Consider the following 123,698-nt stretch of genomic DNA (forward strand, 5'->3'; position numbering starts at 1 on the left):
TGCACTAAATACTTAATAAGCACACAAAGAATTAAGGTAGGCAGTTTTTTATAATAAATAATTATGATAATTAATTGTTAAGAAATACACCAGAGCCATTGTCTCTCTTTCTCTCAAAAAAAAAAAACAAGAAAGGGAGAGAAAGTGAGTGAGAGAGATGTGTCAGAGTGAGTGTGAATGCTAGTGCAAACAGCAGTATTGTGTGTCACATAAGATAAAGTGGTTACTTTAGGACTTTTTTACAATATACAGCAGCAATAGTGTGCGTAATATATGGGGATGAAGTGATTAGTGACTGTTCTTACAATGCAGTACTAATAGATTTGAAGCAGTGCATATAATTAATGTCAGTTGTTAATGAAGGTGATTGCCTGAGGAAAAGACTGTTCCTGTGCCTTGCAGTTCGGGTGAACAAAGTTCTGTAGTACCTGCCAGAAGGTTGGAGTTGAAAGAAATTGTGTTCAGGGTGTGAAGGGTCAGTAGTAATTTTTCCTACCTGTTTCCTTATTCTTGTATACTACATTCCTTTTGTTTTCCAAGATGGCGCCGGTGAGGTCGGCTGTCGTCACGACTGCTCCGGCTACGTTTTTTCTTTTTTTGTTTATTTTATACTTTTATTTAATTAGTTACAGTTCTATCTACACAAGATGGACATCATTAGATATGACAGAGACATTCTTTCCTCTGTTGGTGTACAATGCACTCACCTTTCGCTGTTTTTAAACTCGGACCCATGCTGGCTGAGCGAGATCCTGAGGGAGAACAAAGGACGCAACCCGTACCGGCGTCCGCGAGGTAAACGCGCACACCGCGCTCCCTTACCTAATATCCTGTTAGCCAACGTCCAGTCACTGGAGAAAAAGCTCTGCGGTACCGGACCACGCCATCTCGGTTTACCGCATGGTCAGAACACTGGAGTCGGGGAAGTCAAGAGGAGGTGGAATGTGTCTGATGGTGAACAACCACTGGTGTGACAGGGGACACCGGGGACATGAATGAGTACAAGGCCTTACAGTGTTCGCAGAGTGGTGAAGGATGCAAAGCGGCGCTACGGGAAGAAACTAAAGTCACAGTTTCAACATGGTGGCTCTAGGAGCCTGTGGCAGAGACTAAGAACAATCACGGACTCTAGAACACCATCTTCTAGAATGGTGAATGCGGACGCTTTTCTGGCAGACAAGCTAAACACCTTTTACGCTCATTTCAAGGCTGCAGCTAACCACGCTAAGGGCGCTAGCAGCACAACCAGCGTGCATGCCGAGAAAGCCGGAGAGGTAAACACGTTCACCATCTTGGAGGAGGAGGGCATTCAAGAGGGTGAATACCAGGAAGGCAGCAGGACCAGATGGCATCACAGGTCTTGTTCTGAAAGCCTGCGCTGACCAGCTAGCACTGGTGTTCACTGAAATATTCAACCTCTCACTGAAACAATCTGTTGTCCCCTCATGTTTCAAACAGTCCACCATTGTTCCTGTCCCAAAGAAACCCAAGCCCGCCTACCCTAACGACTACCGGCCTGTAGCTTTGACCTCAGTAGTGATGAAGTGCTTCGAGAGACTGGTCAGAGACTTCATCAATGCTTCACCACCAGACACACTGGACCCACTACAGTTCACATACCATCAGAACCGTTCTACTGAGGACACCATTGCTCATCTCCTTCACACTACAATGAGCCACCTGGACCACAGAAATGGGAATTATACAAAGATGCTGTTTGTGAACTACAGTTCAGCATTTAACACCATAATTCCCTCCACACTCACCTCTAAGTTGGAGGTCCTGGAACTGCTGTTGTTTTACTGGATCTCTAACTTCCTGACAGACAGACCACAAGCCGTACGGGTGGGAAAACACACTTTATCCACCCTCACCCTCAGCACTGGAGCTCCCCAGGGTTGTGTTCTGAGCCCCCTGCTGTACTCACTGTACACATATGTCTGTGTGGCCACTTCCAACTCCACCACCATCATCGAGTTTGTTGACAACACCGTCGTGGTGGGTCTGATCTCCAACAACAACGAGACAGCCTACCTACAGGAGGTTAAAAACCTGAGATGGTGCCAGAAGAACAACCTTCTCCTGAATGTCAGCAAGACTAAGAAGTTGATTGTGGACTCCAGTACGAAGCAGGAGCAGTCATACCAACTGCTAAACATCAGCGGAGAGCTTCCGCTCTCTGAAAGCAAACACAGAGAGAATGAGGAGGAGCTTAAACCAAGAGACACCCAGGAGCTAAAAACTCGCCCACTCTCTCCATCATCACACTTCTTCTCTGTACATATCTCACCTTTTGCACCACAACACTTTAAACTCTGGACTTGCACAGCACAGCGCACTTTATATTTTATACCGCACACAGACACTTTACACCACACCATTCGGAACACGGACACTTTAACATTTTACACCACACCATACCGCACACGGACACTTTATGGACAATCTAAACCACCTTAAATTGTTTATTGTTGTTTACTGTTTCACTGTTTACTGCCATAAGCAGTTTTTGTATATACATCTTTTTCTTTCACACACACATATACAGTTGTGTTCAAAATTATTCAACCCCCACTGAAATTGATTGTTTTGGTCGGTTTGACATTGATTATGATCATTCAGTCATCCTGCTTACAATTAAATAAAAGAGGCACGTGTAGGTCAGACAAATATAACATAACATTTATAATGAAATAACCACAAATGTCTTTTCTGAGCTCACATCATTATCAGTTTTATTCAACCCCCAAGTGACATTCAATCTTAGTACTTAGTACAACATCCTTTTACAGTTATAACAGCTTTTAAACGTGAAGCATAGCTTGACACAAGTGTCTTGCAGCGATCTACAGGTATCTTCGCCCATTCATCATGGGCAAAAGCCTCCAGTTCAGTCACATTCTTAGGCTTGCGCACTGCAACTGCTTTCTTTAAGTCCCACCAGAGGTTCTCAATCGGATTTAAGTCTGGTGACTGCGATGGCCACTTCAAAATGTTCCAGCCTTTAATCTGCAACCATGCTCTAGTGGACTTGGAGGTATGCTTGGGATCATTGTCCTGTTGAAAGGTCCAACGTCTTCCAAGCCTCAGGTTTGTGACGGACTGCATCACATTGTCATCCAATATCTCCTGGTACTGAAGAGAATTCATGGTACCTTGCACACGCTGAAGCTTCCCAGTACCTGCAGAAGCAAAACAGCCCCAAAGCATGATTGACCCCCCGCCATGCTTCACAGTAGGCAAGGTGTTCTTTTCTTCATAGGCCTTGTTCTTCCTCCTCCAAACATAGCGTTGATCCATGGGCCCAAACAGTTCTAATTTTGTTTCATCAGTCCACAGAACACTATCCCAAAACTTCTGTGGTTTGTCCACATGACTACTGCAGTCGACTCTTCTTATTCTTTGGGGACAGCAAGGGGGTGCGCCTGGGAGTTCTGGCATGGAGGCCTTCATTACGCAGGGTGCGCCGTATTGTCTGAGCAGAAACTTCAGTACCCACATCTGACAAATCTTTTCTCAGTTCCTCAGCAGTCACACGGGGACTTTTCTCCACTCTACGCTTCAGGTAGCGCACAGCAGTCGAAGTCAGCATCTTCTTTCTGCCACGACCAGGTAGCGTTTCAACAGTGCCCTTTGCCTTGAATTTGCGAATGATGCTTCCTATGGTGTCTCTTGGTATGTTTAACATCTTTGCAATCTTCTTATAGCCATTGCCCTTCCTGTGAAGAGTAATCACCTGTTCTCTTGTCTTCCTGGACCATTCTCTTGACCTCACCATGTTTGTAACCACACCAGTAAATGTCTAGAAGGAGCTGAGTATCACAGTCATTTTAAAGCTGCCTAATTGGTGCTTATTAGGCTTTATTGCTGCTCCCTGATATCCACAGGTGTTTTCAATACCTGATTGAAAACACTTCATTGAACCTCTGTTCTTCAGAGTGGTAGTCTTTAAGGGGTTGAATAATTATGTCAATATATATATATATATATATATATATATATATATATATATATATATATATATATATATATAATGATTTCTAAGTGGGAGTAGTTGTAAAATAGCAGGGTGTTCAAATACTTGTTTTATATATATATATATATATATATATATATATATATATATATATATATATATATATATATATACAGTAAGGAAAATAAGTATTTGAACACCCTGCTATTTTGCAAGTTCTCCCTCTTAGAAATCATGGAGGGGTCTAAAAAAAAAAAAAAAAAAAAAAATTATATATTAAAAATATAATATTATCTATATATATATCTTTATATATTATCTTTATATATTCTTATATTTTATTTTATATAGTTTTTATACTTTATTTATGAGTCTTCTTTTTCTTTGTATTATTTTTCTCCCGAGGTATAGTTATAGTAATTATTTTATTAAAAGCCGAACTGAAGTCGGCAAACAGAATCCGGGCATATGTCCCTGAGCAGTCAAGGTGTTGCAAAATGTATTGCAGCCCCATGTTGACTACATTTTCCACTGATCTGTTTGCTTAGTAGGCAAACTGTAGGGGACTCAGCAGCTGTTCTGTTACTTTCTTTAGGTGGGCCAATACCAGCTGCTCAAAGGTCTCCATGACAACAGATGTTAGAGCAACAGGCCTGTAGTGGAGAGCTTTTTGGAGACTAGGATGATGGTAAGGAGTTTAAAGCAGGGGGGACTTCACACATCTACAGTGATCTGTTGAAGATATGGGTGAAGATAGGAGCCAGTTGGTCAGCACATGCTTTGAGTCAAGTGGGGGAGACACCATGGGCCGTGCTTTCCTGGTCTTTTCTCTCTGGAAGAGCCAATTCACATATTTAAGGAGTTGTTAGAGGGGTTCCTAGAGGTGTGACAGGGCAGTCAGTGGGCTGGGGTGGATTGAAGATGTGAAGATATTGTTCTCTTACTTTTCTTTCTTTCTTTCGGCTTTTCCCTTTAGGGGTCGCCACAGCGGATCCTCCGCACGTTTGATTTGGCAGATGTTTTACGGTGGATGCCCTTCCTAACACAACCCTCCCCAATTTATCCGGGCTTGGGACCGGCACTGAGAGTGGCTGGGGATGGTTCCCTGACTGGGGATCGAACCCGGGTCGTAGTGGTGAGAGCGCTGCATCTTAACCACTAGACCAATTGTTCTCAATCCTGCAAAAAAAAAAGTGTTGAGGTTGTCAGCCAAGTCTTTGTTTGCTTCAGTGGGGAGGGGTATTCTTATAAGTTTTCTTATTTTGTACATAAAACCAAATACTAGATATGGCATCACAACTAAAAGGAGAGCCAGAAAGTAACACAGACATGACATCTCTGGGATAAGAGCCGGCTTTGCACACCATTGTCAACCTGAGTGATCTTGCTGCTGTATTCTGGATTAACTGAAATTTATTTATGCATTTGTTGAAACTTCCATAAGGCATTACAATAGTCCAAATAAGATGTAACAAAGGAATGAACTAGTTTTTTTGCATAATATGTCTTAGTCATAGTATACGTACCTTGAAGAAGTATACCAACTTCTTGTTTCGGCTGCTCCCATTAGGAGTCGCCACAGTGGATCATCCATCTCCATACCACTCTATCCTCTACATCTGCATCACATCTACTCTGCATCCTCTACATTAACTACTTCCCTCACCACATCCATAGACCTATGTCAGCTATTGCAACACCTTTAGTTAATAATATCCTAGAGTAATAAACAATGGATCTGAATCCATAGAGCTTGATTAGGCTACTGAATGTCTACAACAAACATTCTGCTAGATTCTTAATAATGTAGTGCCCCTGAAAAGAAAAATTAATTACATGAAAAATACTAGCTCCATGGTATAAAAATCAGGCACATATTTTAAAAGAGTTATGGGTTATAGAAAAGCTCTTAGTGCTGCTAGATCAACATATCCTTCTAATCGAATAGAAGAAAAACATTATTTTAGATTTTATTCAGAACTGTAGCAAAATGTATTAGAAATGGAAGCGCCACATTAGCATTCTCATGATCAGTGGTTAGCAGCAATAATTTCATGAAATTATTCTATGACAAAATTTTAATTATTTTGGGCAAAAGATCTATTAATTTAACTATTAATTTAAAGCCAGACAATTGCATAAATAACCATGTGGATAACAATATAACAAATTAGCAATTACAATGCTTTACTTCTATTCAGGAGATTAATTTCACTTATTTCCACATAAAAATAATCAACATGTTTCTTCAGACAGATTATTACTGAAGCTATATACATTCATATTTAATATAAATAATACAAAAATAATAAATTATTCCAACACTGGTTATTTACCTTAATCATTTAAGCTGGCAGATATCAAACCCCTAATTAAAAAACCTGACCTCGACTCCTGTTAGCTGTCTTACTATAGGCCAATATCAAACCTCCCCGTTATCTCCAGGCATCCTATAAAAGGATCAAACACAGCAAGTATCCTCATACTTACAAAGGAATAATATTCATGAAATGTATCATTTAGGATTTAGGCCTCATCATATCACAAAGACAGCGCTGGTTAAAGTGACAAATAGTGACGCAAAAATGGCTTTTTTGTAAAGATGAACCCTAGTTTAGCCTTTGACACCATAATATACTCCTTGGCTCTCTCCTGGCTGAGGTCTTTTACAAAGATCTGTCTTTAGTCATTTGCTATTTTCTGAAGCTGATGTAGCATAACCTTCTTTTATTTTAGAAACATTGCTAGATGGTGTCGTTACATGATGTAGAAAAACGAGTTCAAGCGTTTGTTTCATCTAGGTTAGAAGTTAAGTTACGCCATTTGGCAGACGTCCTTATTCAAAGTGACTTACAACTGAGCAGGGGAAGGTTAAGGGCATTGCTCAAGGGCCCAGTGGTGGCAGCAGGATTTGAACCTCTTACTTTCCGATCCAAAGTCCAATGCCTTTACCACTGAGCTACCACCTCCACAACTGTCTTATATACCAAAGATCCCTCTTGTCTGAGATACCTTCTGGCTCTCCCCTTTTATCTATGTTGTCATAGCTAAGCTGGAGTCCTTACTTGCACCCTGATTATACTGCACAGTGTCCAGTGTCCAGTGTCCAGTGTCTCTCTCTCTCTCTCTCTCTCTCTCTCTCTCTGTCTCTCTTTCTCTCTCACACTCTCACTCTCTGTCTGTTACACAATAATAGGCAAGGATTTTAAAATAATGGCTGAATGGTGTATACCCACTATATACAGAAACACAGAATAATACAAGTCTAACCAGTTCATCTCATTGTTAGCCGACAGTTTTATCTGCAGAATACAGATACATATTGCATTTTATAGTATTTTAAATATTCATGTACTGTATTTTAAAACTAATTTTAACAGTGTTTCAGTGAATCCATCTGTATTAAGCTGGTAGAATTTTTATATTTGCCCATGGCTAATTACAATGTCCCTATATTATTTTTGCCAGGTCCATTAAATGTAATTTATTTTCCAATCAGGGATACATGGCTTAAGCGTTATGGGATAAAATCCTACCTTAGACCAACCCGCTGATCATACTTTTGTTTATTTCAGCTGCCCAGAGGTGCTTTCATATCTATTACTTTGTTCCTGAGTCAGAACAAAATTTATAATGTTGCTTAAGTTTGCCAATTTATTTTATTTATTTATTTATTTTTTTGTGCTTTCACATTTGCAGTTTTCAGTCAGTTTGAACTGGACCGTGATGGGGTTCGACTGCAGAGAGAAAACTCATCTATTTTGAATTGGATTATAAAAGAAAGTGAAACTAACGTGCGGAGATCTTTGTGTTGCAGACGTTTTTCTGTGATAGCAAACTGAGCCAAGTGATGTGTTTTAGAAATTTGGCGTGTGGAAAAAAGCGTAAAATAAGTTTTTGTATAAGCGTAAATAATTTTTTTCCATAGTCCGGTTTCCGAATAATGAATAAAGGGGTTTTACGTTTTCCTCCGTGCACGCACAGGTTTTTAAATTATGAATCAATTTAGCAAATTAATTATTAATCAAATTATCAAATAAAAAAAGTCCGTGTACTTTACTTTCATGGTGCTGCAGATAAAAACACCGCGCTTTGTACAGTAAGTCTATGGCTCAGTGATCTCTGTTCATACCGGCGAATAAAGGTGTTATTACGAGTACTTTTCAGCATATAAGCCTTTTATTGTGGGTTGTCTATACAGGCAAGGGCTAATTCATTTATAATTAATGAATTAATTTATAATATTCGATTCACATAATTTAAATGCAAAATAAGCCCAATTCGCAAAAATAACAGTGGAAGACCCAGAAATAAGGAAAGACGTCCAAAAGCTTCTACCTCCGCATTAGAGGCGTGCTTTTTGACATCACGTGTGACGCGTAGGAGGAAGTCTCTGACGTTCGCTGCGTCACCCTGCGTTGCTCCTAAAGAGCACCGAGGCGCACAATCTGGCAACCCGCTCACTGCAGGAGCAGATTCAGAGAGATGTTCAGTCTGTAGGTGTGCCATTATTTAAATCATTTCTGAAGCTGCACAGACAGGAAACATTTGCAGACCCTATGTCTACTCAGTGTTACAAACATTAGACGGAATTCTCATCTCAAATTCATCTCTAGCAATCCGCACGTCAGCCTCCTCACGTCAGCCTGATATCTGTGGAGGAAACCTCAGCTACAACGCAGGATGAATTCGATACGGCAGGTGCCATCACGGATGAAGAGTAAAATGTCGGAGACTAGTTTAGGAGAAGAAAAAGACCGTTTCGAAAGACAGCAGGTAAGCAAGCAGGATTCACTGGTCTGAAATATATTTCTTTATCACGAGCGCTTCGATGCAGAAGAAACCCAAATAAAACCAGCTGAAATCTTCGATGTCATGTTGTCATTGTTCAGAAACCTTAGACTACATCCAGCTCACCTTCAGGCTGGGAGCGAGGTGAAAACGGAAGCCATGATCGCTCAATTCTAATGGAACTAGTTGGAGAAATCATTTGTTAAATATATGTTTTACTTTGCGTATCGGTCATTTAATGATGTCGCACAAAACTATATGACCAGTGAACTGATCAAACCGGTTAGACTCGCTCACGGCCACATTCCGGTGTGAGGCCGTGGCACCTGCCTGAGAAACTTCCGTCACCTGCGTCTGTAGTTACAGTGAAACGGACCAAATGTTGCTTTATTACTCATTCTAATCATTATTTATAATTGTACTATATTGCAGTAGGTTGTATTTCTATGCTTAACTGTACATTTGCCAGGACTATTGCGATTGTTCAGATCTATCACACCAGCTGTAAAGACCACACGTAGGAGAAGTAGGAAAAGCTTAAAGCAGATTCTGTGGGAATGATCCTGAGGACGTGTGCACATTTAAAGCTTCATCCCAGCCATGAGAAGAGACATCGCTCTTTAGTCTTTTTATTATCTATTGATCACATACTTGTGGGAGAACAGTGTCTATTAAAAACAAGGTGGTGATTATTGCATTTGAAAAGTCTTGGTAAAGAGGCATGGTCTACAGTCACCTACACGTGATTCATCAAAACAATGAGGATATTTCTTTCATAATCAACATTTGTTTTGTTTATTTTTCACCCGCCACATCACAGTAGTCAAGTTTAGAAATACTGGCTTTGTCCATTGGGGGAAAAAAGATATTTACTGCTTTTTACACAGTATATGTTGTCTATTTTAACACAATGGTTGTCAGATGTTTGGAGGCAGCTATTCTTCTATCATTTTTGATAGACACATGCATGTTCCTTTTGTTTATGGTGCAGTAATTTCTGTAATTTTGCAGTATAAAGACTTGTTTGACAAAACAATATATACATTTACAGATGCTGGTATAAAACCTAATAAACAGTTGAGCTTAAATTTAATAAAAAATCCTGCCTTAGCACAAATGACAGCTTTACACACTCTTGGCATCCAGCCAGTTAGTTTCTCTCTTACAGAGCTTTTGTGTACATGAAGAATCCTTGTCATTTTTTTTAGGGTCATGTTAATGGCAGAAGTGTATTAAAATCATAGCAACAACGTATCAAAACCGTGCTTTTACAAAACAGTACTTTTCAAGCATTTTTCAATAATTCGTATTCTTTTAAACAATTGTTATTTGATTATACTGTAGATGTTGATACAGGAATAAATCCATAAAGTAATGGCCTACGGTTTTTCTCTTAATTTTCCACATCGAAGATATTAAGCCTAGGAACCTATTTTTATGCCTAGAGATAGAAAACCGTCAAACAGATTGGGGAAAAAAGGGTTCTTGTGTGACTGTGTAATGCAATTTTATATATTTGGAATATCATATATGTTTATGTACATACATATATCTGTGACAAAATTCCCTTTTTTGCTAAACATGTAAAGAATTTACAAAAATACTCAGCTCTAATGTTATTAAATAATTGCAAACACAACACAGTTTTAGCTATATATATATATATATATATATATATATATATATATATATATATATGGCCCATCATATGGTCAACACTGACTTCCTGTCTCGCAAGGTTATAAACATAAGGTAACATAAGGTCTTTACCTCACACAGCGCTGCTGGCCTTATGGCATAACGTGCTTTATTGTGACCAAAAACATTTTTGTAATAATTTAATTAAGGTAATGTGAGAAAATAGCTTGTCGTGTCCCTGTGAAGTGATGTTTATTAACTTTTGAGTGTTCCTTTGAGCTGTCAGTTTTAAGAAAAAATAGTTGATTCATCAATTCCAAGTATTGAAAACTAAGATTCAACTAGATTATTGTGTTATCTCAATGTTATCACAAAAGAAATGTCTTATCCTTTTTCTTAATGCTAACTACATACTCCTTTTTTGCATGTTTATCACACTGTTTCAGATCATTAAACTAATTTAAATATTAGTAAAAGATAACACAAATGAACACAACATGCAGGTTCTTAATGAAGGTTTTTGTTATTAAGGGAAAACAAAATCCAAGACTACATGGCCCTGTGTGCAAAAGTGTTTGCCCCTAAACCTAATAACTGGTTGGGCCGCCCTTAGCAGCAACAACTGCAGTCAAGCGTTTGCGATAACTTGCAATGAGTCTGTTACAGCGCTATGGAGGAATTTTGCTCCGGACATTCTCCTTCAGGATTTTTTCAGGATTCAGGATTCCTTCAGAATTCATGGTTCCATTTATCAAAGAAAGAAAGTCTTCCAGGTCCTGAAGCAGTAAAACAGCCCCAGACATCACACTACCACCACCACCATATTTTACTGTTGGTATAACAGTAACAGGAGTCTTGGGGATCATCAAGATGTTTTCTGGCAAAACTGAGATGAGCCTTATGTTCTTTTTGCTCAGCAGTGGTTTTTGTCTTAGAATTCTGCCATGCAGACCATTTTTGCCGTCTCTTTCTTATGATGGAGTCATGAACACTGACCTTAACTGAGGCAAGTGAGGCCTGCAGTTCTTTAAATGTTGTTGTGGGGTCTTTGCGACCTCTTGGATGAGTCGTCGCTGTGCTCTTGGGGTAATTTTAGTCGGCTGGAACACACACTGTTCCATGTTTTTGCCATTTGTGAATAATAGCTCTCACTGTGGTTCGCTGGAGTCCCAAAGCTTTAGAAATTAGAAATAACCTTTTCCACTTTTTCATTTGTTTCTGAATTTCTTTGGATCTTGGCATGATGTCTAGCTTTTGAGGATCTTTTGGTTGACTTCACTTCGTCAGGCAGGTCCCATTTAAGAGATTTCTTGATTGTGAACTGGTGTGGCAGTAATCAGACCTGGGTGTGGCTAGAGAAATTTAACTCAGGTGTGATAAACCACAGTTTTAACGAGGGGCAAACACTTTTTTACACAGGGCCATGTAGTTTTGGATTTTCTTTCCCTCGATAATAAAAACCTTTATTTAAAACATGCATGTTGTGTTTACTTGTGTTAGTTTTTACTAATATTTTAATTATTTTCATGATCTAAAACATTAAAGTGTGAAAAACATGCAAAAAAAAAAAAAGAAGTCAGGAAGGGGGCAAAAACCTTTCACACAACTGTGAAAAACACCTACTTCCTGTAGGGGCCTGGTTTCCATGGACACCTGTACAGCAGCACCGTAACTGTGTTGCTACTGGCAGTAGAAGCTGAACCAACCATCTTATCTGTGCAACATACACAGTTACACAGTGCAATTTACCAGCACCTACTGAACATTTCCTTAGTTTAAATAAAAAATATTACTGACAATGAATAAAATGTTATAATTCTGATCAATTTCACTCACACCAGTATACACTCTTGATTAATCTCTCATAATATAAAACCACAGCTCCTATAAAAAAAAGCATTTGAAAATAAATAAATGCTTTATTCTTATTAACTGTGGTATAAAATGTCAGATCTACTACTTCTTTACCTCTGAATGTAGGTAGGAATTAATTGCTGTACAAATGTGACAGTAAGTCAGTAATTTGAGCTGCAATGTTTGTTGCTACCTGTGAAAAATCTGCAGAATTTGTTTACATTTTCAGGCTTTAACTCACATTTTGTGCGTATTGTGTGTGCAGGTTTCTTGTCATAAAAAAAATAATAAATAAAGTCATTTTGAAAGGAATAAAATTTAAAAGAGAACCCATCTTCTGTGTGTGTGAGATCACTGGGACAAAATGAGAAGATTATTAGATATGGATTAGATATACATATACATTGTAAGAGAGTGCAAGCAGAAATACCTGCAGGTCTCGCTATAATTACAAGGTTTAATAATCTCATTGTATCAAAAACACCACAGTTTTGACCTGTTCTCTGCTACTGTATTCCAATTAATCTGCATATTTACCAATATCTGCATATTTACCAAGCAGAAAGCCTGAAGACAGTTTTTCAAATCAGACAGAAAAGCTAATTTAATGTTTAATTTGACAGTAAATTTGTAGCAGTTTTTTGATTTTAGTAATTTCCAGACCTTGACCGCTATGGTTGGAGCAGCATGAGGTCATTTTGTTGAATCAAGCTGATAAAGAACAAGAATAAATGGAAATGTAACCAAGTAGCCTTAAATAGGTGAAGGAGCTATCATAGGATATGGACATTACACGGAGGGTCTGGCATTTTGACTTGCAAATGAAAGGAAGAGAAGAACAGGTAGGCCGAGTTTAAAATACAATTAAAGAAACGTAATAATAGAAAAGTACAGACAGAATATAGATAAGAGCTTTCTTTGTTTCAGTCTTTGTTTCTATCTCTCTATCAGTTCCTGCTGTTCTAATTTATTATGTAACTCCATGAACCATTTTATTCATTTTACTAATCTGTAACCATTTCTTAAAATATTCTTACTGGTGCTTCTGGACAACTGTCCAGTAACTGTCAATAACTGTCACCTAGAATCTGATTTTACTGCATTAGTATCAAACAGCTTTACTCACAGCTTATTCCCAGTTGGCTTTTGTTCATATTTTCATTAGTTTCTAAAGAATAGTTTAACTGTGTTTATATATATATATATATATAAACCAGTTGCATTACCTGTCAATCAGTTAATATTACTGTTTAACCATGCCAAATTAACAAAACTAAAAATTTGTTGGGTACAAGTTGCAGCTGCACTTGTATCCACTTTGTGTATGCACTTTGTTTGCATTTCAGTTAATGACTAATCCAGCGTTGAACCAGCCTTTGTTAACAAATTATAATCTGATGTTTAATAAAATAATTTTATCATTGTTGAAGGACAGGCTATAGAACCAGCAAGCACTGTTCATAATATATATATATATATATATATATATATATATATATATATATATATATATATATATATATATATATTATGAACGTGTGATTAATGCAGGGCAAATTTCTGTTTGACTATTTTTATAAAAAAATATAAATAAATAAATATAAAAAAGGTGAAATTAAAACCTTTAACAAAACAGACATTTTTTTAAATCACATTTGTTTTATTAATGCGCCAATTCTTAAATCAAGCACTAAAATCCATAAATGTAAATGGATACTGTATATTGAAGAGTGAATCATAGACAGATGTGGCGGAGAGAATCCAAAATAAAACATTGTTCAGAATCAGATAATAAATTTCATTCTAATATGTTACTGTGTTTAGAGTAATCGGCTACACAAGATTTATATAGAGGATGCTCCACTTAATCTAAGCTTAACAATAAACTGAATAAGTTGACTTGGTGTATTTTTCCTTAATGTGACGTGACTATTTTATGTTGCATTGCAAATGTACTGAACTGCTCAGTAACTGATACATCAACGTTTTATAGCATGTCTGATCATTTGTTTTTGCTAGCAGTGTCACATTGAAGTCTTTTAGTCTGGTTTAATGTTGCCTGACGTATATCTTGTAGACGTCATTTATCTGACAGGTAATACGGCTCCATCTAGTGTGTGTCCCTGATATGACACAGTGGTTGTAATAGTATACTGTACAGGTAGGCATACAACACGGTATAGATTTAAGAATGCACTCCAGCTGCCAGTATTTATTTATTTGTTTGTTTATTTTTTCTGAATCTTGATATCCAAGCCAAGCCTAGTTATAATATATAAATTACCCATTGTAGTCTACATGAGAACAGAAAAGTGGCAAATAATTGTTGAGCTATTCTCCACTCATGATCGGTGAGACCCCTGTGGAGAGAGTGAGCAGCATTAAATATCTTGGAGTACACATCTCTACGAACATGACATGATCTGCTCACACACAATTTCAGGGAGAGAAAGCCAGACAAAGACTGTATCATCTTTAGTCTCTAACCAAATACAGGGTTTCTCCAGTATATATTCTATATGCAGAAAGCATTCCCTTTATGTGGAATATATACATCAGGCGATGCAGGAACAGGGCTGTTAAGAACATAAATGACCCTAATCACCCTAGTAACTGTCTGTCAGTCTGCTGCCAAATCTGAGAAAAAGTGGGAAATCTGAGGAAGAGTGTTATCCCACAAGCACAAGTTTATTATGCTTAGTTCTCCCTTCATCATACTCATGTTCATTTTGCATTTGCACACAACTCCTTACATTGTCATAATCATTGTTACTGTTTTTGGCCTGTTATCACTCATCACACCTCACTTTTTTAAAATACCACTTTATCATTATATGTCACATATCTTTTCTTATTTTCCTTAATTTTGTCTTTAATTTTCTTATTTTCTCATATTTTATATTCATAGTCTATTTTACCTAATACCCACTTTCTGAGCAGCCAATCAGGTTTTCATGTCACTGCAAGTATTCTGCCTTCTACTTTGTGACAAATAAAAATCATCAGTATGCATATATGCAGGTAATGGATAATAAACGTAAAGATTTATTTGTCACAGATACAGGCCATGAGTTTCTAACCATCAGAATGAAGAAAAACTGTGACTTTGATCATGGCAAACATATTGGTTCTAAAAATGCTGTTTGAGGATTTTATATACAACAGTGTCTATCATAGTTTACACAGAATTGTTCAGAAAAAACATTAACTGAGTGAATGTTTTATCAGTAGAAACACCCCATTGACATCAGAGTTTAGCTGAAAACGGGCAGATTGTTTGAAGCTGCAAAGATCTTTAAAGCAACACAATCACTTTTCAAAAGTAATGATGGAAAATACAAATGAACAACATAGGCATTGAAGTGTATAGCTACAACAGCAGAAGACAACTTGGGGTACCACTTTTGTCAGCCAAAAACAAAAATCTGAGCTGATCATAGACACGTAAATAGAAAAGCTAAAGATAAAAATAATCACTTGGTCTTTTCCCGACCTTAAACTCTCAAATTTTAATAAATCTTTCCACATGATCATGGCAGATTTTCTTGGCTGACTGGAGTGGAACCTAATGCAGACTGCTTTTGTCGTTCAACTTAAATAATTGATGTCTTGTGAATTTTTGCTGCCAGCACAAGCCAGTCTGGGATGTGTTTGCTTAGTGGTTAAGGCATTTGGCTTTCTATCAGAAGGTGTGTTGTTATACTAAAACTGTTTTTGCCTTTCCATATAATGTTTGTATGTGTGTGTTCCTTGATATATTAAGTTTATACTAATGTTCTTTTAACTATTAAGTATTTTCTTTTTTGTTCTGTTTCCATCAGCTCAGCAGCATCAGTAAAGCCATTAACTCCACTGAGACACCAGTAAAGGAGAAACATGCTCGGAGTATCCTTTGAACTGTTGTTACTCTCTCCCCCTCCAATGAATGCTCTGAAAGTTTATTAATTTATTTAATAGCACACTTTATTTAAGGTTTTTAAAAGGGCTACATCTGAATTTTATTACATAATTTGGCTATTGGTAAGTAAATTGAAATGGATAATTAATTATGTAAATTTGTTGTGTTGCAATGTATAGCCCTTGACTTTAAATACAGGAATTATCATGGGAACTCACAGAGAAAAGGCGGCGCACACTTTCTGGTCCTATGCTATTGGGCTTCCTTTGTCCAGTAATGCCATTGTTAGCTGGAAATTTTGCCATGTTTTACATAAAGTTCTACGTGACGGCCACCAAAACGTAAGTGTTCAATTGTCAACAGGAAGAAAACACTAGTATCCTAGTGTGCTGAGGCCTTGCCTTACTTGCACTTTAAATACTTTCCCACTTATGCTATATATTGAAAGTGTGTAAAAGAAACAGATGAAACAGTTGAATTTCATATGTTTATGCCAGTAATATTTCTTATACAGATTCATGGTGATTTGTTGACATTTATTGCTCATTATATAATGTGAAAAAAATGTCACACCCCTTTTTATTACTTGCCAAAAAAAAAATCAATCTATGACAAAACTTGGATTAGCTCTTAAGTGATGTACAGCATTTAAACAACATTTAATTTAAATACATTTTCCAGTAATGTCAATTTAGCCATTTGTACTTTACTTTGCTTGAAATTTTTTCGTATAAGCAGATCTAGTGCTCTTATGCATGTAATTGCATGTCTTTTGCAACCTTTTCACGCATTTTCAGTTCAGCCATGGGAATGATTTCATAACAGACCTTTTTCGAATGTATATAAATATAATGTAAATGGCGTAAAGAGCTAATGAATAATATCATTAATTCATTCATGCATCATCTACAGCATTTGATATAACATTCACTATTCTTCTTCTGTGTACACACTCCGGAGCAAATATAGGGGATATTTGTTTGAAGGGTGTTAGAAAGTTTCTTCTCTGGACAATTATTTTTAAAACAAACAATTAGCAAATAAATCTGCATATTCAGAATTTTATAAAATATTAGTATTCAAAATAAACATGTTTGTAATAATGTTGAAGACTTTTGACTATAGCAAGACTATAGTGTTTTCTTTTTATTGACAGACACTACAAGACTGTATGAGACATTACAGTAACATTGCAGAGACTGGAACACTGTGGGTAAGTTAATGTTCTGCTTTCTTAGCAAGAGTCTAAGGATGGATCATATTAATGATTGTTTAATATTGTTCCTAGGGAAACACCAGAGATAAAAATGGATATGCACAGCTTGTTTCCCTATATACCAAGCTCCTCTGTCTGAAACTGACATTCCATACTGCAGTAAGTAGATTTAAATGATTTAAAACTTGATCAGCATGAAACAATTTATTTAAACAAATAGATCCTAATCACATTTTTCCAATTTATGTGCTACATCATTATGACTATTGGCATCTTTTTTCTTTGTAGCATCCTGAAATCCGAGCCAACCTGGAAGTCACAGATGAAGTCTTGGAGCGTACAGCAGGAACGGACATTAATAATGTGTATGTGTAACTAATTCTACTATACTGATGCATCATGAGCCTTGGCCATCCATGACTCTGTCACCGGGTCACCAATGTTCCTTCCTTGCACCACTTTTGAAAGATGCTGATCACTGCACACTGGGAACAGCCCACAAGAGCTGCAGTTTTGTAGATGCCCATCACAATTTGGCCCTTGTCAAACTCCCTCAAATCCTTAGGCTTGTCCATTTTTCCTGCATCAACATTGAGGACAAAATGTTCACTTGCTGCAATATAAAACAGGTGCCATGATGAAGAGATAATCAGTGTTATTCACTTCACCTGTCAGTGGTCATATGTACCACTAAAGGCTGCCTCACTGTTTTAACTGTGGAAGCTTTACCTCCGAGTCTTTCTGTTTATGACCCTGATTAATAATGGTGTAGTGTAACTGTGCAGTGACAAAGTTAGAGAAAACATCAGCTCTTCCCATATAAGTGAAAAATGCTCTGTTAGCAATTCATCTATTTGCACTCCCTTGCCAGCTAGCAAGCAATTTAGAGTTTGATTCAGGCTATAATCCAATTACTAAATCTACCTGTGGAAATAAACTCTCTTATGCAAATTCTCCTGTGTTATGGGACTCAGGGTGGGAAGCTACTGTATGCCCATTTTTTGCTGTTAGAAGGTCCCTCCTCACAGTGTTCCCCAATGATCTCCAGGCTTATATCTGTATTTAATAATTCAAAAGGAACTCTCAAACTACAAATAAAAAAGTCACATATTCTAATTCAGAGCTTTTAATGTAAACAAACATACACATTTTTCAGGTGACCAGTGAATACTTTTTTGAGACCTTAAATCAAGAGATAACACTGAGGAGTGCCTCTGGAATACTATACTATATTGTCAAACGTTTTTAGACATCTGACAATAAAATTTGTTTGGGCTGTTAAAACATCCCATTCTACATTTATGGTCCGTTTAATAACCTCTACTCGTTTGGAAAGGCTTTTTACTAGGTTTTGGAGTGTGGATGTGTAGATTTGTGAACAAGGTAAAAACAGGTACTGATTTGATGAGGAGGCCTGGGGTGCTGTCAGCATTTTAATGCATCCCAAAGTTGTTCAGTAGGGTTGAGGGGAACTTCCACTCTTCGACTCCAACCCATGTGAACCTAAACTAGCTGAAGCCCTAGCCAATTCATCTCAAGAATAGGTGAGGGAAAGTCTAACCACCACCTTATTATTCTTTTGTCACCCAGAATTGAATTCTCTGGTACCAGCAGATATTTGTGAATATTACTTTAGACAAAGTACCTGCTGGCTTGATAAGTCTCTGTTGCACCAGTTGCACCAGCACCTGTGTGAATGACTGTGGAACCCATGGACGCCACCAAGTGTTGAATTTTCTTTCTTGCTATGCATTGCCAAACATTTACTGAAGTCACAATTAGTGGCTACTTGTTTGGGGATCTTTCTGCATTTAGTTATACTTTAGAAAATGAAAAACAAAGTCAGACGACTGACCCAACCATTTAAGAATATTCCATTCCTTTGCTTTTACAAGCTCTTGGGTGACCCAGTTGCATTGGAAGCTATACATGTCCACCCTCCACCATGTTGACAGGTGGTTTGCTTTGGAATATGAACCCTTCTCCATACTCTTATGCTCATATTATTCTAGTACAAGTTAATCTTATATCAGACCTGAGCAGCTTTTCTATATTTACACAAAATTCAATCTGGCCTTTCTATTTTCGAGTGTTACAGTGGTTAGCTAAACTCTGTACTGTATTTCCATGTATAAAGGTATGTTTTTATCCTCTAGAATGTCCTTGATATAGCTAGATGTTGTACTGTATTTTTCTTTAACAAGGCACACAATTCTGTGATAATTCTCAGTAATCCTCTGTAATTTTCTTGGCCTTTTGGCCTTTGTTTCTAACTTTGCAGTGCATTTTTATGAAGTACCAAATTGTTTATTTGGTCACTAGTAGACTTTCTGCAGTCTCTCGGGTAGTCTGTTTTGTTTTGTTCTTTTTGTTTTTTCAGCCTAATGACGGCCCCTTTTACTTACATCAGCATATTAGTTATAGTCCACATATTGAGACAGTTTACACATGACAGTTATACTGCTTATAAGTCGAGTGTTCAATTACTTTTGGACCTATGAAAAAAACGAATGAAACCTATTTGGTTAAACCACTTTGATTTAAATTGATTGATTCAATTCAATGTGGTAGTTTATAGAGGCAAAAAAATAATGCAGTTACTGATAGATCTGACTATACATCAGCTGTACTAATGTCTTCAGAAAAAGGAAACGTTGATTGATTGGGCATGTTATTTAATTATTTAAATTAAATGTGTTTATTAAAATGTGTTTAAAATACTAAAATGTGCAGGAAGCATAAGCTAAGGGCATGTCTACATAATAATTATTGGTTTGTTTGTGTGTATGTTAAGGAAAGCATGAGATGGACTAGCAAATAAAGCACAGTTAAAAATACTTAAAGTATCTGAGCATTTTTAATGCAACTGAAACCATTTGTTGATATGACAGCATATTTGCTCTCTTTGTAAAAACTGCTAATGAACTAATGCAGGCTGCTTCTAGACTTAAAACCTCATTACCAGCTTAAACACCAACACTTAATACAGCTGAAGACAGATGGGTAGATACTTTATTCATCCCAATGGGTTTTACAGGATTAGTTAAATTAAATTTACAGGATAGTGATGAATGAGTGTATCTATGCTGCTGAAGAACATGAATGACTTATGAGACAGTCTTGTGTTCTGTGCTCAGCTTCCAGCTTACAGTTGAGGTGTTTGATTACATGGATACAGAGCTTCGTCTTGCTGAGTCAGGTTAGTATGTCTGTGTTTTAATAATCAGTCCCTTGCCTACTTAAAAATGTACAAGAATTTATTTAAATGCTGGTAATGTAAGACTTGCTTTACAGCTAATTTTAACAATATAAACAAACAGGTTCTTATAAATTATATTGGTTAGTATTGAAATATACTTTAAATGGATGTAATGTATTTCTTTTAAATAAACTTCGGTCTTGGTGACTTATACAGTGATAAATGACCTGTACACTTTATTATGACAAACACAAATCTTCTACTTTGGGTGCATCTTGTCTAGTTACACAACCACAATTCATTATTTTATGTGTTTATATGTTACACAAATATTTCACACAAAATTTTTAACTTAAATATATTAGTTATTCCATAATCCCTTTATCCTTTCCCAGTATTTGCAAAATAGACTGCTCGTTCAAAAGAGTCACAGACTAATATTCCATTGAAACACCCTTTGATTTTAATAAAGCGCACAGTCATGTTAGCATTATGTAATAAGCTTATGTAATGTCACAACATTTAATTCCATACAGAGTTGCATTATTTTTCTTGCAAAATCTTGTATTGATAAGAGAATAAGAGAGTCAGGATACTGCGTAAAGTCTTCCCCAGCACATCCCAAAGATTTTTAAATGCGTGGCCAATCCATGTGTAAAAAATGATGCTCCCTGAACCACTCTTACAATTCAGTAGACTGCTGGCCTAATTCAAAGGCACATAATGTTGCTTAACCTAGACCTGAGCAACTGTAGCAATCCCAGATCATAACACTGCCCCATGAGACTACCCTGATGTGATCTGGACTCATCAGATGACATGACCTTTTTGGTTTGACCTTTTTTTTCTCCTGATTAGCCTCACTGATAAGTGTTTTTCTTAAGGCTACACATCTGTTTAGTCTCAATCTCATGTTGCAGCAGTTTGCTGCTTAGTTGAAATAATTTGTTGCTCTCAAATATAATTTTTTTAGGAGTTAGTATTTCAAACTAATTTGGAGTTTTTGAAAACTTTATGAAGATCAAGACCCTCATAGACAAACCACCAGTTTTCTTCATTTTTTGTGTTTTCTGTCTTTCTTTCACAGTTCTACGACAGCTCAATACTTCTATTGCCATCTCAACATTGACAGCAGGGCAGTGTAAATTAGCACCACTTATTCAGGTCATCCAGGACTGTAGTCATCTGTATCACTACACTGTTAAGCTGCTATTTAAGTTACATGCTTGTGAGTCTTTTTCTACCGTTTATATATATATATATATATATATATATATATATATATATATATATATATATATTTTTTAATAAATGTTTATGCTATTATATATATATATTTGTTTCCCTTTGTAATGTGCTAATATACATGTCTTGGATTTAGGTTTACCGCCTGATACACTCCAGGGCCATCGTGAAAGGTTCCATGATCAATTTCACAGGTAAGGCAAATAGTATAGAAGAGACCAACCTCAAAGCTTTATACTGTAAAATAGTATAATTTAAATTGGCTGTCAATTTTTTTAGTAATTGAGTGTTTTAATCAGATCCATAATAGGTTAAGAAATACTTTTTCTTCATTAAAGATCAACAGTAAATAAGACAGGTCTCTTGAAATGAACAAGTAATTTATAAAAAAAGGTAATAGACATATTACATCAAAATACATATACAGTGCATTTAGAAAAGTCCCTCTGCAGTGGCCACGTAGACTAATTTATTAGAAACTATTCATTTAACGAAACATAATTATTCTCACTTATTTATTTATTTATTTATTTATTTTTATATTTATTATATCTCAGTATTATATCACAGTATCGCGATGTGGTATTCTTCTCTCCGAAACACTGCCAGCTTTAAAAACTTGCTCCACTATCAAGTCTACGTGGCCACTGCGAAGGGACTTATTGAACAGATTGTATATAAATAAAAATATAAATATCTATTTCAAATTACTTTAAAAACATGCGCGAAACCTGTTATTTTCTTATTTTTGCATACAGTCATACTTTTGCTTTTTTCTATATGAAAAGTAATGGTTCCTACTAAGCGTGTGTAAAAAAATATTATTTTTTTCCAAAAAAGTGTTTTATTTATGTTTGTTTATTTTTAAGTGTTTTATTTAAATATCTCTCCACATACGTTTTTTTATAATAATAGTTTCCATCTGTTTAAAACAACTGAAAAATGTGAAAACAAAAAAACTCAAAACAGTAATCTTATAAATACATATACTAGACATGCAATGTATATAGAAGTCCTTTTATATTGTTTTGTCCTTTTATGTTGTTTTCTAGTCTCCTGAAAGTTCTGCCAACAGAAACCTAAACTCAAATCAAGAGGTAGCATATAAAGTTTCATGCTGGCAGATGCTAAATGTTTTTGTATGTTTGTGCACTTTTTTTAGTCTCAAGACATTTTTTAATAAAGCAAGAGATATGATGTACTTCAAACGGCTTATCCAGATTCCACGGCTACCTGATGTAAGAAAAAACTTCTAAAAATACCATGTTTTTATACGTACATGTACAAGTAGGTGATAAATTAATGGAAAACCCAAAATAAATACTTAGACCTCCAGCTATGCTAACCAATGAGTTTGAATAATATAATGAATAGTTTTTTCTAGAAACATTTGATTTTATAGTTTTTAATGAATTTTAGCTGCTATATTCATTAATATATTATTGGTCATATTTTTTGCATATGGTAATTAAAAAAGTTTTTTAATAACCTTTGTGTTGTGCAAGTAAACAAATGTCTCAGTGTAAGGTAGAAGATTTAGGTTGCGATCTAAGTGCAGGTTTTCCTTGAGGATGGATGTTGTGGCTTTGATGCTCCTGAATTTTTTATTAGTCTCATTAAATGCCAGCAGGAGAGTTTGAGTTGTGTGCTAGACAGTATTAAATTAAGAAATATGTTATCCACAGTTTTAGAGACTTGTAAAATCTGGAGCCTTATGGTGGCTATTCTAATATATTTTATGTTTATGTTTTTTTTTTTTTTTTCATTTAATTTGTTGTGTGTGCATGTCTTTTACTGTCAATCTAATCAGTCATTTGTTTGCAGTCCCCTCCAAACTTCCTTCGAGCTTCTGCCCTAGCAGAGCATGTAAAGCCCATGGTTATTATCCCAGATGAAGAGGAGCCAGAGGAAGATGATGAGCCTGAACCACTAATAGATGTCAGTGAGGCTTCTCCAGTCAGCATGGCTTCCCAACCACAGGTAAGCTTCCTTCTTTATAATAGGTTGAAAAAATAAATGTGAACTTTAGCTTCAACAGAACACACGCATTATTTACTCAAACAATTAAAAGTAGTGTTTTCAAATCTATTGGGAATAACCCCTATTGATGAAGCATCCTGTAAATACCCTAAAACCTTACCAAGATTTGCCAAATGTTCAGGTTATTTTGTATGACATTGTCAAGGAAAGAGTTTTTTCACTTGTGTCAGAACTACTGCCCTTACATGCATAATGCTAAAAGTCATTAACACAAAGCTTATCTAATCAAAACAATTCTAGGTTTTTAGCCTGGATTTAAAGATTATTACTGTGTTCAATAACATTTATTGCTTTTCAGATCACTGGGGCTGTTTTATGATGAATGTGAAATTTTACTCTGGTTCTGTGCAGACATGTCCATTGCCAAATAATATTGTTTATTACAAAATATATCTTTGAAAGCTCTTTATCGCATGTTTCATCACGTGTTATGTATAAAGCTTAATAAAGTCTGCGGTCAGTTCTGAGGTCTGAACTCATTATGTATACATTATGCATACAGTACATATCTAGACTTTGACTAGGGTCCTAATTTGTGGGTCAGTTTACTGTAGACTGTGCAGAAAGGATGATCTCTTAGTTAAAACAGTTTATTTAAGGCTAATGTCACTGTTCTTGGCTTCTCTGTAAGCCTGAAATTTGACTATCTGTTTTGAGAATGATATGCAGATCTCTCATTAATGCTGTGTCTTTTTACTTTTCCATTTTCCTTGATCTCACTGATTTATTGTGGCATGATTGTTGGTGGCAAATGTGTTTCTGTAAGTGCTGATGATCTGGGATTTTCATGCTCAGCAGTCTTTATGTACAAAACATAAAAAACATCTAGTGAGCAGCACTTCTGCTGAAAGGAAGCTCTTGTTCATAAGGGAGGTGAGGGAGAATGGGCATGATTGAAATAGACAGAAAGTTATGTAATTGTCAGGAAAGAATATATAAAGAAGATATATAAACTCTTTATTAAAGATAAATATTATCTATATTAAAAAAACTATATTCAAGTTTTTAAAATTTTTTTTTTACTGGTATTATCACTGGTATTATTGATATTTTGACTTCTGAAAGATAAACAAATAGACTAAAGGATTATTGTATGATATCCAGTCAAAATATTGTATTAAAATTTGATTTGCTATATGTTTTTGGACAGGTTGACATATTTGATCAGACATTTGGGACCCCAGATAATGGCTTTGATGACAGGTACTAAAATATCAAAATGATTGTGCTTGTTTACAATACAAAAATTAGGTATGCTTATTTCAGATCTCATTTTCTTCATGATTTTCTTCTTTTTCCTACTGCTTAGAGACCTTCAGATTGACAGTTTAAAGCATGAAATTGAACTACTTCGAGCTGAAATTGAGAAGATCAAAGCTGAGGTAATATTTTTTACACACACACACACACACACACACACACACACACACACACACACACACACACACACACATATTTTTATTGTTACCATTGTATATATACCCGTTCTCTGTTTATAGATATAGCAATATGTTATGTTCACTGTTCACATCCTTCTGTAAATCTCTGTGTATAGTAATAGGCATCTGCATATCATGTTCACAATACATACATATATATATATATATATATATATATATATATATATATATATATATATATAGTATACAGATGAATATATATGTACTAAGATATCTTAGTACATATATATTCATCTGTACACTACATTTATAGTACATATACATCTTTAAATTACTGTTTATAGTCTATATTTCATTTTATTTAACTATGTAAATCATGTAAAAACTATATATCCTGCACTTGCTGTTATTGCACTCTGGTTAGACCCAAACTGCATTTCGTTGCCTTGTACTTGTACATGTGTAATGACAATAAAGTTGAATCTAATCTAATCTAATCTAATCTAATCTAATCTAATCTAATACAGTGGGTACAGAAGGTATTCAGACCCCCTTACATTTTTCACTCTTGGTTATATTGCAGCCATTTGCTAAAATCATCTAAGTTCATTTCTTTTCCTCGTTAATGTACACATAGCACCCCATATTGACAGAAAAACACAGAAATGTTGACATTTTTGCAGATTTATTAAAAAAGAAAAACTGAAATATCACATGGTCCTAAGTATTCAGACCTTTGCTGTGACACTCATATATTAAACTCGGTTGCTATTCATTTTTTCTGATCATCCTTGAGATGGTTTTACACATTCATTTGAGTCCAGCTGTGTTTGATTATACTGATTAGACTTGATGATAAAAGCCACACACCTGTCAATATAAGACCTTATTCACAATGCATCACAATGCATGTCAGAGCAAATAAGAATCATGAGGTCAAAGGAACTGCCTGAAGAGCTCAGAGACAGAATTGTGGCAAGGCACAGATCTGGCCACGGTTACAAAAACATTTCTGCTGCACTTACGGTTCCTAAGAGCTCAGTGGCCTCCATAATCCTCAAATGGAAGACGTTTGGAACGACCAGAACCCTTCCTTGAGCTGGCCGTCAGCCCCACCAGGCGGGGCTTTTTGGCAGAGTGGCCTGACGGAAGCCTCTCCTCAGTGCAAGACACATGAAAGCCTGCATGGAGTTTGCTAAAAAACACCTGAAGAACTCCAAGATGGTAAGAAATAAGATTCTCTGGTCTGATGAGACCAAGAAAGAAATTTTTGGACTTAATTCTAAGTGGTATGTGTGGAGAAAACAGGCACTGCTCATCACCTGTCCAATACAGTCCCAACAGTAAAGCATGGTGTTGGCAGCATCATGTTGTGGGGGTGTTTTTCAGCTGCAGGGACAGGATGACTGGTTGCAATCGGGGAAAAGATGAATGCGACTAAGTACAGGGATATCCTGGACGAAAACCTTCTTCAGAGTGCTCTGGACCTCACACTGGGCCGAAGGTTTACCTTCCAACAAGACAATGACCCTAAGCACACAGCTAAAATAACAAAGGAGTGGCTTCACAATAACTCCTTGACTGTTCTTGAATGGCCCTGACAAAGCCTTGATTTTTCCTGGGTTTTTCCCGGTTTCACAAGCTTCAAACCAAAAAACTGAGCGACATAACATTAGACCAATGACATTTCCGGAGAAAAAACTTCCACCGGTGGCGCACAACAATGACAAAAGATAAAATTCACAGAGAAATACACTGACCCACTAGTTTTAATTCGTTCCGTGGACGAGCTCGTATCTCAATTTGCTCGCACATCAAATCAGTTTCCATATTGAAAATACTTAAAATGACAAATGTTATTAAATTGGAAAATACATTTCTAAATAACAAATCTTGTATGAAAACATAATAGAAAGAGTATGTAAAGATATAATAAGGTTTTATTCAGTGTATTTTTCTTGGAGATGAGACGACTTGAGTTAAAGAACACGCCGGTGGTGTGTGTGTGTGTGTGTATGTGTGTGTGTGTGTGTGTGTGTGTGTGTGGAGTGGGGGGTAGAGGCGATAAGTCAGAGGAGGAGGGAAAACTTGTTTTTTACTAATCACTCCTGTACACTACGTATCCCTAAACTTTAAAATTTTTACTTTTTCTTCTTTGCTTATCTTAATTTTCGTCACAATCTTCACTTTCTGGCTTCGCTTCGCTATCTAGCAGCGGCGTCTCTAACTCGTACCTCAGTTTTTTTTGTATTCGTCCAAAAATGTGCTGGTCATAGGTGGCAGCTTCCCTGAACATGTTCTGTAGGGTTGTAGTGGCTACTTCCAGCCATACTCTGATGGTTCTTTGTACTGGCCTGGAGCACTTCATCGTTGGCCTGTATGCTGGGAGTAGCACGCAAAGGTAATCTGATTGTCCTAGGTGGATGGCTTTGTGTGAATACCGGGTGTTTGTGTAAAACAAGTCCAGTATGTTGTCACCTCTTTTGGCAAAGTTGATATGCTGATAAAACTTTGGTGCAACAGTTCCTAAATTTACATGGTTGAAAACCCCAATAACAATAATAAATATGTCAGGGTGGGACTTTGTTAGCACTAGCATTTTTGTTAGAAGGGATGTACGATGCTACTACAGTGGAACCTGGTTATGTCGATGTCCAGGGGGTTGCCAAAAAGCATAGAGATAACCGATGATCGAGATAGTGTTTGAAATTTCTTTATGTACATGATGTGTGTTAATAAATAAGAATGTGCATGCACGTGTTTTTGGAGGGTTTTTTACACAACAGCGTTGCCGCGATTTGTTTGATGAAGGCATGCTATAAAAATGTACATACGTTTGTTAACAACAAAAGGCATAAGTGCACCTACTAACAGCAGAGATTTACCAGTATACAATACAAACCACCGTCCATTCTCCATACAAACCTTTATTATATTCTCCAACATTATAAACACACAGATCGCTCAAAAAAAAAAAAAACAGCGGCTGCACAGTGCCGTCTCACATTTAGTCCACATGTGGGGAAAAAAAGAAAAAAAAACAGTAACTAAGTGTCTGAAAACTTATGACCATCAGGCTGAAGTAATCCGCACAAACACACAAAGCAGAGTGTCCGAAAAAACTTACGTCCGCGATGCCGAGGGAGAGAGAGAGAGAGAGAGAGAGAGAGTTTGTGAATGAAAAAATAGGGAAATTCAAAAATACTGCGACCAGCGGCACGGCGCGAAGCCGGAAAAAAAACCCGGAAGATCCAAAACCGAACCCGAAACCAAAAGCGAGGACAGTCTCAAGCGTGAATGGCGAAGGCGTGGCAGGTGCTTTCTCGGCCGCTTTCTCTGAAGCTCCGGCTTCAACTCCTTACCGAGAGCCGTGCTCCTTACCGAGCTCGGTAAGGAGCACGGCTCTCTCGGTAAGGAGCGACGCGCGCGCGCTCAGTAAGGAGTTGAAGCCGGGAGCTCGCATAACATCGCATAACATTTAACAAAAAAATGCATATGTGCACTTACTAACAGCAGAGATTCACCAGTATACAATACAAACACCTGTAGTATCTGTAAGGTTTGATTTTTCTGCCACTTTCGCGAGTTCTTCTGCGGCTGCACAGTGCCGATCGACATAACTGACGTTAAAATTTCTAATTTTTCCCCCCTTGTGCTCGAGATATTAGGGTTCCGCGACATAAAAAAAGTCGACATAACCGATAAAAAATGCGTAGACAAAGCGAGAATTTGGCGGTTCCACTTCAAAAACTTCGACTTAATAGGGTTGTCGAGTTAACCGAGGGCGAGATAACCGGGTTCCACTGTATTACAATAGCTGTGAATTCCCAGGAGGAAATAATATGGCCGATGTTTCAATACCAAAAACCCCAGCTGTGGTCTATTTTGGTGTTGATGCACCAGTCATTGTTTACTTAAACACAATGACCGCCTCTTACCAGAGGTCTCACTGTTTCTGTCTGCCCAGTACGATCTTAGCTTATAGTGATTCATATTACTGTTTAAAATGCATAGTCTTGCACAGTTTGTGAATTTTACTCGACATTTCTCGAGTGCATTATCACTGGATTTAAGTCCTATTTAGCTCTAGAGCTTGGGAATAAGGTTTCCAATGGGATGAAATGGTGAGGCCAGTTTCTGTTCTATTTTGATCCAGTCCAACTCAACATCTGTCTCACCCCAGTGTTTATACAGTTTGGCCATTTTGACATAAAAATTATACATATTTACATCCAAGGCCTCCAATGCCCCTTTGGAGAATTCAGCTTGGTCGTTTTAATTCGGGGTCTTTTTACTTCCCATCTAAAATCCTTGTAAATTTAGATTATTAAATTTAGATTATTAAATTTAGATAAATCCTTGATAAAAAGAGACTGGATAATTAAAATGTGGAGCAACAACCATTTTAACCATGTTCACCTTGCCCCACAGAGATAGCTTCAATTGTTCGTAATTTTCCACAGTTTTTTACAACATTTATAATTCAACACCATTATGTCATCTAAATTCTGAGTTAGCCTAACCCCAAGATACTTCATACCTTCTGGAATTCATTTAAAGCCAAAATTTAGTATTGAAAATGCATATAGCATTAACTTGTGTTCCATTACCTCCTCCACCCCCCTACTCCCATAATATTTGGGTCTGCCCTGATCATAATAGCCAAAGCCATTTAGCTTAGTCATGCCATTTGTCATTACTGATGCTCTGTGATAAAACAGAATAGCCTTTATTTGTCACATATACATTATAGCACAGTGAAAATCTTTCTTCGAATATCCCAGTTACTCAGAAGCTGGGGTCAGAGCGCAGGGTTAGCCCTCTACAGCACCTCTAAAGTATCAGTGTTATTACTTCTATTAAAATTCTAAACAAAGCATCAGTTTCAAACACCTCTGTATACACTTCTGTTAAAGTTGGGGCCAATATGTCAACATTGGAACATTGTAAATCCATCTGCCCCTGGCGATTTGCAAGACTTCATAGTGGTCATTACAGCTTTGACCAGTTCTTGTGTATTGGGATGGTCTAGAGACGCTACTTGCCAGACATACAGTTTAGATTAATTTATATTAGAAAATTGTTTTAGTTTTCAATCTATTCCGAGCTACCTGAATATGTATATAATTGTTTGTAGAACCCCTGAAAAACCTTGTTTATTTCCTTTGTCAGAAATACCACAATATTCCCTTTCTTAATAGCTGGTATAATTCTAGCAGAATTTTGTTGTTTTAATTGTCTGGAAAGGAGCTTTCCTGCCTTTTCACCTCCTTCATTAAATCTAAATCTAATCTAAAAATCTTCATCTAAATCTATAGATTTGATCAGGATTTCTGGTGTCCTCAGTTTGAGAAATACATTTCTTTTTTCATTCTTTCTTTTTTTTATTTTAATTTTTGACTTTTTTGAGACATGTGGCCATCAAATTAAACACTCTGCTTATATTTTTCTTTATTTTCTCCTTACAACATTTTATATGTATTCTATTGTGAAAAAAATTGGGTTTGAGATTTTCACACAGTGTCCCATATATACATTTGGGTTTGAGATCATATTATCTGTACTTACTATACTATACATTTACGTATAATATACATGTGTCTCTCCACTGTAGGCTCAGCGTTATATCACTCAACTGAAATCTCAGATAAACAGTCTAGAGGCAGAGCTGGAGGAGCAGAGGGTGCAAAAACAGCGTGCACTTGTAGAGAACGAGCAGCTACGTATGGAACTGGTGGCTACTAGGCGATACAGTGCAGAACAAGAGTCAATGCAGACAACATTTTTGGAAACTGAGAGTGAGTTTACAAATGCGTTTACAATGACTTGAAAAATCATGTATCACTAGAAAAATAATGTTTTCAATAATTGTAATAAAACGTATATAAATAGAGTGTGATAAATAGAGTGTAATAAAATAAAACTGATCTAATTTTCTTTCAGAGAGGGCTCAAGCTACGGAGCTACGGTATAACAAGCTAAAGGAGAAGCATGCAGAGTTGGTAGCCAACCATGCAGAGTTACTTAGGAAGGTGTGTATGTGGCCATGCAGGCAAGCAATGTTATATGCCTTGTGTGTGTGTGTGTGTGTGTGTGTGTGTGTGTGTGTGTGTGTGTGTGTGTGTGTGTGTGTGTGTGTGATAGAAGAGCCTAACACATAAAAATTTTAAAAATGCCTCTAACTCACAGAGTGCAGACACTGTAAAGATGTTGTCAGCCACTCAGCAGACCCAGGAGGAGGTGGCCAGAACTAAACAACAGTTATCTTTTGAAATGGAGAGGATCAAACAGGAGTCTGACATGAAGGTCAGTTACACACATTCATCTATACATTTTTTGAATAAATCTATTCAGAACGGCCTCCTACAGTAAAACTTTGTTTTACACATTTTGCAGTTGGAGGAGCAAAAGTTTGAAATGGATAAATTGAGACGGGATTTGGAGGTGAAAATTGGGGAGATCCAACAAATAAAAGGGTTATTACAGACTAGTGAAAAGGTATGTATGACTATTTGTGAATACCTGGACTAGATTAATCCTGGTGCAAATTTGCCCCTGGATGAAGGGGGTTCAGATATTTGGTGACTGGGATAGAAGGAATCTCTAATAATTATGTGTGCTCTATGTGAATATTTACTGTGTAGTTCAAGATATTCAGTTGCTTGTAGTTTGGCAGCACTCATGTTTTGAGTATTTTTGCTACACTTTGCAGCCTTTTCTTTCACACACCATGAAGCTACTCTGTGGTTTAGTTGGTCAGGATGCTGCAATGAAATAGCAGTAGAAACTTTTTAAGAGACAGATGCTGTTCTTCAGTCTCTTCAGGAAGTATAGACATGTTGGAGTTATGAAGTAGAGCAGCAGACCATGTGGGACACCATGTGGGACACCAGTGGTCAGAATAAGGGTAGGGGACAAGTGCTTGCTTAAGTCTGCCAACCTGATATCTGTTAGTTAAAGTCCAGAATCCAGCAGATGTGGAGGTGCAGACAACTAGGTCATATAGTTTAGTGAACAGTTTTGTGGAAATGGCAGCGCTTAAGCCAGTGAACAGCATTCTTTTGTACATGGTGTTATTATCTAGGTAGGTGAGTAGAAAAACAGAGCAGTCAAAACTGCAACCTCTGTTAATCTGTGCGGTTGTGAGTAGGTCACAGACCTGCTAATAGGTGATTTAGAAGCAGTTTTTTAAAGCATGAAAGCATTTAATTGCAATGGGAGTGAGTGTAATAAGGTAGATGTTATTTTTACCACACTGCAGTGGAATGCCTAGGTACTGGTATAATGGTTGTTGATCCTTAGGGGAACAGTGGCCTGGGCCAGAGACATATTAATGAATGTATGTTAATGAAGCCCTTTACCATCTGTTCAGCACATGGACTCAGCCCTGAAACTCGGTACTTAGTGTGAAAATTAATTGAAAATGGAGTGAACAGTGGAGGAGTCAACATTTGTATTGTAGTCTGCCTTGGTCAAATGGAGCAAATAAGTGTTTGAGCTTATCTTAGAGAAGGGCACTGCTGCATAGAAGAGTCTCTGTTGTTAGTTTGTGGTCATCATGCTCCAGATTCTAAATGCATCTGGAGTCTGTGGCAGTGCTCCTCAATTTTATGAATTTTAGGAATCTTTAGCTTTTTGAATCCCCTTAAAAGTCTGATCACATGAGATGTTCTACCACAGATTCTGTTTAGGAAGTTTATAAAGGTAATTAATAAGATCCAGAATGTGTGCAAGTGTTCAGATCTGTGTGTGATGCCAAAGTGACCTGTGGGGCAAACACACACCAGTCATGTATGTATATGTACTTCTTCTTCTTTCGGCTTCTTCCATTAGGGGTCGCCACAGCGGATTATTTGTCTCCATACCCCCTGTCCTCTACATCTGCCTCTTTCAAATAAACTACCTGCATGTCTTCCCTCAACACATCCATAAACCTCCTTCTTGGTCTTTCTCTTTTCCTCCTTCCTGGTGGCTCCATTCTCAGCATTCTCCTACCGCCATGTCCCTCCTCTGCACATGTCCAAACCATCTCAATCTCGCCTCCCTCACCCTTTCTCTAAAACGTCCTACATGCGCTGTTCCTCTAATAAACTAATTTCTAATCCTATCCATCCTCATCACTCCCAACGAAAACCTCAACATCTTCAGCTCTGCTACTTCCGGCTCCACCTCCTGTCTTTTACTCAATGCCACTGTGTCTAATCCATACAACATCGCAGGTCTCACCACAGTCCTATACCACGCTCCATTACTACAATACACTGTTGAGCCCAGGTACCTAAACTCCTCCACCTTCTCCACCTCTTCTCCCTGCAACTGCACCACTCCACTGCCCTCCCTCTCATTCACACACATGTACTCTGTCTTACTCCTACTACCGACTCCGACTACCTCCACCCCTCCAGGCTCTTCTCAACCTGCTCCCTACTCCACAAATAACAATATCATCCGTAAACATCATAGTCCAGGGATGCTCCTGTCTGACTTCGTCCGTCAACCTGTCCATCACCACTGCAAACAGGATAGGGCTCAGAGTCGATTCTTGATGCAGTCGAACCTTCACCTTAAACCAGTCTGTCGTTCCTACTGCACACTTCACTGCTGTCACACTGTCCTCATACATGTCCTGCACCACCCTCACATACTTCTCTGACACACCTGACTTCCTCATACAATACCACAGCTCCACTCTCGGCACCCTGTCGTACGCTTTCTCTAAATCCACAAACACACAATGCGACTCCTTTTGACCTTCTCTATAATTCTCCATTAACATTCTCAAAGCAAATAATGCACATTATGTCTGTGGTGCTCTTCCTCGGCATGAAACCATACTGGTGCTCACAGATGGTCACCTCTTCTCTCAGCCTGGCTTCCACTACTCATTCCCATAACTTCACGGTGTGACTGATCAACTTTATTCCTCTGTAGTTACTGCAGGTCTGCAGTCCTTTATTCTTAAATACAGCATACTACTTCTCCATTTCTCAGGCATCCTCTCACTGTCCAAAATCCTGGGAACCAACCCCAGCCATTAGGGTTGCACAAGCCTTAGTGCCGGTCCCAAGCCCCAATAAATGGGGAGGGTTGCGTTAGGAAGGGCATCCAGTGTAAAAACATGCCAAATCAACATGCGGATGATCCGCTGTGGCGACCCCTAATGGGAGAAGCCGAAAGAAAGTTTATCTGGGCAAAAAAAGACATAATAAATTTGAGTGTTTTTAATTCCTGAAATCATCTACAGGGCAGTGAACAGCTGAGCAACTCCATATCCTCAGTGCAGGCAGAAAAGGACCACCTGATGCGGTGTGTGAGTGAAAAGGAGGCTGAGCTATCTTCTCTGAAGCAGGCAGCCCAGCTAAAGGATTCCTCACTCCGGCACGAGAGGGAGAGGAGCAGCAAGGAGCTGGAACAGCTTCAGGGAAAACTGAAAGAGAAGGTAGGCTGGGTTTAGAATCGTTTAGAGGCTTGTTTGTCATAATTGAGGAATAACTACCAGGAATGGAGTGCTAATAGACAGGATTAAGAATAACGATCCTCCATTTTCAGGTTGACTCTTGCATTGGTTCCTTTAGAGGACCTATCTTTAGAGGGCAACATGAGGTGGTATATGAAGTGGAAAATGTGTCCAGACTTTTGAATTTGCCAGAAGTGGACTCCATTCAGTTTTAAGAGGCATTTCAAGATAACCAAAGTAAACAAAGATTGAACGTGCTTTGTAAAGATGTCTCTCTGTCCTTTGTATTAAATACAATGGACATAGACAGTTTACACACCTCATAATAAATACAGTGTGATGCACTCTTATCCGAAATGACTGAGTGGTGTAAAAAATAATCAAAAGGTGATTTAACAAGGTATTTTTTAGGGGTGTGTTATTTAATCTCATGCCTAGGCCTTTAGTGTAGATCTATTCATTACTAGAGATTTAAAGCACTTTTGTACGTCGCTCTGGATAAGGGCGTCTGCTAAATGTAAATGTAGATGTAGTGGCATCCTACTCTATCAATCCACCACTTAATACCATTAATTGAAACCACAGTTATATAAACCATCAATATTGTACAGAAATGCAATATAGCAGAGCACTGCATCACAGACAGGTATCTCATTCAGCGAGAATGAATGCCATTACAAGAAACCCAAGGAACAAAGTTCAACAAGTCTCCTTTCACTGCTGCCAGATCTGCACTGCTTGCATAAACTCTCTATTAGAAGCATCAATATTAACCTCATAAAATTACCACAGGTTTTTCGTGCATTTTTTTCATGCATTACAGTTTTCCTGAGGATTTCATATCAAGGCAAAAGCTTAACTGTTTTGAACTGTTTTGGCTGACTTTTTCTCACAATGTCCATCTTTTCTTGAAAAGTCCATCTTGTAAATGTCCTTGTAAGTATATCTGCAACCAAATCAATTTCTTCTCTTCTGTCAACCATTGTGGTATATAAAAACAGCTGTTAAATCTACACAAATATTTTGTGTTCGTGCAGTTTGCTACAGATTCGGGTTGCAAGCTCTGACTTGTGCACTCTATGGGCATTCAATCATGGATGTGAAAATGGCAACCCGAATGGATGCCTTCTAGATGGCTTTGGAGTAATCAAGTTGAAATGTAATTGGTTAAAGCAACAGCTTCAAGCAAAATGGATTGTAAGCTATAGGATGCCTGCAGTGGTCACAGCTATGGCTCAAAGCAGATAGTTTTGACAGATACCTTTGACCCTGGCAACATGTGATGTGACTGCTGAAATCTGATTGGATATACAGTCAGGTCCATAAATATTGGGACATCGACACAATTCTAACATTTTTGGCTCTATACACCACCACAATGAATTTGAGATGAATGAAATGAAACACAACTGAAGGGAAAATGCCCCAAGAACAAGCAGGAACTGAAGACAGTTGCAGTAGAGGCCTGGCAGAGCATCACCAGGGATGAAACCCAGCGTATGGTGATGTCTATGCATTCCAGACTTCAGGCTGTAATTGACTATAAAGGATTTGCAACCAAGTATTAAAAAATTGAAAGTTTGATTCATGATTATTATTCTGGCCCATTACTTTTGGTCCCCTAAAAAGTGGGAGGCACATATGCAAACTGTTGTAATTCCTACACCGGTTACCGGATTTGGATGTAAATGCCCTCAAATTAAAGCTGACAGTCTGCAGTTAAAGGTCAAATCCATTGTGGTGGTGTATAGAGCCAAAAATGTAGAATTAGAATTGTGTTGATGTCCCAATATTTATGGACCTGACTGTAAACTCTGAAACTTGCATTCGGGTGTGCTGTCCTTAGCAACAATGCACACAAAAGAAAAGCCATGAAATGAAAAGCATTAAATATTGGGAACAATTTAATACATATTCATAAAAAATATACATATTAAAACGTAAGTCAATGAATATGATCAAGTTTTGGCCAGCAGAGAGGGCCTTGCTAGCCCTGATGGCCCACCACTGGTATAACATATGCAACCAGGTTTTATTTTTTCCTTTTTTGCAAAAAACTTTCTAATTGTTGTGTTTTTTCACATAAAGGGTGGAAAAGTTCTGCCAATTCTTTTTGTTTTATTTCTTTGGTTTTTTTAAGAAAAAACTGCCAATTCTTTGTAGGTGTCACTCTCTGATACATTTTAATGTCATTTTGTTTGACTTTGTGCACTTTTTTTTTACCTTTATCCCCCTTTCTCTAATTTCTTGGAGAGTATGTGAGATGAAAACCTATAGGACAAGAGGTTGTTAAAGTTCCAACCCACAGCAATCACATTTTATATTTCCCCTGTTTCCAAATATTGTCAAGTATAAGTATGGCAAGGCCAACGCTATTGTACAAAGACATTTATGTTTTTATTAAGTCATGAATATGAGACAGTATATCAGAAGTTTAGCTTTAAATCCCTATATCTAGATTTCTTAAGCAACTTGGAACCTTTTGTTAGATCATTTGGAGCATTGGGGAGGAGATTAAGAAAGGACTTCACTGTACAAGCCTGGAAAACAGTTCACTGGTCTCTCTTTTATTCATTTATTCGAAGCAATTAAGATACAACCATTCTAAGTAAAATGTACTTTTTCTTTTAGCCTTTCAGCCTTTTGGGCAAAGTTCTTTAGCTGCGCAGTGGTTTAAATGTATAAGTTTGAATAAGGGACACTGCCAGAAATGCTGTAAATCTTCTAACTTGTTTAACACATCTAGTTATAAATAAAAAAGCAATAATAATGTATTATTCTTGTCTTGTTCAGTATATTATTGAAGAGATGGTAACGCATTTATATCACAATTTAATTATCATTAAATGTGCTGCTCAGTCATGATTAAGGGATGTTTTATATGTTATGAAGAAATATCGATTATAAGCATTAATGGAATTCATATTTGTCTATTTGCAGCTTGACTGTGAGGAACAGTTGAAGCAGAAGTTGTTGGATGAGCAGTTTGCCCTGTTGCAAGGTACAGTAACTGAGGCAGAAATCATGATTCAGGATGCTGCAAACAAAGTGGATGATCCTTTGCATATCCGCTGCACCAGTTCACCAGGTACTATAGATTAGCTTATTTTTTCATGCTGAACTCGTTCCTAAATCAAGAAGACCAAGATAGATGTGAAAATTAATAAAATTTTATGTCTTTCCATCTCTCTTTAGATTACCTTGTTAGCCGTGCAGAAGCAGCGTTGGTCTCAGTAACTAAATTGCAAGCGGGCCACTCCCACTATTTGAAGAATATGGAAGGTGTTTTACCTTGTTTACCTACCTATTTTCTTTCAAATATACCTTTTTGTATATATAATTTGCATAGTTTCTTCGTGTTAGTATTCAACATTATACATGTTTGTTATGTTATAGTGATGTATTCATTAACTTTAGTTACATTTCTGTCTTTCTGAACAGATGCTGGTCTACTGCTGAGGGCGCTGACACAGTTTTCTCATCTTACTGCTGACACCATTATCAATGGAAGTGCAACAGCACACATGGCACCTCTAAATTTCGCTGATCGTAAGACAGAATACAAAAAACACAGCCCATTTACACTTAGATCCTGTATTTCTGTAAATTTGCTTGATTTTGATGTGTGTGTGCAGGATTGATGGAGAACTGCAGAGCATGTGCCACACAAAGCTTACGTTTTCTAAATGACCTGAAGTCTAAAGTATCCATGAAGGGTGCTGATCCAGCATCTGTTCATGTAGTGATACAAAAAATCTTGCAAATTGCACAGGTAAGGCAGAATATGCATCATTATATAATAGAAAATATTAACAACAAGGTAAACATTTGCTTCCTTCAAACTAGGGCCTAAATGAAGGAAAGTAAGAGATGATGATGATGATAATGATGATGATGATGACAGTGATTATTATCACTTCTGTTTTTACAGCACATGCAGTTCCAATTTCAAAATCTCAAATCTTACCCTGGCATGTAAAGAATTGGAGGAAGACTCAGGAGAATGTTAACTGAGCTCCGGCCTCTTGTTTTTTTAGACTGTGCATGTGTTTCTGTGTGTTTTGCATGATAAATTAGCTGAGCCTCTCACTCTCTGGATACTTCAGCTACTGAAACCACAAAGAGACGTAGGCTTTGTGTGGTCAAAGGAATCTATTCAGAAAACATGAAAGCATAGTTGAGGCTCTGAACAATACAAGAAGAAATTTGGTGGCACTTTTTGGTCCCAGTTCTCTTTCAGGAACCACCTAAAGGCATCTTTTCATGAAGATTATTCACTTTACTTGGCCTCCTATTTGACATCGCCAATTTGCTTTGTGACCTCAAGAGACCTCACAGTAATTTAACATTTGATGTGGGTTGCAAAATTAGCACTTTATCTCCTGGTGCAAATTTCCATGTAATATAGCTAATAATGACATTCCTGTTCCTATACCAAATTACCCCAATGTATGGAGTTTTTCTCTCAGGTCAGTAATGTGTTAAAGTTTATTTTTGCACTGAATTGTCATTATGGATCATTTTGAGGTGGACCTTCTAAAACGCAGCAAGACTTGCACTCATCTATTATTATGAACACTTTCTCTGCAAACGTTGTCAAGAATCCACAGCCAGAAATGAGCTATTAGACACTTTAGTGGCCCAAGTTGCTTTAGTATTTTAGTGTTTTATTCTGGCCCAAACCATGGGATTACTAATTACTGTGTGGAATGGATATTTAGTGTGGCTGCTTCAGACAAATATAAATGGTTTTTTTTATTGTTTAAGCCATAAATCATCCTCCCACACACTTTAAACACACACAGAAAACATTTGCAAAAATATGGTGAGATGAATTTTGTGTAAATTCATAGAAATACAGTACACTGTATCACATTCATAGTGAGCACATGCACTGTACTGTATACAGTTCTGGAGTAGCAAAGCCTATGCTTAGTTTCTATGCTTGTTTATTGGTTAAAGTGTCCAATGTTGTCAAAGAGTTAAAGACACAAGTCAGGGCAATTTCATTGACTAGATATGGTGACGTATGTCTTTAACTCCGCCTTTTTATTTTGATGTCAGAGGACACTTGAGGAAACTATGGTTTTCTGTACTGTAATGCTACTCATTTCCTAATTATATTTTTTATTAATACATTTAATTTTTTTCAAAATAACTCCATAAAAAGAATTCCCTATAGGTTGTTTGGTCTATGGTGCTATTTGCGAGAGACTGTGAAAATCAGCAAAACAAATTAGTTACGTGGAAAATGCAATTCTGCGATAAACCGGGGGCACGAGATTCGAACCGGAGGTAAAGCGGGGGATTACTGTACTACTATGGAATATGCCCTGCTACTGTGGCATCCACAGTGAAAAATATCTTGAAATCTGGCTGTAAGGATTTCATTCCAAAAGTGTTCAGTTCACTTTGTGCATTCCAGTTAAGTTTAATGCTGCAGCATAAAAATATATTCTAGATTTCTGTGTTCTTCTGTGTGGCAATAGTTTAGAGTTAATAGTTGTTATTAGATGTCAAGTGTCCGTATACATTTTGCAATACAGTAAAACCCTATTGTACAAGCAACTTATAGTATGAGCATACGGAGCTACAAACAACCTTGCTCGCAAAATTTCACCCTATTTTGTGGGCAAATTTCGAAGGCACGAGCAAACCCACGCTGCCGGTTCCCCACTTTCGGGGGAGTGTAGCATCAGTTGCTTAGTTGATGATGTATCACTCGTTCGCTCTCGTTGTTAAGTCCAGCAAAAACTTAACTGTTTTTAGTGTTATATTTTTATTTCACTAGAAATCTTGAAAAATGTCTGGGAAAAAGAAAGTAAATAGAATTACCATTGAAACCAAGAAGGAAATAGTGGAAAAATACAAGCGTGATGCGCGTCTTACACTCCCAGTCAACCATTATTAAGTGGGTAAGTGTTAAATTATGTTTATATTACGGTAATTTGTGGTGTATTTATTTGTTAAAATAGGCTACAAATACTTTTAAAGTGCAGAAATAAGCGATCGAATTAGGAATGAGGATTAAATCACTTTTACATTCATTCTTATGAGGAAAATTAGTTCAAACGTATGAGCAAATGGACCTATGAACAATTTTCAAGAACGAATTATGCTCGTCCAACGGGGTTTTACTGTATAGTGTTTTTCCCTGCACAGTTCATGTTATAGTGGCCTAGTAATGTTTTCTATGTTGACCATCCAGCTAAAAATGGGTTTTGTTCTCCTAGTTGAATAGTTTTAATAGTTTTTAACCGCAAAGTCTAGTAGGTTTGAGTTTGCTAATAAAAGACCAAGTGCATTTTTTTAAGACTGCTCTTTAGGCAAGTGTGCCACATTATAATATAGTACTAATAATATAACTAAACAAATCTTTAAGAATAACTACAAATCAAGTCCCTGAATCTTTATTGAAAACTTGATAGGTAAAACATCTTCCACTGTTTGAGCTACAAGTGCTCAGAATATACTAATATAGTTATACAGAAACAACAGTTAAAATTGTGTTTCTATGCATCGAGGTTTCCGCAGGGTCAGAAAAAGTCCTTTGTGTGGCTTGTTTAGGAGCGCAGCCCATTGCCAGCACTGCGCTTGCATGCCCATGCAATCACTCTATTTCTGGCGGTCACTCTTTGAGAAGGTTGCCCCCACTCCCTGCGGTTCTGGTCTCGCTTTCACTGAGGCAGAGCAGCGTTCCGGTTCCTGAGGTTCGCTGATGGACCTTGCAGAAGGTTTGGAGATGGGCTTGTCCCTTTCTCCTACCTTCTCTGGGGGCTTCGGAAGCACGCCTTTCAGCGGTTTCTTAATTTCCTTTCAGCAAGTGTAGAGACAGAGCGAAGCAGTGAACATCCTGTCGAGGCAGGGGTCTAGGGGGGTCTTCTCCCTCTATCCTTCAGCCCTCAATGAGTTCGTGGACTTGGTGGCCCTCCCTAAGCAGCTTTATGGGAGATTCCTCTGATTCCTCTCTCAATCAGAGGGCACAATAGTTCACCCCCGACCAAAGCTGTGGAAGCTGTGGCTGTGGCCCCTGAAGGGGCGCAGCTCCAAGGTACTGGTCTCTCCACTGAGGTATTGGAGACCATTCTCTAATCCAGAGCTTTCTCCACAAAGAGGTCTTATGTCCGAGATGGCGTCTGTTTGTTGTGTGGTGCGCTCAGCACTAATTCAAACCAATCCACGGCCTAGTTGGTTCAGTGCTAGAGTTCCTGCTGGCACAGTTCCCAAAAGGGTTGCCTCCATCCACCATTAAACTACTTATCCGCCGTTTCGGCCACTCCTGACATGTTTTCTCCACGGCACCCGGAGGCTGAGGCCTTCAGTGCGACCAAGAGTGCCTGGGTGGGACCTGGCTGTTGTGCTGGAGGCTCTGTCCGAGCTCCCTTTTGAGCCATTGGCCGAGATTTCGTGGAGGCACTTGTCTATTAAGACTGCATTCTTGCTGGCTATCTGCTCTCTGAGGAGAGTAGGTGATCTACAGGCCCTCTCTGTGGCCCCTCCTTTCTGGAGTTTACTCCAGGCATGGCTTGTGCCTTCCGGCACCCTAGACTGGGTTACATCCTCAAGGTACCCTCGGTTGTCCCACGACCAGCACTGGACTGTTATGGCCACAGGACAAGTTCTTGGAGGAAGTCGAAACAATTGTTCATCTGCTACGGCCCTTCGAGGAGAGGCCTTCCTGCTCATAAGCAGACCCTCAGCAGATGGATTATTGACGCTATTGCTTCCTCATTCGGGTCCTCTGGTCTCCCCGCTCCATTCGGGTCAGAGCTCACTCGACCCGGAGTGTGGCAGCCTCTAAGGCTTGGTCCTCTGAAGTGTCTCTCCAAGACCTCTGCGATGCCATGGGCTGGTCCACCCCGCTCACCTTTGTTAGGTTTTACAACCATGACCTCTGTGCCACTCCTGGCACCTCTGTCCTTCAACTTAGCTGTGTTATTTCACAGTGTGGTGGTATTGGACTCTTGTTCCCAAAGCGTTTCAACGTAGCTCGAGTTTTTTAAAGGGAACGTCTCTAGGTTACATATGTAACCCTAGTTTCCTGAGTGAACGAGACGCTGCGTCTCTATGCCACACCTCTGTCGTCCCTTTAGCGCTTCCTTTTCCATTACAGAAGCTGGCGCCGGCTTCACTCCATATGCATTTTATACTTTCTAGTCGTGACGTCACCCTGCCGGTGACAGCCCGCCTCCAGTTTTGACTGATTACACAAATTATTCAGAGCATGGACAATGCAGCTGCGTGTTCAAAGCGTTCAGACACAGCATCTAGTTCCCTCTATTCTTTCTTTCATTAGTCCAAATATAATTCACTGTTTTATGACTACAAATGAGAACAACAAGCAACAGACAAACAGCCTTCTGTTATAGACACGATTTTATTTTTCAGCTATGGGGAACTGCAAGTTGAGTGATACTTGGCTTGAACAAAAATTATTTGAAGATCGATTAAGGCAAGTTGCTAGCACATATTTGTGTGCGTGTTTTTCATGTCATGATATGAAGAGGTCTTAAAAGTCTTAATTTTGACATGTGAAACCTGCAGGAACCCTGGTGCATATATTTAGGTAGATATAATATATGTTTATTTTCTTTCGTTGTATTTATATATTTCAGCTGTTTCTGTTTCTTACATCTTGTCTCAGGACCTGAGGCCAAAAGGAGTAGATGTCGGAAAGGAGGAGCTGGGGGACATGGTAGATAAAGAAATGGCTGCCACTTCTGCTGCTATAGAGGAAGCTGTGAGGAGAATAGATGTAAGCACACTTATTTATCAAGTTTTAGACAAACGTTTCATGAGCATGGTATCCTATAGACATTATTGTGCCATGGGACAATCATCTGAAACTTTGTTAATGTTGATGAAAAAAATTCTGTTTTATAAAAAATTATAAAACAGGATGAAGGCATTGTAGGCTAATAATTACGGGTGTCTTTCTTCTTCTTAATATTTAGCAACCTGAGAGGTACAAAATGCCATAGTACTGATTCTCACGAAAACCAAGAAGGATCCTACAAAGAAAAATCTTTTTTTGCTATGATAAAATAGAAGGCAGGAAAATTAGGTGTACTTAACATACTGTTAAAAGAGTGTATAAAATTGTATGTCATTTTTGGGGGATCTGTCCTACGACTGATTTGCCATGCTGTTGGTCTGTCTGCAGGAGATGATGAATCAGGCCAGAAGAGACACTGAAGGAGTCAAGCTGGAAGTTAATGAGAGGTGTACATTATTCACTTCTTCAGAATTATTCATTATTCATTTGCTCTCTTTGAATACAAATACATTTTGTCTTGTTTGCATTCCAAACCTTTTTTTAACAACGAAATTTGGTCACATATATTTTTATTTTGTTAACAGTTAGGGATTAAAATTGAATTTGGATGTTGGTGGAACGGAGTTAAGGAATGATGTTGCTGTTTTAATCTCACACCACATATAAAAACATTCTAGGGGAGTGTGATGAGGGCTGCTGAAAATCGAATGGGATAAAATGAAAGGCAAATAAATATTGTTCCTGAATATCAGGCAAATATGAAATACTAGTCAATTTATTTCAGTGCTTCTCACTATTTATTTGTTTAGATCAATTTACTGACCAGATTAATCCAGATTCTTCTGTCTTACATTAACCTTTGTTGATAGTAGACATTTAAATCAATTTGGTTGTCATCACATGTTACTTAATGCACTGTTATTCACTTTTAGAATACTGTATAGCTGCACTGACCTTATGAAGGTAAGATGGAAGAACAATCAACTCCTATGGATGTTTTTTGTCTGTTTTCTCTTAATTCTGAGTAATGTTTTTCTCTTTATTCTTTATGCGGCACTTTTGCCTTATTTTTAGGCTATCCATCTCCTGGTGTTGGCATCAACCGACCTACAGAAGGAGATTGTTGAAAGTGGAAGGGTATGGTTTTAAAAATATCATGTTATAATACTATAGTATTGCAGTAAAACAAAACTTAATTTGTAATTTATCCTTTATAATGATCTGCCCAACACACACAAACACACACACACAGAGCAAACCAGAGAACACAGAAGAATTTCTTTTGTCATTTTTCAGCTGTGTAGGCTGTGTGTCTTTTAATATTTAATTAGTTAAATATATAACACAATAAAATTTACAATAAAACAAATTACAATATAGTTTGTTTGTGCAGAGTTTATTGTTATTCAGTTGTGATATATACCATATTTTCCGGTTATAAGCCGCTACTTTTTTCCTACGTTTTGAACCCCACAGCTTAAACAACGAAGCAGCTAATTTATGAATTTTTCATGGGTTTTTCTCGGTTTCACAAACTTCAAGCCAAAAAAATGAGTGACATAACATTAGACCAACGAAAAAACGCACCTCACCTGTGTTCTGAGCTGCACGGCATCGGGAGAAAAGCTTTCACCGGATGATTTTTAAACGCACAAGGATGCTAAAAGATAAACTCCCGAGAGAAATAGTTGTGAAAGGAAGGAGGAAGACAGTGAACAATTTTCTTGGTCGGCTACACGGTTACACCGTGTGTAACGTGTCTTTTTTTAAAGCCTGTGTAAAGTACATTAGTGTAGACGGCTTATAGACAGGTGCGGCTTATTTATGTTAAAAATAAAAATATTTGTAAAATTCAGCGGGTGCGGCTTATATATGGGTGCGCTTTATAGTCCGGAAATTATGGTAGATTTCTTTTTAAATTGCTTAATTAGACATTTTTTAAATACACCTGATTATCACATTAATACCACCTGTCAGTTATTTGCTATGGATTGTCAGTATATACTTGTTGTACATGTTTTCTTTTACTATACAAGAAAGGTTTGTTTGCTTTTCATTTAAAAGTTGTTGATTTCTGCATCACATTTAAGGTGTAGATATTAATATTTGTTTAACTTTTGAGCACTGTGACAGTGCTCAAAAGTTAAACAAATATTAATATTGATCAAAAAAATATTAATATTCAATAAAAAAAATATACACAATATATATTTTTATCCTAAAGCAGCTAGAATTTATGTGTTAAATTTTCAGTTAGTAAATGAAGTTTAGGAGTATGTACCAATGTGAAATATTAACAGTAGTGTGTGTGTGTGTTTGTTGTGACTGCTTCCTGCTGTTCTTAGGGTGCTGCAACAGTGAAGGAGTTTTATGCAAGAAATTCTCGCTGGACTGAGGGTCTCATATCAGCTGCCAAGGCAGTGGGCTGGGGGGCAACTCAAATGGTGTATGTATTCCTACTAAATCAGTCAGTACAGTTAGAAAGTACAGTACAGTACAAGTACTAATGCTTCCTTAGTTATAATGAGCTACCCTTCCAATAAGACCATGGAATTGTCTATGCTTTCAAACTTTTTCCGTTTTAGTGATTCTGCTGATAAAGTGGTGTTACACACGGGCAAGTACGAAGAGCTTATTGTCTGTTCTCATGAAATTGCAGCCAGCACAGCACAACTTGTTGCAGCTTCCAAGGTTTGAGACTAACAATAATTTTTTAGTTTATGATGATAATAATAATAATTATAATACATGGATTCATTATTGCAGATTTTTATATTGTTAAAAAACTTTACAGGCAAGTCAATTAATAATAGTTGCAAATATGTATGCTTTCTGACTTAACACTTTAAAAATTTTTGGAATGTTTTTAGCTGCTCTGCAAAGCAGTAATAAACAGCTGTACAAAAAGTGGATTGCGGCATGTGGCTGTGACTTGGATAACATTTACCCACCTGTCTGTTTTGCATCATTAAAAAAAGAAAAAAAACCCTGAATATTTGCAATATTGTACCCACTATAAAACTAAATGTAACATTTTCTTACATATATTACTTTACATTACTTATATTCTTTGTGACTACATATTTTTGTTTTTACAGGTAAAAGCAGACCGAGGCAGTAAAAAATTGTTGAGTCTTCAGCAAGCCTCTCGCCATGTAAATGAAATGGCTGCTAATGTGGTAGCTTCGACCAAGACAGGCCAGGGACAGATAGAGGAAAAAGGTATATCTGGGTATATAAATATGCTTGCATTTGTTTGTTTGAAGCAAAAGATGCAGTGCAGTAAAGTAACATCCATGTAAAATTCATGCATGCTTTTTCAAACTCAGTTTTGCTCCTGCTGGAGTGTATTACTTAAATGACACGCCAAATATTTGAATAATTGCATTGTTAATTAAATACAACTTTCAGTGAAATTTTTGGTTCAGTAACATTTTTGGGAGAATTAGTAAATGTTTTTATTTTAACATACAGTATGTCTTATCTTACCTTTTCAGTTGTATAGACATTGATTAAAAAATATTAGTCCACAAGTGTGTTTAAAGCTTAAAGGTATTACTAATACTAATCTTAATAACATACATACATTCTACCATAATATCTGTATTTTCTGGTATCTTATAAGGCAAATAAAGGTTACTTGCAACATGTTCACATGCTTTATTTATAATTAGGGAAAAAATTTTCAGCTATATACATCTTTATCTCTTACTCATATATAGACACTATGGACTTTTCTGGGATGTCTCTGATCAAGTTGAGGAAAGAGGAAATGGAGTCTCAGGTGTGTTCTCCAACGTTGTTATTTATTCAGTTTTTTTTTTTAATTACATGGTTTATAAAGTATATTAAAGCTATGACACATTGTTTAATTTAGTAAGATTTATATATTAATAATTATATATATATATATATATTCCGTATGATCTAATTTGTTTCAGGTGAAGGTCCTGGAGCTGGAAAGCATGCTTGAAAATGAGCGCCTACGACTTGGGGAGCTACGTAAAAAGCACTATGATATAGCAGGGGTTTCTATGGAACAATTAGAGCAAGATGACAGTGCTCTCTCTCCAGCGTTACCCTCCTCTCCCAAACCATCCAAACCAACATTAATGAAGAAACCAGCTCTTGCTCAGAAACCAAACATTCCTACAAAAAGCATGGTAAGGCTTTACAAGCTGTTATATAATGTGATTAGGACTGTCAAAATTAACGGGTTAGTAATGCGTTTAACCCAATAGACGGCACAATTTTTATTAAGTCGCGATTAATGCATCAATCATTTCTGTTTGACTATTTTAAAAAATATATAAATAAATGTAAAACTTTAATGCAACACATTTATTCACGACATCCGTACTTACTCAGACATAAAAAATAAAAAAAAATCTCCCCCGAAAAAATTTTCAATCACTAAACAATTGTTTTACTGATGCGCCAAGTCTCAAATCAAGCATCAAAATATGCCATGATGCCACACACATAGCAAAAGTTCCATTTGGTGTCCTGATGATTTACATAATTTAAATACCATAATTACTTTTAAAAAATTACAAGAAAATGTTTTCTTCATGCTTAATGTTGCATATGGTTTCACTTATAATAATAATAATAATAATAATAATATTAAAAATAAATAATAATAAACATACATTTACATAAAGCATCCAAATTTTGTCAATGCCCATGTTGATTAGAGTATTAAAAGCTTAAAAAGTATTAATATAAGGTACATTTAGAACAGATACAAATGAGCGATTAAGTTTTGGTTAATCCCAAGACAGCCCTAAATGTGATATATAATATAATATAATTTCATATAATTTATAATATATTATATAATATAATATAGTACATTATAGTATAGTATCTCTCAAAAGTGAATACACCCCTCACATTTCAGCAATCATTCTAGAATATCTTCTTGAGGGACAATACTATAGAAATGACTACTTTAGAATAGTCAATCTGCAGTTTGTATAGCAGTACAGATTTACTGTCCTCTAAAAATAACTAATACAGTCATTATTGTCAAAAAAGCTGGCAACAAAAGTGAATACCCCCGAAGTGAACATGTCAAAACTGTGTCCAAAGTGTCAATGCATTTTGTGTGAGCACAATCGTTATCCAGCACTGCCTTAATACTCCTGGGCATAGAATTCACCAGAGCTGCAGGGGTTGTTGATGGGATCCTCTTCCACTCCTCCATAATGACCTCATGGAGTTGCTGGATGTTAGACACATGAAACTTCTCCACCTTCTGCTTGAGGATGCCCCACAGCTGTAGAGTTCAGGTCTGAAGACATAAATGACCATGGTGACCATGGACATCACCACCATGCTTGACTATAGGCAAGACACAGTTTTCTTGGTACTCCTCACCAGGGTGTCACCACACATGCTAGACACCATCTAAGCCAAACAGGTTTATCCTAGTCTCATCAGACCACAGGACCTGGTTACAGTAATTCATGCTCTTGAACATGTTGCATGTTTCCGGGCTTTCTTGTGTTCCGAGTGGAAACCGTTCGGAAAACCTTTGTATGACCCTGACCACTGTACTGTAACTCTGTTTCAGGGTGTTACTGATCTTCTTATAGCTTTGGCATCTTTTTGGAGCGCAACAATTCTAATTCTCAAATCCACAGAGAGTCTTTTTGCCATGAGGTGCCATGTTGAACATCCAGTGGACAGAATTGTACTCAAAGCACCAAATGTTAACTGCTCTAATACAAGATACACAAATTTGTATTGTCCTGTCAAGCAGACAAAAACATGAACATGATGAATAGGAAATGCCGCTTTGCATTGTCAAAGATGTACAGCTGTTATCACTTATCACTTACTATCTTTGTTGCCAGTTATTTAGACAATAATGGCTGTATGCTGAGTTATTTTCAGAGGACTGCTATACAAGCTGCACATTGACTACTCTAAAATATATCCAAGTTTCATTTCTATAGTATTGCCCCTTAAGAAGATACACTAAAACGGTTGCTGAAATGTGAGATATGCATAACAGATTATATTGTAGATATAATAAAACAGATTATAGTTATGATAGCTATTTGCATGCAGTGCCATAAAGGATCAGCTTTTTTGTTTTGTTTTTATTAAGTGCATTGTAATTGTGTAATTGTGATTTATACCTTTCAGTTTAGGTAAATATCCCTTGGATGAAGTTCATCAAACCGGATTTCAATTTGCTGAACAACCTTTTTTTTTTTTTTTTTTAAACCCTGTATTCTCTCCCTTTTCTTTCTATTTTTTTTATGTTTTAGGAGATTAACAAGTAACTGTCTGTCTATCGGACAGATCTATCTGTCTATGAGAAAATATATTTTTTAATGAATTTACAGACTATCGATGCATATCTAAGATGGTTTCTGGTATTCAAATAATTAGAAACAGTCTAAAATGTATATGTATATATATATATATATATATATATATATATATATATATATATATATATATATATATATATAACACTTATGTAGGTATATGGCTTCTTGGGCCACTAATACAAATCCTAGAAAATGGTTTTAAGTTGTATTTTAATTTTTTGGGTTTTTTTTGTATGATTTGTTTGTTTGATTATTTGGGGTTGGTGTTTATATGGTAGACAATCATTTATAACCTTGTTTAAAATATTTGAATGAATTTAATCAACATTATTAAAGAGTTAAGATAATAGACCTCATAAAGCAAAAGCTGGTGTTTTTGTTAAATCACTTTAAATCATTGTTTAAAGCCTATGTCAACTAATTTTCATAACAAACACTATTAACTTTAGGACATCATAAAAATCATCTGGTCCTTATCAGGTTTTAGAATTAAGTAAACAACATCTGAATAACACATGACATATTACACCATCTTTATTCATTTTACAAAAATCAAGCTAAAATGGAGAAGCCATATGTGAAAAACTGTGTACACCAATGTTATAATATCATGTAGAATTACCTTTAGCAGCAATAACTTTAAGCAGTCGTTTTCTATATGACTTTTATCAGTCTCTCGCCCCTTTTACTAGGCCCTTGCAAGACCATGATTATGATTTTTTCAGCCATTCTTATATCGATTTGATGGTGTGCTTGGAATCATTGGCCTGTTGCATGACTCAATTTTGGTCAAGCTTTAGCTATCCAACAGATGGTCTCACCTTCGACTCTAGAATACTTCAGTATACAGAGGAGTTCATGGCCAATTCAATAACTGCAAACTGCCCAGGGCCTCTGATAAACAAACCCAAATCATCACTCCTCCACCACTGTGCTTTACAGTTGGTTTAAGGTGTTAATATGCTGTGTTTGGTTTTTCACAAATGTGGCACTGTGCATTATAGCCAAACACCTTTACTTTGGTCTAATCTGTCCAAAGGACATTGTTCCAGAAGCCTTGCAGTTTGTTTAGCAACTTTGCAAACCTGAGCCGCCGTCTTCTTTTTAGTGAGAAGAGGCACTCACCTGGCAACCCTTCCAGACAAACCGTACTTGTTGAATATTTTTTTAATTGTACTATAATGAACTTTCACATTTAACCTGCTAACTAAAGCCTGTTGATTCTGAGATGTAAATCTGGTTTTTTTTTTAATTTTTCTGAGAATTGCACAGTCAGACCTTGGACTGTGACCTCCATGCCAGGGAAGATATATTGACTGTCTTGATTGTTTTCCACTTGTGAATATGTTCCTCACTAAATTTTGTTTGATTTTTTTTAAGCAACAATTGCCTCCCTAAGATAATTGCTGAAGTATTTCCTTCTTAGTGTTAAGTTAACGCTTATCTGAATACTGCGACAAGCAAATTTCTAAAGCTTTTATTTAGGTGGTCATATTTGCTCATGATCAGATAAATAAAGGTATTTGATTTGCTGCATGTGATTCCCGCTTAGCCTCTTATATACTATAAAAACGTAAAGGTGTTCTTATTTAGTTTTTTTACATATGGTTTTCATTTTTCAGCATGATTTTTGTAATGTGTCATGTGGTGTTGTTCATCTGAGGTTGTATTTACTTAATTTTGAAATCTGATAAGGACCAGATGTGGTTAATTTTGCATTAAGTGCAAAATAAAGACCATTATTATTTTGCCTTTGCCGTTTTTCTTTTGCCCCAATTGTCCAATTTTACATTGGATGGGATTTTTTGGTATTAACGAAATCAATGCTACAAAAATACCATTTAAGATTAGGCATCTTCAGCAACTTCTTTACCCTAAATGTTTTTAACTGTAAAGATAATTGAGAATTTGAAAACCGGCTGCCGACTAAAAATGTGAATTCTTTTTCTAGTTAAAAACAGTGCAAAGAAAATTTAAATATACGGCCTTTTCATTTATCCTTAATTACACATAAAATCTTTTTAATTGTACCATATTTATTTATGTCATCAATAAATCACATTTCAATATAAACATTCTCCAAAATCCTCAATGTATTATAGTATTGTTTAAACACTAATTGCTAATTGTAATTCAGGGTTTGGACTTAGGACTTTGGATGGAGTGACAGATGTGGAGACATAGTGAAGGATACACATGCAGGCTTTTGTTAAATGAGAGTGGTAAAAACAGGCAAGGATTGGCAACAGCAAGCAGATATATCCAAGATAAGACAAAAAGGGTAAACCTGAAAAACAGGCAAAGGTCGTGGCAGGCAGCAAACAATCACAAACGAGGTAAACCGTCCTATGTCAACTACGTGGAAGCAATGGAACATGAAAACATGAGACTTGGTTTATGTGGCAATACAACCATAGGCTGACAAAGACAAAACATAGAACCCATTAGTACGTCAATACACAACAATGTGAGTTTGTTCCTGCAGACTAAGGGGGAGTTGGTAATTGGTTGGTAAGGGGCTTCTGTGAACAGTAGACCAATAGAAAACAGTCTTTGTAGCCATGGTGCACTCTGGTGGTGAGTGGGAGGAATGACAGGGTTCTACATGAAACTTATTAGAATACTGTAGTTCTATTAATACATTGTAATGGATTACTTACTTAACATTGTAATTATACATAAGGTCCATATTTGGACACTGACACAATTTTAATATTTTTGACTTTGTATGCCACCAGAAAAGAAGAAATACATATGAACCTAACTGTATGTGAAATGTTTTATTATTGTTAATATAAAAAGATTTTGGGGGTCAAAATCAATTTTGATGCTGATTACATCCACGCAGCATTTTCTTTCAATATTTGTAATTGTTTTGACAGGGGCTTCAAATTATGTCAAGTTTTATTACTACAATGATGTAAAGATAAATTAACTTGCCTACAAATTTGTTATAAAACAAAATTATGCAAATAGAATAATAAAATGTTTCCCTTTCTTTATACATCGGCAGTCTAAGGTCTAATTTGTTGAAAAACTGTTTGTTACATTATTACTTATCTTGCTCCATAGATTTCACATAAATACAAAAGTGTATGCTTTATTAGTATGCTCTGTTTAAAGTTCACCTAAAAAAAAGAGAAAACAGATTCAGTGCTGAAAAAAATGACCACTGCAATGAAAAATGTAAACTAATTTTATTTAAGATGAAAAAAAGCACATTTTGAATGTTACTTAGTTTACAAAATGTAGATAAATCACAAGTATCTATTCTTCACTTTTTTGTTTTATACATGAAAGTTGAATTTGTTTACCCATAATTTCCACAGCTGGGTCTTTCTTTTACAACTGATTCTGGTTTAGCATGGCTTTGTTTTGGTTAAAGAAAATCACAGATTAGATTACTTCTGACTGGTGCTAAGGGCACATTGCCATAAGCTTTTAAAAAATGATTTTACAAAACATGTTACAGCTAAACTTTTTTACTGTTTTCAAGGTCAAAATTAGAATGTTTCTTTAGTGGAGGATTACGAGATAATATGTACATAGTAAAGTGTGTAGTAAATGATCTAAGGTTTTCAATTCTTTGACAAAGGTTCTTACAAAAAAGGAAAGTTGCTACAATTCTTTCAGTCTCTTTTTATTTAGCATCTGTAAAATACCAGATCTGTTAATATAAGTGAATTAAGTCTGAAGACCTCACTGTACTGTAAATTTCTGAGTAATAAATGTTTGTGATGGGGGATGTGTGATTTGTCACATATTGCTTTGCTCAAAACCACAGTGAAAAACTGTTACAAAAGAACAAATGTGTCATTAATGTGTTGTGAATTAGTATCATAAGGTTTTATCTGGCATTCAGTTTAAACTTTTAAACTCAGCTTAAACTAGATAAAACTTTACAATTGTAACACCTCAAACTGTGTTATGTAAATGTGACCATAGACCATGAAATTCATTTGTTTCTTTAAACCTGCTTTGTGGCAATGTCTCTTGTTAAATGTGCTATACAAATAGGACTGAATTGAAATTTATTAGATTTCTAAAAATAAATATAGTTGTCTGTGGTGAAGTTTAATCATCATGATGATCTTTGATATCAATTACATACATACATACATACACACACATGCATACATACATACATACATACATACGTATATAATACATGAATTGTCTCAATACTCCTAGTTATAACAGGTAGTCTCTGCACAGGTAGTCTTTATACATATTGCAAATACAGTGGAACCCCGTTGTACGAGCCTAATTCGTTCTTGAAAATTGCTCGTAGGTCCATTTGCTCGTACGTTCGAACTGATTTTCCCCATTAGAATGAATGTAAAAGTGATTTAATCCGTTCCGAGATCTCATCCGATCGCTTATTTCTGCACTTATAAAGTATTTGTAGCCTATTTTAACAAACAAATACACTGCACATTACTGTAATGTAAATATAATATAACACTTACTCATGTGGTAGTGGTGGATTGCGAGTGTGAGACACACACCAGGCTCATAACCTTCTCGGTTTCCATGGTATTTCTATTTACTTTCGTTTTCACAGCACCATCACTGTTTATTGGTAGAAATTCTTCAAGATTTCTAGTGAAATAAAAATATAAAACTAAAAAAGTTATGTTTTTGCTGCACTGAACAATGAGAGCGACTGAGTGATACGTCATCAACTAAGCGACTGATGCGACCCTCCGCCAAAAACGGGGAACCGGCAGCATGGGTTTGCTCGTGCCTTTGAAATTTGCTCGTAAAACAGGGTAAAATTTTGCGAGCGAGTTTGCTCGTATCTCAGTTTGCTCGTACTATAGGTTGCTCGTACAACGGGGTTTTACTGTACTAGTATTGCAAATATGTGCTTCTGTGGCTCAGTCTGGTTGACAGTAAAGGGGTTTTTCAGTAGGTGAATTAATAAGTGTGTAATGACTGATTAAAAGCAGCCATGGCAAAACTTTTGAGAATGACACAAATATAAAATCTTCAAAAAATCTGCTGCTTCAGTGTTTTTAGATTGTTTTGTAACGTTACTATGGTATACTGAAGTATAATTACAAGCATTTTAAATGGTCAAAGGATTTTACTGTCAATTACATTAGAGCAGACCTTCTTCAAGACCTCTGCAATTCTCCCTGACATGCTGTCATTCAAATTCTGGGCCAAATTCTTACTGATGGCAGCTCATTCTTGCATAAGCAATGCTTGGAGTTTGTCAGTTTGAAAGTTCTTAATGGAATTAATGGGGGGAGTTTCCTGGCAATGGACCCAAACTTTTTATGGTTTGTTCCCCAAGCCACTTAAGTCACTTACACTAAATTGCCAAAAGTGTTCACTTGTCTGCCTTCACATGCAAATTAAATGAAGTAACATCAGATTCTTAATCAATAGGGTTAAATATAATGTTGGCCCACCCTTTGCAGCTACAAAAAAAAAGAAAAGGTGTTTTCCCCCTTAGTAACTTGTTATTTTAGAATAACACTTTACTTTATACTTACACTTTCATGTTTCAGATCATCAAACAAATTTAAATATTAGTAAAAGGTAACACAAGTGAACACAACATGCAGTTTTTAAATGAATGTTTTTATTATTGAGGGAAAACAAAATCCAAAACTACATGGCCCTGTGTGAAAAAGTGTTTGCCCATAAACCTAATAACTTGTTGGGCCACCCTTAGCAGCAACAACTGCAATCAAGTGTTTGTGATAACTTGCATTGAGTCTGTTACAGCGCTGAGGAATTTTGCTCCACTCATCTATGCAGAATTATAATTCAGCCACATTGGAGGGTTTTTGAGCATGAACCACCTTTTTAAGGTCATGCCACAGCATCTCAATAGGATTCAGGTCAGGACTTTGACTAGGCCACTCCATAGTCTTCATTCTGTTTTTCTTCAGCCATTCAGAGGTGGACTTGCTGGTGTGTTTTGGATCATTGTCCTGCTGCAGAACCCAAGTTCACTTCAGCTTGAGGTCACGAGCAGATGGCTGGACATTGTCCTTCAGGATTTTTTGGAAAATTAATTGGAAAATTCATGGTTTCATTTTTCACAGCAAGTCTTCCAGGTCCTGAAGCAGTAAAAAAGCCTAAGACCATCACACTACCACCACCATATTTTACTGTTGGTATGATGTTCTTTTTCTGAAATGCGGTGTTACTTTTACGCCAAACGTAATGGGCCACACCTTCCAAAAAGTAAAAATTTTGTCTCGTCAGTCCACAGCGTATTTTCCCAAAAGTCTTGGGGATCATAAAGATGTTCTCTTTGCTCAACAGTGGTTTTTGTCTTGGAACTCTGCCATGCAGACCATTTTTGCCGTCTCTTTTTTATGGGAGGCCTCTGATCTTGGGGTAATTTTGGTCGGGCAGCCACTCTTGGGAAGGTTCCATGTTTTTGCCATCTGTGAATAATTGCTCTCACTGTGGTTTGCTGGAGTCCCAAAGCTTTAGAAATGGCTTTAAAACCTTTTCCAAACTGATAGATCTCAATTACTTTCTTATTTGTCTTATTTGTTTCTGAATTTCTCAGCATGATGTCTAGCTTTTAAGGATCTTTTGGTCTACTTCACTTTGTCAGGCAGGTCCCATTTGAGATGTCTTGATTGTGAACAGGTGTGGCAGTAATCAGGCCTGGGTGTAGCTAGAGAAATTGAACACAGGCATGATAAACCACAGTTTTAACAGGGGGGCAAACACTTTTTCACATAGTTTTGGATTTTGTTTTCCCTCAATAATAAAAACCTTCATTTAAAAACAGCATGTTGTGTTCACTTGTGTAATCTTTTACTAATATTTAAATTAGTTTGATCTGAAACATTAAAGTGACAAACATGCAAAAAAATAAGAAGTCAGGAAGGGGGCAAACACTTTTACACACCACTGTATATCAGATTCAACTCTTCTGGGAAGGCTTTCCATGAGGTTTAGGAGTGTGTTTACTGGAATCTTTGACCATTCTTCTAGAAGCACATTTGTGAAACACTGATGTTGGTTGAGAAAGCCTGGATCGCAGTATCCACTCTAATTCATCCAAAGATGTTTATCGTGTTAAGGTCAGTACAGCCAAAGTTCTCCCACAGCAATCTAACCTATAAAAGCCTTTATGGACTTTGCTTTGTGCTTTCGTGTGCAGTCCTTTTGGAACAGGAACAGGAACGGGTCTTTCCCAAACTGTTACCAAAAGAGTTCCGTTCACTGCAACTAAGGGCCCGAGCCCAACTGCTGAAAAATAACACCACACCATAATCCCCCTCCACCAAACTTTACACTTGACACAATGCAGTCAGACAAGTACCATTTTCCTGGCAACCACATAACCCAGACTCATCCATCGGATTGCCAGACATTGAATTCATCATTCCAGAAAACACGTCTCCAGTGTTCGAGAGTATAGTGGCGACGTACTTTACACCACTGCATCCGATGCTTTGCATTGCACTGGGTGATGTCAGGCTTGGATGTAACTGCTTGACCATGGAAACCCATTCCATGAAGCTCTCTATGCACTGTTCTTCAGCTAATCTGAAGGCCACATGAAATTTAGAGGTCTGTAGTAATTGACTCCGCAGAAAGTTGGTGACATTTGTGCACTATGCATCTCAGCATCTGCTGACCCGCTTTGTGATTTTTCGTGGCCTAACACTTCATGGCTGAGTTGCTGTTGTTTCCAATCGCTTCCACTTTGATATTCCACCAGCAGTTGACTGTGGAATATTTAGTAGCGAGGAAATTTCACGACTGGACGGGATGCCACTGCACAGGTGGCATCCTGTATCCTGGTATTACGCTGGAATTCACTGAGCTCCTGAGAGGAACCCATTCTTTCACAAATGTTTGTAGAAGTGGTCTGCATGCCCAGGTGCTTGGTTTTATACATCTGTAACTATGAAGGTGATTGGAACATCTGAATTCAGTTATTTGGATGGGTGATTAAATACTTGTAAGTGTATAGCCACAAGTCAAAAAATTGCCATAAGGCAAATAGTTGCCTTTTGCAATTTGTCCCTGATGTTTTTTTTAAGTGTCCTGAAGCCTTTATCACAACACTCTGTTTTTGAAGTTCTTGATGATCCGATAAATGGGTGATTTAGGTGCAATCTTGCTAGCTGCAAAATCCTTGCCTGTGAATCCCTTTTTGTACAAAGCAATGGTTTCTGCATGTTATGCGCGGCACAGAGGCGGAAGCCGGAGTAACGGCAAACAGAGACTTTATTTGAACAAGGGCAGAGCCAACACAAAAACACCCGTGCAGTTCGGGATAATCCGGAAACGGAGCAGTTCAGATAATAAACATCCACGGTGCGTTATGGAGGAAGCGACGGGGAAGCGTCGGTAGTCCGAGGCGCGCGGGGGAAGCCGAACGCGGCCGTGGAGTGAGCGAGAAGTCCGGGCGAAGAAGGCACGTTGCGGGAGAAGCACAAGCGCGAACACACACAGCATAATCCTGCAAGACCACGCACGAACGTACAATAACGGACCCGGAATGTGGGTGAGTGAGTGGTTTATATGGTGGCAGGAAATGAGAGGATAACGTGCTTCAGCTGTGTGCGATTTGCGCTGCGTGCTTGGGAGCGCGCAGCGGCAAAGGCAGCCTCTGAAGGAGGCGTGGCAGGCGGATTCCTGACACTGCACTTGTTTCCTTGCAGGTACATTTTAACAGAGGTAGATTAACAGAGGAAGAACAACAATTTCAAGCACCACTCTAATTTTAAAGCTTCCTTATACCTTAGTGTTATTCTAACTCAATCAGCATGACAGAGTGATCTCCAGTCTTGTCCTCGTCAACATACTCAATGACAGAATCACTGACATAATATTTAAGTTCTTTTTTTATTTCTGTAGCACTTTTCACAATGGACATTGTCTTGAAGCAGCTTCACAGAACTTAAGAATTAAAGGGAATTGTGTTTGTTTATCCCTGATGAACAAGCCTGGGGTGACTTTGGCAAGGAAAAACTTGCCACAGTCAAATAATTTTTAATTTAATTTAATTTAATTTAATTTAATTTAATTTAATTTAATTTAATTTAATAAGTTTATTGTGTCTTACTAAATATGCAATAATTACTATGCTAATGATAGATTGTTGTTTCATGTAGCAAGAAGATCAGATAATCTGAGGATGAGGCCTTGGTGCACATAGTACAAATGAGCCAGGTGGCCTAGAAACCCAAGCAACACCCTGGATGCCAGTGATGTAGACCCAGCTGAAAGCTTAATGCCATTGAATTCTTATAAAGGAGGCATATTTAAGCATCCACTTTGAATTCACTTTCAAGAAAGGCAAGAGCTATATTATGCAGTATAAGCTATGTTTGACAAAGGTGACTAAACTGGCAGCTTATAAAAACTAGTCATTAAACCTGCACAAGCATGTTGAGGTCAGTTAATAATACTTATGTCTTTAGGTTACATAATTGTTACACTGCATAATTGTTGCAGTGCATGACACTGCTAATGTTGTTTAGCACCAGGTTTGGAAATTAACAGGGACTTGGGGCAAAATTGACACTGCACAACCTCTATTATCAGTGTCATGATTTGAGTGTCATATGAAATGAATGAAAAGTGTTATATTTAAGAGTAAATCTGCCGATGTTGCATTAGATTGGAGCATTACTGCAAAACCAATCACAAACATTTGTCGAGAATGCAATGCCCCGTCAAAGCAATTTCATTAGTCACTGTGAAAAACGGCAGACTTGTTTAATGTGCGTGCTTACTCTCTGAATTCTGAATGGTTTTGCGATCATTTGCGATCTTTTTTAATTTTTATAAATGACATTATAACAGCTGATATATTTTTGCTATGAAAGTGCATAAGACATTAGACTCAAGTCATGGGCTGTAGTGGGTTTTTTTTTCTTTGCTTCTTAAATAATAATAAAAAAGGTTTTATTTTCCAATCTGTAAAAGTCAGTAAACAAATTCGTAAATGTTTCTTGGTTTGTTTTATCTGTAGCCAAAATATGACTTGTTTGTTTTTACCTAGTTTATAATGCTAATGATCCCATTAAAATGATCACCTGTTTAAATGTAAGTAGGTATATGAGGTCATATACTGTTACATCAAATTTAACTGTAAATGTTAAGGTGACATTTCAGTTGTTTTGAAGCATGGTTGTATTAGGTTCGTGTTCCTAATCAGTGTGTTACCAATAGAAGACAGCAGTCTGGAGCAGAGCATAGTGTAGGGACATAGCCGGAAAGATACAGTGCCAAGCACAGCAATAAGACTTCTTTAAGGGAGATAAACAGTTTTTGTTGCTGTCCACATGCTCAATATCAATATTACAATACCATGGCACATATAATGTATGCACATGAATCAGAGGGCTTAAATGCACTTTCTACAAATAAAATTCCCAAGCTACATCGATATCTCACACTTTAATTCAAAGACTCAAATAACTGATCTCATTAGTCAATCGACCTTCACATCTTCAGCTGAATTACTCTTTTTTTATGAATCATGTGTGGTTAAAGAACTTTATATACAATAGCAAAAATTGCATTTATACTAGTTTGCAAGGAATTTTAAATGTCTATGGCAAAAACTTTGTTTGCAGCATTTCACACACACATGCAGAACTTAATAAGAACACTTCATCACAGTCACAGCAAGTTACCACTCTCTGCAGTATAGTGATTATGAATTTATGGTTTGTGCACTACTGTCAGTAATCTCTCTAACCTAAATAAGCGAAATATAATCTAATGACGCTAATAAGGACAGCAAATAATAAGAAAAGTTTATATGTCTCCATTAATGAATAGTTGACAACTCCAGTGATGCCCATATAATTTTTAAACACATTTAGAACTGCTTGACACTTTTCTTCCTGCACTACCTCATAAAGCTGTTTTCTCTCAGTTTTATTCTTCCCACAAAGAGGTTTTTCATCGCTAGCAGAAGCATCAGTATTAACCCAATGCATTATGGTGATTTTAAATTAAGGCAATGTGTGTTTTTGTGCAAAAAATCATAAGCAAAAATATAACAATGTCCAGCTTTTCTTGAAAACTCCATCTTGTAAATGTCCTTGTAAGTGTGTCTGTGACCAATCAGTTTCTTCACTGCTGTCACACTCTTACAATGAAAATATGGAATGTAGCATGAAAATATAATGAAATTGAATTCATGCGAATATACTTGAGCTTGAACAGTTTGCTACATATGCGAGTTGTGAGCTCTGACTAGTGTGCTCAATGACCATTCAATCAAATGACATGAAAATGCAGACATTATTGGCCATCAGAGGTCCTCAGAGTGGGCAAATTTCAATCGGATTGGTTAAAACAAATGCTTCAAGCAGCATGGAGCTTAGGTGCTGACTGTAAAGGCTCAAGGGAGATAATTTGACCCTGGCAACATGTGATGTGATGGCTGAAATCTGTTTGGATAGAAATTTAAACCTGAACTACACTTGCACCATACACCTGATTACACCTGACTGACATTTATACCCGATGACTGTTATTCATCTGAGCCTCAAAGCTGATGAGTATGTTTTTAGAACCAAAATAAACATTATGAATTGAATAAATAACTAAAAAACAGCTAATGCATTTATTTTATTCCTTCTGTTTTGTGCAACATGTGGTCTGTTTCCACAAAAATATATATTATTTTCTCACTCTCCCACCAGTATTTAAGTTTTGTCCCGCTCCCACCCGCAAAAGCCTGTAGGTAAAATGTATAGGTAATTTTATTTTAGTTTGACGTTTTGTGTAAAAGATGAGCATGGAAATAAACAAGGACATTTTCAGAACATAGAATATATACTGAACAATATCTTAAAAAATAAAATAAAATAAAAACAGGCCAACGTTTTGTTCCTTTTTGAATATCTGTAGCAATCAGTGATTCATCAGTCTCGTGCCTTTTAGACATTTTGCCTCGGTGTGCTCTAGTAGTCTCCCGCGCATGAACCACGCGTGAGTTCGTTTCCGTTCATGTGCCTGTAAATCGCTTTATTTTAGTTTAGTTGCCATTGTTGCTTTTGTGCAGTAAAACATAAAAGTTTATTTGTTTTTAGTAATTTGTTTATTTATTTTATATTATCAAGTGGGAGTCCTGCCAACTTTCTCAAATATTTGTGCACACAGTTATCAGGCAGTCACATTAAAAATTATTTGTCAAATAGGCCTTCCTTAGAAGGCTGCTTCTCTAAACTTTCTTGGATTTTAGAGGAACAGCACCACCTGGTCAAAATGTATGAGTAGGTTTTTTTGAGGGAGAGAGCAGGAGCTTTATCAGGAACCCTTTTTCAATTAAACCTTGTGTGTATTCAATTAACGCTTGCCGACAATCATGTCCAAATCTCCTATAAATTAAAACCATTGTTATTTTAAGTCCATGAGGAAGGAAATGGCCTGTGCATCAAAACCTCAAAAGGAAACAGCTGTATTTTTGGTTTTGCATTGTCCAGCAAGTCAAATGTCCACCAATTTTTTTTTACCTGTTTATAGCGAAGTTAGTCTATCCTTAATGATAGATTTTTTTTTCCAACAAAAGATTGCACAGAAATACTGTGATCATGTTTGATTTCAGACTTGCCACTTCTACTAATTTTAAAAATCATAAAAGAAGAAAACTTGTGTTATAATCAGAGATAGATTCTAATTACCCTTAGAACACCTTAAGGCTAGCGTGACTTTCTTACCTACTTGTGAAAATCTAATTTCTGACACCATGGATCTGTTAGATTTCTTTCTCTAAATTATTTATGATTCTATAAGATGTTGAATGCAGAAAAGTCACCTTTGCTCTCTAACATGCTTCCTGCAAGTGACACACAAAAACACAGGTGTCAGGGAGCACAGATTCTTTTTTCTCTCTCTCTCTCTCTCTCTCTCTCTCTCTCTCTCTCTCTCTCTCTCAAAAGTTTATATATAATTATATTTGTTATATATACAAATATATATAACACAATAAAAAAAACTATATCCAAAATGAATGGCTCAGACAGCAGCATTTGTGGGTCATTAGAATGTAACCCTATGATCAAATAATTGTAATGTCTTGTCTTTGTAGACCAAAAAACCAATAGCTTCAAAGTACCAATTGTTTTATAACAGGCAAACAGTCTTTTATCTTTATGTTTATCATCCTAAACAGTTAGAAAGGCTTTTAAAGATGTCTCTTGATCAAATAGGAGTAATTTCTTCTTCTGAGGAAGAGTTTTTTCTCTGTCTTTGTAGCCCAAAGTACAAAGAGCTTACCAATAGTTCTCTAACAGGCATACAGTGTTATCCTTTTATCATTGTGTTCATCATCTACATTAGTTATCAACAAAGATCAGGCGACTCATCAGTTTTACAGATTATTCTGCGTTAGTAGTTTGGTGGAACTATGAGCTATCAGCAAAAATCCACACTGATGTGTAGCTGTCACAGATAGATGTTTTCTTCTAAATATTTCAGTTATTTACTTTATAGAAAGGTATTGTTTTTTTATTGTTTATTATTAAAATGTGTAGAATTAGGATTACTCACTTGGAAATTATATTTCAGTTGCATAATAATTCTGTAATAGGGACACTTACAGGGGAACAGTGTGCGGTGTTTTTAAAACCTGTTGTGTAACACCGAAAGCACAAGGAGACACACACATAATAAGAAGTTACAAATTGATTAATTGCCACAAATATTTTACCGGAAAAAACAAGTGCAAAATGTTTTATTGTATAATAGTTCATATATGGTTAAAACAAAAAAAAATGCATTTGGTAATTTTGTTGATAGAGTGATTTATAAATGTAATTATAGTTTATCACTGTTTAAAGAATAGTGTGATTCGAAATAGCTTACTAACATGGATCATGATATATCAGATGTTTGTGTAATAGGTCAAGTAATTCAGGCTCTTGAAGATGAAAAGACACAATTAGAATGGAAATTGGAAATTGTATTATAATATATAATATTCAGGCAAAATTACAAAGCTCACTTAGCTGAAATTGATGCAGACCATAGGTGGTTAGCAAGGTGAGGACCTCAGAAAGAGAAAGGTGTCCAACAGAATAAATGCTTGAGTTGAGGAAAAACAAGGAACGAAGGTTTATGTTTAAGAATGTAAACTTTAAGACTGAAGATCAGTTAATTAGATTTAAACTTAAAGCAGAATGCTTTAAAGTCAAGTCAAGTCAAGAAGCTTTTATTCTCATTTCAACTATATATAGCTGATGCAGTACACAGTATAATGAAACAACGTTCCTCCAGGACCCTGATGTTACATAAAACAACATAAAACAACAATCACGGAAACAGAAAACACAGGGTCAAGGACTAGTAGAAAAATCCTTGCCACATAAAGTGCATGTGTGCAACATGGTGCAAACAGTGCAAAAAGTAAACACAAGACAGTGACTAACACAAGTATAAACACAAAACACAAAATAGCTCCGCCAGTAAACCTGCTGTAACGAGATAAAGTGAACAGTAGCAAAAAATGTGAACAGAATATTGTGCAAATGAGCAAATAGCAGCAATCACAATAAAGTGAACCGTAGCAAAAAAATACATTAATTAAAATGTAGACAGAATATTGTGCAAAAGAACAAATAGCAGCAATCCCGGAAGATGTGCAAAAAGGGCATGTTTACATTTTGTGGTAATGATTAGTGTGAGTGGTACTGAATCATGGGTGTGCGAAGTGTGTGATGTGTTGAGTCCGGTTTGTACAGATCAGTCACACAAAGTGGGTATGAGTGTGTGTTGAGTCCAGTATGTACAGATCAGTCACACAGTTTGTTTGTGTGTGTGTGTGTGTGTGTGTGTGTGTGTGTGTGTGTGTGTGTGAGTTCAGTTCAGTTGTTTGTTGAGTAGCCTGATGGCTTGAGGAAAGAAACTGTTACACAGTCTGGATGTGGAGGCCCGAATGCTTCGGAACCGCTTCCCTGATGGTAGGAAAGTGAAAAGTGTGTGTAAAGGGTGTGTGTCTTCATCCACAATGCTGTTGGCTGGTGTATATGTCCATGATAGAGGGGAGAGAGACTCAGATGATCTTTTCAGCTGTCCTCACTATCCTCTGTAGTGTCTTGCGATCTGAGACAGTGCAGTTCCCAAAGCAGGCAGTGATGCAGCTGCTCAGGATGCTCTCATTGGTCCCTCTGTAGAACGTGGTCAGGATGTAGGGAGGGAGATGAGCTTTCCTCAGCCTTATCAGGAAGTAGAGACGCTGCTGGGCTTTTTTGGTGAAGGAGCTGGTGTTGAGTGACCAGGTGAGGTTGTCCACCAAGTGAACACTAAGGAATTTGGTGTTCTTGACGAGCTCCACTAAGGATCCATCAATGATCAGTGGAGAATGGTCATTCTGTCTTTCCTGAAGTCAACAACCATATATTTAGTTTTGTCAACGTTTAGAGACAGGTTGTTGGCTCCACACCAGGCTGTTAACCATTGCACCTCCTCTCTGTATGCTGACTCGTCGTTCTTGCTGATGAGACCCACCACGGTCGTGTCATCGGCGAACTTGATGATATGTTTCGAGCTGTGCATTGTTACACAGTCGTAAATCAGCAGAGTGAACAGCAGTGGACTGAGCACACAGCCCTGGGGGGCTCCATGCTGCTTCCAATCCGGACTGACTGAGGTCTCCCAGTCAGGAAGTCCAGGATCCAGTTACAGGGGGAGGTGTTCAGTAGGCTCAGCTTCTCAATCAGGTGCTGAGGGACGATTGTGTTGAATGCTGAGCTGAAGTCTATAAACAGCATCCGAACATACGAGTCCTTGTCGTCTAGGTGGTTGGAGGCCAGATGGAGGGTTGTGGAGATGGGATCGTCAGTGGAGCGGTTTGGATGATACGCAAACTGCATGGGTTCCAGTACGGGTGGAAGCTGGGTCTTGATGTGCCTCATGACATAGTCATTGAGGGTGACAGTAGACTTCTTTAGCATGGGAATGATGGTCGTCATCTTGAGGCGTGTAGGAACAGTGGCGCTGCTCAAGGAGATGCTGACAATGTCGGTGAAGACATCCGCTAGCTGCTGTGCACATTCCCTGAGCACGCTGCCAGGAATGTTGTCTGGTCCAGCAGAATTCCATGGGTTAACTTTGATGTGGGCAAGTGGAGGAGATAATGAAGGCTGCCGGAGTTGGCGGATGTGCCGGTGTCGTTCAAATCCGGGGTGTGGGAACATTTTGGATTTCATGTTTGTTACGATGACAACAGAATTAAAACAGTAGATAGAACTGCGACTGTGTGTAAGCATTGTACAAAATGCATTCAATATGCTAATGGCAACACTTCTAATATGACAGTTCATTTGAGAAGACATTTCACTAATGTGTCGATAAGCACAAACAGGTGAGAGGTGGTTAGGAAACAACTACTGTCCGCAGCATTTAAGCAACCTCTCAGTGATAAGTCGGACAGGGCAATAGCCAATGATTGAGATAAACGAAAATCAATATGGCGGCAATATATTAACGTGCTTGAAATTTCTTTATGTACATGATGTGCGTTAATAAATGAGAATGTGCATGCACGTGTTTTTGGAGGGTTTTTTACACAACAGCGTTGCCACGATTTGTTTGATGAAGGCATGCTATAAAAATGTACATACAGTACATGTTTGTTAACTGTCAGGAATCCATGTGCCAAGCCCCTCTTCGGCGCCCCCTTCGGCGTGTCAGGTGTTTTCTCGGCTGCTTTCTCTGACGCTCCGGCTTCAATTGCGCACATATGGTGCTCGTTTAGCATCATCACCAGCTCCTATTTAAACTTCCACACTCTCACCGTCCATTATTGTTGGTATATGTTGGTTCACGGCGGTCGTTGTTATCGCGCATGCGTATCCCGGTACGTACCTTCCCACCGGCACTTTTCCCCGATCCTGCCGTTGTTCATTCTATGCTTTTGCTGCTCATCCCATGTTCCGCGCTGCGCTTCTACCAAGCTCTGCTTTCGCCTCCCGTTCATCGCATAACATTTAACAACAAAAGGCATATGTGCACTAACTAACAGCAGAGATTCACCAGTATACAATACAACACCTGTAGCATCTGTAAGACTTAATTTTTCCGCCACTTTCTCGAGTTCTTCTGCGGCTGCACCGAGATAACTGACATTAAAAGGCAAATTTTCCCCCCTTGTGCTCGAGATATTAGGGTTCGACATAAAAAAATCGACATAACCGATAAAAAATGCTTAGACAAAGCGAGAATTTGGCGGTTCCACTTCAAAAACGTCGACTTAATAGGGTTTTCGAGTTAACCGAGGTTGAGATAAGTGGGTTCCACTGTATTAACATTTCCAAAATGTCTATTTTGTCATATACTCATCAGGGTCAAAGCAGTGAAGCCCAAGGACCGCTCCTGAGCCAGGGCCATCAGAGACCTCTACTCCCCAGAAAAAAATCTGCCATGCAATAGTATTTGCAGATATTTTTAAAACAGAGGAAAGAAGAACAAAGCCTTTGTCAGACATCATTCATGAAGAGGTCACCTCATACAAGGCCACAGGCTGCATCTCTGTGGATGAAGACACACTCGCATGGTGGAAGAGCAATGAGCATAAGTATCCTCACATTGCTAAGTTAGCCCAACGTAACCTCGTTGTTCAAGGTTCATCTGTGCCAAGTGAACATGTTTTCTCAACGGCTGGGGACATAGTCACTGCAAGTAGGTCTCGCCTCTTGGCAGAAAATGTGGACAAACTGATGTTCTTGCAGAAGAATATGAAAATTAGGTGAACAGAGGAGTGTTTTTTTTATGCAACATTTTATAGCAATTTTGATAGCCAGCATTTTGTTTTTAATATCTAAATATATACAGTGGCACTTTAATCTCTAGTTTCCAAATACTGCACTTCAATTTCAAGTGAAAGAAATGTATCCTCACTCTCAGGGAATAGAAGCATTGTTTATATTGTTTTTGTGTTAAGATGGTTAAACTTATGCTTAACTTTATGATTATGGCCTTTGCTATTGTTATAGCCTCATTATATTATATTATTATATTATATTATATATTAATGTTTAAAATATTTTGACTTGTTTAAAAGATAGAGCTTGTAAGAGTTCCTCTCTTTTTCTTTGTAAGAGCTACACTGAAGTTGGCAGTTTGATAAATGCAAGTTAATTTCAGTCTTTGTGTGCTAAAAAGGCACAAGTTCCTGTAGAGATAACAATACACATTCTCCTTGTTTTTTTGCCAAATAAACGGAAAGCGTCATCATCAATGTCTTTTCTCTTGCTGTGTCAAAATCTCACCTAGCTTTTACTCAGAGATGGTCCCAATAATGTGCTTAAAGTCAAGTCAAATTCAGTTAGTGCATGATTACATTACAAAAATAATACTGTATCCTAAATTGTGGATAATTAAGCTAATAAGCTATATATTAAATGCTGAAGAAAATTTCTGGACTGTTAAAGATGAAAAGAAAAAAATAACAACAAGAACCGTACAGAACCAAAAACCGTGATACGAACCGAACTGTGGGTTTTGTGAACCGTGCCACCTAATATATATATATATATATATATATATATATATATATATATATATATATATATATATATATATATATATATATATATAATTATTAATATATAAATCTTACTATATATATTAGTATATATATATATATATATATATATATATATATATATATATATTAGGAAATATTTTGAAATATATATAATATATATATTAGGGGTATATATATAATCTTTTATTAATTTTATAAAAGGGGTATCTCCTCGGCCAAGAAAGACGTGACCCCCCCTTTAATTTATACCGTACAAGTAATAAAGCATGTATTACGATCAAATATTGCAGGGACTTTGAAATGTGAGCGGCACTCAGGGACAATCACTTATAAAAATTACGCCGTTTTAATGATTGAGACAAACACAACAAAGAACTAACTACACAAACATACAAAAAAAAAAAAGTTAACAATAGGTAAAAGGAGGAAGAGAAGGAAAAAGAAGAAAGAAAGAAAAAGTAAGAAAAGGAATGGCAAACTCGACTTCAAAATAACCACAACCTAAACTAGAATTATCAAGAAATTCAAATTCACCTTAATAAAGGAGCTCGAGCTTAATCACGCATTTAAACTGGTTGGTAAAATGATTACTTGCATTGGCTTTGTGCTGAACAAGAATCCGGATTTGGTATTTTAAGGAAATTCTTGAAGAGTCCTTTAGGAGGGAGTTAGATGTTCAGAGTAGGATAAGTTTTTGAAGGTAAAGCTTGCTGGAAGATCTTCATCAAAGGGTTTGAGTCCCATCTTGAAGAAGAGTTCTTGAGCAACGATTGGTAGAGTTCATTACATTTTAAAGGTCCCCGAGCCACACCCATCTTTGGTGGAATGGCCAATGCCAGGCATGAACTTTTCGGAGGGAGAAACTTCCTTTGTTTGTGCATTTGTGGGGGATTACCTGTTTATGCTTGGTTTGGCTTTGGTTTTATCCAAAGTGTATTAAGACAGTACGATACACTTCATGATCTTGCACCCTTGTTTGGAAAATAAAGAACATATAATTTTGAGATCATTCTGATATTAAGCATGAAAAGAAAAGACAGCAATAAAGCAGAGGTACATTAATGTACCGGGAAATAAGCCCCATTCTTCTCTTCTGACAATAGATATTGCTTAATAAAAATCGGATGGTGTGTTTTCATGAGTGCATGATACGGTTTTACCTGCTTAAAACTGCTCTCTTTGTGAGAGGCCCATAATTTAGGGTTAACTTCAACATTAGGCAAGCGTTCTGTACTATCTTGGAAGAAATATTCTAGATGTGACTGTGGCTCAATTGAGAGCATAAGGACAGAAGGAAATGACAGTGAAAAATTGGTTTAAAAAAAATTCCTGTTTGGAATGGGACCAGAATATTCACCCCCAGCAATTGAAGAACAGGTAGTGCCAGTATCAACAAGAAAACAATAGTCTTTATGGTCTATGTGCAAAGTGACTTTAGTTGGATAAAGTTATCATCGAAAAATCATTGCTCTGTAGGCTGCCCTATGCCATATATATATATATATATATATATATATATATATATATATATATATATATATATATATATATATATATATATATATATATCATATCATATATTGTTGCTGTGTGGACCGCTGCAAAACTGCTACACCCAATCTTTGGGATTTTCTTCTGGCAATAGGAGAGAGATGTCATGACCCATTTTCTTTACCCAAAACAAGGAACAGGCACACAACACTTAACGCTCTTAATGAGTGTATGACAATACAGCTTTGCTAGACACCAGGGGGATCATAGTCTTCAAACAAAAAAGTAATGCAGTCCCTCCGTTCTTGTTTCATGACCAGAGCCTGCTCAGGACCCACCAGAATGGAAAACACCCCATTAAACCTAGGTGGAAGAGACCCAAAATAAATCTTGTAGCCTCTTTCTACAGTGTGCAAGACCCACCAAGACACGTTTGGCAACAGTTTCTAGGCTGTCTACTAAAGGAATCAGTCTTTTGAGACCGACCTCTGTTGTGCCTACAGCAGCTGAAGCGGTGTACAATTTGCCCACCAAAGCCCAGGAGGTCCGAAGGGGCTTAGTAGGTAACACTTAAGGCATGATGCAGCACCCGGAGAGAGATAGCTTGCCAGCGTCTTCGGGAGCAGAGCATACGAATAGACATGCGTACACAATGTGGGCAGTCAGCTCCCTCGAGAGCCAACTGAGCATGCTCTGCCACCAAACAAGCAACAGAGAAAGATTGCTTGTCTTATCTGTTTATTAATTTTTTTTTTATTTTACTTCTTTACCTCTAATTATCTTGCAAAGGAAATTACAGACACACACAAAGCACATCCTGAACCACAAAAGCTAGTGCCGTCTCCACTGCATGTGTTTTTGTAACTTCCTGGTCGTGACGTCACCCTGCCGGGAAAGCATTTTTTTTTTTCAAACCAAGGCATATTTGCACACACAGCATGCACTTGACCATGATACAGTTCCATTTTTATGATGAGATATGATATAACAGATCATGTTTTGACAAACAAATTGTACTTTTTTTTTTTTTTTTTTATTGAAACTTTTGACATTTACAGGGTCTAAACATAGTAAACACATCTGAGCTTTTACAGTTTAAGCAGGTTGCCACTCATCTGAATTCTCTTCAAAATACACATTTAAAATATTATGAAATATGCATTATTACAGAAAAAGAAAAAAAAATACATATAATAATTTAAAAAATATATATATAAATTTAGAATAGAAATGAGCAAAATTGTATCACCGTTACATTACCATTCATTCCTTCCATGCCAAGTTCCAATACGCTAATAGATGTGTCTCCCTAGCTCCAAGATAAATAAAAAAGGGGTCCCATACTTTATAGAATTTAAAAGGTTTGTTCTTTAATGCTGTTGAAAAAGCTTCATATGGAATAAGACCTTTGATTGTGTTAATCCATTGTGCTACTGACGGGACTTGGTCTGTTATCCAGCATACAAGTATGCATTTGCGGGCAAATTTGAAGAAGATGGGTCCCTTGAAATCTGGAAGGGAGTCCCTGGTTCATGCCAAGCAAACAAGTTTTTGGTCCTATGTCTAATGAGCAGTGAAAAATTTTCTCAAGTTCTTTTATGACGCCCATCCAGAATTGTTGTATTTTTGAGCAGCTCCAAAAACAGTGGATAAGAGTTTCTTCTAGAATTTTACATTTATTGCAGAGGTTGGAGAGTTTTTGATTCACTTTATGTCTTTGGACAGGAGTAATATGCAGACGATGAACGATTTTATATTGCATTTCCCAGGCAGAGTTGCTGGTAAGATAGGAAGGCATCTCACATATGGTTTCCCAATCAGTCATCAGAATTTCTTCTCCAAAATCCTTTTCCCATAACACCCTAGATTTATCTGAGCTATCCGTATTGGCCCGTATCAATATATTATAGAAGATTTTGGACACAGATCGAGGTGAAGTAATTTTATTCAACTGTTCCTCTATTGGGGAGATGCAGAATCCACTTGAACAAACTCTAAGATTCTTTGTTATAAAGCTGCGGATCTGATGGTATATCAAAAAGAACTTCTTATTGAGTTCAAATTTTGTAGTGAATTGTTCAAAGGTCATTAACTGCTTATTCTCTATTAGATCACCTATAACATGTATTCCTTTGTCTCTCAAATGTATTAAGCCATTATTCATCCCTGGGGGGAAATCTGGGTTATTATGTAAGGGTGTGAGAAGTGAAAGGTAGGAGTCAAGCCCTTCTATCTTGCGGACCAATCTCCATATTTTAGTCATATTCTTAAGAATAAAATTATCTTTAGTTAGTATTCTCAGTTTTTTGGGAGAAAGGTATAGTAAGTTCCGTAGAGGAACTGGCCCGAGAGAAATGGCTTCTGCGCTAATCCACGTTGAGTCTGGATCATTTAAGTGCCATTCCAGTATAAAACGAAGATGGGCAAAAAGGTGATATAGTTTAATGTCCGGGGCTGCTAGGCCTCCACATCTGCTCGATAATGCCAGAAGGCTATATCTTAGTCTAGGTCTTTTCTTCCGCCAGATAAAGGAAATAATGAAGCCACGTAACTGTTTTAGTGCTTTGTTAGGAATAATAACTGGTAGCATCTGAAACGGGTATAGAAGGCGAGGTAGGATATTCATTTTAACAAGGTGGACACGGCCTAATAGGGATAAGGGAAGATTACACCATCTATCTAGGTCTGATCTAATTTTCCTAAAAATAGGAGCAAAATTGGTTTTATATAGATTTTCCAAATTTGGTGTAATCTCTATACCCAAGTAAACAAAGCCCGCTGGAGACCATTTAAATGGGTGAGAAATTGTGGAATCGTGGGAGTGCAATTTACTTAATGGCATTGCTTCTAATTTTAAAAGATTTATTTTATATCCTGAGAAAGAGCCAAATTGGAAATTATATCAATTGAATATGGAATTGATTGTTGTGGAGAGTTGAGGTAAACTAAAATGTCATCAGCATAAAGTGAGATTTTATACGTTTTCTTATCCAATCTAAGCCCCTCGATGGATGGGTCATCTCTAATCGCCGCAGCTAGCGGTTCAATAGCCAGCGCAAACAGCATTGGTGACATTGGACATCCTTGTCTTGTACCACGTGCTAATGTAAATTCTGGGGATTTAAGACCGTTAGTAATAACTCTTGCCGTGGGGGAGGAATAAAGAATCCTTACCCATTTAATAAATACCTCACCCAAGTTAAATTTAGAGAGCACTGAAAATAAATATGGCCATTCGATCCTGTCGAATGCCTTCTCAGCGTCTAATGAAATGACTAGCCCTGAATTTGTGCGATTATTTAAATACTGAATTATATTAAGAAGCCTTCTAACATTATGAGCCGAGGATCTGCCTTTAACAAAGCCTGTCTGGTCAGGATTGATTATCGTGGGGAGGATTGATTCAAGCCGGATTGCAAATATCTTCGCTAAAATTTTTGTATCCACGTTAAGCAGAGAGATAGGACGATATGATCCGCACTCTTCAGGGCACTTGCCTTTTTTTAGGAAAACACAAATATTGGCTTCCGTCATGGAGCCAGGAAGCTTATTGGTGCCAAATGAATACTGTATCATTTCATGCATTAAACTCGCTAATTCCATTCTGAATTTCTGAAAGAATTCCACTGTAAACCCATCGGGCCCTGGTGCTTTTCCTTTGGAAAGACTATTAATACAATTCAAAATTTCACTGAGTTCAATTGGTTTGTTTAGCGTCTGTCTTTGATTCTCAGTTAATTCCCGTAGATTTAAGTTTGAAAGGAATTTATCGCTATCACCACCAGAAGAGAGGCCCGATTGGGACGTGTAAAGCCTCTTATAAAAGGCCCTGAAAATTTGGTTAATTGTTATATTGTCGTGGTGGCACCTACCCTCTTTATCTTTGATGCTGGATATGACCTGCGCTTGAGACCGGTTACGCAATATGTTCGCCAGATATTTGTTAGGTTTATTAGCAAACTCATACATCCGCTGTCTAACAAAGAATACAGATCTTTCTGCTTTATTAGTGAGAACTGCTTCGAGAGAGGTTTTAACTGTTCCTATCTCAGCTAGAAGTGTATCCGAGGGACGCGCATTATATTTTATTTGTAAGTCGTGGAGGATCATTTCTAGCTTTCTCTGTTCTGCCAGCTGCTTTTTTTTCTGGTTAGCTACATAGGAGATAATCATTCCCCTAATGTAGGCTTTTGCAGTGTCCCAAAGCAGATTGGGAGACACATCCGGGGTTTTATTGACCATAAGAAATAGTCTAACTTGTTCTTTAAGGAAAGATTCAAAATTTGGATCATGGATGTGATGCGGAGAAAGAGGCGGAAGCCGAAGTAGACGCACTATAAGTCTTTAATGTATTACTCAGGATGCAAACACACATACAGCGAAGCGTGGCAGTCCTGTGAACGTAAATGGCAGTCTGTGTATGGTAATCCACGGGGCGCTGGCAGCAGCCAGAGAATAGCGATGCAGACAGCGTGACGTGGGAAAACAATAACGGACGAAGTGGGAGTGAAGATAGGCTGCTTATATGTGCGTGGTTGATGGAGATCAGGTGCACCGTGTTAGTAGTCAGGCGAGCAGCTCCGTGCGGGCGGGGCTGGTGCGGGCGAAGATGCAGGGTGCTCCCTGACAATGGATGAGCCACGGTTTAAATTTCCAAGAAGTTGGGTAAAATATTTGGTTGGATAAGCCTAGTCTAAGAAAAACGGGAGCATGATCTGAAATTACGATGTTCCCAATGTTGCAATCTATTACATTTTGAAGTGAGGATTTGGGAGAGAAGAAATAGTCTATTCTGCTTCCAGTTTTATGGACTCCAGAAAAAAAAAGTGTATTCTCTGTCTCCGGGATGAAGAGTTCGCCAAACATCTACCAGTCCAATTTCTTCACATGTCTCATACAGAGCTCGTGCTCTATTCGAAGGCCTATCATTAGATGATAAAGATTTATCCAGCTTTGGTAGCAGTGTACAGTTAAAATCACCAGCGATTATACTGTGTTCACACTGCCATTCTGCGAACTTGGAGAAAACCTGTGTAATTAATCCATTAGATTGAACAGGGGGGATATAAACATTCATAAGGGTGATGGGTTGTCCAGCTAGTGTAGCTTTAAGCAGGATAAACCGTCCTGATTTATCAGAGTATGTATTAATATCTGTTAGTGGTATACATTTGTTCACAAGAATGACAACTCCCCTACTTTTGCTGGTAAATGATGAACCATATACTTGTCCCACCCAGTCCCTCTTTAATTTAATATGCTCACTGTCTGTTAGATGCGTCTCCTGCAGAAAGGCAATATGTATTTGTTCTTTTTTTAAGTAGTTCAGAATCTTTTTTCTCTTTACTGGATTTTGAACCCCCTTCACATTCCAACTACATATATTTAATATCGACTTATTCATTGGCATAAACAACAAGTGGGCTGTTTAACTCTGAGAGATATGAAAGATAATCCCATGGAAGTTGAATGGGCGGTGATACCATGTACAAGATATAAAGTGATACAAGTGATAAAGTAAAGTAAAGTGTAAAGTAAACCGCCGACAGCTTCTCTAACACCGGATCAATTTTGTTCTCTAAAGCCTTATCTACGCCCGCCAAGACTTCTGTTGTTATTTTCTTCACCAACGCATCCATATCGCACGGAGTCATTAGCTCATCCGCCATCTTAGGAGAGGAGTGGGTGCTAATACTCGATAATTTTCTGCTACGAAGCTCGTGACTGGAATCAAGTTGTTTCCTTGACATACCTTATAGCTTATACATTAGAGTTCTGCACTTTCAGAGATAATATTGAGTCTAGAGAGGGAGATTTTTTTAAGGTTTTGCTCGTCGTCAACACGGCTACTCCATTAGATGCATCACGTGACCCCCAAATTGTACTTTTTTAAATGAATTAAATAGTAAGTTTCATATTTTGAATAAAAATTGTTACTAAGTGCAATAAGTGAATGAATGAGATAAAGGGTGGTTTTCTAAGTAGGCGGTGAGAGTCTAAGTAGGCTACCAAACCAAATCCTCCTTTTTGAAGTAAAGAAACACACTCAAAGAACATACACATTGTTCCAAATTTCTGGGGGTGACCGGATTAGTTGAAGATTTGATGCTTCCTTAGGAGGACCCTGATTCGACTACCAATCTCACAGTCGAATGTGTTATGAAACAAGGTTTTATTTATATGGGGGTGCGCAATGTCTGATTTCACATAGAAATCATAATAAGCTGTATATTAACTTACCTACTGGTTTTCTTCCAATGAGTTAACAGCCTATTATGTTAATGCTGTAAATAAATACGTGAAAAGAAAGAAGCTTTTAATAAATATACAAAAAAAATCCAACCACCCCTGTGACAGATTTAAGTTTCACTTTCCATGATCCTGACTGACAGAGGAGCATCTTGGTAGCAGGGATTTAAATATTGAAAAGAAAAAAAAAACATTTTAAGGAAAACAATAAGAACATTTTAATTTGATGGCCATAACATGTCTTAAAAAGTTTTGGACACAGCAATAAAAGCTGTAAAAGTAAGCGTTACTAAAAAGAAACAGCTGGGGGAACATTTTGCAACTAATTAGGTTAATTGGGAACAGGCCAGTAATTTTGTATACAAAAATTGAAGTGACACAGAGTGGCATCCAAAAATGCTTTCCTTATCTTGTAGTTTTATTCTGATAGCTGTTTTGTTTTATAATACATTACAGTGGTCAACAGGAGCAGACGGAATATATATATGGACCACACGGACTAGCCTTCGCTCCCCACGTGCATTAATGAGCCTTGGCTGCCTATGACTGTCACCGGTTTACCACTGTTCCTTGCTTTGGACTACTTTGGATAGACCATTGCAGGTCGGGAAACTCCACAAGAGCTGCAGTTTTGGAGATGCTCTGACAGTCTGACCTTGTGATCGTCTAGCCATCACAAGTTTGCCCTTGTCAAACTCGCTTAAATCCTTACGCATGTAATAATTCTTTAACATTTTACAAAAAATGGTCATTAAAAGTTTTCTTGCAGAGATATCCAAAGTAACATAATTACATCGTTTATCTAAGATAAAAATATTCAATAACATAGGCACTACAGCATCGTACCTGGGGTCAGGATATTTTTGAGGGCGGATTTTCTTTTTTACTTTTTACCTCAAATTTTTTGTTAAGAAGAATTGTTTTGCTTATGCAATTAAGAATTTGTGCCACTCACTTTCTGAAATGCATCATTTGTTTCAAGCCTATTTGACAGTTGGGCCTTGTCACCCAGTCTTGCAAATGAAAGGCATAACATTATACCACCTGCCTAATATTGTGTTGGTCCCCCTTTTGCTGACAAAACAGCATGTCTTGTCAGCAAAACCTGCATGTCTTCCCTCACCACATCCATGAACCTCCTCATTTCCTCCTTCCAGGTCGCTCCATCCTCAAAATTCTCCTAGCGATATACTCCATGTCTCTCTTCTGCACACCAAACCATCTCAATCACACCTCCCTCACCTTGTCTCCAAAACGTCCTACATGCGATGTCTCTCTAATAAACTTGTTTCTAATCCTGTCCATCCTCATCACTCCCAACGAAAACCTCAACATCTTCAGCTCTGCTACCTCCAGCTCCACCTCCTGTCTTTTACTCAATGCCATGTCTCTAAACCATACATCATCACAGGTCTCACCACAGTCTTATAAACTTTCCCTTTCATTCTTGCAGATACCCCTCTATCACAAATCACTCCTGCCACGCTTCTCCACCCACTCCACCCTGCCTGCACTCTTTTCTTCTCTTCCCTAACACACTCTCCATTACTTTGAACTGTTGACCCCAGGTACCTGAACTCCTCCACTTTCTCCACCTCTTCTCCCTGCAACCGCACCACTCCACTGCCCTCCCTCTAATTCACACACATGTACTCTGTCTTATTCCTACTGACTTTCATTCCCCTTCTCTCCAGTGCATACCTCCAGCTCTCCAGGCTCTTCTCAACCTGCTCCCCACTCTCACTACAAATCACAATATCATCTGCAAACATCATAGCTGTAAGTCACAATGTGGACTAGACTTTAACGGCCCATATTTGTCTTGTGTCTAATCACGGTTCATAGTTGAAATAGACTGCAGTCATAATATCGTCTTCTAACGACCTTATCTGAGGTATCTATCCTGTAGGTACAGCAAGGAAACCCTGCCTAATGACACAAACCTTAAAATCTGTTTGGGACAGCATCACATCATACATAGGGTCTAGAATAGTCCTACACCAAACATTATCAATCACTACCACTATTAAAGTAATTTAGGGCACAACACTTTCAGATAAACTAGGGGACAGTGTAACTAGCCGACTAATGCCCCCTAGCCACGACTTCCCAGTTCCATAAGGGGGGTAAGAACCCCCTACTCAGGACGTCTCCGGGGTGGAAGACTTCTCAAAGAACCATGGCTCCCAGTCACCATCTTACCCTGGATCTTAAATAAGAACTGAGGATTGAGAAAGGGGGGGCAGGGGGTTTGTGTAAACAACCCACATTACCTTAATCCATCAGCAGTCTCGACTGCTAATACCAACTAACTTTGCTGTTACCCGATCCTGAACCACTACCTACACGGCGCTTTCTATCTCCACAGCCATCGGGTACGCACTGAACCTTGGCCGTACCCTATTCCTGTTGGAAAGAATCAATGAGGTGCAAAGGTCAATGAACAGGTGCACTTCTGCTGTTAAATCAGCACCTTCAAGCATCAAGGATGTAGGACTCAGTCAGAGACAATGCTAAACTTAACAAAGCTCAACTCTCAGCCTGAGAAACCAAAGGCTGAGAGAAACTAGAATATAACGCCATTAGGCCACCATGATCCACCCGCCTTCTGACTACCATGATCCACCTACCAGCCGACCTTTATAACTGTTGGATGACAATGTTTCCTTTCATCAGAAACTTCGGCCTCCAAAAGGGGGGTATGTAGTGTTTGGGTGGAGGTCATTTAGACTTCATTTTTCAGGCATTCCTTTTAACCCTTGACATCTGCATTTCAATCAAAGGATGAGCACCATGGTGTTACAGGTACCGGGTTGTGGCGCCCGAAGACAGCTGCAAAAAACTAAAAAGTGGAGAACAAAAAGCATGACACAGAAACTGTGGCTTGACTCCATTAAATTTTTCTCAGTTATCCTTTTATTGACATGTTATTCACTGCACTGTAAACACTGTTCATTTATCCAGTTTGTTTCACTGTCCATATTCACTGTCCTCTTAGACATATTGGAGTGCCTTTAAGCCATGACATAAACCACACAAACTCGAAAAATAAACACATTCTGTTACAACACCATTTTAACATCTCTACCTCACTTTCCAGATTAACATGCTGGTAACTTGCACCTTAAATACACTTTTACACACACCCTTGAGTGTTTCTTGGATTACATGCTTAACAGCAACCCAGCCAACATTTTCATGTGGGCCCCATGTGAGTTTTTGATGGGCTGTCACTTGGGCCCTGCATGGGCAACCCAAATGGGGCCCAGAGAAATTTGTCCATCGGCTCCACATGGGCCCCATTTGTGTTAGCCCAGATGGGCCACTGATGCATGGTGGGCTCTTAGTGGGGCCTGTATAGGTGTTCTTTATATGGGCCCATTTGGGTCCCAAATAGGTGTTAAAAATAGGGCCCAGGTGGGCTACAAAAAGGACCCTTATGGGGCCACATGACTTAATCATGGGTCAACCCACAAATGGCCCCATTATGGGGTTGTGGTGGGACCACAATGGGTGAGATTTGGGGCCCATTTATGAATTTCATCATTGATTTCTGTTGGTGATATTAATCTTACTATGGAAAATCCACTGTCAAACCATTTCAAACCTCAGTTGCAATGTAAAACTGTGCCTGACCAAACAAAGAACTAATATTAGTTGATTTTATGTGCTGCTATATGTTTAAAATTACATGGTTGAGTATTTGAACTGTGAAAAATAAATGACTTCAACTCAGAATGTGTAAATCACATTTAATTGAAATTATTTCAAGTAAACAAGAAACAGGAATAACAGAATTACTAAAATAGAATAGTTCACTGGTGGGTCTATGCAGATTCCTCAGCTGCACACCTACAAAACAGTAAAGAAAGAGAAGACAGAAAAGGCAATTTAGTACATTTTAAAATACTACCATTCACAGCAGCATCTAAAAAAACATGCATCAATATAATAAGACATAGCCTAGAATCTCATCAGTGAATTGTTTCCACCTTTGCCTCGCACAGTAATATCTTATGCTGGGGGACCAGTCATGGAATCCAAAACTTATGAATATAACAATTAAAATATTAACCTTGCGTCTAAACTTGTGTCAGGGATCCACCTGACACGCCCCCTTTGGTGGCTCTCTATGCCTCCGCTCTCCCTGGAACTCCAGGCATAACCTGGAGCTCGTTGTCACTCATGCCTCCACTCTTTCTGGAGCTCCAGGCGTAACTATGCACACCTGAAGCTCATCATCACTCCACCTCGCTCCTACATAAACCCCTTTCTCACATTCACTCCCCGTTCGTTATTGAATGTGTTGGACGCTACGTACTGTGTGAATGGGTTTTTTGTTTTATGCAATATTCTATGTTTTCCATTCCGTTCGGACTCCACTATCCGGTACCGGCTGCGCTTCTTCTCCCGGATCAGCTACGCTTCTTCCCAAGCGCACCTCGGACTCTCGCAAGGATTTGTGTGTTTGTGAGTGCATGTGTGTTTGTGAGTGTGTGTGTGTGTTTGTGTATATCTCTCCCTCACTCTTGTCAATAAAACCTGAGCGAGCTGTACTCCGGCTTCTGCCTCCCGTTTCACAACTTGACTTAACCTGACTATCTTTACTAAACCTGTGCAAATTTGCGTAAATTCCCTGGACCTCACACCTAGTAGCACCCCTGCTGAGATTTTCACAGGCCTTCAGCTCCATTGTTCTCCTGCTTTTGTTGTGCAAACACACCAATTACCTGTGAGGCCTGGCACATTTGCAGAGAGAGAGAGAGTCATGAGTATATGTGCTTTTTTTCTATAGGCCTGTCTAGTACACATCAGAAAACATTGTAGCACTGGTGTAAAATTATACATACATTCACATAACTTCATGTGGTTATAGTCTGTTATCGTGTTGGGTTTTTTCTTTCTGCCGTCATCGATCGTCACATCTTGGTGCATGGAACTGAGAACAAACACAGTCTTGTTTTTTTAAGGTGAATAAATTGCAAGCAGACACTGCCACTTTTAAGCACTGAAGTGAAGAATACCTCTCACAGTGCAGTGTCTTTTGCAAGTTGAGGAAGTTCACGACCGGACTTTATTCACCATGCCCAGTAGCGTTGTTTTCCGCTGCAGCAGTCTGTGCGACAGTGACAGTCTCTCCCATTATCCAAAAAAGGCTCAATCAGATTCTCTGCCAGCCTCTCTCCCTTCTGACGACTGAGGTCCTTTTACCAAGTAAGAAGATGCATTGCAGACATATTTGGTCTCCAAATCCTTGGCCATCCAGAACTTGATCCCAAATTTGTGTGGCTTGGTTGTGATATACTGTGTGAATTGACAACGAACCTTGGTAGGGAACAGTTGTTCATCTATGGTCATGTGTTCTCCTGGAGGGAAACTCTCAGCACAGTTCTTGTTGAAGCATGTCCAGATGTCGGAGATCGCAGCAAATTTGTCTGTTTTCACCCGTTCTGCCCGCGTGTCCTTGTCATCAAATCAAAGGTATTGCATAATTGAAATGAATCTATCTCGAGGCATGGTCTCTTTGATTACTGGCACCAGAAAGCTTTCTGACCAGCAATCCACAATGGCACCAACAGGACACATGATTGCTCTTACAAACAGAATTGAAATGAATGCCATCAGTTCATGAATTGCCAAATTCCAGTCCGGCTCTGTTCTGCGGGCTTGATGGAAGGAAGCTTTGGAGCACGCTTGTCGGAAGCTGTCGGAATGCTGTCGGAAGATAAACAAATAGAGAATAGTAAATTTACATGAACCTTACTCTAAATGGGTTTATATAAATATCATATGTACTATGGCAATGACAAACCTTAGCAGACTCTGTGGGTCCAGCTTGTGCAGTGAAGCATGAGTGATTTGCTACTGCACTGGGCATTCCAATATCCTCCTCTACCCACACAGTGCCGTCTTTTGCCGTCTGGCTCAGACAGGGCTTCCCAGTACCACGGTGCATCTTCCGTGGAGGCATGTTGGGTTCTTGTTTTGTCTCCCTCTTAGGATTCTTTTGAGAAGGTATCAGTGGCCTGCTGGACAAATAAAAATCTCTCCTCCATCAGAGTCTGCTTCGTCCATTTGACGAAGCCAGGCCAAAGCCTGTTGCGCGGAGAGGTTCTTCCTACGTGGCAGTGATACGGAGGCCATCCTGATGTGCGTTCTCAATAATGCGAAGAAGAAATGATTGTTCCGCCTGGGTCGGTCTGCTTTTATGCACAGCACTGTGCTGTAGTTATGCAATGCCACTCCCTTACATACACAGTCACAATGGACAGAATCACGACCAATTGTTAGGAAGGTTTTCTATCCAGCTCGAAGGACAAAATGTTTGTGACACACAGTTTACCAAGCAATGACAAGCTGCCTAGGACATCACAGGAGATTTGGCAACTTCGTGAAGATAAGGCGGTCATTCTGGAGAAACTCCGACAACTTAGGGTCCTTTACAAGGATATGCAGAATTTAACAGTAAAGCTGAAGACAACTCTGCTAGTTCAAGCTCTAAATTCAAGCTCTCGTGGGTCTCCTGAACTCACTAGGCTCTCTCAGTCTCAGTAAACAAATGCAAATGTGCCAGACCTCACACGTGTTGGGTGGTTTGCACAACAAAAGAAGGAGGAGAATTGAGCTGAAGAACTAGTAATTCTAGTAATGAATATTAACGAATATTTGGCTATTGCCAAAAGCCAGTGATTGAACAATGATTCTGATCAGCTGAAAGATGTAAGTTACACCTTGGATCACGGTGGACCAGAAAGTTCAACACACTGCAACTGAAGAAAACACATGCAAATACAAAAAACACCAGCAAATTAACAAAATATCTTTATCAGTTAAACAACACATGCAAATCCTCACAACGCAACTAAATACAGAAACTTCCTGCAAATCCTCACAACACAACCAATTAATTTGCACCGCAAATAGCACAGACCACAAAATAAATGTTTCATGGGGACCCAAACAAGTGACTGCTTGTTCAGTGTCTATTCATCAGTGGTGGTGGTGCTGATGATCTGAAAGGTGAGTTTTTTGTTTATTTTAACATCCTGATCATGGATCCTTGGCTTTGCTAGTTAACATAACGTTTTTACAGTTAATTGTGTATTTCATCAGATTATTTAGGATGATAATAATATCCAAAAAGCCAAGGAATCATAAACAAACAATGATAAAATAAACAAACAACTCACCTTTCAGGTCATCGACAACAACACTGACAAATAGACATTGAACAATAAGCAGTCCCAGATGGGTTTGTCACTTCTTGTGGCCCCCTTGAAACATTTATTTTGTGATCTGTGCTATTTGGTTGTGTTGTGAGGATTTGCAGTGTGTTTCTGTACTTGGTTGCATTGTGGGGGTTTGCAGCACGTGTTGTCAAAATAATAACGTTGTTTTTTTATTATTTGTTTGTGTTTTTTTCTAGTTGCATGTGTTTTCTTAATTTGCATCAAGTTGAGTTTTCTCAGCCACCGTATAGATGCCTTGAGGATAAGTAATTTATAAGATATTTTTTCATCTCAGGGTGAAGTATTCCTTTAATTAAACCAAAACAGTGATCGGGATAAAATATTATTAATTGTGCAGCCCTAGCTAAAGGTTATATGACTTACACTTCCAGCTGTACTGCCCTCCGATCGTGGTCCCACTGTGCTCTCAAAGCACGGTTGCCGTCTCTTGCATTTGTGAACCATTTACCAAGCACTGTCTCCAGCTCTTTCTTACTGACAGTTTTCAACAAAGGATCTGCTTTAGGCTACCTGTAAAGCATTTGTATAAATGCAAGTTACATGATCATAAGACTATCAGTAAAAAAAAAAAAAAAAGACAAAAAAATCACAAGGTTGTAAACACCTTCTAATCCACCATTTGCCCAAACTGTTAACTGATCTGAGTAAATTATTTCAAAATTACACAATACCATACAAAAAGTTAAATGCATCAATATGGTGAATTTCAGGCTTTGTTGTGATTAAACTTTCTTTCGGCTTCTCCCGTTAGGGGTCGCCACAGCGGATCCTCCGCACGTTTGATTTGGCACATGTTTTTACGCTGGATGCCCTTCCTAACGCAACCCTCCCCAATTTATCCGAAGTCGTTATTTCCACATCTAAGTAGACAATTTTCTAGTTATCTGCTAATCGTTAAGAATGTTCAGTTTTCCACAGGTTATTATCTCTGAGGTAAACCAGTTCAATCTCCACACTTACCTTTGTTATATCGTGCCTGTAACTTTAATTACCTCAAATCTTTCAGAAGTATACATTAAATAAAAACAAACAGTAAAATTAGATTATTATAATTTAAAACAAAAGATAATTTCTTACCATGACAGATAGGTCAGGTTATCCAGGTCAGGTCAGGTGATCAGTGTAGTGAGTAATGACCGTTTCTTTAGAATCAGAAGGCTGGAACACAGGAGCCAATGGGAGACTCTGTGAGCTGCACAACCGATTATATAAAATATAACAAAATGCAGGGCGCCTGATATCACATTTTGACCCATGACAATATCAGCACGTGGCTTACGCAAACCTCACTTAAAGAACTACTTGCCCACACTAGCGCAGCGTCGCGTTACTTTGCTACACAACATTAGCGCGGTGTCGTGCTACATTAGCATTAATCCTTGTAAAAAAAACTCTTCACACTTACACCAAAAGTGTCTCTGAATGTTCACAAAGCCATAACAACAACTTTTGTTAAGTTTCAAACATATTACCCATCTGAAAAGTGGAGAACAAAAAGATGACACAGAAACTGTGGTTTGCCTTCATTAAATTTTTCTCAGTTATGAGAGAACTTTCCGGCGATGCATAGGCAAACTAGTCATATTGTATAGTTATTGTTTTACATTACATGTTATACAAAAGTAAATCTTAAAAAAAGAGTGTATATTAAAAATAAACTACATAAAAACCAACACAATGGCTTACACTTTTATTAGGGGTTTGTATACCACAGTGTCATACCCCCACCCTGGAAGACACGAAGCAGGACAAACCTCCAGCTGACTTCAAAGCAGCATTCAAATGATAACACAAGCCTGTCTCTATACCTTACACAGTATGCACACACACACACACACACACACACACACACACACACGCCTCTCTGGTTGACTTCACAGGGACCCTCAAACCATAAAACAATTCACTCTCGAAGCTCGGCCCCAGTACACACACACACACACACACACACACACACACACACACACAAACACACACCACAAGGGAGCATTATTTTATTAATTGAACAATAAATAAAATGTTCCACATTCTAGGAGATAAACCTATATCGTGTATGTATTTTCTCTTTAACAATATTTACACTTTAAAGGTTTATTAAGGTACCTCTGTTTAAATGCTGTCTTTTCTTTTAAAGCCTAATGTCAAAGTTGATATAAAATTATCTGCTTTTTACTTTCCTAACAAGGTTGCATTTTATAAAATGCAACCAGAATATAACATTGTATTAACATAAGTTATATCTTAAATAATGGTCCTGGTATGTTTATGTACCTCTGTTTAAATGCTGTCTTTTCTTTTCATGTTTAATATCAAAATGATCACAAAATGATCTGTTTCTTATTTTCCAAACAAGGGCTTTGGCCATTCCCCCAAAGATGGGTGGGATTTGGGATCTTTAAAATGTCATAAACACTACTAATTGTGGCTCGCACGGCTCGATCAGGAAGGCTTGGAGAACCAGGGGCCCAAAGGCCCAGAGGCTCAGGACATTTAAGGAAATGACTCTCCGAGACGAGACTCAAACCCTTTTTGAGATCCTCCGGCAAGCCTTACCTTCAAGAACAACAACTGCTCTGATCATTAGGAGAACATCTGACTCCCTCCTAACTGACTCTTCAAAGATTACGTTGTCTACCACATCCGGACTCTTGTGAAAGAAGCCAATGCAAGTAACTGTTTTACCAACCAGTCTTAAAGCGTATTTAAGCATGAGACCCTTAATTTTAATGTGAATTTGAATTTCTTGATAATTTTCATTTAGGATTTTTGTTTTTAATTTTAGAAATTAAGCTTGCCATTCCATTCCTTTCTTTCTCTCTTTTCTTCTTTTCCCTTCTCTTCCTCCTTTTTCCTATTTATAACTTTTTCTTAATTTTTATTTTAATTTTTATTTTCTTTAGTATGTTTGTGTAGTTAGTCTATGTTGTGTTTGTCTCATTCATTAAATGCCATGTTTTTCAAAGTCATTGTCTCTGAGTGCCGCTCACATTTCAAAATTCCTGAATATTCGTCTAAACTACATGCTCTATTGTACGGTATAAAGTAAAGGGGGGTTACATCTTTCTTGGCCGGGAAGATACATCTTTTATAGAATGAATAAAAGATTATACTGTCTGTTCGGCAGACGAACAGGCCAAATAATTATAACGTTAATTCCATTACCATAAATTCAACAACTTAATTAAAATATTTATGAAAAATTATAACCCGTTATAATTACATAAAAATGTAATTATATTATAATCATAAAAATTTGCGAGCACAATTCGCTACAACTGATCAACTTTATTCCCCTGTAGTTACTGCAGGTCTGCAAATCTCCCTTATTCTTAAAGATCGGTACAAGCACACTCCTTCTCCATTCCTCAGGCATCCTCTCACCTTCCAGAATCTTGTTAAACAATATAGGTAAAAACTCCACTGCCATCTCCCCTAATCATCTTTATGCTTCTACCGGTATGTCATCTGGTCCAACCGACTTTCCACTCTTTATCCTCCAAATCGCTGCTCTCACTTCCTCCTTACTAATCCTATCCACTTCCTGCTTCCCCATCCAAACATCATTCAACCTTCTCTCTCTCTCTTACTTTCCCCATTTAACAGCTGCTCAAAATACTCTATTTATCTTCTCAACACACTCTCCTCACTAGTCAACACATTTCCATCTCCATCCTTTACTGCTCTAACTTGCAGCACATTCTTCCCAGCTCGGTCCCTCTGCCTGGCCAATCAGTATAAATCATTTTCTCCTTCCTTAGTGTACAACTTAGAACATGATTTGTCATGTAAAATCTTTTGTATTGCAATTTTTAACAGTTTTTCATGAAATGATGCTTCTGAATATTAAAATTCATATTTTCATAATAACATCTTTTTAGAAAAAAGATTTTTGTCAAATTTTGGTCATATCACGTTTCGCGTTAAATTTTTGCACTTTTTAACAGCTCTTCGTGAAATTATTCTTATGAATATGAAAATTAATATTTTACTAGTTAATTTAATATTTATATAAAAAAATCCTATTTTTGACAAAAAATTATTTGAGGGTTTGTATACAAGTTTCGCATGTATGTTATTATTATTATGTGGACAGGTCATAAGTTATATTACAAACATCTGAATTTTTTCATGAAAAATATTGTATTATGAAAATATGAAGTTTCATATTTTCATAATACAATACTTTTTCATGAAAAAATTCACATATTTGTTGTGTGTGTGAGTGTGTATGAGTCTGAGTACCTGGGTGTATGTGTGCATCCAGTCTCTTTTTATTCAAAGGTAGTGATATGGATTGTGAAAAGAAAATGGTGTATAGTCTTATTTTGAAGGTTAAAATACTACAAAACTTTTTCAAGATGGCAGGAGTCAGCCACAATGCTAGAGGCATTGTGTTGTGTAAAAACACCCTTGCTTGCCTACAGGTTTCTTCAAACAGATAATTCCAGAAGTACACAAAAAAATAAGGTTTTTACTAGGAAACAATTTTCACTCAGAAAAGGGTAGAAAATTTACAAAAAGTTTTTTACTGGCAAGTAAAATCCTACTAGAATTAGTAGCACTTTAATTTGAAAATTTTAAAACATTTTATTCAGAAATTCCCAGTAAATTTGATTGACTATTTGTTGGTCAATATTACTTAAGTAATGCTTATTAATATATTGTGATTTTTTTACGAGTCCTAGATATCTTTTTTTAGTTATCCTGAGTAAGCTTTACTTTAAATATTATTTAAAAGATTACTTAATATAATTTGTAATGTATCACTACTGACAATAAAAAACATTGACAGACATTTTTCTTGAGTACTTGAAGACAAATAGACATGCATAAATAATGGGTGAATTTTAAATCCGAAGACACACCCGCTGCACAGTTGAGTGGGGCACTTTGATTCCTTTCCTATCTGTAGGCTGTGTGGCTAGAAAAGGTCTTTTTGCTTATACGTTCCTGTTGCTTTCTCCTGGTGAGTCGGTTGTTTTTTATTATTTATTTATTTTTCTTAGTTGCTGATCATGGTTTGAATGTGTGTTTGTAGGGATGTGCGCATGAATGCAGGTAGCATATGGTGACAATAGATTAACCCTGTTTGTGAGGTAAGCAACTTTATTGTGGGTTATTTTTGGGAAGGGGGAAACTTTTTTAAATGTTTTATTTGTTTGTTTTGTTTGTTTGTTTTCAGGTGCGGCCAAAGAGCTCTAGCTGCTGTTTTGTAGATATTTCTACAAACTGTTTTATAAACCGATTTAGGTTGTTGGTTTACAGTTTGGACTAAGCGGACGTCGCGGTTGTAAACCGATGTGTTACTAAGTGTTTTTAAAAGATTATTTTGCGCACTGTTCTCTGTGCTATGTTTGAGTAAAGACTTGGATATTTATCTCCTGTGCAAGTGTATTAAATTAACAGGCTTGGTATTTTTGCTCCGTGAGCCGCTTGTACGCTTTTTAAATATTATTCGGGAGCTATCTGTGTTTTGCTGTACTGTGTTTTTTATTCTTTACGTGTGTATATAAGTGTATGTACCATTTATATAACTATTTCCACATGTAATTATCTGATGAGCTGTGATTTTTGAGACTTAAACAGAAGGGGAACGTATGTTTGTGTGTTTTGGCTTTGTTTTTGGTTTATTTTTGGTATGGCTATGCGGAGAAAACAGAAAGACCGCATGACATCTTTACTCATCTTGCATAATAGGGTGGGGAAGTATTATGGCATAAGAAATATATTTTAGGAAGATTGTAAGAAAAAGTAAGTAAAAGAAGAGAGCTATGAAAAATAGGAAAAACATTGGCAGAAAAGTGCTTGTGTGTTAAAACTAAAACCCTGGTTTGTAAAACTAGTAAAAAAACTAACACGTTTCTATACCAAGTCTACACAAAACAAAACAAAGGATGATTTGCAGACATAGGAAAAAACCCAGACGTGATTTTAAGAAAAGGTGTGAATATTGCGGTGAACGAGCTGTTGCATTACCTGCAAAAGTGAATGATCGTACCTTTTCAACTTCTTTTACCCATGGGCTGCAGTGTGGGGTTTGTGGGTCTACAGGTTCTGAATTAGCTGAGCTTAAAGAGATGCTTAAAAAGCAGCAAGAACAGCTTGATCAGATAACACGTAATGTGTCTTCACTTCAAAATGCCCCAAGACGTTTCCCCCCTGTTACAAATGCCACTAATCGGGGTGCAGTTACAGTGAGGAAAATAAGTATTTGAACACCCTGCTATTTTGCAAGTTCTCCCACTTAGAAATCATGGAGGGGTCTGAAATTGTCATCGTAGGTGCATGTCCACTGTGATCTGGATCATCCAAATGGTCATTGGCAAACTTAAGACGTGCCTGGACATGTGCTGGTTTAAGCAGGGGAACCTTCCGTGCCATGCATGATTTCAAACCATGACGTCTTAGTGTATTACCAACAGTAACCTTGAAAACGGTGGTCCCAGCTCTTTTCAGGGCATTGACCAGCTCCTCCCGTGTAGTTCTGGGCTGATTTCTCACCTTCCTTAGGATCATTGAGACCCCACGAGGTGAGATCTTGCATGGAGCCCCAGTCCGAGGGAGATTGACAGTCATGTTTAGCTTTTTCCATTTTCTAATGATTGCTCCAACAGTGGACCTTTATTCACCAAGCTTCTTGGCAATTTCCCCGTAGCCCTTTCCAGCCTTGTGGAGGTGTACAATTTTGTCTCTAGTGTCTTTGGTTTTGACCATGTTAGTAGTTGGATTCTTACTGATTGTATGGGGTGGACAGGTGTCTTTATGCAGCTAACGACCTCAAAAAGGTGTATCTAATTTAGGATAATAAATGTAGTGAAGGTGGACATTTTAAAGGCAGACTAACAGGTCTTTGTCTTTCAGAATTCTAGCTGATAGACATGTGTTCAAACACTTATTTGCAGCTGTATCATACAAAAGTTTAAAAATCATATATTGTGATTTCTGGATTATTTCTCACAGTGGACATGCACCTATGATGTGCATTACAATTTCAGACACCTCCATGATTTCTTAGTGGGAGAACTTGCAAAATAGCAGGGTGTTCAAATACTTATTTTCCTCACTGTATCTGTAGGAGGTGCCAACAGCCTGGTCATTTTGCCCGTGAGTTTAATTCCTGGTCAAGGGTTGATCGATCTCCCTTATGTCCTCAGTCAGTGGTGCAAAGGTCCCAAACTCAATTATATTCAATTAAATTCATTTTTATTTGTATAGCGCTTTTAACAATGAACATTGTCTCAAAGCAGCTTTACACAGATAATGTGGTGATTAAAAGTAAATATGTTCTTTGTAAGTTTGTCCCTGATGAGCAACTGATGGCATAAGGAAGAAACCTTGAGAGGAACCAGACTCAAGAGGGAACCCATGCTCATCTGGGTTGCACCGAATGTCCATTTGAAGCAGATATACAATGTTGCGGTGTACAGTGATGATGATCAGAAGCGAACTGTATTCCTGAGTCAGTGTAGCAGACTGTTGAGATTAACTACAGTCCAATCTATCCTCAAAGCTCCCGTTCTTACTCCGGAATTTCATGGAACCACCCAAGGCGTTGATGAGAAACCGTCCCAAGCTGCACAGAGTGGCCTCTAGTCGATAAGAGAACACTATCCAGAGGCAGGCTTGGACGAGTGGGAAGATCCACGGAGGGAAGCGGGGCAGGAACAGTGGTCAATGGAGCCTCAGGAACATGTTTAACTCGACCAAGAGAGAGAGAAGAGGGTGACAGGAAGAGAAGGATATGGATTATTCATTGTCCTTATTGTTGTATGAAAGTTAATGTCACTGTGCAGTTTGGACTCCGGCAAGACTCGCTATGGCAGCATAACTAAAAGGGAGAACCAGAAGGTAACACAGACATGAGGGATCTCTGGGATAAGTGACGACCCACCACACCACCGTCAACAAACCTGAGTGAATGTAAGGGGACGACAGCATACAAATATCCCAGTTCACCAAACACTCTATATTCATGTTCCCTCCAGATCTGAGCCTTTACCTAAGAAAAAAATCTACTGATCAAAGACTTGACTGAATAAATAGGTTTTCAACCTTAACTTGAACACTGAGACTGTGTCTGAGTCCCGAACACTGGTTGGAAGGCTGTTCCATAACTGTGGGGCTTTATAAGAGAAAGATCTGCCCCCTGCTGTAGTTTTCATTATTTGAGGAACCAACAAATAGCCAGCACCTTTTGATCTAAGAAGGCGTGGAGGATCATACTGGTACAGAAATTCACTCGGATACTGCGGTGCGAGACCGTTAAAAGCTTTATACGTCAGTAGTAGTATTTTATAATCAATGCAAGATTTAATTGGGAGTCAGTGTAGACTGATTAAAACAGGGGTGACCTCTGTTTCTTTTCAGGAAAACTAGAACCTTCTGTGCTATGGAGCCACAGTTCAGAAGGCTATGTGTTTGGCTCAGATGTTGTTTTCCCCGATGTAGAAAATATGGCTCCTTTATTATCTCCATGCCCCCATGTGACTATTAGTTTGGGTGAAGTGTTAGTTCCCTGTTTGTTAGACACAGGTTCAATGGTGTCAACAGTGACAAAGCTTTTTTTGAAGAACTTTAAGCATTGGGGTAGGGAAACACTTCACTTTTGTCAGCTTAAGGCTGCCAATGGCTTAGATATCCCATCCATAGGCTATTTAGAGCTGTATGTTGAAGTCTTGGGTAAAGTGATTCCTAAACGTGGCGTGTTCATAGTTAAAGACCCTCCAGGTGCTCCTCATATCTCCGGTGTTCTGGGCATGAATGTTATTCAGGAATGTTATAACGAAATGTTTGGACAATATTGGTCAGCCCTTTTGAAGCAGCTTTAGTGCAGCATGCCCCTAGTTTGTCGCAACAAGCCTTACAGAAATGCCATCAAGTTCAGGCAAAGGCCCCTTTAGACTCTTCAGCCCGGGTTTGGTTTCGAGGACGTAAGTGTATTCATGTACCAGTTGGGACCATGAAGTTTATTCCCGCTACTTGTTCTCAGCAACATGCTAGATTGACTGTTGTGTTTGAGTTTGTAAAAAGTTTTGATACTTTGAAGCAGCGGTTGGTGATCGCCCCTCTTTTGGCCTATGCAGACTTCTCATTGCCATTTATTTTAGAAGTGGATGCAAGTTACAGCGGATTGGGAGCAGTCCTGTCTCAGGAACAGGGAGGCAGAGTTCGACCAGTTGATTATGCGAGTCGAGGATTAAGTCTGTCAGAGAGGAATATGTCCAATTATAGTTCCATGAAGCTGGAATTCTTGGCCCTGAAATGGGCAATAACTGAGAAATTCCGTAAGTATTTACTTGGACATAAGTGTGTGGTATACACGGACAATAACCCTCTGAGTTACCTTAATACTGTAAAATTGGGCGCCTTAGAGCAGAGGTGGGCTGCTCAACTTGCCGCTTTTGATTTCAGCATTAAGTATCGTTCTGGACGCAGCAATCGCAATGCTGATGCACTATCACGACAGCACCCTGCTGGGCCTGTACTGGAAGGTATAATCATACCGGAAGTTCTCTCCCCGAGCCTCTTCAACAGGTTGCTTCCATCAGACCGCAGAATGAATGTGTACAAGCATCTATAACAGCTTTTCATACTTCTACAGATTTGCGTGGAATGCAGGAAGCAGACGCAGCGTTGGGAGTGTTGCTACAGTTGTGGAGGGGGAAATATCCTTCAAGTGAAGAGCGGCAGGGGTTGTGCACAGATACAGGTAGACTACTGAAACAGTGGCAACAACTAAGGATGAAGGATGGCGTATTGTATCGCCAGTGCCACCATTCCCAGGGTGGTGAGGCCTTTCTTCAGCTTTTGCTCCCAGCATCTTTAAAGACTGTAGTGATGCAGCAGCTTCATGATGAACATGGTCACCAGGGAGTGGAACGTACAATAGAGCTGGTCTGATGTTTTTGGCCAGGTATGTCTTATAGCATTAAGCGATGGTGCCAACAATGTGAAGGCTGTGCTGTTGCTAATGATGTGTTTCCCCGTGTCCAGACCTATATAGGCCATTTGTTAGCTTCAAGGCCTAACCAAATTCTGGCTATTGATTTTACATTAATTGAGCCCTCACAGAATGGAATGGAGAATGTGCTTGTCCTGACTGATGTGTTTTCCAAATACACCCAGGCGGTTCCAAATCGTGATCAGAGAGCATCTACGGTGGTAAAGGTGTTGGTTAATGAGTGGTTCTACAAGTTTGGCGTTCCTAGTCGCATCCACTCAGACCGTGGAAGGAACTTCGAGAGTATCCTTATTCATTAATTGTGTGTGTTGTATGGCATTGCACGGAGTAAAACCACCCCAGCTCATCCAATTGGAAATGGTCAATGCCCACTCAAGGTAGTGTTCATGACTGGATTAATGACTATCAGGCCTTTAAGTGGCCTTTAATGGGGCTAGAAGTCACACGAAGGTTGCAGCAGACCATAGAAAAGAGAGGCATGGTCGGAGAGTTCAACATGATCCTTTAAGTCAAGGCCAATTGGTGTATCTGCGGGATCTTTGTGTGCAAGGTCGGGCAAAGATTCAAGACTACTGGAGTTCTGTGGTTTACAAAGTGCTGCGAGCCCCTACATCTGGTGGGTCTGTGTACACCATTGCTCCTGTTGATGATTTGGAAAAGTGAGACATGTGCATCGTACTCTGTTAAGAGCTCAACCAGCTGGGCAGAATTTGGCAGAGCCTTCTGACCCCCTTTTAGAATCTGATCAAGCCTCTATGGAATCCAGTGAAGATCTATCGGATGATGATGATATGTGTTTAGTTGTGTCAAGGCAAGCACTCTGGCTATAGTACCAATTGTTCATTCACCGCCACCTACTATTGGTACTTCGTCCCGGCCTCGAGCCCCTGAGGGTATTTCCATCTCACCTAATAGTCTCTCTGATCTTGAGCCTCTTCTAATCCATGATTCCTCGCCTAGTGATCCTGCAGTGGCATCAGAGGACATAGTGCCTACTGTAAGAGGACCATTACGTCGGACTACCCGAACAACTGCTGGCTACCATCCTAATGTCCATCATTTGCCAGAGACAATGGGGCATAGGGGGGGTATTGTGAGCTCTCAGATGACTGTAACTAACAGTGCTTCCATCCTTTTTAGGCCTTGGAGTTAATGTCGTCGGGCCGACGAATTTAAAACTAGGGGGTAGAATGTGACCAGTTGAATGTCTTTAAAATAAAGACAAATATACATGCATAAATAATGGGTGAATTTTAAATCCGAAGACACGCTGCGTGTATATTGCGGAGTATATTGCGTGTATATGCTGCGGAGTTGCGCTTTGACATTGAGCACACCTGTGCCACGTAATTATTTCGGCGTGTTGGTAAAAAGCACAGTTGAGTGGGGCATTTTAATTCCTTTCCTATCTGTAGGCTGTGTGGCTAGAAAAGGTATTTTTGCTTATACTTTCCTGTTGCTTTCCCCTAGTGAGTCGGCTGTTTTATTTTATTTTTTTTATTAGTTGCTGATCATGGTCTGAATGTGTGTTGTTTGTAGGGATGTGCGCATGAATGCAGGTAGCATATGGTGACAATAGTTTAACCCCGTTTGTGAGGTAAGCAACTTTATTGTGGGTTATTTTTGGGAAGGGGGAAAGTTTTTGAAATTTTATGTTTGTTTTGTTTTTGATTTCAGGTGCGGCCAAGGAGCACTAGCTGCTGTTTTGTAAATATTTCTACAAACTGTTTTATAAACCTGATTTAGACTGTTGGTTTACAGTTTGGACTAAGCGGACGTCGTGGTTGTAGACCGCTGTTACTGAGTGTTTTTAAAAGATTATTTTGCGCACTGTTTTCTGTGCTATGTTTGAGTAAGGACTGGATATTTATCTCTTGTGCAAGTGTATTAAATTAACAGGCTTGGTATTTTTGCTCCGTGAGCCGCTTGTACGCTTTTTAAATATTATTCGGGAGCTATCTGTGTTTTTCATTCTTTATGTGTATAAAAGTGTATGTACCATTTATATAACTATTTCCACATCTGATGAGCTGTGATTTTTGAGACTTAAAAAGAAGGAGAGGGTATGTTTGTGTGTTTTGGCTTTGGCTGTTTTTGGTTTATTTTTGGTTTATTATTGCTTTTAAGAATTATGCACTGATTGGCTATGTGGTTTGTCCCTTCTGTTACAAAGTGGATTTAATCTAGGTTCTCCAATTGTGGGTAAATAGCTGTTAAGCTGTAAATGGTATTTTTTAAATATTTTTAAGCATTTTCTCTGAAATAAATTTGTACTATTTTTGGAAAGTCACGTCTCTGTCTTTAATCCCATCCGAACCAGCAAGGTCCTTCATATTTTTGTAACTTTTTGGTTTAATTTTTCTTTTGGGTTTAATCTATTTTCCTGGGTGAATAAATAACCCAGGTGGCGTAGTCGGTTCCTTTTTATTTCTAATACCTTTAACCAAAGGTTACATATGCTTCTGTTGACCTTATATCTACTGTCAAGAGTGAGCTTCTAACTGGCTCAAAATGCGATTCCGCAAGTCTCAGGCTTATTTACAAAATATTTATTTTCATATTCATATTCATAATTTCTTAAAAACTGTTGAAAACTGCAAAAATAGATAATATCGTTATTTCAAAAATATAAATTTTCATATTCATATTCATAATTTCATAAAAACGGCAAAAAACGAAGGAAAATGGGTTACAAATTCATAATTAATGAAAAATGATACAACAACACATATTTGGCAAAGCCTTCTATGTGCTGTCAAGAATGAGCTTCTTATGGTCTTAAAATGCGATTCCGCAAGTCTCAGGCTTCTGGGACAAAGAGAAAGCTGTTTGTCGAACCAAGCGTATTTGCACAAACAGCATGATTATTTTACGTTTATGATGTGATATGATATTACAAAACATTTTCTGACCAAAATATGACATTTTTCATATGAATATTTTAGTTATTGTAAAGTTATTCATTTTCATATTAATCTTCATAATTTCATGAAAACTGTTGAAACCTGCAAAGAGAATGAAACAGGGTTAGAAATTCATATTTGATGAAAAACGATACAACAACACACATTTGGCAAAGCCTTTAATGTACTGTCAAGAATGAGTTTTAAACTGGCTGAAAATGCGATGCCGCAAGTCTCAGGCTTCTGGGACAAAGAGAAAGCTGGTTGTCGAACCAAGCGTACTTGCACAAACAGCACGATTATTTGATATAATAATTTTCATATTAATCTTCATAATTTCATAAAAACTGTTGAAAACTGCAAAAAGAGAATGAAAATGGGTTAGAAAGTCATACTTGCTGAAAAACGATACAACAACACATTTGGCAAAGCCTGGCTGAAAATGCGATTCCGCAAGTCTCAGGCTTCTAGGACAAAGAGAAAGCTGGTTGTCGAACTAAACAAAGTTGCACAGCATGCACTTGCCAATGATAAATTTACGTTTTTGATGATATATTACAAAACATTTTCTGACCAAAATATTAAATTTTTCATAGGAATAAAAAAGTTATTTACAAAAGATAAATTTTTATATTTATATTCATAATTTCATAAAACTGCAAAGAGAATGAAAATGTGTTTGAAAGTCATAATTGATGAAAAACTATACAACAACACATTTGGCAAAGCTTTCTATCTACTGTCAAAAATGCGCTTCTAACTGGCTGAAAATGCGATTCCGCAAGTCTCAGGCTTCTAGGACAAAGAGAAAGCTGGTTGTCGAACCAAGCAAAGTTGCACAAACAGCATACACTTGCCCATGATAAATGTACGTTTTTGATAAGATATGATATTACAAAACATTTTCTGACCACAATATGACATTTTTTCATATGAATAATAGTTATTTACAAAAGATTAATTTTCATATTCATCAAAACTGTTGAAAACTGCAGAAAGAGAATGAAAATGGGTTAGAACGTCATACTTGATGAAAAACGATACAACAGCACACATTTGGCAAAGCCTTTTATGTACTGTCAAGAATGAGTTTCTAACTGGCTGAAAATGCGATTCCGCAAGTCTCAGGCTTCTGAGACAAAGAGAAAGCTGGTTGTCGAACCAAGCGTATTTGCACAAACAGCACGATTATTTGACATATTAATTTTAATATTAATCTTCATAATTTCATGAAAACTGTTCTAAGACGAAGAGAAAGCTGTTTTTCGAACCCAGCAAATTTGCACAAACAGCATGCACTCTCCATGATAAATGTACGTTTTGATGATATTACAAAACATTTTCTGACCAAAATATAACATTTTTAATAAAAAATAGTTATTTAGAAAAGATTAATTTTCATATTCATCATTTCATAAAAACTGTTGAAAACTGCAGAAAGAGAATGAAAATGTGTTTGAAAGTCATAATTGATGAAAAACTATACAACAACACATTTGGCAAAGCTTTCTATCTACTGTCAAAAATGCGCTTCTAACTGGCTGAAAATGCGATTCCGCAAGTCTCAGGCTTCTACGATGAAGAGAAAGCTGTTCTTCGAACCCAGCAAATTTGCACAAACAGCATGCACTTTCCCATGATAAATGTACGTTTTTGATGATATGTGTTGTGTATGCTGTCAGAAGAATAATACGCACCAGAACGGTTGAGTCGTGTTAACTCACATGGTCTTTACTTAGAACTGCCATTACTAATACAGCACTACATAAGTCACCACTAGAGAGCAGGCTTATCACAGAATGCTGATACCAATAGTACATATATTACACATTCCTCCCCTTTTAGATTAATCACCCAAGAAACACACAACTACAACTCACTGCATAACAATCACAATAAACCTGAACAATGTTGGCAATTACAACACATTACAAATCAAGCCTCTGGGGAGGTTTCCTACATCTCTCAGGGTAACGTCTCTGCGAATCTTGGTGCGGTCCAGGCGTAACTGAAGCCGTCACATCAGGATTATCAATGTGTGGTTCAGAATCGTTCATGGTAACCGAGGTACGAGGGGCAGTCTCAACAGCATCATTGACCTTGCTATTTAAATAAGGAACATCGTCAGATGAATCAGGAACAGATAACAGTGAGGATTTTGCCTGACGATTCACCAGCTGATCTGCATGCCGTCTCCATGTGTTGTCACCAACCTTTACTGTGTACATCAAGGGACCAGTTCTGGTGGCGATGGTACCTGGCTGCCATTTTTCCTGTCTGTAGTCACGTGCTAAGACTGCTTGTCCTACTTGGAAGTTTCTTGCTTGTCTATCGTTCATGTGCACAAACTGTTTTCCACATCTCGTCGAACATCAGGTTTGATGAGATCCAAGCGAGATCTTAAATTCCTCTTAAAGAACATCATTGCTGGTGTTTGACCAGTTGTGGAGTGGGTTGCATTTCTGTACATGAAAAGGAAGTTGTCTATTTTGTGTTGGAGTGAGATGGTGTCATTGTCCATTGCATTTATTGCTTTCTTGAACGTTTGTACAAACCTTTCGGCCAAGCCATTAGTGGCAGGATGGTATGGTGCGGATGTAATGTGCTTGACTCCGTTCAGCTTCATGAATTTCTGAAACTCTTCTGAGACGAACTGTCGTCCATTATCCGTGCATATCTGTTCTGGGAGCCCGTTTCTGGAGAATATTGATCTTAGCACAGAAACAGTCTTTTCGGATGTGGTTGTCTTCATTAGAACAACTTCAGGCCACTTAGAATGCGCGTCCACGGCGATCAAGAACATGGAGTCCTTGAATGGCCCAGCAAAGTCGACATGCACTCTTTGCCACGGTGTTGACGGCCATTCCCAAGGATGCAAAGGAGCTAATGGTGGAGAGTTCTGGGTCCTTTGACATCCTGGACAAGCCTTTGCCAGATCTTCAATCTGCCTGTCAATTCCCGGCCACCACATGTAACTGCGGGCAAGGTTTTCATTTTACAGTGCCCAAATGTCCTTCATGTAGTATGTCCAACATCTTACTGCGCAATTTGGAGGGAATGACAACTCGCAAGCCACACATTAGAGTTCCTTGACACACAGAAAGCTGTTCTCTCCTTGCTGCGAATGCCGGATACAGCGAGTTCCTGCTGTCGGCCACCCACGTACTGTAATATCATAGACCTTAGACAATGTCGGGTCATTGCGGTTTCTCTCTGAATAGCAGCATTTGTCACAGGAAACTGACTCACGATTGAGGTTTGAAACATGTCAGCTGGATCCATCGCCTTTGACTCTTCTGTCAACTTCAGTGGAAGACGCGACAAGCCATCCGCGTTACCGTGTAGTTTGGTGCCTTTGTACTCGATATCATATTGATGAGCACCCAAAAAGAGCGACCAACGCTGCAACCGTGCTGAGGCCATCGCTGAGACACCCTTCTGAGCGTTGAATATCGAGACCAAGGGCTGATGATCTGTGATCAGGGTAAACCGTTGACCATACAGATAATGGTGGAATTTTTTTACACCCCACACGAGACTAAGTGCTTCACGGTCTATTTGTGCATAGTTGCGTTCGCTGTCGTTAGTGATCTAGATGCAAAGGCTATCGGTTTTTCAGCACCATCTGGAAACTTGTGTGACAGCACTGCGCCAATTCCATATGGTGATGCATCGCACGCCAGTCTGATAGGCATAGATGGATTGAAGTGTGTTAGCACTATATCGGAAGTTATGAGCCTTTTGGTCTTTTGGAAAGCTTGCTCACAGCTGTCTGACCATTTCCACTGTGTCCTTGTTTGCAACAGTGCGTTCAAAGGATGTAGTACAGTGGAGATGTTTGGAAGAAATTTGTGGTAATAGTTCACAAGTCCGAGATATGATCGGAGTTGAGACACGTTTTGTGGGTGTGGTGCATTTAGCACAGCTTCAATTTTGTCTTGTGACTTGTGTAGACCATCTTTGTCTATTACATGACCACAGTAAGAAATCCGAGACTTAAAGAACTCACATTTTCTTTGTTGGCTCTTAGTCCATACTCACACAATCTCATCAGCACCGTTGCAAGTTTCTGAGGTGATCTGTATCATCCTTCCCCGTCACAACGATATCATCCAGGTAACACTGTGTTCCTGGTATACCCTGCAACACCTGGTCCATCGCTCTCTGCCACAAAGCAGGGGCAGAGGCAATTCCAAAAACAAGACGATTGTATTGATAGAGCCCTTTATGTGTGTTGATTGTCAAGAATTTCTTGGATTTCTCATCCATCTCCATTTGAAGGTAAGCTTGAGCCAGGTCAATTTTTGAGAAGTGTTCTCCACCAGACAAAGATGCAAAAATGTCTTCAATGCGTGGCAGGGGATACTGTACTGCATGAAGCGCTGGATTAATGGTCACTTTAAAATCCCCGCAAATACGTACATCTCCTGCTTTGCCCTTTTTGATCACTGGAACTATGGGTGTTGCCCATTCACTCCATTCAACCTTTGTCAGAATTTCCATTTTTTCCAAATTATCCAGCTCTGCCTCCACCTTGGGACGAATTGCATACGGGACTGGGCGAGCTTTAAAGAATTTTGGAGGAGTGTCTTCTTCTAACTCCAGACTCGCTTTTATTCCCTTAAGTGTTCCTATTCCTTTTTGAAACACAGATTCTGCATTGTCTATAATTTGCGCTAGGGCCTTAGTGTCTCTTTGTCTGTGTCTTGCTGGGGCACATCCAGTTTTTTTATAGTGTGCCAGTCTAGAGGTATTTTCCTCAGCCACTCACGTCCGAACAATGCAGGCCCTCCGTTTTCCAACACATACAAGTACAATTGCTGCTGATTTCCTTTGTACTTTACAATTACTTGTAGTTTCCCTTTCGGAGACACTTTTTCACCAGTATAGGTCTTTAATATCACTGATGTGCTTTGCAGTGGTATTTTTGAGAACAGTCGCTGGTAATCAGCTGCTGAAATGACCGATAAGGCCAAGCCAGTGTCTAACTCCATTTTGAGTTTGACTCCTGACACTTCCGGTGTGAGCCAAATAACTCTTCGATCTGTCTCCTCAATATTGTACAGTTCCAAACATGAAAGATCATCTGTACCTGAACTCGTGTTTGCTTCATTTTCAGTTACTTGATGTACAGTAGTGGATTTACTTTTCACTTTGTGTGTTCTGTCTTTTAGTATCCTCAGTCTGTCCGTTTTGCATACACGTTCGATGTGCCCTTTTATGGCATTTCCTGCACTCTTTATCTTTGAACCAGCAGTCATTCGCATCATGAGACATTTTTCTGCAGTGATAGCATTTCTGTTTTCTTTCTTGTTGCACAGTCCATTGATTTTTGTTGCAATTCCAATTCATCTTTTGCTGCGTTTTCTATGGATATTTCTATTTTCAGTGCACAATTTGGTGTCAAGTCTTTTTTTGTCAACAGTCTGTGTGTTTTAATTGTGCATTCCACACAAGAGCCTGTCTCTTAATGCAACTGCCAGTCTAGCTCCGAATGTTCTGACAATCGGCGTAGCTCAGCTATATATTCAGAAATGCTTTCTCCTTTTGCTTGGTTACGCTTATGGAATCTGAATCTTTCCGCAATTAACAGGGGTTTGGGGTTCAAATGTTCATTTAGAATGTTCACTATTTGCTGAAACGTTTTATCCACTGGTTTTTCAGGGTTAACAAACTACGGAGCAGTCCATACGTCTTTGCTCCCATCACGCTTAGCAAAACAGCCACTTTCTATCATCTGCAATGGCATTAGCCTCACAGTATAATTCCACTCTTTCCACATAAGTTCCCCAATCCTCAGCATCGCTATCAAATGCGGTGATTGTTCCAATCAATGACATTTTTATTTTATTTTATTTTTATTTTTGCTCGTTTGCAGTTTAGCTTTACACTTTAATTAGCTTCTCTTTCTTTCATGTGACTCACGTTGTCTTTTTACGATCCTTCTTTTCCTGTTTCATATCCAATAAGTCTTGTTGTAGTTATAGATCCAAACCTCGTCGCCAATTTTGTTGTGTATGCTGTCAGAAGAATAATACGCAGCAGAACGGTTGAGTCGTGTTAACTCACATGGTCTTTACTTAGAACTGCCATTACTAATACAGCACTACATAAGTCACCACTAGAGGGCAGGCTTATCACAGAATGCTGATACCAATAGTACATATATTACAATATGATATTACAAAACATTTTCTGACCAAAATATGAAATTTTTCATATAAATAATATAGTTATTTAAAAATGACAAAATTTCATATTAATCTTCATAATTTCATGAAAACTGTTGAAAACTGCAAAGAGAATGAAACAGGGTTAGAAATTCAAATTTGATGAAAAACGATACAACAACACTCCTTTGGCAAAGCCTTATATCTACTGTCCAGAATGAGCTTCTAACTGGCTAAAAATGCGATTCCGCAAGTCTCAGGCTTCTAGGACGAAGAGAAAGCTGTTTTTCGAACCCAGCGAATGTGCACAAACAGCATGCACTTGCCCATGATAAATTTACGTTTTTGATAATATGATATTACAAAACATTTTCTGACCAAAATATGACATTTTTTCATATGAATAATAAAGTTATTTACAAAAGATTAATTTTCATATTCATATTCATAATTTCATAAAAACTGCAAAAGAGAATGAAAATGTGTTTGAAAGTCATAATTGATGAAAAACTATACAACAACACATTTGGCAAAGCCTTTTATGTACTGTCAAGAATGAGTTTCTAACTGGCTGAAAATGCGATTCCGCAAGTCTCAGGCTTCTGGGACAAAGAGAAAGCTGGTTGTCGAACCAAGCGTATTTGCACAAACAGCACGATTATTTGACATATTAATTTTCATATTAATCTTCATAATTTCATAAAAACTGTTGAAAACTGCAAAAAGAGAATGAAAATGGGTTAGAAAGTCATACTTGTTGAAAAACGATACAACAACACATTTGGCAAAGCCTGGCTGAAAATGCGATTCCGCAAGTCTCAGGCTTCTAGGACAAAGAGAAAGCTGGTTGTCGAACTAAACAAAGTTGCACAGCATGCACTTGCCCAAGATAAATTTACGTTTTTGATGATATGATATTACAAAACATTTTCTGACCAAAATATTAAATTTTTCATAGGAATAAAAAAGTTATTTACAAAAGATAAATTTTATATTTATATTCATAATTTCATAAAAACTGCAAAAGAGAATGAAAATGTGTTTGAAAGTCATAATTGATGAAAAACTATACAACAACACATTTGGCAAAGCTTTCTATCTACTGTCAAGAATGCGCTTCTAACTGGCTGAAAATGCGATTCCGCAAGTCTCAGGCTTCTAGGACAAAGAGAAAGCTGTTAGTCGAACCAAGCGTATTTGCACAAACAGCATGCACTTGCCCATGATAAATGTACGTTTTTGATAAGATATGATATTACAAAACATTTTCTGACCAAAATATGACATTTTTCATATGAATAATAAAGTTATTTACAAAAGATTAATTTTCATATTCATCATTTCATAAAAACTGTTGAAAACTGCAGAAAGAGAATGAAAATGGGTTAGAAAGTCATACTTGATGAAAAACGATACAACAGCACACATTTGGCAAAGCCTTTTATGTACTGTCAAGAATGAGTTTCTAACTGGCTGAAAATGCGATTCCGCAAGTCTCAGGCTTCTGGGACAAAGAGAAAGCTGGTTGTCGAACAAAGCGTATTTGCACAAACAGCACGATTATTTGACATATTAATTTTCATATTAATCTTCATAATTTCATAAAAACTGTTGAAAACTGCAAAAGAGAATGAAAATGGGTTAGAAAGTCATACTTGCTGAAAAACGATACAACAACACATTTGGCAAAGCCTGGCTGAAAATGCGATTCCGCAAGTCTCAGGCTTCTAGGACAAAGAGAAAGCTGGTTGTCGAACTAAACAAAGTTGCACAGCATGCACTTGCCAATGATAAATTTACGTTTTTGATGATATATTACAAAACATTTTCTGACCAAAATATTAAATTTTTCATAGGAATAAAAAAGTTATTTACAAAAGATAAATTTTTATATTTATATTCATAATTTCATAAAAACTGCAAAAGAGAATGAAAATGTGTTTGAAAGTCATAATTGATGAAAAACTATACAACAACACATTTGGCAAAGCTTTCTATCTACTGTCAAAAATGCGCTTCTAACTGGCTGAAAATGCGATTCCGCAAGTCTCAGGCTTCTAGGACAAAGAGAAAGCTGGTTGTCGAACCAAGCAAAGTTGCACAAACAGCATGCACTTGCCCATGATAAATGTACGTTTTTGATAAGATATGATATTACAAAACATTTTCTGACCACAATATGACATTTTTTCATATGAATAATAGTTATTTACAAAAGATTAATTTTCATATTCATCAAAACTGCAGAAAGAGAATGAAAATGAGTTAGAAAGTCATACTTGATGAAAAACGATACAACAGCACACATTTGGCAAAGCCTCTTATGTACTGTCAAGAATGAGTTTCTAACTGGCTGAAAATGCGATTCCGCAAGTCTCAGGCTTCTGGGACAAAGAGAAAGCTGGTTGTCGAACCAAGCGTATTTGCACAAACAGCACGATTATTTGACATATTAATTTTCATATTAATCTTCATAATTTCATGAAAACTGTTCTAAGACGAAGAGAAAGCTGTTTTTCGAACCCAGCAAATTTGCACAAACAGCATGCACTTTCCCATGATAAATTTACGTTTTTGATGATATGTGTTGTGTATGCTGTCAGAAGAATAATACGCACCAGAACGGTTGAGTCGTGTTAACTCACATGGTCTTTACTTAGAACTGCCATTACTAATACAGCACTACATAAGTCACCACTAGAGAGCAGGCTTATCACAGAATGCTGATACCAATAGTACATATATTACACATTCCTCCCCTTTTAGATTAATCACCCAAGAAACACACAACTACAACTCACTGCATAACAATCACAATAAACCTGAACAATGTTGGCAATTACAACACATTACAAATCAAGCCTCTGGGGAGGTTTCCTACATCTCTCAGGGTAACGTCTCTGCGAATCTTGGTGCGGTCCAGGCGTAACTGAAGCCGTCACATCAGGATTATCAATGTGTGGTTCAGAATCGTTCATGGTAACCGAGGTAAGAGGGGCAGTCTCAACAGCATCATTGACCTTGCCATTTAAATCAGGAACATCGTCAGATGAATCAGGAACAGATAACAGTGAGGATTTTGCCTGACGATTCACCAGCTGATCTGCATGCCGTCTCCATGTGTTGTCACCAACCTTTACTGTGTACATCAAGGGACCAGTTCTGGTGGCGATGGTACCTGGCTGCCATTTTTCCTGTCTGTAGTCACGTGCTAAGACTGCTTGTCCTACTTGGAAGTTTCTTGCTTGTCTATCGTTCATGTGCACAAACTGTTTTCCACATCTCGTCGAACATCAGGTTTGATGAGATCCAAGCGAGATCTTAAATTCCTCTTAAAGAACATCATTGCTGGTGTTTGACCAGTTGTGGAGTGGGTTGCATTTCTGTACATGAAAAGGAAGTTGTCTATTTTGTGTTGGAGTGAGATGGTGTCATTGTCCATTGCATTTATTGCTTTCTTGAACGTTTGTACAAACCTTTCGGCCAAGCCATTAGTGGCAGGATGGTATGGGGCGGATGTAATGTGCTTGACTCCGTTCAGCTTCATGAATTTCTGAAACTCTTCTGAGACGAACTGTCGTCCATTATCTGTGCATATCTGTTCTGGGAGCCCGTTTCTGGAGAATATTGATCTTAGCACAGAAACAGTCTTTTCGGATGTGGTTGTCTTCATTAGAACAACTTCAGGCCACTTAGAATGCGCGTCCACGGCGATCAAGAACATGGAGTCCTTGAATGGCCCAGCAAAGTCGACATGTACTCTTTGCCACGGTGTTGACGGCCATTCCCAAGGATGCAAAGGAGCTAATGGTGGAGAGTTCTGGGTCCTTTGACATCCTGGACAAGCCTTTGCCAGATCTTCAATCTGCTTGTCAATTCCCGGCCACCACATGTAACTGCGGGCAAGGTTTTTCATTTTTACAGTGCCCAAATGTCCTTCATGTAGTATGTCCAACGTCTTACTGCGCAATTTGGAGGGAATGACAACTCGCAAGCCACACATTAGAGTTCCTTGACACACAGAAAGCTGTTCTCTCCTTGCTGCGAATGCCGGATACAGCGAGTTCCCTGCTGTCGGCCACCCACGTACTGTAATATCATAGACCTTAGACAATGTCGGGTCATTGCGGTTTCTCTCTGAATAGCAGCATTTGTCACAGGAAACTGACTCACGATTGAGGTTTGAAACATGTCAGCTGGATCCATCGCCTTTGACTCTTCTGTCAACTTCAGTGGAAGACGCGACAAGCCATCCGCGTTACCGTGTAGTTTGGTGCCTTTGTACTCGATATCATATTGATGAGCACCCAAAAAGAGCGACCAACGCTGCAACCGTGCTGAGGCCATCGCTGAGACACCCTTCTGAGCGTTGAATATCGAGACCAAGGGCTGATGATCTGTGATCAGGGTAAACCGTTGACCATACAGATAATGGTGGAATTTTTTTACACCCCCACACAAGACTAAGTGCTTCACGGTCTATTTGTGCGTAGTTGCGTTCCGCTGTCGTTAGTGATCTAGATGCAAAGGCTATCGGTTTTTCAGCACCATCTGGAAACTTGTGTGACAGCACTGCGCCAATTCCATATGGTGATGCATCGCACGCCAGTCTGATAGGCATAGATGGATTGAAGTGTGTTAGCACTATATCGGAAGTTATGAGCCTTTTGGTCTTTTGAAAAGCTTGCTCACAGCTGTCTGACCATTTCCACTGTGTCCTTGTTTGCAACAGTGTGTTCAAAGGATGTAGTACAGTGGAGATGTTTGGAAGAAATTTGTGGTAATAGTTCACAAGTCCGAGATATGATCGGAGTTGAGACACGTTTTGTGGGTGTGGTGCATTTAGCACAGCTTCAATTTTGTCTTGTGACTTGTGTAGACCATCTTTGTCTATTACATGACCACAGTAAGAAATCCGAGACTTAAAGAACTCACATTTTTCTTTGTTGGCTCTTAGTCCATACTCACACAATCTCATCAGCACCCGTTGCAAGTTTCTGAGGTGATCTGTATCATCCTTCCCCGTCACAACGATATCATCCAGGTAACACTGTGTTCCTGGTATACCCTGCAACACCTGGTGCATCACTCTCTGCCACAAAGCAGGGGCAGAGGCAATTCCAAAAACAAGACGATTGTATTGATAGAGCCCTTTATGTGTGTTGATTGTCAAGAATTTCTTGGATTTCTCATCCATCTCCATTTGAAGGTAAGCTTGAGCCAGGTCAATTTTTGAGAAGTGTTCTCCACCAGACAAAGATGCAAAAATGTCTTCAATGCGTGGCAGGGGATACTGTACTGCATGAAGCGCTGGATTAATGGTCACTTTAAAATCCCCGCAAATACGTACATCTCCTGCTTTGCCCTTTTTGATCACTGGAACTATGGGTGTTGCCCATTCACTCCATTCAACCTTTGTCAGAATTTCAATTTTTTTCCAAATTATCCAGCTCTGCCTCCACCTTGGGACGAATTGCATACGGGACTGGGCGAATTTTGGAGGAGTGTCTTCTTCTAACTCCAGACTCGCTTTTATTCCCTTAAGTGTTCCTATTCCTTTTTGAAACACAGATTCTGCATTGTCTATAATTTGCGCTAGGGCCTTAGTGTCTCTTTGTCTGTGTCTTGCTGGGGCACATCCAGTTTTTTTATAGTGTGCCAGTCTAGAGGTATTTTCCTCAGCCACTCACGTCCGAACAATGCAGGCCCTCCGTTTTCCAACACATACAAGTACAATTGCTGCTGATTTCCTTTGTTCTTTACAATTACTTGTAGTTTCCCTTTCGGAGACACTTTTTCACCAGTATAGGTCTTTAATATCACTGATGTGCTTTGCAGTGGTATTTTTGAGAACAGTCGCTGGTAATCAGCTGCTGAAATGACCGATAAGGCCGAGCCAGTGTCTAACTCCATTTTGAGTTTGACTCCTGACACTTCCGGTGTGAGCCAAATAACTCTTCGATCTGTCTCCTCAATATTGTACAGTTCCAAACATGAAAGATCATCTGTACCTGAACTCGTGTTTGTTTCATTTTCAGTTACTTGATATACAGTGGCGGATTTACGTTTCACCTTGTGTGTTCTGTCTTTTTGTATCCTCAGTCTGTCCGTTTTGCATACACGTTCGATGTGCCCTTTTATGGCATTTCCTGCACTCTTTATCTTTGAACCAGCAGTCATTCGCATCATGAGACATTTTTCCGCAGCGATAACATTTCTGTTTTCTTTCCAATTTCAGTGACAGTTTATTTGTTGCACATTCCATTGTTTTTTGTTGCAATTCCAATGCATCTTTTGCTGCAGTCTCCATGGATATTGCTATATTCAGTGCACGATCAAGTGTCAAGTCTTTTTTTGTCAGTAGTCTTTTTTGTGTGCTTTCATTGTGCATTCCACACACAAGCCTGTCTCTTAATGCATCTGCCAGTCCAGCTCCAAATCGACAATGTTCTGACAATCGGCGTAGCTCAGCTATATATTCAGAAATGCTTTCTCCTTTTGCTTGGTTACGCTTATGGAATCTGAATCTTTCCGCAATTAACAGGGGTTTGGGGTTCAAATGTTCATTTAGAATGTTCACTATTTGCTGAAACGTTTTATCCGCTGGCTTTTCAGGGGTTAACAAACTACGGAGCAGTCCATACGTCTTTGCTCCCATCACGCTTAGCAAAACAGCCACTTTCTATCATCTGCAATGGCATTAGCCTCACAGTATAATTCCACTCTTTCCACATAAGTTCCCCAATCCTCAGCATCGCTATCAAATGCGGTGATTGTTCCAATCAATGACATTTTTATTTTATTTTATTTTATTTTTGCTCGTTTGCAGTTTAGCTTTACACTTTAATTAGCTTCTCTTTCTTTCATGTGACTCACGTTGTCTTTTTACGATCCTTCTTTTCCTGTTTCATATCCAATAAGTCTTGTTGTAGTTATAGATCCAAACCTCGTCGCCAATTTTGTTGTGTATGCTGTCAGAAGAATAATACGCAGCAGAACGGTTGAGTCGTGTTAACTCACATGGTCTTTACTCAGAACTGCCATTACTAATACAGCACTACATAAGTCACCACTAGAGGGCAGGCTTATCACAGAATGCTGATACCAATAGTACATATATTACAATATGATATTACAAAACATTTTCTGACCAAAATATGACATTTTTCATATAAATAATAGTTATTTAAAAATGACAAAATTTCATATTAATCTTCATAATTTCATTAAAACTGTTGAAAACTGCAAAGAGAATGAAACAGGGTTAGAAATTCAAATTTGATGAAAAACGATACAACAACACTCATTTGGCAAAGCCTTATATCTACTGTCCAGAATGAGCTTCTAACTGGCTAAAAATGCGATTCCGCAAGTCTCAGGCTTCTAGGACGAAGAGAAAGCTGTTTTTCGAACCCAGCGAATGTACAGAAACAGCATGCACTTGCCCATGATAAATTTACGTTTTTGTTAATATGATATTACAAAACATTTTCTGACCAAAATATGACATTTTCCATATGAATAAAAAAGTTATTTACAAAAGATTAATTTTTATATTTATATTCATAATTTCATAAAAACTGCAAAAGAGAATGAAAATGTGTTCGAAAGTCATACTTGTTGAAAAACGATACAACAACACATTTGGCAAAGCTTTCTATCTACTGTCAAAAAATGCGCTTCTAACTGGCTGAAAATGCAATTCCGCAAGTCTCAGGCTTCTAGGACAAAGAGAAAGCTGGTTGTCGAACCAAGCAAAGTTGCACAAACAGCATGCACTTGCCCATGATAAATTTACGTTTTTGATAAGATATTATATTACAAAACATTTTCTGACCAAAATATGACATTATTCATATGAATAATATAGTTATTTAAAAATGATTAATTTTCATTTTCTTATTCATGATTTCATAAAAACTGCAAAAAAAGAATGAAAATGGAATTTTTTCACAATTTTTTATTTAAAATGTAATACGCAAAACAAAAAATAAAAAATAAAATTTTCTTATTCAAAAGGATCATTTAATGAATAAATCTTAAAAATAGTGCAATATGTAAGCAACAACTTACATTAAAAACCATGAGCTGAGAATAATATAACGGTTTTTTTTAATAAAAAATATTAAATCAATTGGTAAAATAAGCTTTCATAATCATCTGTTTCCCAATCATCCAGCACCTCTTCACTAACACAGAGCCCCTGTCTGACCTCTTCCCTGAACCTCAAAGTACAGTCTTCCTCCTTCAGTTTCCACCATCTTATTCTTCTTTCAATCCTCACTCTCATTCTCTTCATCTACGCCCCCAAAACCATCATCCAATGCTGTCTAGCTACACTGTCCCCTGCCAACACCTTACAGACTCCAATCTCCTTCAGGTTGCATCTCCTACATAGAACATAGTCCATCTGTGTGCACCTTCCTCCACTCTTTTAGGTCACCCTATGATCATCCTTCTTCTTAAAACACTGCCATTTCCATCCTTTCAGCAACATCTACCACCATCTGCCCTTCTACATTCCTTTCCTTAAAACTATACCTACCCATCACCGCCGCATCACCTCTGTTCCCTTCACCAACATGCCCATTAAAGTCTGCCCCAATCACCAATCGTTCATTCCTAGGTAAACCATCTACCACTTCATCTAACTCACTCCAGAATTCTCCTCCATCTCACAGCCGACTTGGGGAGCATAGGCACTGATGGCATTTATCATCAGCCCTTCAACTTCCAGCTTCATGTTCATCACCCTATCAGAAACTCTTTTCACCTCCACTACACTCTTACTTCAGAATCACCCCTACACCATTTCTCTTTCCATCCACACCATGATAGAACAGTTTAAACCTACCTCCAGGAGGCCATACTCCCTTTTCACTCGGTCTCCTGAACACGCAACATCTCTCCTCTCCATCATATCAGCTACCTCTCTCCCTTTACCAGTCATAGTACCAATGTCGGAACTCAGAACTTCTCTGAGCAGACACATCACGGGTGGATTCTTTGTTTCCGTTAATTCCCAATGTAGCACTCTTAATAACATATAATGGAATAGATTTCAAAAGACAGTAAAAAAATCTTCAGTCTTGGATGAGAAAGAGCAAAAATGTCTTTATTCACGACACATACTGATGAGACCATAGAAGGTGGTCACTTCATCACATCAAAATGATCAAGCGCACACATACTTTGCACACACACATTCTCTTACCTCTTACCCATTCTTTACTCATTTTCTCTTACCCTGGTGTTACATGACACCTTTTACATTTTTTCTATTGTTTTCCTTTGCAAAGTCCCCTTCCTGTGATTACATATTTGGGTTTTCCTGTTCCCCCATTACCCTTATTTACGGCCTTTTCTCTATGTCACTTAAGTAAAGAATGTGTATACAACAACCTTCACCCCCTCTGGTGCAGCCAGGCACCACTTCCTCCGTCTCTCAGGTTTTTATGTGTGGACAACCATTTTGCGGCCTACTTTATCTTCCATACATCTACTCTGTGTAAGTGTTCTGCTTTTATAATCATATTTGCTATCCCATTTTTATTAAACCCAACTATATTATTTTACTTAGATTGTCTATTTGTATATGTTTAACTACATCAGTCTACTTGGTTATGTTAGTGTCTAGGTCATACTTCATTTATATTATCTGAACTGACTGTTGCATAGTATGTTAAGCTTCATAACTATAACGTTTGTAAGCTTATTACTTTTGTTGTTACATTAATTGTAGGTTTTTAGTCATTGATCTCTGTTTGTTTCTTTTATTCAGCTCCAACTTACAGACGTCCTGGGACATCTCTTAGGAGAATTCTTCAATGACAGCATCGTCACGCTCACCTCTTCTCTGCCCAAAAAACATGCTTAAGTCTGCATTGTATGTTGTTTTTTCTTGTTTCTCCAACTCACTTCTAAGACCAGTCAGACCCTACTCTACTCTATTTATTAGTATCTGATCGTTATTATGTTAATTATACTTGGAGTACATAGACTACATGAGTTTAAATAAAACACATTGGCTAACTAGGTTTAATCAAGCTGCTTCTGTTGTATCTAATACAACAGAAGCAGCTTGCATCCATCAATTTGATGGATGGATAATAGTTGGAGTAAACGCACACTCTTGATAAGGTTAATTCCAATATTTTCTCGACATTACCAACATTTAAAGTACCAACTCTAACCTCCTCTCTCATATACTTCTCCTTTTCCTGCTGTCTCTGTAGATGTCTTCCTCCTCTCCTTCTCCTTCTTCGGCCAACAGTAGCCCAATTTCCACCGGTACCCTGTTGGCTAACGACACCTGTGGCAGTCGTTGGTAACCCGGGCCTCGACCGATCCGGTATGAAATTCTCATTTGTGATCCGCATATTTGATTTGGAACGTTTTGTGCTGGATGCCCTTCCTATCACAACCCTTCCCATTTATCTGGGCTTGGGACCAGCACTAATGATGCTGATGTATATGAAAATTCTTATTTCCACAATCACATTAATGATAAAGTTTAATATATTTTTATGAAATTATGATTATGAACATAAAATGTAGTATTTTAATAAAAACAAATTTTGAATTAAAAAAATATTTCTTTTAAACCATTGTTTGTCATCACGTTTTACGTTCAATTTTTGCCCTTTTAACGTTTTTTGTTCAATTAAGCTTTATAAATATGAAAATTCATATTTTCACAAAAACATTTTTATGAAAATGTTAACAATTTTGTTTAATGAAATTACGGTAATGAATATGATATTTTATATTTTAATTAAACAATTATTTATAAAAGAAAGTCAGATTTTGTTAAAACCATTAGTTAAATGATGCTTATGAATATGAAATTTTGCCCTTCTTGCTATTTGCCCACCGGGAGGTGCCACAAGCATCTACTGGCTTCTCACCTTTCGAGCTCCTGTACGGTTGGCAGGTCCAAGGACCTCTGGATCTCCTCCGGAAAAAGGCAGAACCGGTACTGCTCATTCAAAAGGTGGAGGAAGATTAGGAGGAGGATCACCCGGAACCAAAGGCTAGGAGTTTAGGACTTTTCCAGTTCATGGTTCTTCCCTTCGGCCTACACGGGGCACCAGCAACATTCCAAAGGTTGATGGACCAGGTGCTGCAAGGTGGGGAAGAATGGTCGGCCGCGTATCTGGACGATGTGGTGGTCCATAGCGAGACCTGGGCTGATCACCTGAGCCACCTCGAACAGACCCTGAGGAGGATCCAGGAGGCGGGCCTGACACTGAACGTGGCCAAATGTGTGTGGGCCAAGGCTGAGGCAGACTACCTGGGTTACCGCTTGGGTGAGGGACAGCTAAGGCCCCAAGTGGACTGGTGGGATGGTACCGGCGGTTCATCCCAAATTTCTCCACCACCGCAGGACCGCTGACCAACCTGCTGGGAAAGGCAGTGAAGAACCCAATACGGTGGACTGACAACTGTGAGACAGCCTTCATCATGCTGAAGGAAAGAATGTGTGCAGAGCCTGTCTTACGCAATCCAGACTTCACAAAGCGTTTCACCGTCCAGGTTGATGCATCTTCGGTGGGCATTAGAGCAGTCTTGACCCAGGGTGAGGAAGGCAACCAGAGGCCAGTCGCCTTCCTGAGTTGGAAACTGCTGCCACGTGAAACCTGGTACTCCACCATTGAGAAAGAATGCCTGGCAATCAAATGGGCCCTGGCGAGCCTGAAGTATTACCTACTAGGAAGAGAATTCACCCTGGAAACAGACCACAGAGCATTAAATTGGATCCACACCATTAAGGACCACAATGCTCGGGTGACCAGGTGGTACCTCTCCTTGCAGGTATACCACTTCAGAATCGGATATCGTCCAGGGAAACAGAACCTGACCGCTGACTACCTGTCTCGCCACCCGGCAAGCTCGCGGCTTGGAGAGGGGGAAGGTGATGTGACAGAGTGAACTGTCCCTATTGTCAGCATGATGCTACACACACACACTATACTTTCACTTCTCCTCCGTTTCTCGCACACACATACACACCAGGTAGCACGCCACTCGCATACACACCACACACACACTCACTCCATTCCCTCATCTAGGACAATAATCTTTCTTCCTCAACTTTTCTTATTTTGTCCAAGAATTAGCATGTCTGCTAGATGAACTCTTTAAGTTGCTAGATATAGTTTATTGACAGATTTATTACAGCTTTATCACAAGTCTAAAAATCCGGAATTGACCAAATTTATTAAAACATTGTGGGCTTGGTCCATCTTTGTGCTGTTTCTCCAAAACTATACTTGTATCTAAATCTTCAGCATTTGCCACAGAGCTATCCATATTTTGAGATTCACTGTGTAACTTATGAAAAAGGATGATGTCGAGTTCTTATCCTTTTTCTTCTGTCCCAAACAGTTTTCTAACAGAAATTTAGATATTACACACCATGATGTCCTCAATGAAAATACATGTATCCCAAAATAAAATCTGAACCATACACTCACTATGCACTTCACAAAAGCTAGTAATTTATGAGCACAATGTTAGCACAAATTGCAACAAAAAAAACACAAATTACATATATACAACTATGATATAAACTGTTAAACTTCTGCTTGTTTTCATCATAGCCTTTCTGCTAGTTCTGATATGCCTAGGTTTTTTAACAAAGTCACAGGAATATAATGTTTTAAGCCAGTAAGGCATCTGGCATGCAGACATCGTCAACACAAGGGCCCAGCAGTCTCCACATAACAACATCTTTTAAAGAGAAAAATTAAATATGATATGTGTCGGATTTGATTCCCCCTTATCAAGGCTCTAGCTAGCATCACAGATGACAGATTTAACTTTTAGATTATTTAAAATTATTTTCCATTACAAATACTTTGCTGTACCCTTGTCATATTTAAACTCATCAGTGAGCCATGTTTCCTATTCACAATAATTAGCACAGTTAATATACTCACTGTTCATGACAGTGATATTAATTGTTGCTCATTGCTCATGCACAGAGTTTTGTACTACTCTGTCACCCAACATGAAAAACGTTTTTGTTTATAATCGCCATTGTTGAGTTTAATGTGCTAATTCCTGATGTGTGTGTCTAAACAGGTTTGTAGCTCTGTGCATAAAATGTTTTTAAAATCCTTTTAAAAACATTTTTGAAATTTACATTGTTGGAGTATTCTGGAGGGCTCTGTTCAAGACATCAAATGCGTGTTCAGCCGCTGGTGCCCAAGTAAGTGCACTCTGGGTCTGTCCTTCCTGAGCTATTACACTCAAGGGAGCCTCAAGGACAGCATAATCTGGAATGAACATTCTGCAATATGAACATATGCCTAAAAAGGACATAAGTTGTTTTTTTATTGATTGGTTTACGTGTCCGCAGAGTTTAATTACTTGAATTTATCCGTCTGTTTAGTAATCGGTTGCGTTTTAAGGTTTATTTTAGACATTAATACCAAATCGCGTTTCTCAGGAAAAGCATGTTACAGTTTTAACTCATTACCATCCAGAATGGTAATAAATACTGTCAGGAAAATAATGAAGGTGTCCGTAGAGTAGAAATAATGTAAGTTGCAGTCTGTTTTGTAGTCTGCTGCGTTTTAGCGTTTTTTTTTTTTTTTTAAGTTATTTTAGGTTTGTTTAATTTAAACCAGTTAATGCTAACTTGCATATCTCAATGAAATCATGTGGCTTTAATGAACGGTTTTAATGTTTTACCATCCTTACCATTTCTTTAAATACGTGTTTAAACATGGTTATTAATTTACCTTTATGTGAAATTGTGCTTCAGTTATTTGTCAATACAGAGTTAGTCTTAATTCACATTCATTAAATAACCCTGAATGTATTTTTTGAACACCATCTTAACAGTAATCTTGTGTCCCTTGAATCTGTAGATTTTACTCGAATCACCACTATCCCACTAATTCAGACATTTATGTCAAAACTGGATTGTTACACAAGCAAGTTGACCAGCATTTATTGAAGAAAAGGAGGAGTTACAGGACTTAAAATCTTCAGATTAATGGCTGCCATTGACCAGGTCTGTGATCTGGCTTTTTTCATTATGCTTGTGAATTATTTCCACTTTAGCATGATGATTTGCCATTATGTAATGTCTCTTTTCTTCTGCAGAATGATACCATCTCAATGCGGAGAGCTTGCATTCTCAGAGCACATTCTGTGTATCTCAATGAAGACTATGAAAACCTCATAAAAGAATATGTTGTAAGTATCTCTTCTGGTCTTTTGTGAATATATAAACTCAAAAATACTAAGGTAAATTTGCTAAATTTGCTACCAGCATTTTTAATGCAATTCAAATGACTAAACAGTATCTTGGAGATGTCAGCAAGCCTTGTGATTTTCTTTTGGGAGTCATATGCAGCCTGAATCTCAGCTATCCATCAGACCTAAAGTACACCTTGGAGTTCTTTCAGAAAGTGTTGCTGGGACTTGATGCACAGAAATACATATGCTCAGCAACAAACTTGTTGATTGAATCGGTACTATTTTCTAAGACCTGTGGTTTTAGAAATTAGGGGCCTGTTTTAATATTAACATTGTTAACAATGAAACATGTTGTTTTACTGTTTTTAGGAACTGTGAAGATTCTGTTTGTAGTTATTTACAAAATTAAGATGTAAAAAATAGATGCCAGCTTTAATGTTTACTTTACCAATGGCTCTAAACATCTTCAATGGTCAAAATTGGATGCTGCAGTTTTTGTGCCATGCTGTCTGACTTTTCATTTTGTTAAATTTTTTTCTAATTAAAATTTGTAATTGCAATATTTGAAGGCACTTGCACATATTTTTGTAGTTGTTGGAATGTTTTCTATTTACCAGAATGCTGTTGTTTAAAACTGTGACATTTGTCTGTGAGAAGATTGTTTACTATTGAAATGATGATGCTGTGGTTGAATTGTTACAAAGCACATGTGTCTGGGCAGTATTGCAGGACCTTGCAAAAAATAAATGTTTTGTTTCTGGAAATGTGCTTGTCATTATTACGTGTAGCTATACAAGTTAAACATCAATTAAATTAAAACTAAATTAAATTAGTTTATCTAACTTGTTGAACATTTATAAATGTAACATAACATTATTAATTAAACATACATATAACTATTGTGTAATTGTGACAAATCTAAATGGTTTGGATTTACTCAGAAACGTTATTTCAGCTTTACTTAAATATATTTTGTTCACACAACAAAATATATTATTAATATATTAATATATATTATTAATACAATTACTACATTGTATTAATACAATTAATATATATTATTAATTGTAGAAATTACTCAACATACTTGTGTGCAACCCACTTGATAGCATTTTTCTATGTAAATCCAACAAATAATTTTTGATTGTAGGATTTTTTATTGAGTGCAGGATCTTTTGAATTCCTTTGACTCTACTAAACTTGAATTTCGTTTCCTCCAGGGAGATCAAATGGCCATAAACTTAACTTTTTTAATAAATTGCAATTTAGCAAGGCTGGCTTTGTGCCGTTCCTTAGCACATTGATCTCGTGTTGAGTTTATTGTATTTTTTTTTTTAGATAGGGCCCCTATTTTCTTAACAGGGAAGATTAGAGTGCACACTATGTAATGTATATTGGTACAGTAACACCAGCTTTCAATAGAGTTTCAAACATGAAGGTGATACCCTGAATGGCTTCTGGCATTAATGGATATTGGGCTTTACTTGGACAGAAACCAGATTTTGAAGTAATTTGGACTATGGGGGAGTGCTTATTCAAACAAAAGTCATGTTTGCTTCTTACCCAATTGTTTAGAAACACACTTCAACTGTTTATCCTCCAATTATAGTTTTACATACAACCATCCATGTCTAATTTTATTGCTAGGTCACATCTCCATACTCCCCCCTCACCCAATTCAAATCAATCAATATGTTGTCAGTGTTTTTCTATAAAGCATGGTTCTACCAACCATTGAGGGTTTAGTTCTACACATCCCACTCTGAAACAAATCTGATATTTAAGAAAAAAAAACAAAAAAACCTGTGCAGATGGGTCAGAAATGCTTTTCCAAACAATTTGCCTTATTGCCTTCTTCACCCATCTGCACAGGTTTTTTTGTTTTTTTTTCTTAAATATCAGATTTGTTTCAGAGTGGGATGTGTAGAACTAAACCCTCAATGGTTGGATGTGGCTTGCTCTGGGTTGTTTGAGCCTTCTGGTCAAACAACCCGCTCACTGTATGTAGTAGGCTGGTCTGGAAGCTGGTTGGGTTTAGCCGGTCAGGTTCTGTCTGTGACTGTCTGTGACTGTTAGTTTTCTTCTTTTTTCTTTCAATTTCAACTTATATTTCAGTATTTCTAACTGTCTTTGACTAAAGCTGCCTTTATTAGGAAAGCCACACTTTTTTACCCAAAAGTCGAATGGATTTAGGGCGCATGGCCCTTAATTAAAATCCATGATTATGTTCATTACATGATTTGAGTAAAATTTGATTTTTATTTTAACTTTTACCATACCTCCTCTCTTTCTAAAAATTTATTTTAATCATGCATTAATGTTCAATACCATACCTTTTGACTTATTTGTGCTTCAGCAAGAACAGGATGCGTGTGTGTGTGTGTGTGTGTGTGTGTGTGTGTGTGTGTGTGTGTGTGTGTGTGTGTGTGTGAGAGAGAAAAAAAAAAAAACACACCAAAAAAGCTGAATAAATATATATCCACCTTGGCCAAGGGCTCGAAGGGGGGCTTCAACAAAGCGTCCAACACAACCTCCAAGTCCCACACAGGCACTCTGGGTCACGTCACATGGGGCACTCATGACCACTTCCTACCCCATAAGGGAAGCATGTGTCATTAGGGTTGCGGGACTTGCAGGCTGGCCTAGCACGAGGCTTGAAGACAGATGAGTTCTCTCGAGCCTCTCCTGCTGGGCTGGGCTGGGCTCCCGTTTAACGTGGTGCTCCATATTTCTTCCTCCAAGGAGGAAAAACGGCCGCGGTGGCCCTTAGGTTTCTGTCAGTCAAGATTGCCTTTCTGGCTATTTCCTCCCTAAAGAGGGTTGGGGACCTGCAGGCTCTCTCCGTGGCCCTGTCCCTCCTGGAGTTCACCCCAGGAAAGGCCAGTGCCTTTCTCTACCCCAGACCGGGTTATATACCTAAGGTGCCCTCAGTTCCGCCACAACCTGTCTTGCTGCAGGCATTATATCCTCCTCCTTTCCACGCCCCTGACCAGGAGAAGCTAAACCTGCTGTGTCCGGTGGGAGCACTACCAGGACAGAATTGTAGAGGAGCAGCTGTTTGTCTGCTACAGTCCCTATAAGAAAGGGCTCTCTGCGAACAAGCAGACCCTCAGCAGGTAGATAGTGGCCATCTTATCAACCTATGAGTCCTCTGGTCTCCCGGCTCATTTTGGGGTCAAGGCTAACTCTACCCGAAATGTGTGGTGGCCTCTATGGCCTGGTCCTCTGGAGTCCCACTCCAAGACATTTGCAACGTTGCGGTCTGGTCCACCCCACTAACCTTTGTCAGGTTTTATAACCTTAGAGCCACTCCAACCTCCTTGTTGGACAGTACCAATGTGCCCATCCACACTAGGCAAGTACTCTTCAGCGTGGCATGATTTGACTCTCATTCCGAAAGTGTTGTTGACACAGTTCGAGTTATTGAAAGGGAACGTCCCTAGGCAACCCTGGTTCCCTGAAGGAACAAGATGCTGCACACTCCCTGCAGCCCTGCGACACTTCCTTCCCTTTCAGAAGCCTGCATCGACTCCACTGCATGAGCATGTTATAGGTTCCGGGTCATGACATCCTCCCGCCGGTGACATCGCGCCTTTCCGTTGGACAGATTGCACACGTGATTCAGAGCATAGACAATGGAGAAAACGTTTCCCAAAGCATTGTTGAAGCAGCGTCTCATTCCTTCAGCGAACCAGGGTTACATAAGTAACCTGGAGAAGGTTTTTACTTGATTGGGACTGAAACCCCATGGGGATATTGGGTTTCAGTCCCAATCAAGAAAAAACCTATTTTTGCTAAATTTTCTGAAAAAAATTCACCCAAGTCCCAAACCCAAGTCCCAAACCTTTGTAGGCTTCTATTGATTTGGGACCCTCTGGAGTCTGATTCGCCGCCGGCGCCCAAACATGCTTTATTTTCAGATGCCAGCAAAAAGAGCTTAAACTGCTCTGTCATATTTGATCGAACATGTCAAAGTAATACATCATTTAAATCTGTGAAGGGTCTACTTTCATTTGTGTATACTCACTATATAAACAAAACGTTGTATTTTTTTTAAATGAATAAAATAGGGTGCACCATCTTTCGCCTTTGTCTGCGTGAAACACGTCATTAAAAAGCGCTGAAACTCGGCCAATATCTGACACACAGAAATAAAAAATATATCTTTAGACAGCTTAAAGTATGTAGTTTTAGAATGAAACATATGTTTCCAATGAATATAAATCATGTGAAACCGATTAGAGGCACAGATTTTCCATGGCAGCTCATTATCTGATAATGAGCTGCGACCGGACACGCCCCCCCGCTATTTACAGGTAAAACAGTCACACATTGAGTCACACGCCCCCCAGACAGTGGCATAAAACAATGCGATTTGACATGCTACACCGGTAAGGAAGCTCTTTAGATGGTTTTGGACAGTGATGAAGAATTTACCTTTCCATCCGAAGAAGATTGCGATTCCGACAAGGAGCGTTTGCATTTTGAAGAGCGAATCGACCCATTCGAGGACTTTCCAGCAAATTGCTATGATGAGTAAGTTATTTAGTCTTACATTCTGATCATATAAAACTAATATTGTTTGTAGACATCTCTGCTAAGCTTTTGTCAGCATTGCTTTTTAATGTTACAACAAATATCCACCAATATCTGCTCATTTGTAACATTAACTGTTTGTAATTGTATGCCCTAAATATTGTTAACGTTATATAAAGTTATATTTTAGCCTTAGTTCAGTTTTGGTTAGTCTCACTTATCATCCTGAAAGGCTGTTATGTAGTGTTAGCTAGCAGAGATGTTCCGGAATGCGGAGGTGTAACTGCTATATGTACAATGCATGCTAACAAATATATATTGTTCAAGTGTATTCATCATCCTAAAATATATTGTTTGGTTATTTTTAGGAGTGTGGAAAACTCACACCAGGCCACGCAGACGTCGCGCCATTTTGAGTTTGACCGAGAATCATCCTGAGTAAGTACATATTTTATATTTTCTTAAATTATATTTAGTTTGAATCATTATTGCATTGTATGACATATGCAAACAACTTTATCAATGACAATATTATTTGCTCAGCTGTAAATAGTGATGGTGTAAATGTCTGAGATGCATTATGGTCTATGGCCCATCAACAAACATTTATCTGTCCTATTGCCCATCAACAAATAGGCCTATAGTTTATACAATGCATGCTAACAAATATATATTATTCAAGTGTATTCATCATCCTAAAATATATTGTTTGATTATTTTTTAGGAATGTGGCTGCATCACCCTTGCCTTCACTGGAAACTCACACCAGGCCACGCAGGCGTCGCTCCATTTTGAGTTCGACCAAGAATCATCCTGAGTAAGTACATATTTTAGATTTTCTTAAATTATATTTAGTTTAAATCATTATTGCATTGTATGCCATATGCAAACAACTTTACCAATGACACAATTAGTGATGTTCATGTGTGTGTGTGTGTGTGTGTGTGTGTGTTTCATAAACAGATGTGATTAGGCACCTGCTCCAAAAAGGGCAAAAGCAGCACACAGACAGTCCACCATGTCATGGAACGATCAGACAGATAACGACACAGTTCCACAGACTCTGCGATTCCTGCCCCCACATGAACCTGGACCTCAACTGAGGTCTTCTGATTCTCATTCTCCATTTAGTCTATTTAAAATGTTTTTGCCGGAGAGTGTTGTCAACTCTGTGCCACAACACAAATGCTCAATAGCCAAGGGATGCAAATACAAATGGAGAGATGTAACCGTGAGTGAGATGTATCGCTACATTGGGCTCTTATTTTACATGGCAATGGTAAAGTTGTGCTCCATCATAGACTACTGGCGACAGAGCAGTATTTTCACAGTTCCCTTTCCAACAACAATTATGTCAAGGGACAGATACAGGACATTTTCGTGGAATGTACACATGAGTCAGCCAGATGCAGACAAAGAAAATGATAGAAAGAGGGGCACATCTGAACATGACCGTCTGTTCAGAGTGAAACTGCTTATGGACACAATCCGTAAGACATGCAAAGCACTCTATCATCCTAGAAGACATTTAGCTGTGGATGAGAGGATGGTAGCATTCAAAGCTAACACTAACTACCCTGAGCTTGTCATTGCTAGGTAAACTGTATGTCTGCCTATAGTGATGAAGCATGGAAATACAACTGAATAGGAATCCCCATGGAAATGCCTGGCATGCGATGTCCACCTGTGTCTTCAGTTAAACAGGAACTGCTTTCAAGAGTGGCACAGGGATTTTTGATGCAATTTAAAATAAACCACAAAGGAAACACATTCCTTGTTGTAGTACTGTACTTCTCACCGTGATCCTTGCTCAGTGCTTCACAGCTCATTATGTAATCGACAGCTCATTATGCGACCGATTGTCTACAAAGCTGTCAGTCACAGCATGTCGACGCCTCTTCGCATATGGCCTTTCAAAGTATAAAGTGTCTTTTAAATTTTAAATCAATGTATTGTTTAATGTGAATGAGCAGGCAGGATAATTTTCACATGTAATATGTTATTTGTCAATAATCTATTTAAAAGCAACTAAAAAGAACCAAATGTAAGAGCATGTCAAAATCTCTCAAGAGGCTCAAAACACCCTCAGACTCCAGAGGGTTAAACCCACTATCCCTGGCTGAAACCACTTAGACAGTTAATCAAAATCTTTGCTGGACCCTGAACAGTATGATTCTCAAATACAAATCTGTAAGAATCCGAGACTTATGGTGAATTATTTTGGGACGACCACAGTGGTGAGGTGAAATGCAATCCTGTCCAGATGCCTCAAGGTGTTGCACGCATTTGCACTTCCCTAAACTTTTCTTGCTGTCTTCAAGCACGGATCACATCTGGTGGTGCCAACTTATCATGGAAATTACAGTAAAGTACAGTACAGACACTCTGTAAAGTGTCTGCATCTATCCAGCTAATAATATACAGAGCATGTCTCACACACACACACACACACACACACACACACACACACACACACACACTCCTAGTCTCATCTCACCCTTAACCTGGATCAAGTTTTTCAACCTCTTATCATGCTCACAACCATGGTTCATTGTTAATTGTACTCAACTGAGACCTTGTGCAGGCAG

The 123,698-nt window shown here is 38.2% G+C and overlaps 1 protein-coding gene across 2 annotated transcripts; it reads left to right on the forward strand.

Annotated features, from left to right (window-relative positions):
• The first annotated feature begins 8,404 nt into the window (after window positions 1–8,404).
• Window positions 8,405–68,008, forward strand: hip1rb (huntingtin interacting protein 1 related b). Of its 2 annotated transcripts, none has more exons than XM_046841446.1 (32): window positions 8,405–8,752; window positions 16,081–16,144; window positions 16,356–16,498; window positions 17,314–17,370; window positions 17,446–17,532; window positions 17,662–17,738; window positions 20,511–20,572; window positions 21,660–21,800; window positions 21,954–22,011; window positions 22,980–23,055; window positions 23,642–23,797; window positions 25,008–25,060; window positions 25,167–25,239; window positions 30,872–31,055; window positions 31,201–31,289; window positions 31,447–31,563; window positions 31,654–31,755; window positions 34,502–34,696; window positions 37,655–37,802; window positions 37,910–37,996; window positions 38,156–38,263; window positions 38,350–38,486; window positions 43,359–43,469; window positions 43,878–43,936; window positions 44,423–44,453; window positions 44,565–44,627; window positions 45,836–45,936; window positions 46,076–46,181; window positions 46,589–46,712; window positions 47,213–47,274; window positions 47,432–47,653; window positions 67,136–68,008. In XM_046841446.1, the coding sequence occupies exons 1-32, from the start codon at window positions 8,660–8,662 to the stop codon at window positions 67,220–67,222; spliced, it is 3,273 nt and encodes a 1,090-aa protein (XP_046697402.1). In that variant the 5' UTR covers window positions 8,405–8,659; the 3' UTR covers window positions 67,223–68,008. The 2 variants fall into 2 exon arrangements, with proteins under 2 accessions (XP_046697402.1, XP_046697403.1); XM_046841447.1 differs by lacking the exon at window positions 67,136–68,008 and adding an exon at window positions 49,647–49,902 and having other exon boundaries at window positions 8,407–8,752.
• The last annotated feature ends 55,690 nt before the right edge of the window (window positions 68,009–123,698 follow it).

The sequence above is a fragment of the Silurus meridionalis genome, chromosome 27, assembly GCF_014805685.1.
Source record: "Silurus meridionalis isolate SWU-2019-XX chromosome 27, ASM1480568v1, whole genome shotgun sequence".
Classification (NCBI taxonomy): Eukaryota; Metazoa; Chordata; class Actinopteri; order Siluriformes; family Siluridae; genus Silurus; species Silurus meridionalis.

Excerpts from the sequence above, each read along its gene's own strand:
- hip1rb (XM_046841446.1), top strand. The coding sequence starts at position 8,660 with ATGAATTCGATACGGCAGGTGCCATCACGGATGAAGAGTAAAATGTCG. Across the intron at positions 31,756-34,501 it reads TATTACAGACTAGTGAAAAG|GGCAGTGAACAGCTGAGCAA; the intron begins GTATGTATGACT and ends AATCATCTACAG. Across the intron at positions 45,937-46,075 it reads TGGGGGGCAACTCAAATGGT|TGATTCTGCTGATAAAGTGG; the intron begins GTATGTATTCCT and ends TTTCCGTTTTAG.